The sequence below is a fragment of the Aquarana catesbeiana genome, linkage group LG03 (genome assembly GCF_042186555.1).
Source record: "Aquarana catesbeiana isolate 2022-GZ linkage group LG03, ASM4218655v1, whole genome shotgun sequence".
Classification (NCBI taxonomy): Eukaryota; Metazoa; Chordata; class Amphibia; order Anura; family Ranidae; genus Aquarana; species Aquarana catesbeiana.
The window spans coordinates 84,450,786-84,594,964 of record NC_133326.1 but is presented as its reverse complement, the minus strand read 5'-3'; the positions used below and the strand labels follow the sequence as shown (position 1 = coordinate 84,594,964).

The 144,179-nt window shown below is 43.4% G+C and overlaps 1 protein-coding gene and 1 long non-coding RNA gene across 5 annotated transcripts; one reads left to right on the top strand and one right to left on the bottom strand.

Annotated features, from left to right (window-relative positions):
* Positions 1-43,447: 43,447 nt before the first annotated feature.
* Positions 43,448-140,120, top strand: DNAAF4 (dynein axonemal assembly factor 4). Of its 4 annotated transcripts, XM_073618766.1 has the most exons (10): positions 43,449-43,656; positions 46,577-46,724; positions 59,918-60,051; positions 72,507-72,693; positions 86,655-86,782; positions 96,883-96,992; positions 118,196-118,349; positions 122,761-122,866; positions 131,897-131,966; positions 139,892-139,965. In XM_073618766.1, exons 1-10 carry the CDS (start codon positions 43,534-43,536, stop codon positions 139,905-139,907), a joined length of 1,176 nt encoding a protein of 391 aa, XP_073474867.1. In that variant the 5' UTR covers positions 43,449-43,533; the 3' UTR covers positions 139,908-139,965. The 4 variants fall into 4 exon arrangements, 3 of the variants coding, with proteins under 3 accessions (XP_073474866.1, XP_073474867.1, XP_073474865.1); XM_073618765.1 differs by lacking the exon at positions 131,897-131,966 and having other exon boundaries at positions 43,448-43,656; positions 86,658-86,782; positions 139,892-140,120; XM_073618764.1 differs by lacking the exon at positions 131,897-131,966 and having other exon boundaries at positions 139,892-140,120.
* LOC141131468 (uncharacterized) lies at positions 97,826-116,299 on the bottom strand. The gene is made up of 4 exons (XR_012242782.1): positions 116,197-116,299; positions 106,885-106,953; positions 104,140-104,410; positions 97,826-97,982 (listed from the first exon to the last, which is right to left on the bottom strand). It is a non-coding gene; the product is annotated as an uncharacterized lncRNA (long non-coding RNA).
* Positions 140,121-144,179: the final 4,059 nt, after the last annotated feature.

Below are 144,179 nucleotides of genomic sequence, written 5' to 3'. Positions count from 1 at the left end.
TATGGCTATTTCTAGATCAGAGGAGTGTGATGGGTGAGATAGGATTGAGTCATTAATATGCCATGTAGAATCTTGTGTTTTGAGTATTAGAGAAGTGAAAGTTGAAAGTACAGCACAGTGGTCAGTCCATGTAAAAGGGGTAATAGATGAAGAATGGAGTTCAGGGGTCATGCCTATTGAGATGAAAATGTGATCAATACGGAAAAATGATTTATGGGGATGAGAATAAAAAGTAAATTAGCACCTAGCAGGATTGATTTCACGCCAAGAATCTAATAAAGAGTGATGTTGAAGAAGTTGTTGGAACTTACGAGATTGAGAACTAGATGCAAAAGGTGTTGGGGATTTATCTAAAAAAGGATAAAGGACTTGATTCGAATCTCCACAGATTAAAAGTGTGCCCTTTGAATGGCACTGATGAGTATAACATAGCAACCTTCTGGGTCTTTGATCTCTGTCAGAAGGGAAAAGGGTGTAGTACGATGAAATGCTATTAGCACCCCTCGTTGTTTCGTTTTGGCAGAGGCTGTGAAAAATTGGGGATAAGCTGAACCAAAATATTTAGGGGTTGCCTTGTGAAATGGGTTTCTTGGAGGCATACATGTGGTTTTGAGGAAGCTAAGGAGCGAAAAACTTTTGTTCGCATTGCTGGGATATTTAGACCTTGTACGTTTAACGTAAGGACATTTAAGGGGGCCATCGGTACATCTTAAAGGAAATATTGTAGTATACTGCATTCATGGATTGTGAGTCTACAATTACCCCGGGGGGGGGGGGCAAGAACCAAGAGGGGAGTAGCGACAGAATAAAGAGGAAGAAAGAGAGAGTAAGAGTTATATAGTCAAATAATAGTAAGTAAATTGTGCAAATAAGAAAAGTAAAAAGGCGGCGTACTGAGTGTGTAAAAAAACGCTAACTCAGAGGCCTAGTATCTATCCGAGGAGGTCCTCCAATAATAGGTCAGAATGGAGGTTTATCCTAGGACAGAAAGATAGGGGGAGCAGTGACAATCTCTTGAGACCCTAATGGCCTAGATCTATATACAGAAAAAGAGAAATACTTGGACACCCAAGTTCGGCCGTTGAGAAAAAAAGAAAAAAAAAATGTGCAAGGGTAAAAAAAATAAAAGGTTAATTCACTATTAATAACTATACTGTAACATCAGTATATATACCTTCTGGTAACCCTAGGGAAAAAATAAATTAAAATAAGAAACTGTATAGTTTGCATAGCAATATTACTTATCATAGGATTGCCAGTAATGAAGAAGGAAAATGGTGATATTGATAAACAATAATAAATATAAAACAATAGAAGTACTTCCATTTAAAAAATAACTTGATTTTTCTCTAAGATAAATATAAGTAAATAAGGTTATAATCGAGACAATAGGTATCTCATTGGCTTAAGGGGGGAGGGGGAGGGGGTAAATAGATAAAACATAAAATATGTTTATCTGAGGTTGTGGGGGTTAAAAGGGGGAAGTTCAAAACTTAATAGAACAGTGTTATTTTAAATAAGTTTAGTCAGATTATACTGAAGGTGGTAAATTACTTAGTGACCGTAGACAAAGCCTTAAGATTGAATACGCTTCAAGATGAGGAGTGAAAGTCATTCAGTCCATTGTGTCTACAGGATCTATATCAGAAACATTGAATCAACTTCTCTTAGAGGAATTTTGTCGGCCTCTATCTTTTTCAGATTTGGAGGATTCTTGAGGGGAGCTGGATGTTATGTGTTGACGAGAGCTAGTTGAAGATCTTTCGATAAGATGTAGTTCTTGTAGAGTGTTTTGTAGTTTATCTGAGGATCTACAGGAATGTTTGACACCTTGATAGGTAAAGCGGATAGAAAATGGGAATACCCATTGATAAGGGATTTGGCGTTGCTGTAGATTATGAAGTAAGGGTTTCAGTGCATGTCGTTTAGCCACAGTAATTGGGGAAAGGTCAGCAAAAAAGCTGCTAAGGATGATCTTGAAAGATGAGGGAATCTTTTCCTCTAGCTGCAGCCATGAGTTGTTCTTTGGTGCGATAGAAGTGGAATATTCGCAATAATATCACGAGGGGGACCTTCTGGTTTGCATTGTGTTAAAGCTCTGTGAATCCTATCCATCTCCAAACGATTGACCGGGATTGAAGGTAGTAGTTCTTGGAAAAGTGTGGTCATAGTAGAATGAAGGTCAACAATAGTCTCAGGTATTCCTCGTATACGAAGATTTGATCAACGTGCTCTATTTTCAAAGTCCTCTAAGCGTGTTTGTAGAATAAGGTTTTCTTCCTTAAGAGTCTCTAATTCATTATCATGGGACAGTACATTTGTTTCCACTCAGTGTCATCCACTCTGATTTCTAGGTCAGATGTGCGCTGGCCTAACTCACAGATTTCTTTTGTGAGACTTTCAGTTATATAGTCTGAGGTCTGCTTTAAGGCTTTCTCTAACATTTTTTCTATTTGTCTCAAAATATTTGGATGTAGGGAATCTGTTTGTTTTTCTTGTGAGGCGGAGCTGTATTCACAGTCAGTTATTATAGGCATCCTGAGGTAACTGCAGTTGCTTAGCACCATGAGATGTGCCTGTGTGTGAGGAAGGAGGCTGTGGCATTTTACAGGGCCCTCTAGACTATGTATCCTTGGCACTCTTTAGTTTATTTTTACCTCGGGAGGCACCAAAGACCATTTTATTTATCCCAGGGTCACTGAGGAGGCTTATGGTAAGATTATTTTCAGTTTACTATGCCTTGCGGGTGTCTTTATCAGCTGAGGAGGCCCGAGAGATGTTGAGCTTCAGCTGGACATGTCTGTCGCCGGTAACTCTGCCTCCTCCCCCAGATTTAAAACATTTTAAACTGTTATTAAAATGTTTCTCATTTTAATTTACCAGTTGGTCACAACAGTGCTCATTGATTACAGCTTCTCTTGAGTAAGATTAAGCCCAGGTTCACACTGACTGCGGGATTGAAATCATGTGGGTTCAGCTGAACTTGCATGATTTCATTCCTGCATATCAGTCCCGACCTCAGGGGCGAATGCAGAAACCCGCACAGATGTCAATGAAAATCGCACTCCGAAATCTCCAAAAGTAGTACAGAAACTACTTTTGGGAATCGTTGCGGCACCGCAAATGCGGCGTCGCGCCGATTCAGACGTTGCCATTGCTGGCAATTGCCGCCGATTTGGCATGCGATTTGACATGTCAAATCGTATGCCAAATCGCATCAATGGGAACCAGGGCTAAAGGTTACATTCACCTTTTCCAGAAAATAGCCTCAGTAGATATTAGAAATCTGTGCTGTGTTGTAAAGTTATCTATTCATTTTATTGTTTTACCTGTAGGTCATTTTGGTCCCCTCAGAAGCCTGGCTAAAAAAAACTCCTAGTTAGCAACCCCTGCTTCTTATCACATTGGTTTTTAGTTCTGCAATGCTGGAAGTGAGCATCCTACAGTTTTCATGTACAAGTCAGGACGTGGGGTTCAGTAACTAAAGGTTTATTAGCCAGGCTTCTGAGGGGATCCAAATGGCCGGCAGGTTAAACAATGAAATGAATGATCATTTTACAAAGCGGCACAGCTTTTCATTATCCACTAAGACCCCCTTGACTGCATAGGCTATTTTTTAGAAAGGTGAACTTGGCATTTAAAGTAGTTGTAAAGCTGGCCGTAGATGATGTGATTTTCTTTCCTGTAAGTCGGTCAGTGGTGATGGGGGAATCCCTCCCACGGAGCTGTTGTGTTTTCCTGATGGGGGGAGTCGTCTCTGCCAGGAGAACACACAGTGATTATTGCTAGAAACTATAGCTGCTGGCAATAATCACATGTAAAAATCCGGCATGCATGGTTGTACTCAAGTCAATTGATGGACTGACAATCAGCCTGCCCATAGATGGTTCCAATCTTGGCCGGTCCCTGCTGGCCCGGCTGGGATGTGAACCATCTATGGCTGGCTTAAAGGTGGAAGGTTTTGCACCTTAATGCATTCTCTGCATTAAGGTAAAAAAAACTTCTGTTTGCAACTCCCCCAGGCCCCCTACTTACCTGCCTTCTCACCGCCCTCTCTTTCCTCACTGGACATGTAGGCAGTTGTCAGCCACAGCCTATGAGGAGAGAATGGGGGGGGGAGACGTGCTGTGTGTTCATGGACACACGCAGCACAGCTCAGGATCAAGCCTGCATGAGTAACCCCATGTCAAAAGTGAAAATACTGTGCTGTCTAGTAAGCCATTCTACTATAATGTAGTATGGTGTGTGTTACTGCTGCAACTTAAATGTGAGATACACACAATAAATCAAATCTAAAAAAATAATAAGCTGCACTGTGTGAAAATATCTATGTATGGTGACATATATCCACTTATACTAAATAACAGTGTCAAACGGAGGATGTAAGAGCTCCCAATCTATTGGTGATAAACACTGAGTAACGTTACTCCAAAATGTGGACATATAAAGTGCAGTTGTTAAACCCCAATGATAAAATTTGATTAAAAAAAAATTTATGAATCACAAAATGTTATTAACCACTTAACAACCGGCCCATAGCCAAATGACAGCTACAATGCCAGCAACCGGCCCATAGCCGAATGACAGCTACAATGACAGCAACCGGCCCATAGCCGAATGACAGCTACAATGACAGCAACCGGCCCATAGCCGAATGACAGCTACGTCAAATGACGCCGGTTCCTCTCTCCCCTCTGTGTACCAATCGGTACAGAGGGGAAGGGATCGGATGGTAGCAGCGCTGTGGGCTGGATGTGTAGTGCTCACAGCGCTGCTCTGTGACACAGAGCCACACCCATCCATCCATGCTCAGCCATCCCTCCATGCTCAGAAATACTCTGCAATACCCTGTGCAAAACTCTGCAATACCCTGTGCAATACTCTGCAATACCCTGTGCAATACTCTGCAATACCTTGTGCAATACTCTGCAATACCCTGCAATACTCTGCAATAGCCTGCAATACTCTGCAATACTCTGTGCAAAACCATGTGCAATACCCCGCAATACTCTGCAATACCCCGCAATACAGTGGCGTAACTAGAACCTTCAGGGCCCCGGTGCAAGAAACCATGATGGGCCCCCCCTTCGATCTGAGCCCCGGGCTTCCAATTTTGGGAGGGTGTCCATGTACATTGTCCCAAAAACGTGCTTCCCGCATGCCCCCTTGGACGTGCATCCAGCGCATTCCCAGTGGCCCTTTACCATGTGATGTCAGCTGATCACATGTAAACAGACTTGCTGGTTATCTGCAGCCCTTTCCTCCCACGCTGTGTCTGTGTTAGGAAAGGACTGCCATTAACTGTCAAGAATGTCAGAAAATTGTTTACACTGATAATCAGTGCCCCAATCATCAGTGCCCATCAATGCCGCCTATCAGTGCCCATCAATGCCGCCTATCAGTGCCCATCAATGCCGCCTACAAGTGTTACCTATCAGTGCTCATTAATGCTGCCTATTAGTGCCCATCAAATCTGCCTATCAGCACCACCTATCAGTGCTCATTAATGCTGCCTAACAGCGTCCATCCGTGCCACCTATCAGTACTCTTCAATGCTGCCCATCAATACTGCCTGAGTTCTGCCTATCAGTGTTCTTCAGTGCCCATCAGTGCAGCCTATGAGTTCTACCTATTAGTGCTCATCAATGCCCATCAGTGCCACCTATAAGTGCCCATCAATGCCTCCTATCAGTGCCCACCAGTGCCTCCCATTGGTGCCCATCTCAGTGACCCCTAGTGCCTTATCAGTGCCCCCTATCAGTGCCTCCTAGTGCCTTCTCAATGCCCCCTATCAGTGCCCCCTAGTGCCTTCTCAATGCCCCCTATCAGTGCCCCTAGTGCCTTCTCAGTGCCCCCTAGTGCCTTCTCAGTGCCCCCTATCAGTGCCCCCCCTAGTGCCTTCTCAATGCCCCCTATCAGTGCCCCCTACTGCCTTCTCAGTGCCCCCTAGTGCCTTCTCAGTGCCCCCTATCAGTGCCCCCTAGTGCCTTATCAGTGCCCCCTATCAGTGCCCCCCCAGTGCCTTCTTAATGCCCCCTATCAGTGCCCCCTAGTGCCTTCTCAGTGCCCCCTATCAGTGCCCCCTAGTGCCATCTCAGTGCCCCCTAGTGCCTTCTCAGTGCCCCCTAGTGCCTTCTCAGTGTCCCCTATCAGTGCCTCCCTTCAGTGCTCATCACTAAATCCTATCAGTGCCTCCCATGGGTGCCTCCTATCAGCGTCCCCTATCAGCACCTTCTATCAGTGTCCCCTATCAGCGCCCCCCATCAGTGCCTTCTATCAGTGCCCCCTATCAGTGCCCATCAGTGTCTTTTATCAGTGTCCCCTATCAGTGTCTTCTATCAGTGCCCCCTATCAATTTCCCCTATCAGCATCCCCTATAAGTGCCTATCAGTGCCCCTATCAGTGCCCATAAGTGTCCTCTATGACTGTCCCCTATCAGTGCCCATCAGTGTCCTTATCAGTGCCTCCTATCAGTGCCCATCAGAGTCCTCTGTCTTCTCAGGACAGCACGGCTCTGAGCGGAGAGCTTGTCTCTCAGGTAACAGCAGCACAGAGATACCGGCATTGACAGTTTGTTTTTTTTAACAGAAAAGTTTTTATTTGTCTTCAGACGGAAACATTTATGCATACAATAAAAAAAAAAACATACTGTGGTCATACATGGTAAGCAAAGGTATATTGCATATTTTCAGAAGTGAAAAGAGGAAACATTACATATAGAATTATGCATGTATCATATAATTGATATGGTTACATCACTTGAATAAATTGTTCTTTCTTACAGTGTTATGTTGATTTGTTATTTACTCAGTTTACTTCCAACGTATTATTCATATTGGGGGGGGGGAGAGCAGGAGAATAGGCAAGGACCTAACAAGGGGGGGTATAGTGGGAAGAAGAGGGGGGGGGCCACCAAAAACACCATCAAGTTGCCTCTGATATCATTGCTTGGTCCATTCTCCCCATATTTTTGCAAACTTCTTGGGACACTTACGATTCATATAAGTTAGCTTATATAACGGGAGTGTGGAGTTCACCAGGGTCGTCCACTGGGAAATCTTGCAGGGGAGCTGGAAAGTATCTCTGAGTGTGTCATAGGAAACTATCCTACCCTCCAATATGACCTGCTGCACCACCTTGATTTAATAACTAGCCCACAGTGCCGGATCAGGAACCGTCAGTAAGTGATGTAGCTTGGGGTTGCCCCATAATGGTGTGTATGGAGAAATTATCCCTGAACCTCCAAGTTTAACCAACATTTGCTCCCAGACTCTTACAGTCGTTCTCATAGGGGTCGTGATGTCAGAGTGTGCCTTGGGGCCCCTGAATACCAGATTGCTTAGCGCCGAGTACGACCCCAGGATAGCTGCCTCTAAATTAACCGCGGGGTTAGATCTTGCCTGGGTGGACCACCACCTGACCGTAACCATGACCGCTGCCCAATAGTACAGTTTAAAGAAGGGAAGTGCCAGGCCACCCAACGAAAGAGGGAGCTGCAAGGTTGACTTCGCGACTCTAGGAGCCATTCCCCCCCAAACAAAAGCCATAACCACCCGATCTAGTTTCAGGAAAAAGGAGTTAGGGATGGGGACAGGAGTATTGCGAAAAACGTAAAGGAATTTAGGCAGGAATGTCATTTTAAGGATATTGATCCTTCCTACCGGGGAGAGAGGGAGTGATTTCCAGGCCTGGCATTTAATTGACAGTTTATGTAGAATGGGGTATACATTATCTATAAGGTACAGAGAGGGGTCCCTCTGTACCTCAATCCCAAGACATTTGGATACTATAGTCAATGGTATTTGTGTATCTATGAGGGGGGTAATCTGAGAAAGTGAAAAAAGGGTAGACTTAGACCAATTCATTTTGACTCCTGAGAAGGAGCCCTAAGAATCTATAATTTCCAGTGCAGCTGACAGGGATGATGAGGCGTCTGGTAGGTATAGGAGTGTATCGTCAGCATATAGTGAGAGTTTCTCAGTTAGAGGACCTATTTCAATCCCTCTAACTGTGGGTCAGGATCTGAGGAGGATGGCCAATGGCTCCAGGGCTAGTGCAAAGAGCCCCGGGGAGAGAGTGGGCACCCCTGCCTTGTGCCCCTGTCTAGGGAGAAGGAGGGAGAGAGCATACCATTTGTTCAGACCCTTGCAGAGGGTTGTCTATAGATTAATTTAACCCAGGAAATAAATTTGGGGCCAAAGTTAAATTTGTCAAGTACTTGCCATAGGATCTCCCACTCCACCGAGTCAAAGGCCTTCTCGGCGTCCAATGGCATTGACAGTATTATATCCCTCTCCAACGGAGACCGTCCGGTCTGTCCTCTCTCGCACGGGATGACAGAGGACACACAGCTGATCTCTCCCTTCTCCCTCTTCCCCTCTCCTGTGCGCTCCGTGGGAAATGTGAGCCCTTTAGCTTCACACTTGACTGCCCGTGGAGCACACAGGAGAGGGGAGGGGGGAGAAGGGAGAGATCAGCTGTGTGTCCTCTGTCATCCCGTGCGAGAGAGGACAGATCGGACGGTCTCTGTCGGAGAGGGATATAAAACTGTCAATGCCGGTGTCTCTGTGCTGCTGTTACCTGAGAAGCACGCTCTCCGCTAAGAGCCCTGTGAATAGCAACCCCACTGAGCAACCCCCACAGTGACGGAATGCCAGGGTCCCGTCGCAAGTGCGACTGTGGCAACCCTGGTAATTCCGCCACTGCCGCAATACCCAGCAATACTCCGCAATACCCTGCAATACTCTGCCATACTCTGCCATACCCAGCCATACTCTGCCATACCCAGCCATACTCTGCCATGCTCAGCCATACTCGGCTGTACTCGGCCTCTGTATGTGGCCAGGCTGTGGAAGTCTCACACATGTGGTAACGCCATACTCAGGAGGAGTAGGACAATCTATTTTGGGGTGTCATTTTTGGTATGTACATCCTATGTACATAATAATATTGTAATATTGTATAAATGGACAACTTTGTGTTAAAAAAAAAAAAAAAGGGTTTTTACCACTTCCCGCCCGCCATCATATGACATTGTGCGGGGATATCTGAATGATGCCTGCAGCTACAGGCATCATTCAGATATCAGCTTTTTCAGCTGGCGATTCCCTACACCATAAGAATGATCATAGCAGCTGTTCCACTGCTTGATCATTCTTACGGGAGGTGAGAGGGGACGCCCCCCCTCCTGCCACTCTCCAGTGCTTCTACCAACTCACCGCTACGATCGAAGCCAGGATCATTTTTTTTTTATTATTTCAGGCTTCCCAGCCTAGAGGGGAGATGTGGGGTCTTATTGACCCCATATCTCACTGTAAAGAGGACCTATCATGCCATAATCCTATTACAAGGGATGTTTACATTCCTTGTAATAGGAATAAAAGTGATCAAAAAATAAATTTTTTGGAAAAAAGTGTCAAACTAAAATAAATAAAGTAAAATGGACAATAAAAAAAAAAATTTTTTTAAAGCGCCCCGTCCCCGTGTGCTCGCATGCAGAAGCGAATGCATACGTAAGTCCCACCCACATATGAAAACGGTGTTCAAACCACATTTGTGAGGTATTGCTGCGATCGGTAGAGCGAGAGCAATAATTTTGGCCCTAGATCTCCTATGTAACTCAAAACATGTAGTCAGTAAAAAATTTGAAAGTGTCGCCTATGGGGATTTTCAAGTAGCAAAGTCTGGTGCCATTCCACGAGCGTGTGCAATTTTGAAGGTGACATGTTAGGTATCTATTTACTCAGCGTAACTTCTTCTTTCACTTTATGCAAAAACATTGGGCTAACTTTACTGTTTTGTTTTTTAAAGCACAAAACTGTTTTTTTTCCAAAATAAATGCGTTCGAAAAATTGCTGCGCAAATACCATGTGAGATAAAAAGTTGCAATGACCGCCATTGTATTCTCTAGGGCAGGGATATGCAATTAGCGGACCTCCTGCTGTTGCAAAACTACAAATCCCATGAGGCATAGCAAGACTCTGACAGCCACAAGCATGACACCCAGAGGCAGAGGCATGATGGGACTTGTAGTTTTGCAACAGCTGGAGGTCCGCTAATTGCATATCCCTGCTCTAGGGTCTTTGCTAAAAAAACATATAAAATGTTTTGGGGTTCTATGTAATTTTCTAGCAAATAAATGATTATTTTTACTTGTAGGAGAGAAATGTCAGAATTGGCCTGGGTGCTCCAGAACGCCTGAAGGTACTTCGTGCATGTTGGGCCTCTGTATGTGGCCACGCTGTGTAAAAGTCTCACACATGTGGTATCGCCATACTCGGGAGTAACAACAGAATGTGTTTTGGGGTGTAATTTGTGGTATGCATATGCTGTGTGTGAGAAATAACCTGCTAATATGACAATTTTGTGAAAAAAGAAAAAAAAAATCTTGATTTAGCAAAGAATTGTGGGAAAAAATTACAACTTCAAAAAACTCACCATGCATCTTTCTAAATACCTTGGAATGTCTTCTTTCCAAAAAGGGGTCATTTGGGGGGTATTTGTACTTTTCTGGCATGTTAGGGTCTCAAGAATTTTAGGTCGTCAGTAATTCAGGTGTGATCAATTTTCAGATATTGGCACCATAGCTTTTGGACTCTATAACTTTCACAAAGACCAAATAATATACACCGATTTGTACTTATTTTTACCAAAGATATGTAGCAGTATAAATTTTGCCCAAAATTTATGAAGAAAAATTACTAATTTGCTAAATTTTATAACCGAAACAAAGAAAAATTCATTTTTCATTTTTTTTATTTTCAGTCTCTTTTCTTTTATAGCGCAAAAAATAAAAAACCCAGCGGTGATTAAATACCACCAAAAGAAAGCTCTATTTGTGTGAAAAAAAGGACAAAAATGTCATATAGGTACAGTGTTGCATGACTGAGTAATTGTGATTTAAAATGTGAGAGCACCGAAAGCTGAAAATTGGTCTGGTTATTAAGGGGGTTTAAGTGCCCAGTGGTCAAGTGGTTAAAGGCTAAAAGTCCTGTGAGAAAGTCCACACCACAAATGTTCTTAAAGAGAAGATTCCACAATCAAGTAGCACTCCCAGTTTGAATTCATATAGGAAATCCTCAGCTCACTGATCACTTGTGACTCTCTTTTTGTGAAATCTCTTTTTAGGGAGATCACATTCGCCAGTGGCTTATACCCCAGCCAGGGTCTCTATGCTTGCCAGCCAGATGTCCCCTCTCTGCTCGAGTTATCCTTGAAATAGCCCACGGTCAGCAGTTCCCTATGTTAGAAAAGAAGGCTTCATAACTCTTCAGGCCGCTCTGCACAGAGTCTACAACAAAATGGCAGTGGAGATTGTCTGTAACTTTGTCCACCGAAAGATGGCAAAAGACAAAGCTGCCGTCAACTTGACTCTGTGCGGAGCGGCCTGGAGAGTTATGAAGCCTTCTTTTCTGACATGGGGAACTGCTGACCGTGGGCTATTTCAAGGATAACTTGAGGAGAGGGGACATCTGGCTGGCAAGCATAGAGACCCTGGCTGGGGTATAAACAGGCAAATGTGATCTCCCTAAAAAGAGATCAATACAGCTGGTAAGCAGCTGTTGTTTCTCAGGTGGAGGAATCTTTCTGTCTCAACTCATCACTACTTCTTGGGTGTTTTTCGTTTTAAGTGAGGATTTCCTATATGAATTCAAACTAGGAGTGCTACTTGATTGTGGAACCTTCTCTTTAAAAACATTTGTGGTGTGGACTTTCCCACAGGGCTTTTAGCCTCTAATAACATTTTGTGATTCGTAATTTTTTTTAAATCAAATTTTATCATTTTGGGTTTAACAACTGCACTTTATATGTCCACATTTTGGAATAACGTGGATATATGTCACCATAGGTGGCCCCATAGCAAGGGGCTTGCTATGTGGGCACTTAGTGTGCAGAAGAGCCAGGAGCGCCAGAAAGGGACCCAAGAAGAGGAGGATTGGGGCTGCTCTGTGCTAAACCATTGCACAGGGCAGGTAAGTATGATGTGTTTGTAATGGTAAAGTACCTGGTAACCACAAACTCACCTTTACCCCATAGCCTGCCTGTAAAAGAAGCATGAATATACCTACCTTTCTGCTGGCCTGAGTATTAAAGAACCACTGCATCTCCGCTCCCCAGCTGCTGAAAATGTTTAACCATCAGATGAGTCATATACTTGGGGAAGATTTCCTAAAACTGGAGTGTGCAAAATCTGGTTCAGCTCTGTGCACAGCTGCATCAGATTTTGAGTGCTCCAGTTTTAGTAAATCTCCCTCCTTGATTCTTCCCCATACTGGCTTGTATCCTGTAGTGACGTATGAATCAGAAGAAGGAACCAAAGTAGCTGAAGAGGCAGCAGGTATTCTACAAACCCAGCGTTGTTGAATACTTGCAGTGGCTGGGGAGTGGAGAAGCAGCAACTTTTCAATACATGGACCGCCGCAAAGGTTTGCACTTCTTTTCCAAGTGATCTATTAGGTAAAAGTGACCTTGTGGTAACAGGGTCACTCCTCCATACATTACATTCCAAGCAAAGTGCAAGTGCATCATTATTATCTAATTCTTACACAGCCCATAGTCTGGTGTGTAATGGTATTTTATCTGCACATAGCACCAGCAATAGTACCAGGGCTGATCTCAAAGTGTGTGACGGCTACAAATTTCCATCCATAACTGGCTTGTACCATTCTATCATGGACTGGTTTTGAGTAGTAAGAGAGTTAAAGTGATTGTAAAGTCCAATTTTTAAAAAAATAACAAACATGTTATACTTACCAGTGGTACAAGTTTTGCACAGAGCAGCACAGATCCTCCTCTTCTTGGGTCCCTCTTCAGCACTCCTGGCCCTCCTTTCTGCCAGGTGCCCCCACAGCAAGCAGCTTGCAATGGGGGCACCCAAGCAGGTGCGCTCCCGATCAGTGGCTCCATGTGTCCATTTACACACGGAACCACAGCATGGCCCCGCCCCCTCTGTCTCTTGATTGGCTCAGTGGCTGTGGTTAACAGCAGCGGGAGCCAATGGTCCCGGGAAAGGCAAGGCTGTCGTGGACCAAGAGGGTGGTCAGGTAAGTATTGAAGGAGGGGCTGGGGGGACTGCTATACACAGAAGGTTTTTTACCTTCATGCATAGAATGCATGAAGATTAAAACATTGTGCCTTTACAACCACTTTAAATGAGTTGTAAACCTTTGTGTTTTTTTACCTTAATGCATTAAGGTGAAAAAACACCTGACAGTGACCAGCCCCCCCGCTTTACTTACCTGAGCCCTGGAACTTGACCTGCCGGGGACGCGCTGTCTCTCTGCCCGGGGTTCTAGGCTCTTGATTGGATAGATTGATAGCAGTGCAGCCATTGGCTCCTGCTGCTGTCAATTAAATCCAATGACGCGGGCGCGGGGGCAGGGCTGAGTCATACATTCAGCGGCTATGGATGCCGAATGCTGGACCCGGGAACACAACCGCAAGGTAACCCCCTAGGGCTAGAGGGTTATCTGATGCGGGGAGGAGCCGCAAGAGCCGCCAGGGGACCCAAGAAGAGCAGGTTTGGGGCCACTCTGTGCAAAACAATCTGCACAGTATGATATGTTTGTTATCTAAAAAAAAAAAAAAAAACGCACCATTACAATCACTTTAAGCTGGCCATACATCAGTAGTAGTTTTTTTTAGTTTGATTTTATTTATTTAATTTTTTTTAAATAACAATTTTTATTATTAATGTTTTTTTCAATGCAGAAAACCAAAACCATGCACATAGCTTATTGCCAATAAGGCTCAATTGAAGGTTACAAAAATTGTGTTATCGGGAAATAATGAGCTTCCACAGAGAAATCAGAGTGCAAGGACATTTAAAATGTGTTCGATACTGTCACATATTATCAGGTTATAAAGGAGTCTAATGTAATCATTGGAGCTGGATGAAGCTATTAAAATTGTCAAGATGCCATAGTGACAAAAAAATTCAAAGGAGCAGGATGGAAAATTGTTCACAAACAGACACATTTCTAACCATGAATGCTGTTTTCGTTCGGGAACAATTGTACTTACAATTATTGTACATATATACAATGAAACCTATTTCCATTTAAATAACAAGTCTGTATGAAATTTGAATTAAATTAGTTGGCTACCTGATGACAAGAAAGAATGTTTTGACAAATAATTTTTTTGTGAACACTTGAAAGAAAATCTAATTCGAAATGGCTAGCTTAAAGCTGGTCATAGATGGTTTGAATCTCGGCTGGTTCAGCAGGAACTGGACAAGATTCGAACCATCTATGGGCAAGCTGATCAACTTGAGTACAACCAGCCTGTCAGATTCTACAAGCGATTACTGCTAGCAAAAATTACAGTGTTCTTCCAGCGGGAGAACACAATGGCTCCACGGGAGGGATTCCTCCATCAACACCGAGTGTGTTGATGGGGGGAATAGAACGATTCTTCTTTCCTGCAACCTGTGTAAGTATAAAATACTTGTGCGCTACTATGCAAATGTTAACTGCTTGCCAACCAGCCGCCGTAGTTGTACTGCAGCAATATGGCTCGGCTGCGCGAATCGCCGCCATGTTACATTGCTTCCTTATTTGGCCACTAGGGGCATGCGCACCCCCTGCTCGCCCACGGAGCCGATGCGAGTGCTCGGCTCCCGCGGTCGCTCGGGGCACACCAAGAACCGGGATCTGTGTGTGTAAACACACAGTTTCCGGTTCTCTGAGGGGAGAAAAGACATCGTCTGTTCATACAGAGTATGAACAGCAATCTGTCATCTCCCCTACACAGTCCCCTCCCCCTTCAGTTAGAACACACACTAGGGAACACAATTAACCCCTTGATCGCCCCCTAGTGTTAACCCCTTCCCTTCCAGTGACATTTTACAGTAATCAATGCGTTTTTATAGCACTGATCACTGTATAGATGCCAATCGTCCCAAAAATGTGTCAAAATTGTCCAACCTGTCCGCCATAATGTCGCAGTCCTGATAAAAATAGCAGATCGCCGCCATTACTAGTAAAAAAAAAAATTATAATAAAAATGCCATAAAACTATCCCCCATTTTGTAGACACTATAACTTTTGTGTAAACCAATCAATATATGCTTATCGCAATTTTTTTTACCAAAAATATGTAGAAGAATGCATTTAGGCCTAAACTAAGGGAAAAAATTGTTTTTTTAAATATTTTTGGGGGATATTTATTATAGCAAAAAGTAAAAAATATTGCATTTTTTTCAAAATTGTCGCTTTTTTTTGTTTATAATGTATGTAATAAAAACCGCAGAGGTGATCAAATACCACCAAAAGAAAGCTCTATTTGTGGGAATAAAAGGACGTCAATTTTGTTTGGGTGCAACGTTGCACGACCGCGCAATTGTCAGTTCAAGCGACGCAGTTCCGAATCACAAAAAGTGCTCTGGTCAGGAAGCGGGTAAAATCTTCCGGGGCTGAAGCGGTAAATTAAAAATTACTTCCTAAATTAGTGTGAAATTAGAACAACTGCACCATTGGATAGTGATCTCTCTGACAGTCATTGTAGTACTGGTCAGTTCATGTCTCTAGATCAGGGGTCTCAAATTCAAATTACCTGAGGGCCACAGGACAAGTTTTCACATCCAATGGGGGCCGCATGCAAACTTTCCTTTCCCCCAGCATTGGTGTCAGCGGGCACACTATTAACCCCCAGCATTAGTGTCAACGGACGCACTATTAACCCCCACCATTACCCACTACACTCCACAAATACCCCCCCACACTCCACTTCACACAAATACCCCCCACACTACACTCCACAAATACCCCCTCTTCACAAATTTCAACCCCAGTCATGCAACTAAGGACTTTGCTCAGCTTTAGTGTGATGGCTTACTTACCTCTCCTCCTGGCAGTCAGCTAGTGGCCTGATCTTCTGCCTCCCAAGTCCTCTGTCAGGTCCTGGATTCATCACAGGCCTAGTGGCAGGGCACCCTGAGAATGCCACAATCTTCAGCCCTGAGGTGATAGCAGGACCCTGGATCTGGGGACGGTGTTCTGTCGAGAAGTGCCCGCTATCGAATAGTGCCCGGGACGAACTGCGCATGCTCCGTACGTAATAGCACAACAGCTGATGTTTGATCAGCACTGGCCATCAATGAAAATATCCGCCCCCTTCATGTTAAATTCCACCCCTCACCTACATGAACATGCCTCGGCACAATCTGAAAATGTCTTCAATCGACTATTGTGCGCAGGCACCGTCCCACCGGCACAACAGTTGATCGTAAAATCAGCTGTTGTGGTATTACGTAGGCGGGGTGATGGGCGGATCCTCCCTCCGCTCTGCTCTCCTGTGTTGTGCGCGCTGGGCTGGAGCAGCATGGGGGGGGGGGAGACAGAAAGAAAGCTCCCAGCTGCTGCCACGCGCCTAGCATTGGCCCTGCCTGCGGGCCATTTGTAACCGGTCCGCGAACCGTACATGGCCCACGGGCCGGGTACTTTGATACACCTGCTCTAGATGTAACTGATAGTAGCAAGGTGCACTGCGGGGGGGTTGTGAACAAATTGCGGTTTGCATCTGTCTATATGCATCTGAAGAATGAGGAGCATGATAGCCTTATTTTAATTTTTTATAATAATATATGTTATGGAAAATGGTGTAAATACAGCAGGATGACCGGATGACCGGATGATTCACCTGTCACCATGGCAACTAGTAAACAAAGTAAGGCTCTTAAATCCCGGTGTTTCATTCTATTAGGCGACCCATCAGAATGTGTAACGGAAGTGACGTTTCGTCGCCGCCATCTTGCCACACCCAGCACTCCTCCACAGTAAGGATACACTGAGAAGGGGGCAAGCGGACATCTTGTTACACCCACTGGAGTTTTGCATTTTACACTTATTTTTAACAGTAAAATGAGTTTATATAGTGAAATACAGTACTTAGAACTCCACCTAACTGTTAAAAGCAGCGGCAAGCCTGTGGATAGGTTTACTGATCAGACAGAAGTTCGCTGCTTTTAATATTCTAAACATTCACATGGAGTTCTAAGTACTGTATTTCACTATATAAACTCAGTTTACTGTTAAAAAGTGTAAAATCCAAGACTCCGGTGGGTGTAACAAGATGTCCGCTTGTCCCCTTCTCAGTGTATCCTTACTGTTGAGGAGCGTGGGGTGTAGCAACATGGCAACAACAAAACATCACTTCCATTACACATTCTGACGGATTGCCTAATCTGACGAAACACCGGCTCATCACTAGGCTCCATTCCCTTGTCAAATGAGCAGTGACACAACACGTCGGGCGGAGCCAGTGACGTCACTTCCGGTGTCTTGTGAACCCAGAGGAAACGGTGAGGAGGTGAGCTCTTGGTGTAAAAATTATTTTAGGCAATGTACAAGATGACAGCTATGTGAGTGAGCAATCTTTATGTATAATATATATTCAAGCAATATTGCGCAATGAATTTCTCTCTTATGCTCTGAGCGACTCCAAAGGAGCAGTTCCCAGTGTACTGGATGAGAACGGCAGATGACCCAGGATACAGCGGTGTTTCTTTTCATGATTATTAAAGACCAATATACCAGAGGCTTTATTTGACTATGTAGGGTCCTCTCCTAAGGTGAGCAGGCAATTCACCTAGATGTAGAGGTGGTGGATTTATATCACTGATCAGTAATTACTAACTTAAGTTTTTATTTCTCCAAGGAAGGGATCCCAGATTTATCATCTTTTGGGACGTTCTCACTTGAACTTTTATTTTATCACTAATTAGTTTCACTTTATTATTGTGTGTCACACATTATAATACACGTTTCAAATTTATTTATGCTGCTAAGGTATCAGTAGTGGTAGGTTTGTATATTCTATGTGTTTTTAAGCTGATCACATGTTGCTGTTTGGATTTACGCACAGCTTGAAATAGCGCACCATTTTTTGAGCATTTACACTTTATAAGTAATGACTTCAATTTTCCAGAGCGCTTATACTCGAGAGGGCTGAAGCACCTGGACCTATTGACACCCCCCAGGTCATAGTTCATTAAATGCCCTCGAACAGCTCCAGTATGGTAATGGAAAAATTAAAAAATTGCGCCAAACTCCTAGAAGGATAGCGTGAAGCAGCCAACACAACAACCTGACTGTTGTAAGTATATGAAAGTGAGAAAAGTGTGGCACTAAAGGAATAAGTGACAGTGGTTATTAAGGGTGAAAATACATAACCCTAAGGTGCGTATCTAAATAATGATGATACTATGCAATATGTGGAAGGACGATCAAGTCACTTCATATGACGCTATCAAACCACAAAATATGAGAAAATAAATATAGCTTGAGTAAACACGTGTATGAACACATATAAATAGTGAAAAAAATGTGTGTAAATAAGTATATCAGTTTTTGGGGCAGAGTGACCAACCATGGGGAATCAGGATTGGCCTCGAGTACATCACATGACTGTTCTGGTCAACACTGACGCCGTCAGACCCGGAAGTCGTTCCACACAGCGCAGCACTCGAATTAAACATGATTGCCATTTACAGTATATATAGCGCAGTGGATGGGGGGCAAATTCATACCCCAGCAGAAGTCCTTGAGGACGAAACGCGTCGGGTCTCTGTGTTTTTTACCCCATCACCTACTGCGCTAACTTTTTACAAATTTTTTACAATTTTCTCCACTGTGTGTACCTGTGTGAGCCGAGTTTTTACTGCCCATATCTGTACACTTGTTTGGTTTACATCTCTTTTGTTACCAATAAATGCTACTACATTTTTTAATAAGGATTTACACCATGTGGAAGTTTTTTCTTTCTTTTTGACCTTCGCCCATTCATATGGGTGGTCGCTGAGGAAATTATCTCTCCAAACTGATGATTGAGGCCAAACCCTGAAGATATCTGCTTCCAGAGATACGCCATCCGGTGACTTCTGAGGAGACTCTGTCTTGGATCCATATATGGTCTACCATACCTCACCGCTTGACGGTACACGCTTGTCTGACTCACCGCCAAGGGCTTGTGAGTCCAGCTCGTCTGGTAAGGGCATTTGATACTCACATTTTTCTGGTGAAAGTTTCCATATCAAGATAGGAATTTGTTTATATGCAAGAACTCTCCTAATGGTCTCCATCGAGTGTGTATGTGGATTGTGTTTACCCAGGCTGTCGGGGAACCACCAGGGACCACCCTAATGTATAATGATGGACATTTAATCATCCCATTGCACAATGATGGGCATCTAATTTTCACACTGTTTGGACTCAATTTTTTATGGACTCATTTCCTTTCACGTCTTTTTTGCATGTAGGTCTTGTTTAAAGGAGTAGGCCATTTTTTATTTAGTATATTGTTGCTATTTTCGAATTATTTATTGTGATTCAATTTTGAATCGCTGTTTTGGGTTGGGTCACTCTGCCCCAAAAACTGATATACTTATTTACACACGTTTTTTTCACTATTTATATGTGTTCATACACGTGTTTACTCAAGCTATATTTATTTTCTCATATTTTGTGGTTTGATAGCTTCATATGAAGTGACTTGATCGTCCTTCCACATATTGCATAGTATCATCATTATTTAGCTCCAGTATGGTATCTTTTGGGTCTTGTCAATGGGAAACTTGTAACATTTTAAGAAACATCTACTGTTCTTGTTCTAGTCTTCTCATGTATTGGACTCCCCATTCCATCATCCATGATGGCCTAAGTCCTAAGTGGGTTAGAAAAAAACAAGACTTGTCAGTTTACAGAAACGCTCTCTAAATGGATCTGAATATAGATGTGTTCTTTGCTGTCAGTCCATCTGTTGATGTCAATCAGGATCTTTCGTCTATCTATTTTACTCTTGGCAAGGGAAGCACATTATATTGTCAGTCACATAAGCCCTCACCAGCGTAGAAGTATAGAGACTGATATCCTGGTGACAAGATAACTGGTATTACTTTTCACTTGAGTAAACAGACATGGTTGAATAATGTATTCCAGTGATCGCTGTCATAAACACTTATTTCACTTCTCTGAGTTCATCTGCGGGTAATTTATTCTGTCCTTGGGCCTGTGGTAACCTGTCTTCTTCTGTGTTAGCTTAAAATTGTTTTACCAACTGTGTAATGCAAGCCTATGAAACTGTGGAATAGCTTATTGGTTATTGGTGTAATAAAGATATTTAGCTGCATGCAGAATCATTTATTTCCAAATAAAATTAAGAACTTTTCACGGTGCAATATTTGACATGTTTGCTAATCCTGACAACAGAGAAGCATGCACACATTTCTTGAAGGCAGTGCTGCCCTCTGTTTGTAGCATACTGTACATATCTGCTTTCTTACCGGTGTGACCTCCTTTGGTGGTTGCTGCTTCCAATTATGATATTAGACTTCAGCAGTACATTCATTGTAAAATAATGTAAAGTTCAGTAATAAGGTACAAATTTCGTGAAACCTTTTAGTTAAAAACCACCAACTTTGTTAAAAATGTTTATAACCTATAGTTGCTACACAACGCATTTTGTAACTTTATTGGTCGGCGCAGCCTATTGCATTAGGGTGTGCACCCCAGAGTACAAACACACATGCGTGTATATCAGTAGAGCAGTGAACGGCGTCAGTAGAGCAGAGATTGTTGCCAGTAGGGCAGTGGACGGTGTGAGTAGTTTTTTATCTTTATTTATTTATTTATTTTTTAATTGTATTTTTTCAATTATTTTTTATAATATTATTTTTGATGATTTTTTTTACAATGTTTTTAGGAGCCCCATTAGGGGATTTGGTGAAATATCAAGGATCAAACCAGGGGTCCTCAAACTTTTTAAACAGGGGGCCAGTTCACTGTCCCTCAGACTGTTGGAGGGCAGGATCAATGCAGCCTGACCAGTGCCCATCAGCGCAGCCTCACCAGTGCCCAGCAATGCAGCCTGATTAGTGCCCATCAATGCAGCCTCACCAGTGTCCATCAATGCAGCCTCACCAGTGCCTGTCAATGCAGCCCAACCAGTGCCCGTCAATGCAGCCTGACCAGTGCCCGTCAGCACAGTCAGCCTCTCCAGTGTACTAGGATTAGAGAGAGGAATGCCAGGGGACTTATCGCTGTAACCGGCACACAGAAAAGAGCTGCAAGGAGAACTAAGAGCAGAGAACCCTGTGTAGCTTTCCCGCGATGGAGCGAGGTCTCTGTGTCTCGGCCCCTACCCTGGACAATGCTGGAGATCCTGGTCCTGTTTCCCCCTATGGGGTGGGGTCTGTGGGGATCTCTCCGGGTGGACTGCTCGTTGTGGGGGCACCAGTGCCCGAACGGCCGGGCAGGGTTAAAAACCTTGGAGGGCCATAGTTTGAGGACCCCTGGTCTGAAAAAACCCTGATTTCTCACTTTTGAGACAGAGAAAGGGAATAAGGACAGAGCTTCCCCAGTCTCTTTCTCTGAAGCCTGAGCTGCACTGGACAGTGAACAAATGGAAAGAGCTCTGTGCTGAGCAGCTTCCTGTTTATGCACAAACAGAAGCATAGTAAACCTAGTTTTCCATGCTTCATGGAAGAATGAACACAGGAGTGATTGGTACTCACATTCAGAAAAGGAAGTGGCCAGTAAATGAAATATTTACCAGCACCTTCTCCCACTCTCCATCTTGAAACATCCCCTGCAGCAGCCAGTGGGAGAGTAGAGGAGAGGAGGGAAGCTGGCAGCACAGCAGGGGGGAGAAAGGGGGCACCAGGAAGCAGGGGGAATCAGCAGTACAGGGTGATTAGGTTGTGCCTAGGCACACCCGGCACATGCCTATGTGTAACTTAAAGGGAAATGATAAAGATTCTTTTAGACAGGCAGCAGTCTCTGCAGTCCCTTTAAAAATCCATATGTGGTTGATTATTTTTCATAGGGTGACAACAGCTGTCAGGCATTTAAGAGTTGGAATTTTTTGCAGCTAATGGGGGATTTTGAATAAGTTTACCACACTACAACCACAAGCCAAACATTTGACTCTGTTGCAGTGTGGCCCCATGCACTTGAATAGGTCAAGTTTGGCAGGTGGTATAATTTTCCTCATGCCGCAACTGAAGTGATGTGTACTAACATGGCCATGTTAACTTGTGGCTGGGCAGTTGGGTAGTGGTAAAACCTGTCTCAACTGCCTATTTTTACTGCCTCTCATCCACCATCGTTAATGAGGCTTAATAATTTAATGTCAATTTTATTTGAGATTTTTATTTTAGAGTTCAAGATTTTAAACTTTTGTGTTTTTGTTTTTTTTAATCTGTTTTTCATTATCTATATACAATGTTTGTCTTACAACTAAATATTTAATACATGACAGAGCACTATGGGGAAGATTTACTAAAACTGGAGAGTGCAAAATCTGGTGCAGCTCTACATAGAGACCAATCAGCTTCCATGTTTTTATTGTTGAACAAGCTGAAATTAGAAGCTAATTGGCTACCATGCACAGCTGCACCAGATTCTGTCTGTTCCAGTTTTTTTTTCTTTTTAACTCTTTTTATTGACAAGATGTACAATAAGAAAAACATGTTGGTACAATGACCAAGGTGCTCAACATGAGCACAATAAAAATACAGTTCAGTACACAATTACGTATCATATTTACAGCTGTACATACAGAGACCAGTAATTCGTTTTATACATAATGGATAACATCCAGGCATTTAGCAACCAAGTATTGGTGGGTCAGACATCAGACGACTTTCTATCAGGCATGGATGTATGAGCACTTCCAGATCTATAAACCAAGTATAGACCTTAAGCTCTTCAGGTAGTTGTGATAGTGAGAGTGGATGAGCACCAAGGGTCCCATACTTTATTTGTATTACCCCTATTGTATAATCCCTATGCTCAAAGATCATTTTTTTCAAAAGGGAGGATCTGGTTCACCATCTGGATCCACTGTCGGATAGATGGAGGAGCAGATTGATTCCACGTAATCGCTATGGCCTTGCGAGCTAAGAAAGGAGTTTGAACAGAATCCTAGTCAACTTTGGCCACTAAAAATATAATGAAACACTCACGGCTAGGTATTAAATGACAAATATATATGGGCCGCTGCTGTCCAGTATTAACTCCACTAGTGGGGCAAGGTGAATATGAGTAAAGAATAGACAGCACCTGCTCCTCCTTAACGCTAATTGCTCTTAGATGTACTAATATACATTATTAACTTGGGATGGTTTGTTAAGACATGTGACTAAATGGCATAATATTATTCCAATACTAACATTGATGCATAATTGGTGTGAACCAAATAATAAACGGATAAACGTGACAATAAAATAAATAAAGGTGACAATAGTACAATCAATAAAGTGATGAAAGTGAAAAATAGCCCTTTTCTTTGTGCAAAAACTCATCTGGTGAGTCTGGAATTTTACACTATCCCCAGGAGGGGGATTTCCACATCATTGGGACACGGAGCACTATAGCACTTTCTGGCACAAATAAAAGGACTAATTTGCACTTTCATCACTTTATGCACTTTATTGATTGTACTATTGTCACCTTTATTTAGTTATTGTCACGTTTATCCATTTATTATTTGGTTCACACCAATTATGCATCAATGTTAGTAATGGATTAATATTATGCCATTTAGTCACATGCCTTAACAAACCATCCCAAGTTACTAATGTATATTAGTACATATAAGAGCAATTAGCGTTAAGGAGGAGCAGGCACTGTCTATTCTTTACTCAAATTTTGGCCACTGTTCCTCATCTAGAATGCCCAGCAGACATATCCGTGGAGTACGTGGCACCAGAACAGAAAAAATTTGGGATAATATTGCAATAGTCAACTATAACTGGACACAACCACATTATACGATTAAAATCAACTCTTTGATGGGTACACCTAGTGCAACCAGGTGTAGGAACGCGGTGAATAGCATGTAACCTTACTGGTGATAGATATGACTGATGCAACATATACAGTTGAATTAATTTATTATTAACGGCTGGAGAGACAGTTAAATGGGAGGAGCATGCCTCCTTCCAGTCTTCCTCCGACAAATCAGGTATGAGTATCTGCCACTTAGCCTGAGCTGCCAGAGGGGTACTAATGACTGATTTATGGAGAAGGTGGGAGTAAACATCAGGGATTAAACCCTTAGGGCCCTGAGACCTCAATATACCTATTAAGGGGTAGTCTGAGAACCGGGGCGCACTAATTCCAAATTGGGCTTTTAAGGCATGGCGAAGCTGTAAGGTACCGGTAGAATGCTGCCTGAGGGAGATCATAATTTCTTTTTGAGTCAGCAAAAGAGGCCAGCATATCCCCAGTATAAATGTCATCCAAGAGAGTTAAAAGGGTTGTAAACCTACATTTTTGTTTTTTTAAAAATAACAAACATGTCTTTCCTCCACTGTGCAGTTCCTTTTTTAACAGAGTGGCCCTGAACTTCCTCTTCTAAGGTCCCACGGCACTGATGGCTCCTCCACGCATCGACTGTCCACGTTGGAGAAGCACTCTCCTTGGTGGACACCCGTGCGGGCACACTCCCGAGTCCCACATCTGTGTCCATTCACACAGAATGCAGGACTCTGCCCCTCCCCCCGGCACTGCGTCATTGGATTTGATTGACAGTAGCGGGAGCCAATGGCTGCGCTGCTATCAATCTATCCAATTGGGACACCAGACACCAGCTACAGATGTGTGCTCATTCCCGGACAGAGGATGACAGCATCCAGGTAAGTATAACGGGGGGGCTGGGCCCTTTAAGCCCCTATGCTCCCAAAAGGTACTGTCCGCTAATTGCAACATGTGAGGAACCATGGGATTAGGCCACAGAGGTAAAGGTATGCTTATGTCCTCAAATCCATCAAAGACCAGTCGGGCTAGGGTCAAAATTGGCAGACGAACCTTTGGCAATAGATTCAGAGGCGCCTCCAAGGCTAATAATAAATGCTTTCATTGAGTACATACTCCAAATGTGATTCAACTTTCTCCTGTTATTCGCCCAAATGAAAGGGGGTAAACATTGCATGTAACGTTTTGAAAAACGACTTTGGTACCACCGTGGGCATGTGGGATGTTACATACAGACATTTGGGGAGAAGGATCACCGATCATCTTTATCAGATTGATCCTGCCAGTCACAGGTAATGGGAGTTTGGCCCAGACTCTAAGCCTAAAGTGGTTGTATACCCGCAGAAATTTACAATTTTTTTTTTAAACCTGTAAGGCAAAAAGCATAATGAGCTAGTATGCACCGCATACTAACTCATTATGAAATACTTGCCTTAGAACGAGGCGTCTGCAGCTGATCCCGGTCACTGCCGAGGGAGCTGACATTTACCCTCGGCGTGTCTTCTGGGTTCTCGGCTCCGGCGCTGTGAGTGGCCAGGGCCATGATGTCATGCGTGCAGGAGACTTCTTTCCGGCAAGGTCCGCAAGCGTCTGCCAGACCTTCAGACGGACCTTCACAGCGCATGTGCCGCTGATGTCAGCGACTCCATGCAAAGTGATTATCTCCTAAACTGTGCAGGTTTAGGAGATATTCATTTTACCTACAGGTAAGCCTTAATATAGGCTTACCTGTAGGTAAAAATATAAAAGGGTATACAACCACTTTAAGTCTAATTCCTTGGAGCGGGGGGTCTATATTAGCCTTTAGGACTTCCTTAGTTGATAATGTAATAATCACACCAAGATATTTAAAGGATGAAACCACTTTTAAAGGGTTGTCAGCTGCGGTGCGGTTGTATTCTTGGGGATACAGAGGCATCAAAACCAATTTTTGCCAATTAATTTTAAGGCCTGAATAGGCTCCATATGTTTCAATAATCTGCATTGCAGCTGGCGTGGAAAGACATGGAAGCATCCTGCAAATATAGAATAAGGTCGTCTGCATATAAACCTTTCGTGTCTATCCTATCCCCCAGGGTAATACCAGTGAGGAGGGCAGACTGTCGAAATTGCAACCCAAGTGTCTTAATCGCAATTGTGGACAGCAAAGGCGATAGAGGACATCCCTGTCTCGTACCCCTGTGAAGCGGCACGGATGTGGACAATAGGCTATTGACTAACAACTGAGACACAGGTGAAACATAGAGAATATTGACCCATTGTTTTAAATTCAAAGCACCGCAATGCTGCCTGGAGGGATGCCCACTCTACTGAGTCAAAAGCTTTAGCTTTGTCTAATGACGCCAGTATACTGGAATCAGGCAAATCTTCCTTAAGTTGTACCATCAATTGGGTTCTGCGTATATTTATTGAGGTGGACTTACCAGTAGAGTTGCTATATCATCCCTTTAATCCAGGACACTTATTAAGTACACAGGTTCTGAGGCTGATTTAATACAGATAAGGCACCAAGGAAGTTTAATTACCACCTTAATCAGCCACAGAACCTGTGTAATTAATGTGTGTCCCGGATTAAAGGGATGATGTGGTAACCCTACTTACCAGCCATAAAGCCAGTTTGATCAGGGTGGATAATGCTAAGAATTACCGAATTAAGACATTTGGCCAGTATTTTAGCTAGAATTTTATAGTCTATGTTGAATAATGAGATTGGACGATATGATGCACAATCAGTAGGGTCCTTATCAGCTTTGGGTATAAGAACGACTGTGGCTGAATACGTCTGTTCCAGTTTTAATAAATCCCCCCCTATGGATTATCTAAAGAGAGTCATAGCACAGCAGAGCAGCTTGCTTTGCAGCTCCCATTGTCTGACAGAAATCTTCTACTTGGCTATGCGTAAGGGAGGAGTCACTGGTGTTGTAACTCATTTAAAACAGATTCTCACCCATGAAAGTAAAGTTGGCCAGTGGCCATAGATGGATCGAAATTTGTCTGATTCAGCAGGAACTGTCCAAATTTTGATCCATGCATGGCCACCGAGGTTGAACAGAACTCAATCTACCAATTGACTTCTATTCAAGCACCCTGATGGAAAAAAGCAGCTCATTCAGCGCTGCAGGCTATAGACTGTAAATCTGATATGTGTAGTTTGACGGTGGAGGAGTTTCCCTGCTGTCAGAATACAATAACACAACAGGGAGGAGTCCCTGTTCCTTGAACGTGGATTTGAATGTGGAGTTTAAAATCTTGAACAGTTTTTTTGTTTAACCCATTGGTTGAATCACAAAAAAAACTAATTGGTGGTCATCCTAACTTTTTCTCTCCTGGTTCCTTCCTTTTACACAATTCAAAAACATTACCCTTTTTTGGAAATAGTTATTGCCTTTTTGTGCTGCATCACAGAACTTCCTGCTTTCTTGTCTAGGCGAGATTAGGCAGAATCCTCCCGCTGTGTCCTGGGATATCCATGTTACACATATCAGGAGGCAGTGTTTTTGCAAATTCTGCATGCACAGTCATGACACTCACTGCCAGGCACTTGAGAACTGGCAGAGACCTAGCAGCATGTCTACGCATATGCGGGGGGATTCCTGTGCACACATGGTGAAGGTCTAGATACCAGATCCAAGTGTTAGGCTGGGTTCACATAGGTCTGGCTGCGGTTTGCAGTCTGGTGTCCTGTGCATTTGTGTTCACCGGTTCAGGTGCGACTCAGGTGCAAACTTTGTCCTCAATTCACACCTGCACTGGACCCAAAAACGCACAGAACCCTTTTCAAATTCGCACTGCAGCTGCCCTGGACATGTGAGAACCAGCTCCATTGAAAACCAGTCAAACTCATATGTTATGCGAATTGGATGCAGTGTAAACCACATCCAATTTGCATATATGTGAACCCAGCCTTACCTGTGTGCATGCATGGAAAATCCCCAGAGCATGCTCAGATGACCTGGCAGAGGCCTTCAGCATATCTGCGCACATGTGGTATACTTAGACCCCTTTCACACTTAAGCGCGGCCACGTTAGTGGTAAAGCGCTGCTAGTTTTAGCGACGCTTTACCGTCGTTTTAGTGGCGCTTTTAACGTCCACTAGCGGCCAAAGAAAGGGTTAAATGCGCCCAAACAGCCGCAGCGTTTTGCAGGCGCTTCGGCGCCTGTTAATTTCAATGGGCAGGGGCGGTGGAGGAGCGGTGTATGCACCGCTCCAAAGATGCTGCTTGCAGGACTTTTTCCAATGTCCTGCAAACGCACCGCTCGAGTGTGAAAGCACTTGGGCTTTCACACTGGGGCTGCAGGGGAGGCATTTTTCAGGCACTTTACAGGTGCTATTTTTAGCCCTTTAGCGCCTGAAAAATGCCACCAGTATGAAAGGGGTCTTAAAGATGGTAATGCGGAAAAGAAGCAGTGGTATAAGGTTACCGACGGGTGATTTAATTTAAACATGTGGCTTCCTTCAGCACAGCCAAAAAGTAATTATGCAAATTATTTGAAACTGAGTCTGTTCCTCCTGGTAGCTCTTGAACAGCCAGGCGCTGTCACATGGGTGCATGGAGAGAGTTCTCAACCCGGTGTAAGCTCCAAAAAGACTTGGAACCCGAAGAGGGCTCTGTTTCCTCATTACCAGCAGTGGAATGGAACAGCAGGGGAGGGAAAGTTAAAATTAAGATTTGCTGTGCTATAGGAAATATTTTAAATTGTTAATTGTGCCTGACCTGTACCCTGAACATTTATATTTTGTCCAACATTCCTCCTGAAAAATATCAGTGTATTTCCTTGGTATGTAACGGTGGCCAGGCAGTCGTCTCCTCCTCCTTGGCTTCACGGCGGCTTCCCCTGAATCTCTTCCTCCTCGGTGGCCAATAGGATCGCTTCTCCTCTTGGCTAATCGGACTGGATTCCTGATTGGCCAGGAGGAGAATCAGGAAGACAATAGCGATAGCACTTTGTGCTCTGGCTATAGACCCATCTCCCTTCTGAATATAGACACAAAGATCTACGCAAAGATCCTTGCAGATAGATTGAAAAGGGTCATAAAAGAGATGATCCACTCAGACCAAGTGGGATTTATACCAGGGAGGGAGACGTTTTGTTGTTTGTCACACGTCCAAGGATCACCCTCCCCAACTTACTAGCGACCCTCAGAAATTACGGTCAATTATCAAACTTCCGGGTAAATGCGACCAAGTCGGAAATAATGGAAGTGGTAGAAGACAAAGGAGGAGATAAGGCCTATCAAAAGAGTCTACCTTTCAAATGGGGGGTAAGGGAATTGAATTACTTGGGAGTAAAAATAACACTAACAAGAGAAACAATGTTCCAAGCCAACTACATGACCCTCCTCAACGAAATCGGAGTAGAGCTAAATAGATTTCCGCGGAATCGACTGTCATGGGGTGGCAGAATAAACTTACTCAAAATGTCAATCCTTCCCAAAATCGCATACAAATTTCAAATGCTACCATTGGCTGTCACACAGAGCTATTTGAATAAAATACACGCACTGTTTCTAAAATTTATTTGGAGGGGGAAGAAGCCGCGAGTAAAGTACGCACAATTAGTGAATGGCAAGAAGAGAGGGGGATGGGGAGCACCAGATATTAAAAAATATTACACGGCTGTGATTTTGTCACGTATCTTAGAATGGGTTAACAATAATATAGATAAACAATGGGTGAAAATAGAAAACACAAGGAGTGGAGTAGACTTGGGAAAAAATGTTTGGATACCACCACAATTTAGAAAATTAAATATAAAAATATTTGATATCACGAAACATGTTTTAAACACTTGGGATAAGATATACATTAGAGAGAAGTGGAAATATAACTCGTCGCTAGTTCCTCTTAGGGGCACGGATTATTTCCCGCCGGGGAGGGAAGACGTGGCTGGAAGATGGATCCTGAGCGATGACGTCCAGCTTAAGGACATCACCAGCCAGGGAACATTGTGTACCTACCAGGAACTCAGGGCAAGAGATACTTGTTTCGCCATGGATAGCTGGAAATATAGGCAGCTCAAACATTTCGTAGAGTCCCTCCCGCAGCCAATAAGATCAATAGAAGACCTCTACCCACTTGAGAAAGTACTCATAAAGAAAAGTAGGAGGGGAGGAATGTCAAGGATCTATAAAACCCTGATAGAAATGGGAGAGACTGAGCGACCAGGATTTCTTGGGAAATGGGAGGAGGAGGTAGGAAACAAGATTAGTGACAATGAGACGAGGAGAATCCTGAGTAGAGCTAATTGCACATCAGTAAATTACAGGATTGCTGAAATGAACTTTAGAGTGTTGGCCAGAATGTATATCACCCTGGACTTAGCACATAAAATACAGGATGTGACGTCGCAGTTCTGCTGGAGAGGGTGCAGAGAAATAGGGACTGCTGCGCACATTTGGTGGGCGTGTCCGGAAATAAGAAAATTTTGGGAGGAGGTAAGGGAGATTACATACATGATTACCAACAAGAAAGTACCAGATGACCCCTGGGTGTGTCTGCATCACGGCAGCAATATACCTTCCAAAAACTATCGGAAAATCTTGCTGCCGCACCTCCTTAATGCAGCTAAGAGTCTCATCCCTAGGCACTGGAAGAACAGTAGGAGACCATCAATGCGGGAGTGGTTCGACAACATAGACGAAATCTACCGCATGGAGTACTTAAGATATAGTGAAGGAATGGAGATGGAGGAATACGAAGAGACATGGAGAGACTGGGTTAGGTTCAAGGCCTCAAACCAGGCAGCTGAAGTATGGGAGGACAAGGCAGAAAACACACCCTAAATAAAAAATACAAAACAAAGAAATAAGCTATGTACCTTGACAGGCTCTGGAAAAACCAGAAATAGTAGAAATGGATCAACAATAGTCTGAGGCTGCGATGGGTCTCTCTCTCTCTCCCAAATAGGGGGGGAGTCTGGGGTGGGAGGGTGGGGAGGGGGGGATATAGTAGTATGATAATAAATAACCAGAAATGGCAGAGGGCAAACATTTTATAAGGCACTCATGGAATGAAAAACACATTCACATACGGAAAACGCCACAATGATGTGTAAGTATTGAGGAATAAGCTTGACTGAAAAGTTGAAACAATATCCTCTCACGAATAGTACTTGGCTGATGTGGCAAAAAAAAAAAAGGAAGACAATAGCGAAAATTAATTTGCTATTGTCACACAACTGGGTGGGCTCAGGGTGCAGTGCTCTGCGCCCCGAGCCTACCCTTTTTGTAAGCCAAATAGAGCCTCAGGCTTCTAAAATAATAAAAAAAAACCATTGTTGGAATCCATGCGTCCGGCGCCCCACATGTAGATTAGTGGCTGGAAGCATGGATTTGGGGTCTGGATGGGTCGCCACTGGTAAGATGAGAACTTAGGCTTCCTTTGACTGCTAGTCTCCAGGTCTCCCAAAATTTGGGGTGAGATTTGGTGATGTCACAACTGTGCTGCTCACTGTTCTTCTTGCTAGAGGCTCTATGATGAGAAAGCAAAACCCTTTTGAAAATGTAATCCATCAATGTGTTTATGTAGCAGTGTGTATTACATTTTATGACATATGTAACTAAAACCCTTAGCAAGGTAGCCTGTTTGTAAGCTTCAGTAAGACATGACCTTAATTGCTGCCTTGATTGCGGGTATTGGATAACCAATCCAGACATTTTCAGCCAGAAGGGATGACAACCTCACATCTGTGGAACCTGTTAACTGTGCTCTGGAGGAGCAATCAATCAGATTGCAAAACCTACCCAAACTGAAAATGAATGCGTTTTTGTTATTGCAGTGCGATTTGAGATCCCGGGCAGAATCACAGTGATTCTGCCTGAGATCCCAAAATCCCAAATGTAAATGGAACCTTATGCCTGTGGAGGGCTGTGCTTACCCGCATGGGGATGGACAGGTAGAGTAGAGTTGCCACCTCATCCCTTTAAACCCGAACACATAGTTGCCAACATTGCAAAAAAAATATGTGGGACACGTTTTTGGCTGTAGGCGGAGCCGTACAATAATTAGGGGGCGGGGCATTCGTTTGTAGGCACGACTTCGAAAAATAAAACTGTGGCGCGCGAAGTGTGCTGCGGTTTAACAGTGGGCGTGGCTTAAATGGGTGTGGCTCAAAGGGGGTGTGGTTAGAGTCTGAGATGAATGAGGGATGGAGAGGGAAAGGGGGGAAGAGGGATGGAGGGACAGCAGCCCCAGATCCTACACAACAATAGAAATATGTGTATTCTAGAAAGTTTAACAATCAGCAGATAAAGATACTCCAAACACCTGGTGTTAACGCTTCAATCATCCCGCCACCATGATTGTTATGATGTCAGGATGATTGAAGCGCATTATTTCTATTATTACATTGTAATATAAAATTAAATCATTCAACTCACCATAATGTCGAATTAGTGGGATCCTCCAGTCCATCCTTGCATCAGGTGCCACCAGCAGAGTCTGTCCTTGCATCAGGGGCCCCTAACAGAGTCCGTCCTTGCATCGGGGTCCCCAGCAGAGTCCATCCTTGCATCAGGGGTCCGTGAAGAGTCCGTCCTTGCATCAGGTGCCCCCAGCAGAGTCCGTCCTTGCATCAAGGGTCCCCAGCAGAGTCCGTCCTTGCATCAGGTGCCCCCAGCAGAGTCCGTCCTTGCATCAGGTGTCCCCAGCAGAGTCTGTCCTCGTATCAGGTGTCCCCAGCAGAGTCTGCCCTCGTATCAGGTGCCCCCGGCAGAGTCCCTCCTTGCATTAGGTGCCCCCAGCAGAGTCTGTCCTCACATCAGGTGCCCCCAGCAGAGTCCGTCTTTGCATCAGGTGCCCCTAGCAGAGTCAGTATAGACCCCCTCAGTGCAGACCCCCCTCCATCAGTGCAGACCCCCCTCCATCAGTGCAGACCCCCCTCCATCAATGCAGACACCCTCAGTGCAGACCCCCCTCCATCAGTGCAGACGCCCTCAGTGCAGACCCCCCTCCATCAATGCAGACCCCCTCAGTGCAGACCCCCTTCCATCAATGCAGACCCCCCCTCATTGCAGACCCCCCCTCAGTGCAGACCCCCCTCAGTGCAAACCCCCATTAGTGCAGACCCCCCTCCATCGATGCAGACCCCCTCAGTGCAGACTCCCCTTCATCAATGCAGACCCCCTCAGTGCAGACCCCCCTCCATCAGTGCAGAAGCCCTCAGCAGACCCCCCTCAGTGCAGACCCCTCCCCTCCCATAATGCCCCCAGGCCCCAGCACATTACATTACAGCGGCCGCCGGCGCCGTGTGTTCAGTAGAGAGGGGAGGGGCTGAATCGTGCGAGAGGAGAAGCCGATTCATCGAGCCCCCTTCCTCTCTCTACTGAACACAAGGGGGAGTGTTCTAGCAGCGGCGGTGGGACCGGCTGCCATTTTACTGAAGCCTGTTGCCAAAAAAATGAAAAATGCTAACATTCCCGAATTTCCCTGGGCAAATCCCGATTCGGGACAGCCTCCGATCGGGAAGAGGGTCCCAAAATCGGGATTGTCCCGGGAAAATCGGGACTGTTGGCAACTATGCGGACACATCTGAATTACACAGGTTCTGTGGCTGATTAAGGTGGTAAATAATCTCACTCGGTGCCTTATCTGCATTAAATTAGCTTCAGAACATGTGTAATTCATATGTGTTCGGGTTTAAAGGGATGAGGTGGCAACCTTAAAAGGGAGGTAGACTCATAATGGCATTTGAGACACAGCGGCAACACATACACACATACACACATATACACACACACACACACACACACCTGCCATCCTGTCCTCAGTGCGAACATCATATCGGAAGCAGCGGCCAGGGACGGTGCTACCACTAGGCAAACTAGCCAGCCGCCTAGGGCGCACTGCTGCCTAGGGTGCCCGGCCACTGGTGTTCCTACGCTCTTCTCTCTGCAGCAAGCAACTAAGTCTCAGCATCAGCAGGCAGCCGAGTTCTGTTCACACATAGTGTCAGAGGCGCAGTGGCGATGGAGGACTGTGTCTGTGTCCCGACTCCAGAATGAATGGAAGCAAGCAAACATTTATTGATGAGCGCTGGTAGTTCATGTAAATTGCACGCATTCCCGCACCATTAGCCCCGGTTCACACATATGCAATGCAGGAACCAGCGCGATTCCAGTGCCTGTTTCCGCATCGCATCTCCCTTGCAGGCAGTTCACATTGCCCTCTGCGAACCGCTGCGGGTGTCAATACAAAGTTTATGACAGCCCCCAGATCAGTTTGCAGATCACAGTGCAAACTGTGAATTCGGACAGGATTCAGATCGCATGGATGTGAACACCAATGCGATCAGATTCCATTACAGGCAAAAATTGTTCCTGCACCTTTTTTGTGTGAATCCAATGCGAGTTCAGCCATAAAACTGTGTGGCTGAATTCGCTTTGCACAGACATCGCATGTGATTGGCACAGCAATGCATTGAGAATCACATGCACTGTCTGTGTTCACATATGTGTGAACCCAGGCTTAGCCAAATTGTGCTGTTTTTAGCACCCCATGCATCTGAAAACACAGTGCATTTTAGGATGCATCATGCGATTTTAAAAAGGTGCAGGGACCTTTTTCTTGTGTTTCCCGGAGATACAGCCCATTTAAGTGAATAGGATGCTGTGCCTGTTCACACTTGAGCTGCACCAACTGCAGGTGTGAGAACCAGGCCTTTAATCAGGATTCCCTGAAGTCCCTACCGGGGGTCAGCAAACAGTAGATCGCGGACAGGAGAATGGTAGATCTGGGCTTGCTGACCCGCCATACCAAAGCATCAAACAAAGTGCAATGCAGAGGGACTACTTGTAAAGTTGGAGCTGTAGTAGGGAGTAAGAGCCGTATAATCCGATCCCTCCTCTGTAGTGCCGGCTCCTGTCCCATACATAGTGATACCAACTGCACTCCATCTCTTATCCCGGTTAGCGGTCTCCAGAGTGGTGCCAGCAGCAGAATAGAAGAGATCTTCAGGTCAGTGTGAAGCAATACACCGGGCGTAATAGTATAGGGCTGTTTTCACACTGATGTGCTGCAGTTTACCCACATCGCGGGTGCAGTGCAGTGTACCTGCAGCTTTCCTGGGTGTGCTGCGCTTAGCCATAGACTTCTATTATATCCTGCGGGTTTGGTGCACTTTTAGAATGCAGGAGTTTTGGTGCGCCACACCTGCAGATATAATAGAAGTCTATGGCAAAAGCGCAGTGAACTCAGGAAAGTCGCAGATGCACTTGGGTTGCAGATAAACTGCAGCACATGAGTGTGAAAGCAGCCTTATAGGGGGATCAGAACAGTAAGGGCTCATTTACATTTGTAATTTGATGTGTTTTTACCACCCCCCTTATATGCCCTGTCATGGTTGGTGTTCAACTGAAAAAGACTGTTCTGTAAATGCCCTGCAATCTTGTGCAGTACAACAAACAAGGGGGTAAAGCAGGCTGCGTTTTGCTTTCTCACCACCTACTTGTGAACAAGCACCCTTCTTTTCGTGTGAAACGCGTCAACTGATCATCATTGCAATTTGGTCTGGCTCATGACAATAAAGAAGCATCTTTTGGATTCAAGTGTGCGATCAATCTTTTCTTTTCTTCTTGATACCTGCTTTAACCCCTTGGACCCTGCAGAAGCAGTTGCAGGGTGCCCACAGAGTGGCCCAATTTACTTAAATGGGTCACGTTTGGCAGGCGGTAGCACCCACCAAAAGCAAACAGGAGATTTAATCCTTGATGCGGCATGTATGCACCTTTTGGCTGCTGCCTCAGCAGCTAAAGGGATAGAAATTGGGGGCAGTAAATCTGCGACTCGACCACAGGGTTTTACCCCCCCCCCCCTCGACTTTATCTGTGAACGAGCCCTAAAAGTGCTGCTGCCAATTGCAACTAAGGGCTAATTCACAAGTGCAGCAGGCACTGCTGTTTCTCTGTAAAGTGATCTGACTGTTTGACAGCCATATGTTGCCTCCTCACCACCTGATTTAACCGCTTGTCGACCAGCCGCCGCAGTTGTACTGCAGCAACATGGCTCGGCTGCGTGAATCGCTGTCACGTTACGTCGGTAACATAGACGGCCACTAGGGGGCGCATACGCGCCCCCTGCTTGCCCACTGAGCCGATGCGAGTGCCTGGCGGTCACGATCACCGCCGGGCTCCCGCAATCGCTCAGGGCACATCGAGAATCAGGATCTGTGTGTGTAAACACACAGTTTACGGTTCTCTGAGGGGAGAACAGACAGATCTTCTCTTCATACAGAGTGTGAACAGCGATCTGTCATCTCCCCTACACAGTCCCCTCCCCCCATTAGATAGAACACACACTAGGACACACTTAACCCCTTCACCGCCCCTTAGTGGTTAACCCCTTCACTACCAGTGACATTTTTACAGTAATCAATGCAATTTTATAGCATTGATCGCTGTAAAAATGCCAGTGGTCCCAAAAATGTGTCAAAATTGTCCGGCGTGTCCACCATAATGTCGCAGTCCCGATAAAAATCGCAGATCGCCGCCATTACTAGTATAGAATAGATATATAATAGTATATAGAATAATAAAAAACCCATAAAACTATCCCCTATTTTGTAGATGCTATAACTTTTGCACACACCAATCAATATACGCTTATTGCGATTTTTTTTTTACCAAAAATATGTAGAAGAATATATATCGGCCTAAACTGAGGAAAAAACATTTTTTATATATTTTTGGGGGATATTTATTATAGCAAAATGTAAAAAATATTGTTTTTTTTTTTCAAACTTGTCGCTCTTTTTTTGTTTATAGCGCAAAAAAACGCAGAGGTGATCAAATACCACCAAAAGAAAGCTCTATTTGTTGGAAAAAAGGACATCAATTTTGTTTGGGTGCAACGTGGCACGACCGCGCAATTGTCAGTTAAAGCGACGCAGTGCTGAATCGCAAAAAGTGCTCTGGTCAGGAAGGGGGTAAAATCTTCCGGGGCTGAAGTGGTTAAACCCATGATTGCTGTGCAATTCACGTGATTGCGACATGATAGACCGACAATTAGAGGTTTAAATCAGCTGTGAGGAGGCAAAACTGGGCGATATTGTGCCCCTTGATCTTTGAAGTTTCCCATGTTGTTCAGATAGACCTCCACCTGTGGACACAGCGGGACCCAATGTCCGGCAGAACCCGCTGATCGTTCCCGACAGAGGCAGAGCGGCGGTGTTCTGTTAGTAGGGAAGACAGAGATCTTGTGTTTCTGGTAAGCAGGAACATGGATGTCTGTCTTCCCACAATTAGAGAATCCCCCACACAGTAAGGGCTCTTTCACACGGACAGTCCGCCCAGTGGACTCTGCTTTGCTCCGTGGGGGATCGATCCATTGATCCCTGCTGAGCAGATGGATGACACATCTGACAGAGCCCCGCTCTCCTCTGTGGGGAGATCGGATGAAAACGGACCGCCTGTCCGAGAGGTGAATGGAGGCTCCGATCAGGTCCACCTGTAAAACTGACAGGCCGACCTGATTGGAAAGCCTGTGTGAAAGGGGCCTTACAAAGCCCTTCCTAGGAACACGTTTAACCCTTTGATTGCCCCTGATGTTATCCCCTTCCCAGCCAGTGTCATTAGTACAGTGACAGTGCATATTTTTAGCACTGATCACTGTATTAGTGTCACTGGTCCCCAAAAAAAGTATCAAAAGTGTCACTTAAGTGTCCGATTTGTCCGCTGCAATGTCGCAGTCCCGCTACAAGTCGCTGATTGCTGCTATTACTAGTATGTGTATATATATATATATATATATATATACACAGTCAGGTCCAAAAATATTGGGACACTGACACAATTCTGATCTTTTTGGCTCTTTACACCACCACAATGCATTTGAAATGAAACAAACAAGATGTGCTTTAACTGCAGACTTTCAGCTTTAATTTGAGGGTATTTACATCCAAATCAGGTGAATGGTGTAGGGATTACAACAGTTTTATATGTGCCTCCCACTTTTTAAGGGACCAAAAGTAATGGGACAGATTAACAATCATCCATCAAACTTTCACTTTTTAATACTTGGTTGCAAACCCTTTGCAGTCAATTACAGCCTGAAGTCTGGAACGCATAGACATCACCAGACACTGGGTTTCATCCCTGGTGATGCTCTGCCAGGCCTCTACTGCAACTGTCTTCAGTTCCTGCTTGCTCTTGGGGCATTTTCCCTTCAGTTTTGTCTTCAGCAAGTGAAATGCATGCTTAATCGGATTCAGGTCAGGTGATTGACTTGACCATTGCATAACATTCCACTTCTTTCCCTTAAAAAACTCTTTGGTTGCTTTCGCAGTATGCTTCGGGTCATTGTCCATCTGCACTGTGAAGCGCCGTCCAATGAGTCTGAAGCATTTTGCTGAATATGAGCAGATAATATTGACCGAAACACTTCAGAATTCATCCTGCTGCTTTCGTCAGCAGTCACATCATCAATAAATACAAGAGAACCAGTTCCATTGGCAGCCATAAATGCCCACGCCATGACACTACCACCACCATGATTCACTGATGAGGTGGTATGCTTTGGATCATTAGAAATGATAGAAGGGTTTGGCGCTGTTCCTATTTAGTTTCCTACCTCCATATAGGTTACTAGATTAAAATAAATTCTTAGGTGCACCGTGCATATATCAAATATTAAATACAAATTAACAATATGAATTCCCAAATATACCGTGCATGTGTCAATTAAATATTCTGTTGCAATATTGTGCAATCATAGGTGATACATAGACATAACTTAAATGCTTACATATGTAATATTGCTAGGGAGGGAAGAAAGGGGGGGGGGGGAAGGAGGAAAGGGGGGGGGGGGAAAGGGAGAAGGGAGTGAGATAGGGAGGTGGGAAGGGGTGTAGGAAATCTGTTCCTAAGGAAAATTACAATAACAAGATAAAGTGCAAATGTGCTGGTGCAATCCAAAAGGCAACAGTGACAAGATAAAAGTGCAAACGTGCTTCAAAATTCTTTAGTAAGTCTCTTGTGTCATATTCTTGTGCTGTGGTGATAATCCTTCACTTATAATATCTCTTTGCTCTGAAAGTGCAGCCACTCACCAGATCACTTCACCCCTGCGGGGGTAGTAGGCAGTTACAGTTTTATCGCCACTGTACAGCGATCGCTGGCGGGCTCAGGATCGTGGTGTATCATATATAAAAAGAGAGGGAGTGCCCATAGCGTAAAATTGCTTTAAAAAAGTTTTATTACACAAAATGAAAGGGTACTCACACTTTTGCAGTAAAAATCAAGCGAAATGGTAAAAACGTCAAAACCGTCATTAATATCCTTCAGCGCTGGTACAGGAGGTGATGTTTGGGAAGCACAGATTAGGCCACGCCCTACGCGTTTCGTCGTTAGGACGTCTACGCTCCCGTAGACGTCCTAACGACGAAACGCGTAGGGCGTGGCCTAATCTGTGCTTCCCAAACATCACCTCCTGTACCAGCGCTGAAGGATTTTAATGACGGTTTTGACGTTTTTACCATTTCGCTTGATTTTTACTGCAAAAGTGTGAGTACCCTTTCATTTTGTGTAATAAAACTTTTTTAAAGCAATTTTACGCTATGGGCACTCCCTCTCTTTTTATATATGATACACCACGATCCTGAGCCCGCCAGCGATCGCTGTACAGTGGCGATAAAACTGTAACTGCCTACTACCCCCGCAGGGGTGAAGTGATCTGGTGAGTGGCTGCACTTTCAGAGCAAAGAGATATTATAAGTGAAGGATTATCACCACAGCACAAGAATATGACACAAGAGACTTACTAAAGAATTTTGAAGCACGTTTGCACTTTTATCTTGTCACTGTTGCCTTTTGGATTGCACCAGCACATTTGCACTTTATCTTGTTATTGTAATTTTCCTTAGGAACAGATTTCCTACACCCCTTCCCACCTCCCTATCTCACTCCCTTCTCCCTTTCCCCCCCCCCTTTCCTCCTTCCCCCCCCCCTTTCTTCCCTCCCTAGCAATATTACATATGTAAGCATTTAAGTTATGTCTATGTATCACCTATGATTGCACAATATTGCAACAGAATATTTAATTGACACATGCACGGTATATTTGGGAATTCATATTGTTAATTTGTATTTAATATTTGATATATGCACGGTGCACCTAAGAATTTATTTTAATCTAGTAACCTATATGGAGGTAGGAAACTAAATAGGAACAGCGCCAAACCCTTCTATCATTTCTAATATATCTCAGCTGTCCCCATTTTAGGGTGACTGCCTGTTGGGAGGCAGCAGTTCCAAACTTTACCAATTAAGTCTTTATGTCCACTGCGCGGGTTCACCATCCCTTTACTATGCTTTGGATCATGCGCAGTTCCTTTCCTTCTCCTTACTCTTCTCTTCCCATCACTCTGGTACAAGTTGGTCTCATCTGTCCATAGGATGTTGTTCCAGAACTGTGAAGGCTTTTTTAGATGTTGTTTGGCAAACTCTAATCTGGCCTTCCTGTTTTTGAGGCTTACCAATGGTTTACATCTTGTGGTGAACCCTCTGTATTCACTCTGGTGAAGTCTTCTCTTGATTGTTGACTTTGACACACATACACCTACCTCCTGGAGAGTGTTCTTGATCTGGCCAACTGTTGTGAAGGGTGTTTTCTTCACCAGGGAAAGTATTCTTCAGTCATCCACCACAGTTGTTTTCCGTGGTCTTCCGGGTCTTTTGGTGTTGCTGAGCTCACCGGTGCGTTCTTTCTTTTTAAGGATGTTACAAACAGTTGTTTGGCCACACCTAATGTTTTTGCTATCTCTCGGATGGGTTTGTTTTGTTTTTTCAGCCTAATGATGGCTTGCTTCACTGATAGTGACAGCTCTTTGGATCTCATATTGAGAGTTGACAGCAACAGATTCCAAATGCAAATAGCACACTTGAAATGAACTCTGGACCTTTTATCTGCTCCTTGTAAATGGGATAATGAGGGAATAACACACACCTGGCCATGGAACAGCTGAGCAGCCAATTGTCCCATTACTTTTGGTCCCTTAAAAAGTGGGAGGCACATATACAAACTGTTGTAATTCCTACACCGTTCACCTGATTTGGATGTAAATACCCTCAAATTAAAGCTGAATGTCTGCAGTTAAAGCACATCTTGTTGATTTCATTTCAAATCCATTGTTGTGGTGTATAGAGCCAAAAAGATTAGAATTGTGTTGTGTTGATGTTCCAATATTTATGGACCTGACTGTATATATATATATATATATATATATATGTAGCACTAACTCTCAGTGGAGCTGCTGGTTTAAGCAGGCTGTTACCTTCACTCTCAATACCTCTGTTTCACCGGCACCGGGTCTAGGGTTCCGTTGAGTTTACCTCTGGACGATATAAGCACCAACACTTGAGTACATTTTCAATGCTTTATTGAACCAAGTAACAAAGGAAATAGCAGGAAAGAGGCAGCAGGAAAACTGCAGGGAAGCGCAAATACCTTTCTTTAGGTTTCTTTAGAACATCCTTTAAAGTTGACTACTGTAATGGAATGCAATCCCCTTTTGTGGGACACGATCTTTGCTCGCCTGGATAGGCCTCTCTCACTTGCCTAGCAGCCAGTACGTAGCACAAACAAAAGTCTCTGCCACAGACTTGCTTGAAATAAACCCGTACGATCCTCTGCCACAGGATGTATTGGTTCACAATGAATGTCAGACACAGTACTTGAACCTTTAAGCCAACCCGACAGTACCATGCAGTAAGACTACTTCAGGATACGTCCTCCAGCCGAGTCACCAGGCCCCTTTCCAGACCAGCACTCTGCATGATCCTTCCATGATGGGTCCTCCCCTGGGATCTTCTCGGTTGTCCAGCTTCTTCACTCTGGTAGACAGCTCAGGACCATTCCTCGGCTGCTGTGGTAGGCCCCAGACAGGCTTCTGGGCCCACCCACGTGCCGCCGAGACGCGGGCCTCCGGAACGGCGTGGCTATACCACCGGCAAAGCGCCTCTGCAGAGGCGCTTTGCGGTGGTTTTAACCCTTTCTCAGCAGCTAGCAGGGGGGTAAAACTGCCCCGCTAGCGGCCACATACTGACGGTAAAGCGCCACTTACAATATCGGCGCTTTACCGCTGATGCCGCCCCCGCCCCAGTGTGAAAGGGCCCTAACACATACCTGTCGGCCAGGAGGGCCAGCAGGTGGCTGAAAACGAACCCCTAAACATGGCGTCTGTCCCATAAATACCCTCTCCCAGAATGCAACTGGGAGGACCACCTCCACCGAGTTGTCTCCTGGACAGAGGAGCACTCGTGCATTTTAACACATTGCTTTTCCAACACCTGATGATGGTGACGACACCCACCAGCACAATGTGGAACCACACGCAACGTCAGCCAAGCTGGAACAGAGGTAAATCTAAATTCCTATAACGAGCAATTCACTAAATTTACCTATCAGATGGTAGATCATAAATCTACCAGCGCTATATATATATATATATATATATATATATATATATATATATAAATTCCATAAAAGTATCCCATAGTTTGTAGATGCTATAACTTTTGCGCAATTGGGATTTTTATTTATTTATTTTTTTTACCAAAAATATGTAGCGGAATACATATTGGTCCAACCTGATGAAGAAATTTTTTTTTTTGATTGGATATGTTTTAAAGTAGAGTTCCACCCAAAAAAAAAAAAAAAATATTAATGTGCTTAAAAAAAATAAAAAAAAAACATTTAGAGAAAAAATGTTTTTTTTAACTCACCTCTAAATGCCTGTTGCTAGGGGGTCCCTCGTAGTCTGCCTCCTTTGGCGCCTGGGCTCCTGACATCACTTCCCTCGGCGCAGAAAGGGAGATCGCCTCTCCCCCCTCCCTCATGTCAATCATCTGGGACACGTGACCGGTCCCAGATGATTGCGCGGCCAGTTGCGGCGCGGCTCGTGCATGCACAGTGAGTGCCCGGCTGTGTTTTTTTTTTAAGTGGGAACTCCGCTTTAAGCATAAAGTAAAAAAAAATTCTCTATTTTTTTTTTATTTTTTCAAAATTGTCGCTCTGTTTCTATTTATAGTGCAAAAAATAAAAACCGCAGAGGTAAACAAATAGCACCAAAAGAAATCTCTATTTGTGAGGAAAAAGGGACATCGATATTATTTGGGTACAAAATTGCACGACCGCGCAATTGTCAAAGTAACACAGTACCGTATCGCAAAAATTGGCCTGGTCGTGAAGGGGGGATAAACCTTCTGGAGCTGAAGTGGTACTGGTAATGTTGCCTACATCTACCTCCTCACCACAACATCCGTCTGGTAGCCATTGCTGAGGGCTGTATATCTCTATGAGGTAAATGCTCTGACTGGTTGCCTCCACCTCAGGAGCCCCAGACACAGCCCATGTCTCTCACAGAACCCCAACCTTTGCTGTGGCTAATATAACAAGTAGAAGAGAGTCACAGGAACAATCCATACATTCTCCCAATACCTCCAATGTGACACTAGTAGGGAGAATTTATTTCATAATTGGCACCAGTTTTATAAGTCTGTCACAGTGAGTAGGAGAGGAAACGCCTCACAGTGGGGAGGACATGTTTGTATTGTACAATTATACAGCAGTCAATTGGAGTTCTGTTCTGTCACACCGCTCTAATCTCCCTATAGAGGAGACACCACCATCTACACATGGCTCAGTGAGACAGAACACGTCATTCCCGCTTCCACCAATCAGGGGGAAGATGTACACAACCGGATATAGTACCGCTACAGAAGGCGGAAGACGCTAGGAAGTTGTCAGTTGCCATAGCAACAGATGATACAGCTGGGACCGGGAACATGCCGATCATAGTGAAGGATTTCACCTGGCAGCAGACGGAGAAGGAGATTTTTATATCTGTGCCGCTAAAGGGAGCCAAGGCGTGCCAGAGTAATGTGCTGTGTACCGAGGACTACATCAAGGTGAGGGGACAGCAACACTGATCACCTCGTCCTATTGAAAATGCTAGAAGCCTGGCAGTCATGGGCACCTCGTGCAAATGCTAGAAGCCTGGCAGTCATGGGCACCTCGTGCAAATGCTAGAAGCCTGGCTGTCATGGGCACCTCCTGCAAATGCTAGAAGCCTGGCAGTCAAGGGCACCTAGTGCAAATGCTAGAAGCCTGGCAGTCATGGGCACCTCCTGCAAATGCTAGAAGCCTGGCAGTCATGGGCACCTCGTGCAAATGCTAGAAGCCTGGCAGTCATGGGCACCTCCTGCAGATGCTAGAAGTCTGGCAGTCATGGGCACCTCCTGCAGATGCTAGAAGTCTGGCAGTCATGGGCACCTCCTGCAGATGCTAGAAGTCTGGCAGTCATGGGCACCTCCTGCAGATGCTAGAAGTCTGGCAGTCATGGGCACCTCGTGCAAATGCTAGAAGCCTGGCTGTCATAGGCACCTCCTGCAACAATGCTAGTAATGTGCTGTGTACCAAGGACTACATCAAGGTGAGGGGACAGCAACACTGATCACCTCATCCTACTGAAAATGCTAGAAGCCTGGCTGTCATGGGCATCTCGTGCAAATGCTAGAAGCCTGGCAGTCATGGGCACCTCGTGCAAATGCTAGAAGCATGGCTGTCATAGGCACCTCCTGCAAATGCTAGTAGCCTGCCAGCCATGGGCACCTCCTGCAAATTCTAGTAGCCTGCCAGCCATGGGCACCTCCTGCAAATGCTAGAAGCATGGCTGTCATGGGCACCTCTTGAAAATGCTAGATGTCTGGCAGTCATAGGCACCTCCTAAAATTGCTAGATGCCCGGCTGTCATGCTGGTTGATGCTTTGCTACCTGGAACAAGCACATCTACCAGGAAAGTTGTTACCAGTATTCCTAATCTGCTTACTTGTTGTGGGCTAATAATCCAGGATGGAGGATACTGAAAACGCTGAGTCAGCATGATAGCCAGGCAGCTAGTATTTTCCCAAAGGTACGTTCAGCCATGGCAGCTTCCATATTTCCACACTACAGGTTTTCTTAAAAGGTGCATTCACACCTGCCGATGCAGGAACCTCAGGGGCTACTTGCTCACGGCTCATTGCAGGAACTGCTGCTGAGGTTCTCACATCTAATCGGTGTATTCACCGGTGTGAATGCCCCCTAAAGCTGGATGCTATTTAAACTGTTAATAATCTAATACAGTGGAATTTGTCACGTCTCTGCGTCGCTCCACCCAAGGAGTTGTGTCATTCAATCACAGAAATCTGTCAATGAAAAAACTAGTCATGTCTTCTATGGCGGCAGATGGGCTGCAGTTCTCAATGGAACATAAGCGTGATGACGTCGCCACACTAGTCCATTAATTGAAGGTCTTCAGTACAGATCTGAGCTGCAGCAATAGTCTACAGGAGCCAGAGCATTGCACTCGCCATCCACTGATCATGGTTGCAATTCTTCCTAGAGGCCAATGCAAAAAAGAAATAATTAAGGATGAGCTCCGGCGTGTTCGCACAGCCCATGTGCAGAGCCCGCCAGGAAGTAGGCACTACACTGCGCTAATCACAGGCAGTGAGACATTTACCCAATGCGCGGCTGCAGACATCGGGAAATGTCTCACTGCCTGTGATTAGCACAGCGCAGTGTTGACTTCCTAGCGGGCTCTGCACATGGGCTGTGTGAACATGCCGGAGCTCATTCTTATAAATAATACATGCACTGTTTTGCAATATGGATGCATTTTTTATTATTTCATTTTTTTTTTCAAAAGATTTTAATTTTCTTATTAAAATTGAATTCCAGGTATGAATATTTTATACACCGTTGTTATGGAACAGCTAGCTGCCAAAACCCCTCTTCTTCGGCCGGCGGTATGCTTTCCGATAAGAGTGGTCTCTGCAGCGGATTTGCCGCAAGATCACTTTTATTGGCGGCGGGAGAGGGCACTTTCGCCGCTTACCAGAGCCGTTGGCAATGGCGGAGGCGATTGGATCTTCTCCCTTGCTGGGTATGGAGACGAGTGAGGGGAAGATGGTCCCCACCCGTCTCCATAACATTGCAGGGTGGAAGCGACGAAAACGTCACTTCAGCCCATAGCATTTTTTTTTTTTTTGATTATTTTTTTTTTAAATGACGATTTTTAATTTTTTTTTAATTGCATTTTAGTGTAAATGTGAGATCTGAGGTCTTTTTGACCCCAGATCTCATATTTAGGAGGTCCTGCCGTGCTTTTTTTCTATTACAAGGGATGTTTACAAAAAAGTGTAAAAATAAAAGGTAAAATAAATAAGAAAACCCGTCCCGCCTAGCTCGCATGCAGAAGCGAACGCATACGTAAGTAGCGCCTGCATATGAAAACGCTGTTCAAACCACACATGCAATAATTCTAGCCCTAGACCTCCTCTGTAACTCAAAACATGCAACCTGTAGAATTTTTTAAACGTCGCCTATGGAGATTTTTAAGGGTAAACGTTTGTCACCATTCCACAAGCAGGCGCAATCTTAAAGCGTGACGTGTTGGGTATCAATTTACTCGGTGTAACATTCTCTTTCACAATATAAAACAATTTGGGCTAACTTTACTTATTTTTTTCCCAAAAAAGTGTATTTTTTCCCCAAAAAAGTACGCTTGTAAGACCGCTGCGCAAATACGGTGTGACAGAAAGTATTGCAACGACCGCCATTTTATTCTCTAGGGTGTTAGAAAAAAAGTTCAATGTTTGGGGCTTCTAAGTAATTTTCTAGCAAAAAAAACAGTTTTTAACTTGTAAATAACAAATCTCAAAAAGAGGCTTGGTCCTTAAGTGGTTAAAGAGTGAATGGTAGAGAGTGATGGGGGCTGAGCTGCCTTTTTCTTTTATCCTACAATAATGAATAATGACATGTTTGTGTTCTCTTTCTAATACATAGGTGAATTTTCCTCCATTCTTGTTTGAAATATTTCCACTGTTACCTATTGATGTTGACAAAAGTAGTGCAAAGATTGGCAATGGAGTCATCCTCTTTACCCTACATAAGCAGGAGCCGTCTATTTGGGACACTCTGTCTGCTGCTAATAGTAAGTACGCTCCATACTGTGAGGGTCATTTCTTTGTTTTTGCAGCAACACTGTGCAAAACAAGAGCTGTAAGACTGCATTTACTACGAGTTGCATTTTGAATAATACATTTCTTCCTCTGCTTCTTAAGGGTAGCACAGCACCAGTATGAAGCCTTTCCATGACCACTTCCTAAGTGCCTGTAATTCAGCCACTAAACCATCTTGGGGATCGTTCACATGTATGGCTATTATTGCTGTCCCTTTGAAAAGTGATCTGCAGAAGCATTTGCCAGGCAGTGAAGATGTGATATGCCTTCACATATCACAAAATGCAGATCCAACTTGCTGAAACTGCGTGGTTGCAGGGTGGTTGCAGTTTGGCCCCATTCAGTTGTATGCAACTTGCAATATCATTTTTGCTGTGGCTGCAAAGCAAATCATTGCAGATGCTGCATTCTGTGTTTTAGATGGGGGAGGTAAAACTGCAGCTCAACCATTTGCTTTTACTACCCCCTGGCCACCTGTGTAATTCGCCTTTGTTTTCATACAGTTATAATTATGAGTATGCATATGTGTAGCACTAACTCACGGTGGAGCTGCTGGTTTAAATGGGTCTGTTACCTTCACTTTGCTTCCCTCTGTTTCACCGGCACCGGGTCTAGGGGTTCCGTTGAGTTTACTGCTGGACAACACACGCACCAACACTGGAGTATGCTTTCAATGCTTTATTGAACAGTCAAACTTTAGGAAGGAGCAGGAAAGAGACGGAAAAGGAAACTCTCAGGAGAAACTCAAATATCTTCTTGCAAAATCTTAGCGATAAATGTCCTGATAGAATTCAGATAATTATGTGGAATGCGTTCCCACCATGGGATGCACTCTTTGCTCGTCTGGATAGGCCTCTCTCACCGGTCTAGCAGCCAGTACGCAGCACGAATCGAAAGTCTCTGCCACAGACTTATTTGGGGGGGGGGGGGGGGTAAATCTGCACGATCCTCTGCCACAGCATGTATGAGATCTTCTGCAGTGAACAGTCAGTCACAGTGCCTGAACCTAAGCCGAACCGGCGACACTATGCTGTATGGTTACTTCTTTTTGGATACGTCCTCCAGCCGAGTCACCAGGCCCCTCTATAGACCAGCACGCTGCGTGATCTCTCCAAGACGGGTCCTCTCCTGGGATCTCCTCGGTTGTCCAGCTTCGTCACACAGGACCGACACCTCAGGACCATTCCTCGGCCGCGGTGGTAGGCCCCAGACAAGCCTCTGGACCCACCCCTGCGCCGCTATATCGTGGGCCTCCCGATCGGAGGACCATGAGGTAGCTCCTTAACGCATACCTGTCGGCCAGGAGGGCCAGCAGGTGGCTGCAAAAACCAACCCTAGAACATGGCGTCTGTCCCATAAATACCCCCTTCCCAGAATGCAACTCGGAGGACCACCTCCACCGAGCTTGTCTCCGAGACAGAGGAGCATCTATACACTTTGACACGTTGCCCCTCCAACACTGACTAATGGTAACAGCGACACCCACCGGTCAGCACGGAAGAACACACAACGTCAGCCAAGCTGGAACAGAGGCGAACTTTTAACCTTCTTAACACACAATTTACTAAATTTACCTAATCTGCGATAGATTGTAAATCTACCAGCGCTACATATGTATATGTGTGTTTTTAATACTATGTGCTATATGAGGTTGAAACGTCAGCTCTTCAGTAAATTATTTGAGATAGTTTATATGGGGGTCTAAGGATTGTAACTTACTGCTCCATTTTAAGAAGAGTGCCAAGTGGATATAAATCTACTATATCTATTACATGAAAATTGACTACTCTGAGTATGTTTACAAGCCTTTGAGGGCTCAAGCTGGCTATACACTGCTTGACTTTTAGCTGATTCCTGCTGAATTGGCTGAAATTCTAGCTGGGGTTGGCCCTGTTGGCAGCTGTCCACTGATCCGCTAGTCCCCCCCGCTCAACAAAAGTTGATTTTTAAAAGTTTTGTCAAAGTTGCAGGTCCAAAATTGCTTAGCTGAACAGCCCTTGCATCCAATCAGATATAAGCACAGTTCAGTTATTCAGCAGCTGTTGGAGCAGTGACTGCTGAATACAATATCTGGCAGCTGACATTCCTCTTTCCACACTGCTTAGTGCGAATGGGGTAATCAATGCATTTCCCTCGTTTGGCCCACTGGACTGAACAAGAGAAAGTTGAAGCGCGTATGGCCAATTTCATTGTGCAGGTGTTGCCTGTGCTGAAGAGGAGTTTTGTAACAGTTTGTAGCAGCATTTGTAGAGTTTGGTGTAGATTCTTTTTAATTCTTAAAGGGATTCTTCACCCTGTAAACAAAAATGTAAAAGTCAGCAACTACAAATACTGTAGCTGCTGACTTTTAAAAACACACACTTACCTGTCCCAAGATCCAGCAAAGTCCTCACCTGACTTGCTTTTTGCCGGTCTGCAGGCACTGGCATCCTAAAGCCTGGTACACACTAATAGTTTTTTCATTCAACCCAGCGGGTGGAATGAAAAAGAACTGACAGCTCTGTTTGCAGCCGCTGTACTAACGATCCAACGTAGGTACAGCAATCACCCCCCCCCGCTGAGCTGTTCTGACAGGGGGACAGCCCCCTGCCACAACACTCCAATCAGCGCTCTCAGCCATTAGCTGAGAGTGCTGACGGGAGCCAGTTGGTTGCTGGTTTTCCAGTATTCTCGGCCTTCGCAAACAGTGGGCTTCTGTCGGACCAGCTCACATACACACAGCCGAATGTCGGCCAGTTTTTATTGAACTGGCCGATGTCTCTCAAAATTCGGCCCGTGTATACTAGGCATAACTGTGGACACTGACTGTGACTTCTTGCGGCTTCACAATCGGCTGCCCACTGCACATGTGTGAGCCACGCTGCACCCCATAATTGGTCCCACAGTCTCCTGGGACCCGTGACATGTCCCAAGAGGCTGTGGGGGCCGAAATACTGCTCAGATTGCCGCAGCGATCTGACTGGAAATTGGAGCAGGTACCTGTCAAAATCAGGTAGCGCCCCCCCTCCAATAAAAATCCCAAATATTGGAGAGATGGAGGGGGGAAGGAGGTGGAAAAGTTCACCACTTTTGGGTGAAGCTCTGCCTTAAGCTGCCCATACAGTTTTTTGAATGTGTTCAGCAACAGATTCCTCCATCCACACAAACAAGGTTCACCCACTGTGTTCATTCATAACTGAAACATTGGCTGTATGGGTCCCCATGTCAGGTTGGCTGTATGGGGCCCCGTGTCAGGTTGTCTGTGTAACACTTCCCCCGTAGGGGTTGCTGAGTATAGTCTTTCCTGGGCCTCCCTCTGATTATCCTGCAGCCAGACACTTGGGTATTTTCACACTATCACCCGCACACTCTTCCGCTCATTATCCAATGATCGTTCTAGGGTATTTAGTTTTTTTGGTATTTATTTGTAGAACTTGGATAGGATAAAGATTAGTGGGATGCTCCAACTTGAACTATGCACAGATGAGGACAACCCTCACTTGACCCTCTTAAATTAATCCGGATAGCAGATTCACTGCTGGACCACACTATAGCTGTGTGGGAAGATATCTGTGTAGAAAGGAGGGGTTTGGGTTCCTGGAGAACTGGGCCGACTTCTCGGTCGGTCACCAGTTCTAGAGAAGGGACAGACTGCACCTAAATGAGGAGGGTGCAGATCTGCTGGGAGTGAAGATGGCCGAAAAGTTAGAGGGGCTTTTAAACTAGACAACGGGGGGAGGGTCCAGAGGTAGAGATAGTCAACGTGGAACATTTTCCAGAGGGTAGTATTGGGGCATTAGTGGTAGGTTGACTAAAGCACATAAACCCAAGGTAAGTATAGTAACAAGTCCTATTTGCAACATCATAACACCCAATAAGAAGACAGTATGCGACCGGTCTAAACTATGTGGCATGTTCACCAATGCCAGGAGCCTTGCCGACAAGATGGGAGAGCTAGAGATACTGTTGTACGAGGAGGATTTAGATTTTGTGGGAATTTCAGAGACTTGGTTCAACAGCTCACATGATTGGCTGGCAACCATTCAAGGGTAGTCCCTTTTATCGCAGGGATATAGAGAGGGTAAAAAAGGGGAGGGGTATGTCTGTATATCAAGAATAATGTACAAGTGAATGTGAGAGATGACATCACTAAGGGAGCTAGGGAGGAGGTGGAATCCTTATGGGTAGAGCCCCAAAGGGATGAAACCAAGGGGAAAGTAATACTGGGAATATGCTATAGGTCCCCTAACCTGATGGAGGAGGGGGAGACGGACCTCCTATCACAATTTGGATTAGCAGCAAGGATGGGAAGTGTTTTAATGGGGGGTTTTAATTATCCAGACATAGACTGGGCGGAAGGAACCGCGCATTCGTCTAAGGCTCGCTAGTTCCTAAATGTCTTGCGGACAATTTCATGGGTCAGATGGTAGACACACCAACTAGAAACAAAGTGTTACTAGACCTACTGATTACCAACAATACAGACCTGATCACAGATGTGGAAATATGGGGCAATTTAGGAAACAGCGATCACAGGTCAATTAGCTTCAGTATAAATGACACAAATAGGAAACATAAGGGGAATACAAAGACACTGAATTTCAAAAGAGCCAACTTCCCTAAACTACGAACCTTGCTAAACGATATAAATTGAGATAAAATCTTAGGAACAAAGAACAGGATGGAGAGATGGGTTTGCTTTAAGAGCATATTGACCACTTACGGAACGCCCGCTGTCGTTATACGTCGCTACTTTGAAGAGGATTATCGTGCCATAACCCCGGTATCCTCTTCTTCAGCGGGCTGCCCGCTTTCAGATAAAAGTGGTCTCTGCGGCGGATTTGCCGCAAGATCACTTTTATTGGCGACGGGAGAGGAGGCCCAGCGGCGGAGGCGATCGGATCCTTCTTCCTGCTAGACATGGAGACGAGTGAGGGGAAGATGGCCCACACCTGTCTCCATATCATTGCAGGGCAGAAGCGACGTCAAAACGTCACTTCTGCCCATAGCTCATAAAGGACCTTTTTTTTTTTTTTTGTAAATATGAGATCTGAGGTCTTTTTGACGCCAGATCTCATATTTAAGAGGTCCTGTCATGCTTTTTTCTATTACAGAGGATGTTTACATTCCTTGTAATAGGAATAAAAGTGACACAATTTTTTTTTTAAAAGAACAGTGTAAAAATAAAAGGTAAAATAAATAAGACAAAAAAAATTTTTTAAACGCGCCCCGTCCCGCCGAGCTCGCATGCAGAAGCGAACGCATATGTGAGCAGCGCCTGCATATGAAAACGGTGTTCAAACCACACATAGGAGGTATTGCCACAATCAGTACAGTGAAAGCAATTAATTCTAGCTCTAGACCTCCTCTGTAACTCAAAACATGCAACCTGTAGAATTTTTTAAACGTTGCCTATGAGGACTTTTAAGGGTAAAAGTTTGTCGCCATTCCATGAGCGGGCGCAATTTTGACGCGTGATATGTTTGCTATCAATTTACTCCGCGTAACATTATCTTTCACAATATAAAAAAAATTGGGCTTTACTGTTGTCTTATTTTGTAATTCAAAAAAAGTGTACTTTTTCCAAAAAAAGTGCGCTTGAAAAACCGCTGCGCAAATATGGTGTGACAGAAAGTATTGCAACAACTGCCATTTTATTCTCTAGGGTGTTAGAAAAAAAATATATAATGTTTGGGGGTTCTAAGTAATTTTCTAGCAAAAAAACTGTTTTAAACTTGTAAACAACAAATCTCAGAAAGAGGCTCGGGGCATTAGCCAGTGCCATCCCATTGGGAAATAAATTTAAAAGAACAAACAAAAGTCTTGGGTAGCTTAACTCCAATGTAAAAATGCATATACAGTGCCTTGCTAAAGTATTCACCCCCTTGGCTTTTATCTATTTTGTTACATTACAGCCTTTAGTTCAATGTTTTTTTTTTAAAATCTGAATTATATGTGATGGACCAGAACACAATAGTCTAAGTTGGTGAAGTAAGATTAGAAAAATATATACATAAAACTATTTTTCAGAAATAAAAAACTGATAATTGGCATGTGCGTATGTATTCACCCCCTTTGTTATGAAGCCCATAAAAAGCTCTGGGGCAACCAATTACCTTCAGAAGTCACATAATTTGTGAAAAGATGTCCACCTGTGTGCAATCTTAATGTCACATGATCTGTCATTACATATACACACCTTTTTGAAAGGCCCCAGAGTCTGCAACACCTAAGCAAGAGGCACCACTAACCAAACTCTGCCATGAAGACCAAGGAACTCTTCAAACAATGTTGTTGAGAAGTACAAGTCAGGGTTAGGTTATAAAATGGCACATTTTGAGTTTGCGAAAAGGCATGTGGGAGACTCCCAAAATGTATGAAGGAAGGTGCTCTGGTCTGATGAGACTAAAATTGAACTTTTTGGCCATCAAAGAAAACACTATGTCTGGCGCAAACCCAACACATCACAACACCCAAAGAACACCATCCCACTGTGGGGATGTTTTTCAGCAGTCGGCACTGGAAAACTGGTCAGAGTTGAGGGAAAAATGGATTGTGCTAAATACAGGGATATTCTTGAGCAAAACCTGTACCACTCTGTGTGTGATTTGAGGCTAGCACGGAGGTTCACCTTCCAGCAGGAGAATGACCCCAAACACACTGCTAAAGCAACACTTGAGTGGTTTAAGGGGAAACATGTAAATGTGTTGGAATAGCCTACTCAAAGCTCAGACCTCAATCCAATAGAAAATCTGTGGTAAGACTTAGATTGCTGTTCACAAGCGCAAACCATCCAACTTGAAGGAGCTGGAGCCGTTTTGCAAGGAGCAATGGGCAATAATCCCAGTGGTAAGATGTGGCAAGCTCATAGAGATTTCTACAAAGTGACTTGGAGCTGTGATAGCTGCAAAAGGTGGCTCTACAAAGTATTGACTTTAGGGGGGTGAATAGTTATGCAAATTGGCTTTTTCTGTTATTTTGTCCTATAACAAATAGGTTTGCTTCACAATAAAAAAAAAAAAAAATCTTCAAAGTTGTGGGCATGATCAGTAAATTAAATGATGCAAATCCTCAAACAATCCATGTTAATTCAAGGTTGTGTGGCAACAAAACACGAAAAATGCCAAGGGGGATGAATACTTTTGCAAGGCACTGTAAAAGCACAGGAGAAGGGCTTCAAAAAATACGAGGCTAAGGGATTATCAGCAGCATTTACACTTTACAAAGAATGCAACAAGAAATGTAAGGGTGCAATTGGGGCGGCTTAGATAGAACACGAAAGACACATAGCGGAGAAGAGCAAAAAAAAATCCCAAGAAATTCTTTAAGTATATAAACAGTAAAAGAGGGAGAACAGACCATATTGGCCCCATAAATAATGAGGAAGGGAATCTCATTACAAAGGATGGTGAGATGGCAAAGGTAGTAAATTTATTCTTCTCCTCAGTCTTCATGGGGGGGGGCTTCAGTAACCAAAACTTCAGTATATATCCTCATGACACATTACAGGAAGCACCCTCATGGCTAACAGAGGACATAATTACAAATAGACTTGAAAAACTTAACATTAATAAGTAACCGGGACCAGATGGCTTGCACCCAAGGGTCCTTAGGGAACTCAGTTAAGTAATTGCCAGACCATTGTTCCTAATTTTTACTGACAGTCTACTGACTGGAATGGTACCAGCTGATTGGAGAAAAGCCAATGTAGCGCCAATATTTAACAAAGGGCCAAAATGCATCCCTGGAAATTACAGACCAGTTAGCCTAACATCAATAAGCAAGCTCTTGGAGGGGATGATAAGGGACTATATACAAGATTTTAGTAATGAAAACGGTATCATTAGCAGTAATCAGCATGGATTCATGAAGAATTGTTCTTGCCAAACCAATCTATTAACCTTCTATGAGGAGGTGAGCTGCCATCTAGATAAAGGGAGGCCCGTAGACGTGGTGTATCTGGATTTTGCAAAAGCATTTGACACAGTTCCCCATAAACCTTTACTGTACAAAATAAGGTCCGTTGGAATGGACCATAGGGTGAGTACATGGACTGAAAACTGGCTACAAGGGCAAGTTCAGAGGGTAGTGATAAATGGGGAGTACTCGGAATGGTCAGGGGTGGAAAGTGGGGTCCCCCAGGGTTTTGTCCTGGGACCAATCCTATTTAATTTGTTCATAAACGACCTGGAGGATGGGGTAAACAGTTCAATCTCTGTATTTGTGGACAATACTAAGCTAAGCAGGGCAATAACTTCTCTGCAGGATGTGGAAACCTTGCAAGTAGATCTGAACAAATTAATGGGGTGGGCAACTACATGGCAAATGAGGTTTAATGTAGAAAAATGTAAAATGCATTTGGGTGGCAAAAATATGAATGCAATCTACTCACTGGAGAAACCTCTGGGGGAATCAAGGATTGAAAAGGACCTGGGGGTCCTAGTAGATGATAGGCTCAGCAATGGCATGCAATGCCAAGCTGCTGCTAACAAAGCAAACAGAATATGGGCATGCATTAAAAAGGGGATTAACTCAAGAGATAAAGAACTAATTCTCCCACTCTGCAAGACTCTGGCCCGGCCTCACCTGGAATATGCTGTCCAGTCCTGGGCACCAGTCCTAAGGAAGAATGTACTGGAAATGAAGCGAGTACAGAGAAGGGCAACAAAAATAATAAAGGGACTGGAGGACATTAGTTATGAAGAAAGGTTACAAGCACTGAACTTATTCTCTCTGGAGAAGAGATGCTTGAGAGGGATATGATTTCAATTTACAAATACCACACTGGTGACCCCACAATAGGGATAAAACTTTTCCGTGGAAGGGAGTTTAATAAGACACGTGGCCACTCATTCAAATTAGAAGAAAAGAGGTTTAACCTTAAACTGCATAGAGGGTTCTTTACTGTAAGAGCAGCAAGGATGTGGAATTCCCTTCCACAGGTAGTGGTTTCAGCTGGGAGCATCGATAGTTTAAAAAAACCATTAGATAAGCACCTAAATGACCACAGCATACAGGTATATACAATGTAATACTGACATATAAGCACACACATAGGTTGGACTTGATGGACTTGTGTCTTTTTTCGGCCTCGCCTGCTATGTAACTATGTAAGATAGGTCCTTTGCTTGCTCTGGCAGCAGACTCAATGCACACTTTTCTTGAGGACACTCACTAGTATCCTCTTTAGCTGACACCCATCTACTGACTTTGCTAGCCTTAAGGGATGGCCCTCACAGAACAGGCCCCTAGATGCAGGTCTGTACTCACTGTAGCCAGAAACAGATCCTCCTAGTCTGCTCTACAGGACATCTGGGTTGCAGCTTCCGCAGCACCCCTCCCTCCGGGACCCCACTCTCCAGCCAAAGACCCCAAGAACATGTGCCCTAGGCATATATACAGTCACCCAATATGCCTTGAGGCACCTGCATCTTCCAGTGGCCAGGACTGTAACTATGCCTATGCTCCCATTTGTCAAGTTTCCTCCCACTGTCTATTATGCCTCGTCCTATTGGAACAGTGTGAAACAGGCAGACAACATGAGCAGCATCTGAGCACAATGAGCAGACCCTATCAATGGATCACTGCTCCCTGGTAGGCAGAGAACACCTAAATGTATCTAATATCCTCCCTTGTATGCAGGAAAAACCAAAACTTTGCTCTCTCTTTAGCACCTACCTAAGAGGGTGCTACATTTGTATGGGGCCCCATGGTTTCTAACAGCAGCTCTGCCCACGCCTGTAAGGACATTGTATTCTGACAGCAGGTCCCACTAATTGGCTGCTGCCACGAAAAAAAGAAAAATGCCAACATGTCCCTTCAACAGAAGTCAATCAAATGATCAACTTCTGTTAAGCCGGGATGGTCACAAACTGATGGAAATTTGCCCAGTTCAGTGTGCAGACAGCTTTTTTATTTTATAATGCAGGATTTATATAGTGCCAACAGTTTGTGCAGCGATTTTCAATATAAAGGGAGTTACAATACAATTCAAGCCAAAGGGAGGCTAAGCTGGCTGCTTCCCACTGTCTGAATGAAAAAAACTGAATTGATTGTTCAGGCATTCACCCCCAACACTTCTGAAGTGTATTGGGGTGAATGCCTCCCTGCTGCAATATTGTATTCTGACAGCGGGGAGGCATTCACCCCAATACACTTCAGAAGTGTTGGGGGTGAATGCCTAAACAATCAATTCAGTTTTTTTCATTCAGACAGTGGGAAGCAGCCAGCTTAGCCTCCCTTTGGCTTGAATTGTATTGTAACTCCCTCCCCCACCGCTGTCATAATACACAGATCAACGCTGAGGCCTATTGCCGGCAGTGCTTATTTGAGATGCATTTCTCCGACAGAGCAGCTTAACAGAAGACGATCGGTAGATCAGCTTCTGTTCAACCGCAGTGCCCATACATGGATCAAAATTCGGACGTTCCCTGCTGAACTGGCCAGCTTTATGGCTCGTACACCCGATCCAAAAATCGTACGAAAAATACTGCTTTCAAATCGATAATCGGATTGTTAGTACAGACCTTTCGAGAGCCGATCACGACAGTTCATCCAATATTATAAAGGCAAAAATACTAAAGCACTGAAATGGATATTGGTGAGTATATAACTGAAAGAAAACCAAATGATTTAAACTGCAAACATTAAAAGTGTTCAGGCACCTATAGGTAAATGTTAAGTGAAAATATGTTGCGCTATAATTAACCTTTCAATCAATGCTTAAATCCCGTGTTATTACTTAATTAATAATTAATAATGAATTCCTCATAGTGATAGAGAAAATAAAAATTATAAAAAAGAAGGTAAAAACAAATGTTGTGCGTGGTATAGCCAAAAATTAGCAATCATGTAACCTCACAATCATGAGCATATGCTATACCAGTGGGATAATCCACAGATTCCCACCTTCAAATACACAATATGTAAATAGACCTATATGGCTACTCAGTATATAAAGTCCGATTCAATGCCAACACTAGGTCCATTCAAAAACGTCTTTTATAATGTTGTTTGATGTTTTTAAATATTGTTTGATGTTTTAAAGATGTTTTGATAGCCGCTCTTAAATGCAGGAAAATACATGCAATAAATCAAAGATAGGTATCATTGCGCAATGAACGGAATACTCAGAATACTTGAAAAAGTCACGTGTCGGGTGACGCAACGCGTAGGAGGAGTCAGTGACGTACAATATCGAGGCTGGTCAACAGCTCGATAGTAGCGGTGTGAGGACTCGCCGCGCTCCAATCGGCTGATTGTTTTGCCCAATGCACAAACCATCCAGGTTCATGTGAGTGTATCTGCTGAAGATTTTTTACCCTGAGTATTCTGTTCGTTGATGCCTATCTTTTTTTTTTTTTTTTTTTTTATTGCATGTATTTTCCTGCATTTAAGAGCAGCTATCAAAACATCTTTAAAACATCAAACAATATTTAAAAACATCAAACAACATTATAAAAGAAGTTTTTGAATGGACCTAGTGTTGGCATTGAATCGGACTTTATATACTGAGTAGCCATATAGGTCTATTTACATATTGTGTATTTGAAGGTGGAAATCTGTGGATTATCCCATTGGTGTAGCATATGCTCATGATTGTGAGGTTACATGATTGCTAATTTTTGGCTATACCACGCACAGCATTTGTTTTTTCCTTCTTTTTTTATAATTTTTATTGTCACTATCACTATGAGGAATTCATTATTAATTAAGTAATAACAAGGGATTTAAGCATTGACTGAAAGGTTAATTATCCGCTTCAGCCCTGGAAGAATTTACCCTCTTCCTGACCAGAGCACTTTTTGCGATTCGGCACTGCGTCGTTTTAACTGACAATTGCGCAGTCGTGCGATGTGGCTCCCAAACAAAATTGACGTCTTTTTTTTCCCACAAATAGAGCTTTCTTTTGGTGGTATTTGATCACCTCTGCGGTTTTTATTTTTTGCGCTATAAACAAAAATATAGCAACAATTTTGAAAAAAACGCATTATTTTTTACTTTTTGCTATAATAAATATCCCCAAAAAATAATTACTAAAAACATTTTTTTCCTCAATTTAGGCCAATACGTATTCTTCTACATATTTTTGTAAAAAAAAAAAATCGCAATAAGCGATTATTGATTGGTTTGCGCAAAAGTTATAGCGTTTACAAAATAGGGGATAGTTTTATGGCATTTTTATTAATTTTTTTTTTTTTTTACTAGTAATGGCGTCGATCATCGATTTTTATTGTGACTGGGACATTATGGCGGACACGTCGGACATTTTTGACACATTTTTGGGACCATTGTCATTTATACAGCAATCAGTGCTATAAAAATTCACCGATTCCTGTGTAAATGACACTGGCAGTGAAGGGATTAACCATTAGGGGGCGGGGAGGGGTTAAGTCAGTACTAGGGAGTGATTTCTAACTGTAGGGGGGATGGGCTAGCTGTGACACGTCACTGATCTCTGCTCCCGATGACAGGGAGCAGAGATCAGTAACACCGTCACTAGGCAGAACAGGGAGATGCTTGTTTACATCAGCATCTCCCTGTTCGTCCTCTCCGTGAGGCGAACGCGGGTATCCCCGCGGCGATCGAGTCCGCAGGACCCACGACGCGCATGCAATGGCACGGTGGGGAATTCAAATGGGACTTACAAGTACGCCCGTTTGCCCAGCCGTGCCATTCTGCTGACGTACATCGGTGTGTGCCGGTCGGGAAATGGTTAAAGCGCAACATATTTTCACTTATCATCCAATATTATCAGATCAGACAAGCACGAAAATTTTTCTTGTATGATACCAGATCGTACGATTTTTGTCTTAATCAGCACAGTTGTCGTCCGAAAATACAATACAAATACACTGCAACACATTACATCACTTCCGATTTTTTTTCATTCTGTTGTACGAGAATTTTTGTAACTTTAGTAACCTCTCCATTTTCGATATGTGACTAGCAAGCAAAAGAAAAAACAGACGATCTGTCGTCCGATTTTCGGATCGTATGTACGAGCCATTAGGAGGGTGCAGACTAGTTCTGCAAGGCTGGGGAAGGGAGGGTCACTACATTTTATTAAATTACAGCTGTTCTTGAACTAAAAAATATGCAGATCTTTTATGCTCACTTATGCAAGCCTCCTGAAAAACATGTTTAGCTACAAATACAGGGTTTTTTGCTTTTTCTTATTTTCTAGTGGAAAAGGAAGCAATGCAGAAAGTCAGAGAGAAAGCTGTTGCTAGAGTGCAGGAGAAAGCTAAAGAAGATGCAGAGGCCAAAGCGCTGAGGAAGAGAGAAAACGAGAAGTACTCTCTGGAGGTCATGATGAAGGTCAGTAACATATATGTTATGCCATTACTGAACATTTCAAAGTGAGACAGAAGCATTTATCTGTAGAGAGTCTTAACATTGCTCTCAGATGTGGGGGAGGAACTTACGTGAGTAATGACTTCTTATGCTTCACTTACACACAGCAATTTAGAGGCTTTTTTTCCTTACTTGAAGTACAGGTGCAAAATCACGTTTTTGGCCCCATAGACGTCTAAATGATAGCACCTAAATAACGTGCATTATCAAGTCTAGGGGGCCAGAAACAAGCAATTCTGCTCCAAAGAAGCTTGTGTATTTTTTCCAGGTTCACGCTACAAGCGATGCAACACACAAGTGTGAATAAGAATAATAAAATTGTTCTTCTTGAGCATTGTCGCATTTCGGGAAAGGTGTTACAAAACTGTCTCAGGTGTGAATGGGGGGCTTACAGATAAGCCTGGTACACATTAGTAGTGTTGTTTTTTTTTTTCATTTAACCCAGCAAGGCGGAACGAAAAAAAACTGACAGCTCAGGAGGAGCCTCTGTACTAACTATCCGATGTTCATACAGCGATCTCCCCTGCTGTGCTTTTGTGTTCTTCTAACAGGGGAGGTGGGCCTCCCGTCAAAACATTCCGGTCAGTGCTCTTGGCCATTGGCTGAAAGCGCTGATCGGGAGCCGATTGGCAGACCTTTTTCGGTCACACCCCTTCGCTGGCTTCTGTCAGGCCAACTGCGGTACACACGGGCTGAATAATGGTCAGTTTCTAATCAACCGACCGATGCTGCCTGAGATGCGGCCAGTATGTACTAGGCTTTAAAGTGATTTTTAAAGGCTCATTTTTTTTTAAAGGTAACAAACATGTCACATTTACTTGCTCTGTGTAATAGTTTTGCACATAGCATCCCTGATCCTCCTCTTCTAGGGCCCCCAGCTTGTGCTCCTGTCTCCTCTCTGCTGCCGAGTGCCCCCATAGCAAGTCTCATGCGTGCTTGCTCCTGAGTCCCGCTCTGTGTGTCTCCTGCTCGACAGAGGTAGATCTAGTGATCGACTTCTGTCAAACATAATTGTTGCAAAATTTTTACTCATTTAGCACGGGCTACGGGCTGTAACTGATGATCAGTGTATACTGACATTTGAGAGTCCCTGCTGTCAGAATACAATGTCTCAGCGGTGAGGATTCCGCTGTCCACCTCGATTGTGTGGATGGAGCTATCCATCTGTGATCAGCCTTATGCCAGGTACACACATGGGGTGTTTTTATTCATTCAACCCAGCAGGCTGAAAGGGAAAAAACTGACAGATCGCTGTAAAAGTTGTTAGTACAGTGATCTCCCCCTCTTAACTATTGTGTTCTGACAGGGGGACTGTTGATCAGATGCTGGTTTTCCAGCATGCTCGTTCAATACAAGCCAGTCCTTGGACCGGCTTCTGTCGGATAGGCTGCTGTACACATAGGCCAAATATTCGGCCTGTGTGTACTAGCCTTTAAACTGTACTCACAGATGGTGTTGGTAGATGCCTCCTGTTGTGTTTTATCGCCATCAGCTCCCTTTTTTTAAATGCTTCTCTGGTGCACAGTGATAACTGGCACAGGAAGTAAGAGGAGCTCTCCCTAACATGGATACAGACAGCAATAAAAACTTGACAGAAGTTTAACTCTTCTGCCCTGTATCCAATACTAAATAAAGAAAAGTTTTCCTGGAATTACATCTGTCGCTAATCTGTCAAGATCTTGGCTATAAATCTTCTCAACCAGGCTTGTGCATGCGGACTACCATCACTATTAAATTGAGGAGAGTTTTCTGCTGGAGTACAGGAAGATTACATAGATATTTGTGAAGTGCCCAACAGCGAAGTTTATCACAGGAGGCTACATAGTGGATCAAAGCCAGGTGAGTATAAGACTGGGCACAGGAACAGCACCCACTGCCTGCAGCCTGTGAAAATCAAAGACTGAAACATGTGGTTGCTGTATAGTATTCCAAGTGGTATTTGCTGAGAGGCTATATGCTTTCAGGGAGGTATGCCCCGAACGTGGACTTTTTGTGTTCAGGGCATATGTCCCTATAAATATATGGCTCTATATGTGAGTACTGCTCAGATCAGCACACAGCAGCTGTGTGTTTCAGCCTGTCATTGACTTCAACTTGCTGCTGGCAGTGGGCGCTGCATCTGTGCCAAAATACACCCAATTTTTATGCTATACGGACCTAACTGCCCCTGTGCGTGAGGCCTTCAACTCGAATATTAAAGTGGTTCTAAAGACAGAAGTTTTTTTACCTAAACGCATTCTCTGTATTAAGGTAAAAACCTTCTGCATGTAGTCCCCCCCCCCCCCAAACTTATACTTACCTGAGTGCAATCTTGATCCAGTGATGTGCACGAGAGAAGAGGCTCTCTGCTCTCTCCCTCCTCATTGGCTCAGACACAGGAGCGGGAGCCATTGGCTCCTGTTGCTGTCAATCACAGCCAGTGACAAGGGAGTGGGGGGGGTCCAAGTCCCGCTGTCTGTGTCAATAAACTCTGACAGCGAGGTTCAGGAGTGAGCCCCCACGAGTGCCCCCACAGCAAGGGGTTTGGGTTACTGGAGGACTGGGCCAACTTCTCAGTCGCTCACCAGTACTATAGAAGGGACAGACTGCACCTAAATGAGGAGGGTGCAGATCTGCTGGGAGTAAAGATGGCCAAAAAGTTAGAGGGGTTTTTAAACTCTGTGATGGGGGAAGGGTCCAGAGATAGAGATAGTCAGCACAGAACATAGTCCAGAGGGTAGTATTGGGAGCATTAGTGGTAGGTTGACTAAAGCACATAAACCCAAGGTAAGTATAGTAACAAGTCCTAGTTGAAATCTCGGAACACCCAATAAGAGGATAGTATGCGATCAGTCTAAACTACGTGGCATGTTCACCAATGCCAGGAGCCTGGCGGACAAGATGGGTGAACTAGAGATACTGTTGTACGAGGAGGATTTGGATTTTGTGGGAATTTCAGAGACTTGGTTCAACAGCTCTCATTTGGCAACCATTCAAGGGTATACCCTTTATGGCGGGGATAGAGAGGGTAAAAAAGGGGAGGGGTATACCTGTATACCAAGAATAATGTAGTAATAAAGTGAATGTGAGAGATGACATCACTAAGGGAGCTAGGGAGGTGGTGGAATCCTTATGGGTAGAGCTCCAAAGGGATGAAGCTAAGGGAAAAATAATACTGGGAGTATGCTATAGGCCCCCTAACCTGAGGGAGGAGGGGATTTGGATTAGCAGCAAGGATGGGAAGTGTTATCATAATGGGGGATTTTAATTATCCAGACATAGACTGGGCGGAGGGAACCACGCATTTGTCTAATGCCCCGTACACACAGTCGGACATTGATTGGATATCCTAGGATTTTTTCCAACGGATGTTGGCTCAAACTTGTCTTGCATACACACGGTCACACAAAGTTGTCGGAAAATCCGATCATTCTGAACACGGTGACGTAAAACACGTACGTCGGGACTATAAACGGGGCAGTAGCCAATAGCTTTCATCTCTTTATTTATTCTTTGTGCGTCGGATTTGTGTACACACGATCGGAAATTCCGACAACGGATTTTGTTGTCGGAAAATTTCATAGCCTGCTCTCAAACTTTGTGTGTCGGAAAATCCGATGGAAAATGCGTGATGGAGCCTACACACGGTCGGAATTTCCGACAACAAGGTCCTATCACACATTTTCCGTCGGAAAATCCGACCGTGTGTACGGGGCATAAGGCTCGCCATTTCCTAAATGTCTTGCAGGACATTTCATGGGTCAGATGGTAGACACACCAACTAGAAATAATGCTTTACTAGATCTACTGATGTCCAACAATACAGATCTGATCGCGGATGTGGAAATAAGGGGTAATTTAGGAAACAGCGATCACAGGTAAATTGGCTTCAGTATAAATCACACAAATAGGAAACATAAGGGAAATACAAAGACACTGAATTTCAAAAGAGCCAACTTCCCTAAACTACGAACCTTGCTAGAAGATATAAATTGGGATAAAATCTTAAGAATAAAGAACACGGAAGAGAGATGGGTTCGCTTTAAGAGCATGTTAAATAAAGGCATTAGCCAGTGCATCCCATCAGGTAATAAATTTAATAGAGCGAACAAAAGTCCTGGATGGCTTAACGCCAATGTAAACATGCATATAAAAGCAAAAGAGAAGGCCTTCAAAAAATACAAGGTTGAGGGATCAGCATTCAAACTTTATAAAGAATTCAAAAAGAAATTTCAGGGTGCAATTAGGGCGGCTAAGATAGAACACGAAAGACACATAGCGGAGGAGAGCAAAAAAAATCCCAAGAATTGCTTTAAGTATGTAAACAGTAAAAAAGTCAGGCCAGACCATATTGGCCCCATAAAGAATGAGGAAGGACATCTGGTTACAAAGGATGGGGAGAGCGAAGGTATTGAATTTATTCTTCTTCCGTCTTCATGAAGGAATCGGGGGGCTTCAGTAACCAAAACTGTAGTGTTTATCCTCGTGACACATCACAACAGAGGACAGAATTAGCATTAGACTTGGGAAACTTAACATTAATAAATCACCGGGTCCGGATGGCTTGCACCCAAGGATACTTGGGGAACTCATAGGGGTCAAGTAATTGCCAGACCATTGTTCCTAATTTTTACTGACAGTCTACTGACTGGAATGGTACCGCGGATTGGAGAAAAGCCAATGTAGCACCAATATTTAAAAAGGGCCCAAAATACATCCCTGGGAATTACAGACCAGTTAGCCTAACATCAATAGTATTCAAGCTCTTGGAGGCGATAAGGGACTATATACAAGATTTTAGTAATGAAAACGGTATCATTAGCAGTAATCAGCATGGATTCATGAAGAATCGTTCTTGCCAAACCAATCTATTAACCTTCTATGAGGAGGTGAGTTGCCATCTAGATAAAGGAAGGCCGTAGACGTGGTTTATCTGGATTTTGCAAAAGCATTTGACACAGTTCCCCATAAACCTTTACTGTACAAAATAAGGTCCGTTGGCATGGACCATAGGGTGGGTACATGGATTGAAAACTGGCTACAAGGGCGAGTTCAGAGGGTGGTGATAAATGGGGAATACTTGGAATGGTCAGGGGTGGGTAGTGGGGTTCCACTGGGTTCTGTGCTGGGACAATCCTATTTAATTTGTTCATAAATGACCTAGAGGATGGGGTAAACAGTTTAATCTCTGTATTTGAGGACAATACTAAGATAAGCAGGGCAATAACTTCTCCACAGGATGTGGAAACCTTGCAAGAAGATCTGAACAAATTAATGGGGTGGGCAACTACATGGCAAATGAGGCTTAATGTAGAAAAATGTAAAATGCATTTGGGTGGCAAAAATATAAATGCAATCTATACACTAGTGGGAGAACCTCTGGGGGGAATCTAGGATGGAAAAGGACCTGGGGGTCCTAGTAGATGATAGGCTCAGCAATGGCATGCAATGCCAAGCTGCTCCTAACAAAGCAAACAGAATATTGGCATGCATTAAAAAAGGAATTAACTCCAGGGATAAAGTGACAGGGCTTTTTTTTTAGCTGGAACTTGGTGGAACTCAGTTCCACCACCTCTGACTCAGGCTCTCTGCCTACCACTATCACCTGTAAACACAGAAGTCACCTACAGTGGAGGTACTAGGGCCAGCTGGGTGCTTCAGCTTAATACAGCAACAAAAGTAAGATATGAGGACGATGGTGGAGCTTTTAAGGAAGGGGGGGTTGCATGGAGAGGTCAGAGTTGAAGATGGGTGAAAGTGGGATGCAGAGGTAAGCGGCTGTGGAAGAAGGCTGAACTCTGCACTCTCTTTGTAGAGTATACTTAAGTATTCACAGCCTTTGCTCAATAATTTGTTGAAGCACCTTTGGCACCAATGACAGCCTCAAGTCTTTTTGAGTATGATGCTACAATCTTGGCACACCTATTTTTGGGCAGTTTCTCCCATTCTTCTTTTGCAGGACCTCTCAAGCTCCATCATGTAGGATGGGCTGCGTCGGTGCACAGCCATTTTCGGATCTCTGCAGAGATGTTTAATCGGGTTCAAGTCTGGGCTCTGGTTGGGGCACTCAGACATTCACTGAGTTGTTTTGTAGCCACTTCTTTGTTATCTTGACTGTGGGCTTAGGGTATAAATAAATAAATATGCGGCTCTAACTAACCTGTGTAGTAGTATATAGAAAAAGTGCATCAATGTACAACCCCTGGCAAAAATTATGGAATCACCAGTCCCTGAGGATGTTCCTTCAGTTGTTGTTGTAGAAAAAAAGCAGATCACAGACATGGCCAAAAACTAAAGGCATTTCAAATGGCAACTTTCTGGCTTTAAGAAACACTAAAAGAAATCAAGAAAAATAATTGTGGTGTCCAGTAACAGTTAGCTTTTATAGAACAAGCACAGGGAATAAATTATGGAATCACTCAATTCTGAGGAAAAAATTATGGAATCACCCTGTAAATTTTCATTACAAACACTAACACCTGCATCAGATTAAATCTGCCTGTTAGTATGTAGGTAAAGAGGGTAAATCATCACGCACTGTTGCACAAGATGTTGGTTGTTCACAGTCGGCTGTGTCTAAAACATGGGCCAAATACAAACAACATGGGAAGGTGGTTAAAGGCAAGCATATTGGTAGACCAAGGAAGACATCAAAGCGTCAAGACAGAAAACTTAAAGCAATATGCTTTGAAAACAGAAAATGTACAACAAAACAAATGAGGAACAAATGGTAGGAAACTGGAGTCAACATCTGTGACCGAACTGTAAGAAACCGCCTAAAGGAAATGGGATTTACATACAGAAAAGCTAAAAGAAAGCCATCTCTAACACCTAAACACAAAAAAACAAGGTTACAATGGGCTAAGGAAAGGCAATCGTGGACTGTGGATGATTGGATGAAAGTCATATTCAGTGATGAATCTCGAATCTGCATTGGGCAAGGTGATGATGCTGGAACTTTTGTTTGGTGCCGTTCCAATGAGACTTATGCAGACGACTGTCTGAAGAAAACATGTAAATTTCCACAGTCATTTATGATATGGGGATGCATGTCAGGTAAAGGCACCGGGGAGATGGCTGTCATTAAATCTTCAATAAATGCACAGGTTTACATTGAAATTTTGGACACTTCTCTCATCCCACCTATTGAAAGGATGTTTGGGGATGATGAAATTATTTATCAAGATGATAATGCATCTTGCCATAGAGCAAAAACTGTGACAAAAATTCCTTGAAGAAAGACACATAAGGTCAATGTCATGGCCTGCAAACAGTCCGGATCTCAATCCAATTGAAAATCTGTGGTGGAAGTTAAAGAAAATGGTCCATGACAAGGCTTCAACCTGCAAAGATGATTTGGCAACAGCAATCAGAGAAGGCTGGAGCCAGATTGATGAAGAGTAGGGATGAGCTCCGGCGTGTTCGCATGGCGCACGTGCCGAGCCCGCCAGGAAGTCGGCACGGCGCAGCGCTAATCACAGGCAGGGAGACATTTCCCGATCTCTGCAGCCGCACATCGGGAAATGTCTCCCTGCCTGTGATTAGCGCTGCCCCGTGCCGACTTCCTGGCGGGCTCGGCACGTGCGCCATGCGAACACGCCGGAGCTCATCCCTAATGAAGAGTACTGTTTATCACTCATTAAGTCAATGCCTCAGAGACTGCAAGCAGTTATAAAAGCCAGAGGTGGTGCAACAAAGTACTAGTGATGTGTTGGAGTGTTATTTTGTTTGTTTGTTTTTCATGATTCCATAATTTTTTCCTCAGAGTTGAGTGATTCCATAATTTATTCCCTGTGCTTTTTCTATAAATCTAACTGTTACTGGCCACCACAATTATTTTTCTTGATTTCTTTTAGTGTTTCTTAAAGCCAGAAAGTTGCCATTTGAGATGCCTTTAGTTTTTGGCCATGTCTGTGATCTGCTTTTTTTTCTACAACAATAAACAACTGAAGGAACATCCTCAGGGACTGGTGATTCCATAATTTTTGCCAGGGGTTGTAGCAGTTGTAAAAGTGCATAAATGTAGCAGCAAAATACAAGTGCAAATCAATGGCAATATCTTCAAAGATGCAATAATAAATAAATAACACTACTACATAGAGAAATACAACAAAAGGTGCAATATAAAGTGCATAAGTGAGTGACATAGTTAGCAAAATAAGGAATGTCCAAAGAAATAAATACAAAAAAATATGTGGTGAAAAACAGTGATCCACTAAATCATATAGTAGAAATCCCAGCAACCAAAATCAGAACTCATTGCAGCAGTCCATAAGTGAAATAAAGTGCCAGTGCAACAAACGATCAATGTGAAAAAGGTATATTCCATTCATTCACAATCCGGAGTTCGCCACCTGTTCCCCCCAGCCTCTCACCTCTAGCAGTGGCCCCTATGGGCCAAGTTGAGCTTGGAACAGCAATCAGTGCGGATTCCTCAAAACGATCAACCTTCAGTGGTCACCTCCAGGGAACACCCAGTATCCAGCACCCAACTTCGATCTCTAATCTCCAGGCTCGTAATGATGGTGAGGGTATATATTAAGAGAAAAAAGGGGGGCTCCATTGTGTAGTATTTTAAAACATTTATTTCATCCAGCACACACAGTAACTTGCATATAAAATCGCAGAACTCTGTAATAAGAACGAATACCTCCGATCTCGTCCATGACCAGGAAGTGAAGCGTCGGTGCACAGCCATTTTCAGATCTCTCCAGAGATGTTTAATCGGGTTCAAGTCTGGGCTCTGGTTGGGCCACTCAAAGACATTCACGGAGTTGTTCTGTAGCCACTTCTTTGTTATTTTGACTGTGTGCTTAGGGTAGTTGTCCTGTTGGAAGATGAACCTTCACCCCAGTCTAAGATCCAGAGCGCTCTGGAGCAGGTTTTCATCAATGATGTCTCTGTACACTGTTGCATTCATCTTTCCCTGGTTCCTGACTAGTTTCCCAGTTCCTGCTGCTGAAAAACATCCCCACAGCATGATGCTGCTACCACAATGCTTCACTGTAGGCAGTAGTGTATTTAGGTTTTGTGCTGCCCTAGGCCGGACTAAACTCATGCACCCCCCTAATTTAAATACGACCCACCCCTTGCTGCCGAGGCCACACCCCCTCCTGTTTAAGACCCACCCTATCATCTGTAAACCACACCCCTTCCTCTTTAGGCTCATTTGGCACCTTTCAGGGGGGGGGGGGGGGAACAGGTACCTGTTTTTGACAGGTACCCTTCCCCACTCCCTGGAGACTGCAACTAAATGTGGACTGTTTAAAGGGTTTGCATTGATTTTAGCATGCATGGAGCACTTTGCACATGCCAGTGGCGGCTGGTGCTCAAAATTTTTGGGGGGGTGCAAACAAACTAAGAAATTCAGAGAAAAAGACATCAATTGCAGCCTCACTGTGCCCCATCAAATGCAGCCACTGTTCCATCAAACGCAGCCACTGTGCCCACCAAACGCAGCCACTGTGCCCACCAAACGCAGCCACTGTGCCCACCAAACACAGCCACTGTGCCCATCAATTGCAGCCACTGTGCCCACCAAACGCAGCCACTGTGCCCACCAAACGCAGCCATTGTGCCCCATCAATTGCAGCCACTGTGCCCACCAAACGCAGACACTGTGCCCCATCAAACGCAGCCACTGTGCCCATCAATTGCAGCCACTGTGCCCATCAATTGCAGCCACTGTGCCCACCAAACGCAGCCACTGTGCCCACCAAACACAGCCACTGTGCCCACCAAACACAGCCACTGTGCCCATCAATTGCAGCCACTGTGCCCACCAAACGCAGCCACTGTGCCCACCAAACGCAGCCACTGTGCCCACCAAACGCAGCCACTGTGCCCACCAAACGCAGCCACTGTGCCCATCATTTGCAGCCACTGTGCCATCAAATGCTGCCATTGTGCCCCATCAAACGCAGCCACTGTGCCCACCAAACGCAGCCACTGTGCCCCATCAATTGCAGGCACTGTGCCCTCAAATGCTGTCACTGTGCCCATCAATTGCAGTCACTGTGCCCATCATTTGCAGCCACTGTGCCTTTAAACGCAGCCATTGTGCCCCATCAAACGCTGTCACTGTGCCCCATCATTTGCAGCCACTGTGCCATCAAATGCCAACACTGTTCCCATAAAACTCTTATAATTTATTTAATAACTTTACCTGCTGTTCTGCGGGGTTCCCTTGTGCCTCTCTCTCTGTTTATCTCTTCCTGACGTCACTGCCAGACCCTGCCCCAGTGCCGAGGAGAAGGGTCAAGCAGTGTGGAGGAGGGTAGGCGGAGCATAAGGCTCCACCTCCGCCAGTCATCGGCCGCTTATGGGGGCGTGAGTCACACGCCGCCCCCCGCATGAGAGAAAGTCCCCCCACCCATCTTCCTGATTCCCGGCTCCCACGCCCGCCCCCGCACACATGCAGCCCACGGCAGCAGCCTTGATGGGCGTGCTTGTCAGAGGGTGGAGGGGCGTGAGCTCTGCTAAGCACGCCCATACACACGCCCCTCCACCCTCTGCCAAGCACGCCCATACACAACAGCGCCGATACAGCAAGGCGGCCGCCGTGGGCTGCATGTGTGCGGGGGGCAGCCGCGGGAGCCGGGAATCGGGTAGGGAGACTTTCTCTCATGCGGGGGGGCAGCTTTTTGCCGCCCCCCGCAAAGTGCCGCCCTAGGCCTAGGCCAAAACACAGCCCTGACTGTAGGGATGGTATTAGCCATTTGATGAGTGGTGCCTGGTTTCCTCCAGACATGATGCTTGCCATTCAGGCCAAAAAGTTCAATCTTTGTTTCATCAGACCTGAGAATTTTGTTTCTGATGGTTTGAGAGTCCTTCAGGTGCCTTTTGGCAAACGCCAGGTGGACTGTGATGTGACTTTTACTGGCCACTCTACCATACAGGCCTGATTGGTGGAGTGCTGCAGACAGGGCATTTTAGACTGAACAGCCCGCGCGCGTGGGGGGGGGGGGGGTGTCTGGGCGATTGGTTATTTGGGGCTTCAGTATAAATTATTACACACAGAGCCAGGTATAAATTATTACTCACAGAGCCAGTAATAAATTATTACTCACAGAGCCAGGTATAAAAAAGATCATAGTTGCCATTAAGAAAAGGAGCACTCTCTTGCCCTGGAGCATCAGATCTAACCCCTTTACAGGCAGGAAGAGGAGTGGGCGTGTACCGCTTTCCCTACATGCGGCCGCAGCACCACATCGGCTTTCATGTGCAGCCACCGGTCCCCTGGTAACCAGGACGCAAGGAGAGGAGGAGCTACAGAGAAGCCGAGGCCACCATCTTCCCTATATGCGGCCGCAGCACCTTGCTAGCTTTCAAGAGTGGGCCTACCCGCCTCCCGCACTGTGGCAGCGGGGCAATATGCGCAAACTGCGGCTTTCAGTTTCCGTAGTGGGCGGGGGAATGGAGGAACTTTCTGATCCTCCCACCATCACCAGCCATATGCATGCATATCGTCTTTTTAAGACATGCGGCCCTCGGCCCATCGGGCAAACGCCCGGTCTGCCCTATGGGCAGTCCGGGCCTGGCTGCAGAGATGGTTGGTTGTTCTTCTCTAAGTTTCTCCTTTCTCCACAGAGAAATGCTGGAGCTCTGTCAGAGTGACCATCTGGTTCTTGGTCACCTCCCTAACTCAAGCCCTTCTCCCCTGATCCCTCAGTTTGGCCAGGCAGTCTGCTCTAGGAAGAGCCCTGGTTCCAAACGTTTTCCATTTACGGATGATGGAGGCCACTGTGCTCATTGGAACCTTCAATGCTGCAGATATTTTCCTGTACCCTTCCCCAGATCTGTGCCTCGATGCAATCCAGTCTCGGAGGTCTACAGACAACTTATTGGACTTCATGGCTTGCTTTGTGCTCTGACATGCACTGTTAACTGTAGGACCTTATATAGGCAGGTGTGTGCCTTTCCAAATCTTGTCCAATCAACTGAATTTACCACAGGTGGACTCCAATCAAGTTGTAGAAACATCTCAAGGATTATCAGTGGAAACAGGTGGCACCTGAGCTCAATTTTCAGTGTCATGGTAAAGGCTTTGAATACTTGTGTACATTTTTTTTAATTTTTATTACATTTGCAAATATTTCAAACATACTTCTTTCACGTTGTCATTATGGGGTATTGTTTGTAGAATTTTGAGGAAAATAATGAATTTAATCCATTTTTAAATAAGGCTGTAACATAACAAAATGTGGAAAAAGTGAAGCGCGTGAATACTTTCTGGATGTACTGTACATATAACCTGGGCAGGGTTTAAGTGGGAACTAAACAAATTACTCTTTTATCCCAAAGTTTTCTCTCAGGTCATGGTTATTTTATATAAGTAATCATTAAAGCTGTATAATGTTTTACTAACTCAATGTGGATGACTATATAAGCCTTTTCTGAATTTTGAATAAATGTTAAAATAATTTTAACCTTTTTTTTAGATTGATGAAGAAGAAAGAAAACAAATAGAATCTATTAAAGAAGAGGAGAGGCGGAAAGCGAGTGAAGAGCTGGAAAGATTTAAGGAACAACAGAGAATAGAAGAGCAGAGGAGAATCCAGGAGGAGCAGCAGAGGAGAGAGGAAGAGAAGAGAAAAAATGCTATTAATCAAAAACCCCATCCACAAGGTGAGCTAGTTATTATTATAGGTGACTGTCACTTACATAAAATGTTGTGTTACAGTGACACTGAACTATTTCTTTATTCTCCAAAAATAATCCATACACGTCCACTACTTAAAGTGGTTGTATAGACAGAAGGTTTTTTATCTTAATGCATTCTATGCATTCTATTCCCCCCTCAGCCCCCTAATACTTATCTTATCTCGATCCAGCGATGTTGCACGAGAGACTTGACTCTCCGGGACTCTCCCTCCTTATTGGCTGAGATAGCAGCGAAGCGCTATTGGCTCCCGCTGCTGTCAATCAAAGTCAGTTGCCAATGAGGAGAGAGAGGGGGTGGAGCTGGGCCACGGCTCCATGTCTGAATGGACATAATGAGTAGTGGCTCAGCTCGGGTGCCCCCATAGCAAGCTGCTTGCTGTGGGGGCACTCATTAGGAGGGAAGGTCCAGGAGCATCGAAGAGGGACCCAAGAAGAGGAAGATCTGGACTGCTCTGTGCAAAATCACTTCACAGAGCAGGTAAGTATAACATGTTTGTTATAGAAAAAAAAAAGAGACTTTAGTATCACTTTAATCACTTCAATAGCGAACAATTTTACCCCCTTCCCGCTGAGAATTTTTAGCTTTCAGCACTGTCACACTGAATTACAATTGCGCGGTCATGAAACACTGTACCCATATTGTTATCATTTTTTTCACACAAATAGAACTTTCTTTTGGTGGTATTTAATCACCACTGTGTTTTTTCTATTTTTTGCTAAATAAACGACAAAAAACAGAAAATTTTGAAAAAAAAAAAAACAAACTTGTTTTTATTTGTTTCTGTTTTAAGATTTTGCAAATGCATAATTGTTCTTCAAAATTTTAGCCCAAAATGTATTCTGCTACATTTCTTTGGTGAAAATGACCCAAATCAGTGTTTATTATTTAGTCTGTAGGAATATTATAAAGTTCACAAACTATGGGATATATTTGAAAATTGATCAATCCTGATGTACTAGTAATAATAGTATGTAGTAGTAATAATAATCTAATATCTTGAGGCCCGAAAATGCCAGAACAGTACAAATGTCCCCCAAATGACCCCTTTTGGAAAGTAGACTGTCCAAGGTATTTAGTGAGAGGCATGGCAACTTTTTTGAAGTTGTAATTTTTCCTCACAATTATTTGAAAATTAAGAAATTAAAACCAAAAAAAAATTCTCCCCAAATTTTTTTTTTTTTTTTTTACATACTGTCACCAGTGCAATACAGTTTTATCACATAACTGGCGTGGCAGTGATCAGGGACACTGACTGGTGACAGTATGTAATGAAAAAAAAAAAAAAACATTTATTTTGTTGTTACCATAGTAACTCTGTACTACTCTGGGGAAGTGATCAGGATTTTTTTTTTTTTTTTTTACACATTATGATTGCATATACCAATGAATTTCATTGGTATAAGCAACCATTTTTATTTAGAAATAAAAGAAACTGGTTCATTAGGTGTCAGATTGTGCTGCTGCGTGGCCATATGAGAGGCGTGTTCTGAAAGGATGTCATATGTCGTCCGAGAAAACAGTGCTCCCGCCCAGCCATTATTTTACTATAGGCCAGGAGGGAAGGTGTTAATGGCCCTATAATCTATTCTTCGTGAAATAATTTGCAGTGCTTTTCTGCCTCTTAGTAATGTCCTCTGTGAGGTCTAAAACCTCTCCTTTTCCCCCTGTTTGGAACATGCAGTGCAGATTAGTTGTTGTGATCATGTACATTCCTATAGTCCCTAGTCCATCTTGGGAGTGAGCTAGAGAGGGTGGCTACCTTCTACACACAGTGTACAAAGAGATCCCTCTGGTGGGACGTTTAAGGGCAAAAGCTTCATAGTAATCACATATTTAGTATAAAAAAAAAATACATTTCATTAGAAATGGTTAAAACAGGAAGTTGGAAAGTATATAGTTGTACAACTACAGTTGATGCCGGTGCAAACAATGGTACACCGTAATTACAACACATAGAGCAAGTGGTTATGTCTGGTGGAACACACATATATAGAGTATACCCAACGCGTTTCAAGTTATAGCATTAATCCTCTTCTTCAGGGATGAGTGGTTATGGGTAAAACACTAGTATCATGTAGATATAAAGAAATATCCTAAGTAGCTTCAAGTTTAGTTCTTTCTATGTTTATCCTACTAGCAGAGATATACCGGCTTTGTTGGTCTTTGGTGTGGTGTCCTCTTTGGGGCTGGGCTGAGTGCCCTTTGTGAGTGATATTGGCTTGGTTTTCCTGCCCCTCACCCCCTGGACTTTTGGCTGATCCATGGCAGCAAAGAATGCTTGTTTTTAAGTGATGCGGCTGCTTAGGATATTTCTATATATCCACATGATACTGGTGTTTTACCCATAACCACTCACCCCTGAAGAGGAGGAATAACGCTATACTGTGTACCATTGTTTACACCTGCATCAACTGTAGTTGTACAACTATATACTTTCCAACTTCCTGTTTTACCATTTCTAATAAAATGTATTTTTTATACTAAATATTTGATTACTTTGGAGCTTCTGCCCTTAAAAGTCCCACCAGAGGGGGATCTCTTTGTAGATTGTTTGATTCAGGGATGCGGGCACCATCTTCTACCCTTTCCCAATAGCATTCTGCATACCTTTTTTAACTTTCTACATACAGTGAGACCATGGAGAATGATGATCACCTAACTCTCTCTAACAGGAAGTCAGATAACAGCAGCTCAAAAAAAAAAAAAAAATTTGTAGACATGGTGTATCTGGATTTTGCAAAAGCATTTGACACAGTTCCCCATGAACGTTTACTGTACAAAATAAGGTCCGTTGGCATGGACCATAGGGTGAGTACATGGATTGAAAACTGACTACAAGGGCGAGTTCAGAGGGTGGTGATAAATGGGGAGTACTCAGAATGGTCAGGGGTGGGTAGAGGAGTACCCCAGGGTTCTGTGCTGGGACCAATCCTGTTTAGGTCGTTTATGAACAAATTAGAGGATGGGGTAAACAGTTCAATCTCTGTATTTGCGGACGATACCAAGCTAAGCAGAGCAATAACTTCCCGCAGGATGTGGAAACCTTGCAAAAAGATCTGAACAAATTAATGGGGTGGGCAACTACATGGCAAATGAGGTTCAATGTAGATAAATGTAAAATAATGCATTTGGGTGGCAAAAATATTAATGCAATGTATACACTGAGGGGAGAACCTCTGGGGGAATCTAGGATGGAAAAGGACCTGGTTGTCCTAGTAGATGATAGGCTCAGCAATGGCATGCAATGCCAAGCTGCTGCTGCTAACAAAGCAAACAGAATATTGGCATGCATTAAAAAGGGGATTAATTCCAGAGATAAAACAATAATTCTCCCTCTCTACAAGACTCTGGTCCGGCCGCACCTAGAGTATGCTGTCCAGTTCTGGGCACCAGTCCTCAGGAAGAATGTACTGGAAATGGAGCGAGTACAAAGAAGAGCAACAAAGCTAATAAAGGGTCTGGAGGATATTAGTTATGAGGAAAGGTTGCAAGCACTGAAATTATTCTCTCTGGAGAAGAGACGCTTGAGAGGGGATATTGAGAGGGGATTTGATTTCAATATACAAATACCATACTGGTGACCCCACAATAGGGATAAAACTTTTTCGCGGAAGGAAGTTTAACAAGACTCCTGGCCACTCATTAAAATTAGAAGAAAAGAGGTTTAACCTTAAACTACGTAGAGGGTTCTTTACTGTAAGAGCTGCAAGAATGTGGAATTCATTTCCACAAGCGCTGGTCTCAGCGGGGGGGGCCATCGATAGTTTAAAGAAACTATTAGATAAGCACCTGAACGACCACAACATACAGGGTTATACAATGTAATACTGACATATAATCACACACATAGGTTGGACTTGATGGACTTGTATCTTTTTTCAACCTCACCTACTATATAACTATGTAATTTGGAGATTTAGAGAAGGCCGAAAGTAAAAGAAGGTCCAATTTCTAATAATAATACATACTTGAATACATTTTTATTTTTACACCAGAATTTAGTGTAATTTTAAACCTAGAGCAGCAAGACATGGGATTTTTCATCATCACCCTTTTTACATGACTTGCTTGCCTAGACAGATATCAGTACTCATGCTAAGAGAATAGAAGCATGCTAAGTAATGAAGGAATTTCCCAGTATGAACAGTCCTGACTATCTCTGCAGGTACATAAAGTTGTGTGTAATAACTCTTGCCATGGCATTGCATCAGAAAACTTTTTCCAATGACTAAGGAAGATTTATGTGACTTCATTACTCAGCAGCCATTTATTGATGTATTCATAGAAACCTTAACAAACCTGAATTATGAGATAAAATGTATCTAAATAAAGTAAAAAAAGAAAAAGATTCACAACTAATTTAGCATGTGCCATAGTCATGTGCTTAGTATGTGTATGTATGAATGTGAGTTAGGGACCTTAGATTGTAAGCTCCTTGAGGGCAAGGACTCATCTGAATGTACAATGTCTGTGTAAAGCGCTGTGTAAATTGACGGCGCTATACAAGTACCTGAAATAAATATATAATGTCCATGATAAACATTAGTCTATCATGATTGTAAAATCACCTACGGTTTTAAAATGATGACATGGCAGTTACTGTATATAAATTTTACAGGCAAGTTTCTGCGGGTTTTAGATTTCGTTTGCCCTCTAGTGGTGAAATCAAGAATACTTCAATAAAATGTTACATGATTATAGTAGAACCATTTTAAAAAAGTGCGGGAGCGAAAAATAACAAACATGTATAATAACCTAGATGGTTGCAGCATCGATCCGAGCTGTAGCTGTCCTTGCCACCAAGAACTGAGTGATTAAAGACTGCCGATCGCTTAGTTCTCTGGCCTGGCTCTCTGCTCTCATGGGACCCACAGGAGAAGCATAACCAAAAGAGCTTTGACCGTACTTCTCCTTTTTTTTTTTTTAAATCAAAGATAACTTTTATTGAGCATAATAGAAAGTATATAAACATACGGCTAGTCAGTGCAACATGCACCACATTTGCGGAGTAATCCATTTGACATGCATAAGTAGTGACACAATTTTAACTTTGTACAGTCGACATCTACAACTTGTTTACTTGCAGAGTTAAACAGGAGGCATTTATACCCACAGAGGCATAGTAAGCAGCTGGGCTATTTGGACATGGGGGGGGGGAGGGATTCAATGTTGGAATTGTAAAAACATCCCACAGTTAGTTCCCCACCCCCTCACACACATATATATTGAAAAAGAAAAAGTAAATCTCAAATGAAACTTTTAATTTAAATGCCTGCGTCGCAGGTGGAGTCATCTTCAAGCCATCTGTCCCAAATTTTGTGGTATTTATCAGGACAACCCCTGTGAATGTACAGCACCCTTTTGTAGGGAAGAGTTATGTTAACTGCTTTGATCCATTTTCGCAGTGTGGGGGGGTCCCCCTCAGCCATGTTCTGGCAATCATTAACCTGGCGAGAAATAGTGTCTCCTGCAGAAAAATGTTTAGGTATTTCTCACTCTCTGGGAGTGAAAGAAGACCCAGCACACACTGGCGGGGGCAAAGGGACAGCGGAGAGCACATACGATCGTACAGGAACTTCACCACCTGCGACCAGAACCCCTGTACAGAGGGACATTCCCACAGTAAGTGAAAGAAAGAGGCCGCATGGTGACCACAGTCTGGGCAGTTGGGATCATGATCGCGTTTGTATTTGGATATGCGGGCCGGGGTCAGATATGATCTGTGAAGGACATATAGGTGGGACAGGCGGTCGGAGAGTTTTGGGGAGACAATTTTACAGTTGTTGAGGGCTTCCCCCAGTCCTCGTCCGTCAGGACGCCAAGGTCCGATTCCCACCGCGACCTCAGTTGCTGCGTGATGGTGTCAGCCGCAGGTCGCAGGAGGTATGTGTATATTTGGGAGATCAATTTCTTGGGGTCCTCACCCAGGACTATGTCCACTAACAGTGGGACTTCGAGAGCGGGGACTGGGCTCCCTAGTTGTGTGTTGAGTGCATGTCGCAGCTGGAGATAGCGGAAAAACATGTGATTAGGCAAATCCAAGCTTTCTTTAAGTGTTTGAAATGGTTTGACCGACCCGTTGGCCATGACCTGTGACAAGTAGATAACACCTTTGGCAATCCATAAGCTGTAGTCAGGGACTGTGGAAAGTTCAGGCAGAGTAGGGTTATCCCATAGAGGAGTGTGGGAGTGAGGGGAGGGTGCTTGACCCAATCTCATGGCTGTCTTCCATACTTTACAATGGTGTGACAGCATATGCCTTTTGCGCTGCCCTGCGACAGTCCCCGAGGTACACAGAATAGGATCTGAAAGGGGTGGATTATCTGGCTGTGAAGTTGAGAGCAGACCATGTGAGAATAGCGTGTTCTGTCGGTGTGGCTGTAGTGAAAGAAGTGTGAGAGTTGGGACGCTATGTAATATATGTATAGGTCGGGGAGCGCTGTGCCTCCCAGCTCGGTTGGGCATTTCAGAACTTTCATTGGTAGTTTATGGCGAGAGGAACCCCATATGAAGGAATTAAGAATGGATTCCATCGATTTAAAGATACGCAGAGGAAGGGATATTGGGGCCTGCCAGAAAATGTACAGCAGCTTGGGGAGGAGGACCATTTTCACCAGGCTGATACGACCCATAACCCCAAGAGGGAGTCTAGACCATACTTGCGTTTTGGTTTTAATTATATTGAACAGTGGCTCAATATTAAGGGTGGTAAAATCTGAGAGGTGACAGGAGACATAAATGCCTAAATATTTAATAATGCTTGCCCTTACCAAGGGGAGGGTGGCTTGGTCCGCCGTGGGGACGCCCATATCAAGCGGGAGTATTTGGGATTTAGTCCAATTTATCTGGAGCCCCGAAAACGCCCCGAAGTCCGTGATGACGCGAAGAGCATTTTGGAGTGAGGGGCCTGAATCGGAGAGGTAAAGGAGCATGTCGTCGGCGTATAGGCTTATTACCTCCGTCGTCTGACCACAGCGAAGGCCCCTGATGCCAGGATGACATCAAAGGGCTATCGCAAGGGGCTCCACAGCGAGGGCATAGAGCATAGGTGAAATTGGGCAACCCTGACGCGTGCCTCGAGAAAGTGAGAAGGAGAGGGAGGTTCTGCCGTTTACTTGTATGCGCGCCGTGGGAGCCTGGTATAGGAGTTGGAGCCATTTTATAAATTTTGGTCCAAAGCCAAATCTTGTGAGGCATTCCCATAGATGGTTCCACTCTACTGAGTCGAACGCTTTAGCAGCGTCTAGGCTGACCACTACTCTAGTGCCTATAACCGTATGTTGAGCTTGAAGATTAGTGTGGAGTCGCCTCAGATTGAAAGCTGTTTTTTTGTCTGGCATAAAGCCGGTCTGGTCAGGGTGTATTAAGCTGGATATTACTTTGTTAAGGCGCACAGCCAAAATTTTTGCCAGTATCTTGACGTCTAGTTGGAGAAGGGAGATAGGTCGGTACGATTCGGGGAGGAGCGGGTCTTTACCGGTTTGGGTATAAGAACAGTGAGGGCTTCACTCATGGAAGTTGGAAGGGTGTTTGTATCAAATATATGGGCATATAGTTTCCAGAGCTTGGGGGTCAGGATCTCACTGAATTGTTTGTAAAATTCAAGGGGAAGGCCATCAGAGCCAGGTGTTTTGGATGTAGGGAGTAAAGAGATTGCTTCTGTGATGCATTCCGTGGTAATTGGTGCTTCTAATTGGGCTATCTGTGGCTGTGACAGTGTAGGAAAATCTATATCCTGTAAAAAGTCTGAGAGTTCAGTTGGGAAGTGGAAGAGTAGAGAGCAGAGTAAAAGGACCTGAACTCTTCAGCCACCAGGTCAGGGTCTGATATTTTGGCTCCGGAGGGCGACTGGAGAGAGATCACTACAGGTGGTTTGTGGTCTAGGTGAGCCATGTATGCAAGGAGCTTGCCAGCTCTCTCGCCACGTTCGAAGACCCGCTGTTTGGTGAAAAAGATACCCTGTTTGGCCTTTTCAAAGTGTAAATGATTCGTAAGCCTAGAGTGCATTTGTACAAGAGAGGCATTGGCGGTAGTGGGGTTGTCTTGGAAGGATGTATTTAGATGGTCCTCAGCTTGGCGAAGCAACTGTTTGGAGGTTGCCTTGTGGCGGTTTACGCGTGTGGAAATAATCATACGGGCGTGGGCCTTGAAAGCCTCCCATATGGAGCCCACAAGTACTGCACCCACTCATGCTGGATACCATCCAAGTCAGGGAGAATGGTGAGCCAAAATGGGTTCAGTCTCCATAGCCCAGCAGTGGGGGGGGATGGCAATCTAAGTTTGATCCAGTATGGAGAATGGTCTGAGAGCACCCTGGCGTCAAGGCCCGCGTCCATAAGGTATGGAAGCAGGTGGGGAGTTAGAAGAATATAATCTATGCGGGACATAGACGAGCGAGCAGGCGTGAAGCAAGAGAAACCTGGTTTAGACGGTTACACATGTCTCTAGCTGTCAATGAGAGCAAATTCTGAAAGGAATTTGCTAAATCTAGTAGTGTTGGGTGTTGATGGGGGAGGTGGTGTAGGGCTTAGTCTGTCTAGGTGTGGGTTTACAATGGTGTTGAAGTCCCCGGCCGAAACCGCTGGCACTGAAGGATAATGGGACATAAAAGCTATTCCCTGCTGTAATATGGCGAATTGAAATGGGGGGGGGGGATGTAAAAGGCCAAGAGAAGGATCTCTAGGCCCCCAATCGTAGCATGTAGAAACAATGTCTGGCCCTGAGGGTCCGACTGCAAGGTATGTAGTTGGAATTGCACCGTTTTAGCTATTAGGATTGCAATCCCACGGGAGTTGGATATGTGCGGGGCCTGATATAACCAGCCCACCCATGGTTTTTTAAGGCAGAGTTGTTTTTGGCCTGTAAGGTGGGTTTCTACTAGGATAGAAACATCTGCTCGCTGGGATTTAAGGTGCGATAATTTCGCAGTTCGTTTGGCCCTCTCACCCAAGCCCCGAACGTTCCAAGTTAAGATTTTGAGGGTGGCCATGATATGGAGGGGTGGGCCAAGGGATGCAGTCGGACCCTCAGTGCTCGGTAAGTCTGGCAATACAAAACGTACATCCTATCACATTTTCTAACATAATAAACAGGTGCAAGGAAGAAAAGAGTGTTACAGGATATATGTGGAAGTGCAACTGCAATGCATCGGTGCGGTAAGAACATATTGACCATGCCTCTCTTAGGGTCATTGAATGTTTAAGAGAACAGGCAGGAACGACCGACGTCAGCTGCTTAGGTTGAGTATGGTGAAGCATGCCAAATGTCAATGTAAAAATCGAAGAAATTATAAAAACAAAAATGCATAAAAAAACTAAAATTAAACTCACTGCGTATACTCTGAACCAGCAAGGCAGATTCAACTCACTGCCTTCCATCAAGTTGGAGAGGGCAGAGGCTGGGCAGGGAAACATTTGCGGTTTGGTAGTATTCGGTGGTGGCAAGTGTGCCACAGTCTCAGGGTAACCAACTTATTCAGGGGGGGTGGTCAAGCTGGAAAGCGCACGGCAAAAGGGGGGGGAACAGCGCTCAAGTTCCCGGGTTGCAGGTGCGGGCAGGTCACTCGAGACTAATAAAGGAGATACATAGGCCGTAGGCCGGCAGTGTTGTTGGATACGGAGAGGTAGAGGAGCAGGAGGGCCGTGAACCTCAACTGAGGGCATTTAAATAGAATATAGGAAGACTCCTCGTTATGAAGAGCCCCAACTTACGGTTTCCAATGCTGATAAGGTAAGTCAGGCATGTTATATGCGGTAATCGATCGTCTTCTGGCGGCATGAGGCTGCAAGGTGCGTGTGTTGAGGAGTCAGGCAGGGCCCGGGTTGGGTGCATCACGTCGCTCCAGCCAGGAGAAAACAGCTTGCGGGTCTTCGAAGAACTGCACTTTCCCATCACTCACCACACGAAGACGCGCTGGAAAGAGCATGGCGTAGGTCAGATGGTGGATACGGAGTTGTCGCTTTGCTTCCGAAAAGCGCGCTCTTTTCTTTTGGATCTCGGTGGAGAAGTCCGGGTACACCGCCACAGTTAGGTTGCCAAGGGGAATGTTTCCTCTCCCGCGTGTAAGCCGAAGGATTGCATCACGGTAGTTTAAGAACTTAGCTATGAAAGTTCTTGGCGGTGCGCCCGCTGGGGGAGGTTTTGCAGCAAGGCGGTGGGCGCGCTCCACAACAAAAGTGGAGGAGAAGGCCTCCCTGCCAAAGGTTTTAATTAGCAGGTTTTCCAGATAAGTGGGGGGGTCAGCGCCCTCCGCCCTTTCAGGGAGTCCCACAAAGCAGAGGTTGCATCTCCTAAGGCGGTTCTCCATGTCATCCTGTTTGGATAGAACCATGTTCAGTTGATGCTGTAGCTGTTCAGTGGTGATCTGTATTGGATGCAGGCCCTCTTCCACGTGTTCGACGCGGCGTTCCGTCTCTGTCACCCTCTCACGGAGTTTGTGAACATCCTGACGGATTAATGAGATGTCTATCTTTACCTCCTCTATTCTGGAGGTGAGGGTAGATTGGCAGAGAGCTATTGCCTCCAGCACCCTGGCGGTGTCTCCGGAGGCCTGGTCATCTGGCGAGGGAGGTTGAGCAGCGCCATCTTCTTCTCCCGGGTCTCGGTCATCGTGGCGATACTGTGCCAATTTCGCCGCTGCTCCGGACCGTTTTGTAGGAGACATGACGGGCACAAGGTTAGCTAGTAGTTCGGGTCTCGAAGGAGTCTTTCAGCGAGGGATACAGCCCCTAGGATCTTAGGTTTGGATATGTCTCAAGTGGAGCTCTCACGCCGCGCGTCCTACCCCATGCAGCTCCAGACCACGCCCCCCCCTATTTCTCCTTTTAACCACTTCACGCCCAGTCTATAGACAAATGACCACGCGGTAGTAGCTTTGTTGTCCTGGGTGGACGTCATTTGACGTCCTCTCAGGAAGCGTCAATCACGGGGCCACGCTGAGCAGCGCAACCTGTCACCGGCCGTGTCGCCAGGACACAGCCGATGATTGATCAGAGTGCCGGCTCGCTGCCGGTACTATGTGACCGCCATGACGAATCACAGCAGGTTACATGACAGTTGTACACAATGGATGGCCTTCTTTCATGCCATCCAGTGTGTACAATTGTGTTGTTAGCTATGATTGGTCAATTTGATCATATAGTACAGATAGGGCCAATCACGACCCATCTGCACCATGTGATTAGCTTTGACCAATCACAGCTAATCACAACAAAACCGACTGAATGAATCAGTTTCATTCAGTAAAATGCTTGGTTAAAGCAATGTAAAGCACTGCTATAAGCAAACATAATGTGTAAAAAAAAATTAAAAATCCTGATTACTTCCCCAGAGCAGTACATTGTTCCTATAGTAACATTATTTTGCTCTGGTCAGTGTGTTTTTAAATTTTTTTTTTTTTTTTTTTTAATTTTTTTTTTTATCAAAATCTTTTTTAATTTCATACTGTCACCAGTCAGTGTCCTTGACCACTGCCACACCAGTTATATATTGACTGTACTGCACTGGTGACCATATGTAAGAAAAAGAAAAAAAAGTGATTTTTTTTTTTTTTTAATTTCTTAATTTTCCAAAAAATTATGACAAAAAATTACATTTTCAAAAAACCCGCCATGCCTCTTACTAAATTCCTTTAGACTGTCTACTTTCCAAAAAGCGGTCATCTGGGGGGTGTTTGTACTGTCCTGGCATTTTAGGGCCTCCAAAAATGAGTCAGTACATCAGGATTGATCAGTTTTTAGATATGTACCATAGTTTGTGGACTCTATAGGCCCATGCACACTGCATCTCAAAGAAGCGGCTCCTACATTTTTTTTCCTTCCTGTTAGCCAATGTGTCCATGCACACTATGGCTTTTTCAGGAATTTACAGGCATATGCTCTTACAGGTAGATCTTGAAGAGGAACCCCATGCCAAATAAAAAAAAAAACAAAAAAAAACGTCATGGATTCCCTCTCCAAGACCATACCAGATCCTTCATTTATGGGGTCCCCCCAAAATCCACACTGGACCCTTAGTCGAGCACACAGCCTCCGGATGATGTCATCTGGTAACCTCACCCCATGCCAATATAAGTGGTGGCACACCACACACCTAACATTAGAGCGGGAGAGAGCGCTGAGTCAACATCGGAAGAAGAACAGAGGGAGAAGACTATGGAGAACACCCGGCAAAAGGGCGAGAAGACAGCGGAGAAGACCCGGCAGAGGCAGAAGACAGCAGACTGAGGGAGAAGAACCGGCTGAGGCAGAAGACATCAGCGGAGGAGGGAGAAGAAATCAGAAGAGACGCCGGAGCTGCCTTAATAAATTACTTTAAAAACCTGTGTACTGTGTTTTTATTTTTGACATTTTTTTTATTTTTTTTAGGTGAATGGGTACGGGTACAATGTTCCCGATACTCTTTCACAAAGGGTGGGGCGTCGGGATCTGGGGGCCCCCTTGTTAAAGGGGGTTTACAGATTTCGATAAGCCCCCTGCCCGTAGACCCCAACAACCAACGGCCAGGGTTGTCGGGAAGAGGCCCTTGTCCCCATCAACATGGGGGCAAGGTGCTTTGGGGCGGGGGGCGCAGGGCAGAAAGTATTGCAAAGACCGCCATTTTATTCTCTAGGGTGTTAGATAAAAAATTTATAATGTTTGGGGTTCTAAGTAATTTTCTAGCAAAAAAAACTTGTAAACAACAAATCTCAGAAAGAGGCTTGAAGAAGCAGGTTCTGACTCAAGAAACGCATTGAAGTTTGATATCCCGCTATGCACCTGGTATGGAAACATGGATTAACAAACAACTTGCACATTTATATTGATATGTTTGGATATCTGGGGTGATCTACTGTATTTTGCAACTGAAACTTTGGTTTAAGGTCAATTAAACCTTTGGGTATGCGCTTTCCTCAATCAGTTGGACGTTCGCGTAATTTTGGTGGATGTAAGAAAAAGATACAAAGGGGGTTATTTACGAAAGACAAATCCGCTTTGCACTGCAAGTGCACTTGAAAGTGTAGTCGCTTTAAATTTAAGGGGTAGATCTGAAATGAGTGGAAGCTCTGCTGATTTTATCATCCAATCATGTGCAAGCTAAAGTGCTGTTTTTTATTTTCCTTGCATGTCCCCCTCGGATCTACAGCGACTTTACTTCCAAGGGCACTTTCAGTGCACTTTCAAATACACTTGCAGTGCAAAGTGGATTTTCCTTTAGTAAATAACCCCCAAAGTAACCTTTTTTCATTGTCACTGATTCCTTGTATTGGTCCTCAAGTGCTAAGATTCCATCTCTCATCAAAATATGAATGTTGTTATTGATGATATACTGTAGAATTTGTCAAATTATTGATTGTATCAAGATTAAAATAAGGTTAGAGCGAAGACAACAAATGTCAACCTGTTGTGTTTTTTTTTTTTTTTTTGTGTGTATTTAAAGGAGCTAGGACTAATTCAATCCGAAAGCTAAAACAGAGTGTTTCCTACTATTCTATTAGATATAGTACCGAGTACTAGTTCACAAGTTGTTAGAACAATGTTGACTTGAATCTTACATGAGTGGTGACCTGCAGATGTTGGATGTATATTCTGTGCAGTTGTAATGTCACTTCATGCATTGTCTCAATAAAAAAATGTTTTGATTAAAAAAAAAGATTAAAATAAGGTTGATTCCTCCCCGCCTAATCCCCACGATAAATGAAATATCAGCTGACAATAACCCTCATATACCAATATGCTATAAATTAAAACCGGTTGAATCCTTCCAACCGCTAAATCGGTTGCCTATGAATTAGACTATTGTCATGCATTGTTAAGTTGATATCACTTAACTCATTAAATTAACAACAGAAGAGACCAGAATGAATTAGACCTTCATGTGGTCATTGTGCTAAGATAAAAGTGTAAGGAAAAAAAAAAGTAACCAAACATTTTGTCTTATTTTTTAGCAGCTGAAAAACCTGGCAGTGAGAAAGTTTTGCCTCCCACCAGGAAAACTGGCAGTATAAAAATTCAGTTCACCCCCCGTGTTTTCCCCACGGCTCTCAGGGAATCTCGTCTGGCAGAGGAGGAAGAGGTAAGCAGCTAGGTTGCCAGAAGGATGCCGGTGTACAAATTACTGATTAAGAGATTTGCAAACCCAAGAACAAAATTTGAATATTTGGCAGCTTTTCAGTTGTTAGATGTGTTGGCTCCATCGGTTTCCTTCTTTCAGGCCAAGAACCCGCCTACAAGTAGAGAAAAATACCTGTGGATCCTTCTAGATATTCAGTGTCACTGCAGCTTCTTGTGCACCGTACTGTTATTTTAAACAGTGATATCAGCTTTTCTTACATACATAGTTACATAGTTCAATCTCTGTATTTGCAGACGATACTAAGCTAAGCAGGGCAATAACTTCTCCGCAGGATGTGGAAACCTTGCAAAAAGACCTGAACAAATTAATGGGGTGGGCGACTACATGGCAAATGAGGTTCAATGTAGAAAAATGTAAAATAATGCATTTGGGTGGCAAAAATAGGAATGCAAGCTATACACTGGGGGGAGAACATCTGGGGGAATCTAGGATGGAAAAGGACCTGGGGGTCCTAGTAGATGATAGGCTCAGCAATGGCATGCAATGCCAAGCTGCTGCTAACAAAGCAAACCGAATATTGGCATGCCTTAAAAAGGGGATCAACTCCAGAGATAAAACAATAATTCTCCCACTCTACAAGACTCTGGTCCGGCCGCACCTGGAGTATGCTGTCCAATTCTGGGCACCAGTCCTCAGGAAGGATGTACTGGAAATGGAGCGAGTACAAAGAAGGGCAACAAAGCTAATAAAGGGTCTGGAGGATCTTAGTTATGAGGAAAAGTTGCGAGCACTGAACTTATTCTCTCTGGAGAAGAGACACTTGAGAGGGGATATGATTTCAATATACAAATACCGTACTGGTGACCCCACAATAGGGATAAAACTTTTTCGCAGAAGAGAGTTTAACAAGACTCGTGGCCACTCATTACAATTAGAAGAAAAGAGGTTTAACCTTAAACTACGTAGAGGGTTCTTTACTGTAAGAGCGGCAAGGATGTGGAATTCCCTTCCACAGGCGGTGGTCTCAGCGGGGAGCATTGATAGCTTTAAGAAACTATTAGATAAGTACCTGAATGACCGCAACATACAGGGATATATAATGTAATACTGACACATAATCACACACATAGGTTGGACTTGATGGACTTGTATCTTTTTTCAACCTCACCTACTATGTAACTATGTAACTATGTAACATAGTTATTCTGGTTGAAAAAGGACATAAGTCAATCTAGTTCAACAAATGGAGGGGGTGGGGGGTTATACAATCCTATATACACAATCCTATACCCATAGTTGATCCAGAGGAAGGCAAAACCCCCAATAAAGCATGATCCAATTTGTAAATTCCTTCCTGATCCCCCAAAAGGCAATCGGATATTGGCTGGATCAATTTTACCTATAAATGTTAGTATCCAGTTATATTACTGCATGTACATTTAGGCAATAATCCAGGCCTTTTTAAAACAATCTACTGAACTGGCCAGAACTACCTTTTGAGGGAGTCTATTCCACATTTTCACAGCTCTTACTGTGAAGAAACCTTTCCGTATTTTAAGATCACATTTTTTTTCCTCCAGACCTAAAGAGTGCTCCCTTGTCCTCTGTGATGGCCTTAAAGTGAATAACTCTACACCAAGTTCACTATATGGGCCATCTATGTATTTACACATGGTGATCATATCCACCCTTAATTTCCTTTTCTAAAGAGAGAATGAATTCAGTTCCTCTAATCTCTCCTCAAAGCTGAGCATCCATCATTCACCCCTATGGAGTGGCGGATGTCAACAGTGACATGTCCGCTGCCACCTGCTGCTATCCGATCCTGTCCGCGAAATCCAGACGGATGGTGGTCCTATTTACAAAACATACAGTTTCTGTTTTCATCCGGTTTCCCCATAGAGGAGAGCGGGGCTCTGACAGGTCCATCTCTGCACAGGATCCGCCCCGTGTGAAAGGGGCCTAAGAAGTAGGGGAGATGAATTACAATACATTCAAGTGATAAAAAAATGATAAAAAGATCTAGGGTTGGTGCTGGGTTGATGAACAGTAGTCCAGGCATAAAACTGGGATAAAATGGATGAGTGGGGAGGGCGGGGGGGGGGGGATACAGAGTATAGGTCTATGACCTCAGGGGGATAGATACTGACTCCGATACAAACACAGGAGGCAGCATGCTTGAAGGGCAGAATTCACCTTTGGAGGGAGATAAAAAAGAAGAAAAGCAGCGCCGACCTAAGTGCAGTGCAGAAGCATAAACATTTTATGCCTGATGGAGCATGCATGCTCCGAACGCGTGCACGCCCCCAGCATCACTGATACCCGGGAAATGCATCTACGGACAGACGATCCACGCTGTGCCTGTCTCAACCCAGCCTGTGACACTGGTTACCACCGGCGCTGCCAGACGGGACAAAGAGACAAGTACACTCCAGCACGTAGGATCGCCCCCTGTGGAGCCCTGCTGCCCACCACACAGCCTCCCAGACGAATTTTTTACCTGGTGTGCCTGTATTAACTTTACTCTGAGTGAGTGAGTGCATTTCTACTTGTAATAAAATGTTTATGCTTCAGTACTGCACTTAGGTCGGCGTTGCTTTTCTTCTTTTTTAATTCCACATCCTTACTGCTCTAACAGTCATGAACCCTTTACGCAGTTTAAGGTTAAACCATTTCTCTCCTAATTTTAGTGAATGGCCGCGTGTCTTTTTAAATTCTCTTGCCCGGAATAGTTTTATCCCTATTGTTGGGTCACCAGTACGGTATTTGTACATTGAAGTCATATCCCCTCCCAAGCGTCTCTTCTCCAGAGAGAATAAGTTCAATGCTTGCAGTCTTTCCCCATAGCGTAGATCCTCCAGTCCCTTTATCAGCTTTGTTGCTCTTTATCTGGACCCTCTCCAGTTCCAGCACATCCCTTCTGAGCACTGGTGCCCAGAACTGGACGGCATACTCCAGGTGCGGCTGGACCAGAGTCTTGTAGAGTGGGAGAATTGTTGTTTTATCTCTGGAGCGAATCCCCTTTTTAATGCATGCCAATATTCTGTTGGCTTTGCTTGAAGCAGCCTGGCATTGCATGCCATTACTGAGCCTGTCATCTACTAAGACCCCCAGGTCCTTTTCCATCCTATATTTCCCCAGTGGTTCTGCCCCAATGAGTAGATTGCATTCATATTTTTGGCCCCCAAATGCATTATTTGTACATTTTTTAACATTAAACTTCATTTGCCACATAGTTGCCCACCCCATTAGTTTGTTTAGATCTTCTTGCAAGGTTTCCACATCCTGCGTAGAAGTTATTGCCCTGCTTAGCCTGGTATCGTCCGCAAAAACTCTGAGATTGAGCTGTTTATCCCATCCTCCAGATCGTTTATGAATAAATTAAATAGGATTGGTCCAGGGACAGAACCCTGGGGGACCCCGCTTTCACCACCCTCTGGACTCGCCCCCATAGCCAGTTTTCAATCCATGTACTCCCCCTTTGGTCCAGGCCGACAGACCTTAGTTTGTACAGTAGACGTTTATGGGGAACTGTATTGAATGCCTTTGCAGAATCCAGATAAACCACATCTACAGGCCCTCCTTTATCTAGATGGCAGCTCACCTCCTCATAGAAGGTTAATAGGTTGGTTTGGCAAGAACAATTCTTCATGAATCCATGCCCATTACTGCTAATAATATTGCTTTTATTACTAAAATCTTATATATAGTCCCTTATCATCCCCTCCAAGAGCTTGCAAACTATTGATGTTAGGCTAACTGGTCTATAGTTCCCAGGGATATATCTTGGCCCTTTTTTAAATATTGGGCTTTTCTCCAATCGGCTGGTACCATTCCTGTCAATAGACTGTTCGTAAAAATTAGGAACAATGGTCTGGCATTCGCTTGACTGAGTTCCTTTAGGTCCCTTGGGTGTAAGCCATCTGGTCCCGGTGACTTATTAATGTTAACTTTTTCAAGTCTATTTTTAATTCTATCCTCTGTTAGCCATGAGGGTGCTTCCTGTGTCATGTCATGAAGATAAACATTGCAGTCTTGGTTACTGAATCCCCCCCGTTTCCCTCGTGAAGACTAAGGAGAAGAATAAATTTGAAACCTTCGCCATCTCTCCATCTTTTGTAACCAGATTGCCTTCATCATTTCTTATGGGGCCAATTTGTTTTGACCTCCCTTTCTTACTTAATTTTTTTATTTTTTTCCTTTCCTCTGCTATGTGCCTTTCGTGTTATCTTATGAATGAATGAATGAATGATTTGTATAGCGCTGCATATGCGAACTGAATCGCCTCAAGGCGCTAGATCTCTCCTGTGTTGTCCAGCTCCTTAGAAGAGGTAGGTCTTGACTTTCTTCCTGAAGGCCTGATGGTTTTCTTCCATACGGATGTGAGTAGGTAGAGCGTTCCATAACCGTGGTCCTTGGACTGCGAATCTTCGTTCCCCCTTTGTTTTGTAGCGGGTTTTTGGAATAAGGAGGTTTTGGTTTGAAGATCGAAGACTGCGATTGGGTGTATAGTGCTTTATTTTCTCGCATGGTATTGAGGAGCGTTTCCTTGTATACATTTGTCGGTTCTTTACGGATAGCCAATGTAGGCTCCTCAGGGAAGGGGAGATTGATTCCCAGGTTTTTTTTCCTGTTAACAGTCTTTCCGCCGTGTTTTGGATGAGTTGCAAGCGCGCAAGCTGATATTGGGGTAGTCCTATGTAGAGGGAGTTTGCGTAGTCAAGTCTGGAATTGATGATTGTTCCAACTACTGCTGCTTTGTCCTCTTCTGGGACGAAGGGGATGAGTCTACGTAGCAGGCGGAGGAGATGGTGAGATTGACTGACTACTGATCCTATTTGTGCATCCATTGACATTTCTGAGTCAAAAATGACTCAGAGACTCTTGGCTTTGGTGCTTGGAGAGATGGTCTGTCCGAAGATGGTGGGTGGTGTCCATGGGGTCTTAGTTTCGGAATTTTGATTTGCGTGTAGGAGAAGAAGCTCTGTTTTTGATCCGTTGAGTTTAAGAGAGCTAGTGGTCATCCAGTCCTCTATCAAAGTAAGGCATTTTTCTAGTTGCTGATGATGGTCTTTTTCTCCAGGGATGCGAAGGTAGAGTTGGGTATCATCAGCGTATGAGTGCAAGCAGAGGTCCGATTTTCTTATGATTTTGAGGAGTGGGCGGATGTAGATGTTGAAGAGCACTGGTGACAATGGTGAACCTTGAGGGACTTCACAAGAGATTGCGCGGGTTTTAGAGGTGAAAGCTCCTAGTTTCACTGTCTGAGAGCGATTTCCTAAGAAGGATGCGAACCATTGTAGATCTGGATCCGTGACTCCTGCTACTTCTGTGAGGCGGGTGAGTAGAGTATTGTGGTCCACTGTATTGAATGCTGCACTGAGGTCCAACAGTACCAGGAGACATGATTCTCCATCATCAGCTGCTTCGAGGGCGTCGTCCCATATTTTGAGAAGTGCCGTTTCTGTGCCATGGCCTGGGCGGAAGCCTGATTGCAGAGAGTCCAGAAGTTTGTGCGTCTCCAGGTGGTGTTGAAGCTGTTGTACTACTGCTTTCTCCATAATCTTGGAGATGGTGTTGAGGCTTGTTATCGGTCTGCGATAGTTAGGGTCCTTAGGCTCCAGGTTGGGTTTCTTTAGGAGGGGTTTGACAATGCCATGTTTGAGGGCGGTTGGAACAGTCCTTTCTTTGAATGACTGGTTGATGAGGTGTGTTATAGTGGGAGCCAAGATGTCGGAACATTCTTTCAGGAGTTTTGTGGGAATGATGTCGTTTGGTGATGTGCTGTCTCTGAGGCTTCTGATGATGATTTTGGTGGTGTCAGTGGTGATTGGGATCAGTGAGAAATTCGGTGCTTGTGTGATGATCGTATTGATTTTTTCTTTTTGCTTTGGTTGAATGAGATTGGTTGTTTTTTTCTGTTGAATTGTTTTCCGGATGTTGTCGATTTTATCGATAAAAAAATCCGATAATTCATTGCAGAATTCTTGGGTTTCGTTTCCTGGGGGCTCTAGACAGGTAGGGTTCATTGTCTTGGTGACTATTTTGAAGAGTTCCCGAGGGCGGTTTAAGGCTGATGAGATGGTGTTTGAGAAATGTTCCTTTTTTGCTTTGAAGATTGCTTTGTGATATTTCTCCGTGAGTGCTTTGTAGTTTGTGTGGTTTTCCTTTGTGGGTTTTCTTCTCCAGGCTCTTTCAGCTCGTCTGCGTTCCTGCTTTAATAAAGTAAGAGTGCCATTAAACCATCCAGAGGTTGTTTTGTGGATGTGTGTTCTACGTTTTGGAGCCACTGAGTCCGCAGTTTGTAGTAATGCCTTGGTTAAGGAGTTGAGTGTTTGTTCCGTTGAGTGGTTTAAGTTTAACATTGCTATTTTGTTTGATAATGTGGTTTTGAAGAGTTCAGAGTGTAGTTTCCTCTGAGATCTTGTCCAGTGTGTTGTAATTGCCTGTTTCCGTTTTTGGAGGGTGGTGTTGGTAGCGATATTAAATTTGATAGCGTGGTGATCCGTCCATGGTAGCGGTAGATTGTCAAATATGTTGACGTCCATATTTTGTTTGAAGATGAGGTCTAGAATGTGTCCTGAACCATGTGTGGGAGCATTTATCAGTTGCTGCAGACCTAATTCTTTCAGTTGGTTGATGCAGGCGGTGGCGAAAGGGTCTTGGGTGGAGTTTACCCAGAAGTTGAAATCTCAAAGTGCCAAAAAGTTTTTGGTCTTCAGGGTGTGAGTTGACATGAATTCTGTGAAGGGTGTCAGGAGGATTGTCTTCGGTCCTGGTGGTCTGTAACATAGAAGTATGTGGATAGTATCTTGGGGTGTTGTTTGTAGATGTAGGGTGAGTGTCTCCATGAAAGGCACTGAGTTCTGTACAGTTGGTTTGGTGAGCGTGAGGTGAGATTTGAAGATCACTGCTAGGCCTCCTCCTTTTTTTCCTGTTCTGTGCTCCGTTAGGATCCTGTAGTTCTCAGGTACTAATTCGGTTAGGATGGCGTTGCAGTCGGGTGTTAGCCAGCTTTCGGTAATGAAGAGGCAATCTATGTTGTTTTGGGTGATGAAGTCGTGTACTTCCAGTCTGTGCTTGACTGCAGATCTGGTGTTGATCAGAGCGCATGCAAATTGTTGTGGTTGAATTGTTGTCTTCCTAGATTTGATGGTTGATTGTAGGTTGGTCCTTAGTAGTTGTTCTTTCTGTAGTATTTTATGAACGGAAGCTGTTAATGTTGAGGTGGTATTTCTTAGCCTGTGGAGAGCGTCCGCTGAGTACTTGAAGTTGCACATGGTGAGAAAATTACTGAAGGTAGGATGATGCGGTGATGATACTGATGTATCAATGGTGGAGTTGCTAAGTAGATGGTTGTCCTGAAGGGTGACGTTGCTTCTGTTGCTGAGAAGATGATGGTCTGAAGAAAGCTGCTGCTTCAGGTGGCGTTGATGACGGTACAATGGGGCTTGGTGGTGGTGGAGGGGGGGCCACGCAGGCCTAACCGCCCTTCTGTTGATCCAGAGGAAGGCGAAAACCCCTAACTGAGCTGGCCAATTGCTACAGCAGAGGAAAAAATTTCTTCCTGACCCCAGAGGTAATCGGACTGAGTCCCTGGATCAACTGCTAGAGGGTGGCCCCGTGTACTTACCTGACCCCGGTTGGTCGGTGATGAGTAGAGGGGTAGGGGTCAGACCAAGGAGAGGGCCCTGAGGTTGACCTAGGCTACTACTTCCTGGTACTGGGCTGCGTCTGGAGGGATTCAAGATGAATGCCGGTGCAAGGCCTGAGCCGTGGATTATCCTTCTCTCAGTATTACCCTGTGCCCTAGTGGTGAGCCGGCGGTGGTATTCAGGGGTGAAGGGCACTGCCCGCGGAGAGAAAGGGGTGAGCTGAGGAGGTGGCTGGAGCTAGGCCGCAGCCGCGGTCTGTCCCCCCGAGTCTAGCAGTTAGGGACGAGGTGACCAGATCGCGGCTGTGGAGGTGCACTGGTGGCTGGGGGCTGGTGGGTCCCTGCAGAGTGCTGCTGTGAGCCCGGGATAAGCTCCGGGTGGTCTTCGGGGAGCTGCGGCCGCCCTGGGAGTACCAAGATGGCCGCCGGACTAGGCCCGAGCCGCTGTGGATAGAATGCTGGGGGGGCACTAGACGGCAGGGGTCTGGACGGGGGTGGGGTCCCGGTGGGACCCGCTGGGGTCCAAGGAAGTGCTTCAGGAGGTTGAGGGAGTGCTGCTGCCGCGTCTGGGTGTCCCAAGATGGCCGCCGGAGAAGGCCCGTGCCGCGGTCTATCCTAGGTAAGTCCCTGGTGACTACGATCGCGTCACAGCTAGGTTCCAAGATGTTGCTGGGGGGGTGCTGGGGGGACCAGGTCAGTCCGCTGGATCCGCTGGGGAGCCTAGGGGAGCCTTGGGGAGGATCCTGGATGGCCGGTGCTTCTCGCAACACGAGTGTACGTCTGCTCTGCTCTGACAACACAAGAGACAGGAGCATGGACAATCTTAGCTGCCCTGATTACACCCTTACATTTCTTATTACATTCTTTGTAAAGTTGGAATGCTGATGATGACCCCTCAGCTTTGTATTGTTTAAAGGCCTTCTCCTTTGCTTTTATATGCATTTTTACAATGGAGTTAAGCTACCCAGGACTTTTATTAGCTCTTTTAAATGTATTTCCCTTTTGGAATGCACTGGCCAATACCATTTTTCAATATGCTCTTAAAGCACTCCCACTTTTCCTCTTCTTTCCTAGGATTTTATTCCATTTAATATCTTCTAGCAAGGAGAGCAGTTTAGCGAAGTTGGCTCTTTTGAAATTCAGTGTATTATTCTTGTGTTTCCTATTTGTGTGGTTTATGCTGAAACTAGTTGACCTGTGGTTGCTCTTTCCTACATTTCCCCACGATCAGGTCTGTATTGTTAGTAATCAGTAGGTCTAGTAACGCATTGTTTCTTGTTGGTGCATTTACCATCTGACCCATGAAATTGTCCTGCAAGACATTTAGGAAATGACGACCCTTAGCCGAATGCATGGTTCCTTCCACCCAGTCTATGTCTGGATAATTAAAATCCCTTATTATAATGAAAACAAAGAAGGAAAAGGTTGGGACTTTATCTTTATATGAGGCCATGACTATTCATATCCCTCCATCCCTGTACATGTTGAAAGGAAAGGGGGGGTTGGGACTTTATATGAGGCACACAGCTAAAATGAACAACCCACTAGATATATAATAATAATAATGATTGTTTATTACATATGAGCATATTTACACATAAAACAGTGGAAAAATATATATAGACCTCCTATATATATTTTTCTACTGTTTTATGTGTATGTATGCTCATATGTAATAAACAATCATTATTATTATATATCTATTGGGTTGTTCATTTTAGCTGTGTGCCTCATATAAAGTCCCAAAAACACCTCTCTTTCTTTCCCCATCATAATGACACTTCCCATCCTTGCCGCCATTCCAAACTGTGCTAGGAAATCCGCCTCCCCCTCCCCCCTCTGGTTAGGGGTCCTATAGCATACTCCCAGTAATACTTTCCGCTTGGTTTCCTTCCTTTGTAGCTCTACCCATAAGGATTCCACCTCCTTCCTTGCTCCATTAATGATGTCGTGCCTCACATTCACTTGTACATCATTCTTGATATACAGGCATACCCCTCCCCGTTTTTTTTACCCTCCCTATCTCTGCGATATAGGGAATACCCTAGAATGGTTGCCAGCCAATCATAGGAGCTTTTAAACCAAGTCTCTGAAATTCCCACAAAATCTAAATCCTCCTCATACATAATGTCAATACATAACTTCTATTGCAGCAAATGTATTTATGGGATTGTTGGCAGAATAAAACAGGCTGGTAGTTATGGAACTTTTTTCTGTTGAGCACTGTAGACACATTTGGTTCGTACTGCTCACACAGCACCTTCATAGAATGTTGCCAGACATAATACAATAAGCCTTGAATCTCTGACTTATCTCCTGACTTCATTTCTGTAAACTCAAGATGTCTATTAAAAGTTGTCCTTTTTCAGTGGAGAACTTTTAATACAAAAAAAGAATGTTGTCTGTGAAAGATCACGCCATGGTCATTTTCTGATTTGTATTATAGTGGTTGCAGAAGCAGGCAGCAGCACGCAGAGCCATTAACACGGAGAGCCTTGAGATTCAAGACTTAAAGGAAGAAGAAAAAAACCCCGAATGGCTGAAGGACAAAGCAAAGTATGTCTATTATACAGTTTTCTATGAAATGCAAGAAAGCTGCTATTCCTGAAAAGTGACGTATAGAAAGTTAGAGAGTAACTAATTCTGTGCTTTGAGAAATATTTGGTAAAACAGAAAAAGAGATAGATGGAATTATGTTTCTCTTAGCAACAAGTCAGCTATTGGCTTTTAATCGCCTGCCCACCAGCTGCCGCAGTTGTACTGCGGCAACATGGCTCGGCTGCGCGAATCTCCGTCATGTTACATCGCTTCTATTTGTGACCACTAGGGGCGCGCCCACGCCCGCTGCTTGCCCCCAGAGCTGATGCGAGTGCCTGGCGGTCGCGATGACTGCTGGGCTCCCGCGATCGCTCGTGACACGGCAAGAGCCGGGATCTGTGTGTAAACACAAAGGGGGGACGGGTGAGCGTCCCCCCCTTTCCTGACGGCCAGGCTGGTGCTCGGATAAGGGTCTGGTATGGACCGAAGGGCCCGGTATGCCCATGAAGGGCCTAATTATTTGGTAATCAAAGTCGCATCCCTGCTCATTGAAGTCGTACTTCAAGTCATGGGGCAAAGTCGGATCCACAGTCGTAGCACAAGTGTGAAAGGGGCCTTAGACAGATTTGTGAACAATAGTTGAGAGAAATAGACCTTTTGTGAGCATAGAAAAAGTCATAGATCTTTAAGTTCAGCTCATGATAAATATATATATATATAATATAAAAAATCAACAAATATAAATCATTTGACCTAAAGCAGTCCATAAGATCGGAAACAAGTGAATAATAAAATTGCTCAAAGTGTGGTTTAATAAAATAAATTCAATAAATAAAAAAAAATGAAATAAGCAATTTAGTCTGTTTTTATCATTTAAACATTTTTTTATAACAGACAAAAACATAAGCAACATGAAATGTCAGTCTGAATATTATTCAAAGTGAGTTGAATATTCAGCTTGTAGTAGATTGGTCTTCATCTTCAGTTGGAGAAAATACAAAGGAAGCCCTAAACATCAATAAAGAATATCAGTATTAGTCTCATTATCTGGTTCTGTCTAACAACGTCTACAGTTCACTAATGTTAGGAAGTGTTTTGGGGGGGGGGGGCTCTTTCTCCCTAAACACTTCCTAATAGCAGCCAGCATTCTTAGCTGGTAATATTGACTAATGAAATACTTTACTGGCAACTTTGCCAACAGTCATTTCACAGTATTATTGCCCCACTTCTACATCCTGCTGCTCATAGGCCTTGCGGTTGATTTACTAAAGACAAATAGGCTGTTCATTTTGCAAGAGCATTCACTCCAGAGCTTAGTGAATGAAGCGAAGCTCTGCTGACATCTATCATACAATCATGCTCAAGCAAAAATGCTGTTTTTCCTAGCTTGTGATTAAAGTCAAAATTCACTAGAATTGCTAAGCTTTAGGGCACATTTCCTTGCAAAGTGAACAACGGCCTGTTTGCCTTTAGTCAATATCTCATAACCTTGACTCTTACTCTATTCGCTCCTGTATCCAGGCTTTTCTTTTCCTCTACCCCCCATGATCATATAACTTCAATCTCGTTAACATAACATTTTCTTTTTTTTTTTGTTTTTTTTGCCTCCTCTACTATATGATGTTGGTCTGTTTTCCCTACTTTTGGTAAGTATTATTATTAATATACAAGATTCATATAGCACCAATAGTTTCTTGAGCTCTTTACAACATGAGGGCAGACAGTACAGTTACACTACATCAGGAATCAGAGGGCCCTGCTTGTTAAAGCTTAGAGGGAGTCCCGCGAAAAAAAAAAAATGTAAAAGTCAGCAGCTACAAATACTGCAGCTGCTGACTTTTAAAATAAGGACACTTACCTGTCCCAGGGTCCAGCGATGTCGGCACCCAAGACCGAATCGTCCCTCGGTCCTCGGGTACTGCTACTGCCGCCGCCATTCTCTGTAAGGGAATCAGGAAGTGAAGCGCTGCGGCTTCACTTCCCGGTTCCTTACTGCACGCTGCGCTTCCTAACTGGTCCCCGCTGTCTCTAGGACCCGTGTGTGTCCGAGCAGACAGCGCGGTGGGGACGGGAAGAGGCGTAGACTCCCATGGGAGTCTATGCTGGAAGTGGGTGCAAATACCTGTCTTAGACAGGTATCTGCACCCCCCTCCCCCCTGAAAGGTGCCAAATGTGACACCGGAGGGGGGGAGGGTTCCGAAAAGCGGAGGTTCAATTTTTGTGTGAACCTCCGCTTTTAAGTATATTTCTTTGCTTCTGTCTGAGCAGCCATCAAAAGTACACAAAGAACAGCTAAAACCTGACAAGGGTCCTTTCTTGCACAATTTTTACAATTGTATTTTAGTTCTCTCTCTCTCTGTTCCTGTATAATGTTTGGGGGTTCTGAGTAATTTTCTAGCAAAAAAATTATGATTTTTTACATGCAGGAGAGAAGTGTCAGAATTGGCCTGGGTGGCAAGGGGTCAGTTACTATAAGTAATATACAAATAATTATTATATATTGTTTTGAAGGTAATTTACTTTACTCGTTTTTTTTATTTTTTTACTATATTTTCAAAAACTGTTCTCAAGCAGGTGGCTTAACAGACAAATTATTGAAGTTTGAAGTTATAACTTCAAACCAGTAATTTCACATTAAATAGATAAATAATAAATGATTATATTATAACATATAGCATAATATTATATTATTTAGCTTGATTAACCACTTCAGCCCGAGAAGATTTGCCCCCTTAATGACCAGGCCATTTTTTGCGATACGGCACTGCGGTCATTTTTTTCTCACAAATAGAGCTCTCTTTTGGTGGTATTTGATCACCTCTGCGGTTATTTTTTGTGCTATAAACAAAAAAAGAGCGACAATTTTGGGTAAAAAAGCTATATTTTTTACTTTTTGCTATAATAAATATCCCCCCAAAAAATATAAAAAAAAAAATTTCTTCCTCCAGTTTAGGCCGATGTGTATTCTTCTACATATTTTGTGTAAAAAAAAAATCGCAATAAGCGTATATTGATTGGTTTGTGCAAAAGTTATAGCGTCTACAAAATAGGGGATATATTTTATGGCATTTTTATTATTAATTTTTTTTTTACTAGTAACGGCGGCGATCTGCGATTTTTTTTTTTTTTTTTTTTTTTTTTTTTTTAATTAATTTTTTTATTGGGACTATGACATTGCACAATGATTGCGGCGGACAGATCGGACACTTTTGACACTTTTTTGGGACCATTGACATTTATACAGCGATCAGAGCTGTAAGAGACTGATCTCCAATCGTTTCGCGCCTGTCCTCCTCCCCATAAAATACTTATGACACGTCATGTCACCTTGAATGTCATTTCAACGCTATGGTTCTACCATGTCTTTACTCTTTTCCAAATTCTTCCACCATATTTACTCCTTGAGTTGAAAAGCTTTAGCATCCTGTATCTTGACTCTCCATGCACCTTTCAAAATACTGAAATACAAAACTTTTTTCTTTTAGTTTTGGATAGAAAGGAGAGGGATTAGACCCCTTGTCAGTTTTTATTGCTGTCTGAGCCCCCATTAAGGAGATTCATCTTCTCTATTTCTCCTGTTTACCATTATCATTGAAAGTGAAAATAGAAGGAAAATCCCAGATTTTGGGTTGTCCCTAGAAAAGTAATGGGGACACTAGTTCTGGTGACCTGGGGGTACTCAAGGAATTCCATTTTATTTTCCGGGATTTCCTTTCACTTCCTGTTTTGGCTATGGGACAGGATGTGAAGGGACATCTCCAGAATGGGGCAAGATGGCATAAAAAAAATTCTGACATGGGTTATAATCCTCCCTTACTCTATCCAAAATGAAAAAAAAAGTTCTATTTTAAGGGCTCATTTACGCTTGCGCCTACCGCTTCAACATGCTTTTCTGATGTGTTTGTGATGCCTCGGTGGTGCTTTGATGAAGCTTTAGTGATGCTTCGGTGATGCTCTTTTGAAGTTTTGCAGGTACACTGTGTGTGTGTGTGTGTGTGTGTGTGTGTGTGGATATCTCATACCTGCAATTTCTCCAAAAGCTGAATTAAAGCCTCTCAAAAGCTCCAGGTGCTTCATGCAAACTTTGCCATAGACTTCTATGGGGGCTTTGAAGAAGCTTTGAAGCACCACTAAAGCTACATGGGGTATAATTTTTAAAGCGAAGCCGAAGCAAGGCAAATGCAAGGTGTAAACAGGACTGTAAGCTAACTATTTAATTTAGTGACAGGAGCTTTGACTGACGTTCAGAGAGCTTTAACAAAGCGTGTCTAAAGCCTTATTTTGAAACAAGTGTAAACTAGTCTTAAAGCAAATCTTTGATTCGCCCATGTACAGACCGTCATCCTTGGATATTCTCCAACTGGAATTAAGCTAAATGCAGTGGTGGGGGAGTGAAGAAAAGGTAAATATATGCTGCTGGGGATGTTGCCTTGCCCTGCATGAGGTACCAGGTGAACTAATTTTCTAACATTACTATTTAATTTACAGTTTAATACATTTTAATAACATTATACATAGGACTGTATCTGTTTTATTAAAGCGGAACTAAACTCACCTTTGCTTCAAAGGTCCTATCTATCGCCAGTGCCGGTGTTCCATCAGAATCGGCGACCCGTCTGATTAGGTAACAGAAGTAACGTTTTGTCAGCTGCGCATGCGTCCACTGCTACCAGGTTTGCTAATCTGACAGAACACCTGCAGTCAGAAGAAGGCAGCGGATATCTTGGTACACCCAGCTACATCTTGAATTTTACAGTAATTTTAGCAATAAAGTAATTTCTGTATAAATAAATATTGTATATTGACATCTGTGATGCTGTTTGTCAAATTTTGAAAGTCTAAGGGTTTAGTGCTGAGCAGTGCGCAGTGTACCAACATGGCCTCCACCACCTTCCTACTGCTGGTGTCCAGCTTCTTTCACAATGTAACATCAAAATAGCATCACAGATGTCAATATACTATATTTATTTATATACGCTCACTTTATTTCTAAAATTACTGTGAAATTCAAGACGTAGCTGGATGTAGTAAGATGTCCGCTGCCGCCTTCTTCTGACTGCAGGTGTTTTGTCAGATTAGCGAATCTGGTAGCGGTGAACACATGCGCAGCTGACGGAACGTTACTTCCATTACCTAATCTGACAGGTCGCCAATTCTGATGGAACACTGCCATCTACTGCTGTGTGCCAGTCTTCGTACATTGTCTTGGCTGGTGTGGGATGACGTTACTCCTGCGCATGCACAGGAGTCAGTCATCCTGACACACAGAAACTATGCCGGCAGTGTAGGGTGATCTGCACATGCACAACTCCGTTTTACATGCCGTAGAAGACAGTGAGCAGGCAGAGAGGTATATCCTATTGCAGAAAAGACTTTGCATGCCTCTTCTGCAATAAAGAGCCTGCCTGCTTGCCATTTGTGACAGCAGAACTTTAGTTAAACTTTAAAGCTATGTTAATGGCCTTGCTGGGCGGGTACATAAAAAGTAACAGACAGAGATGGTTGCTTTTTCAAAGAAGACACCTTTGCTGTGTCAGTCTTCTAACTAAAAGCCAAGGCATTTGGTCATGTGATTCTACTCTTTAGTAGAGATCCCGTGACCAAATGCTGCTGTTGACCATGACCAGCACAGAAGGTAGCCTGATATTATTTCCAAGAAGGTACATAGTTTAGCAGTATATTTGCTTTGTATTTATCCACCCAGCAAGATTGTTAAATTATATCTAAAAGCAAAACCTTTTTTTTTTTGGTTTTGGATAGAGTACAGAGGGATTAGAACCCCAGTCAATTTGTATTGCTGCCTTTATTGCCCCCATTAAAGAGATTTTACCCCTCTATTTGTTCTGTTTACCATTACCATTGAAAGTAAAAGAAAATCCATAATTTAGGTAGTCCCCAAAAATGTAATACAGTGGAAACCTTTAAATGGGGACACTGGTTCTGGTGACCCAGGGAGCCCAAAGGGATTTTCTTAAAGTAAAACTATAGGCAAAACTTTTATTTTTTATTTTTCCATTTTGAATAGGGCAAGGGAGGATTATAACCCCTGTCAGATTTTTTTTTTTTTTTTTTTTTTGCCATCTGTGCCTCATTGCAGAGATTTCCTTTCACTTCCTGTCCCATAGCCAAAACAGGAAGTCAGAGGAAATCCCCTGCAAATTAGGAGAATTCCTTGGGGACCCCCAGGTCACCAGAACTAGTGACCCTATTGGAATATTTCCCCTCTGTTACTTTTCTGGGGACAACCCAAAATTTTGTGATTTTTCTTTTTCTTTCACTTTTAGTGATAACGGTAAACAGGACAAATAGAGAGGGTAAATCTCCTTAAAGTGGAGCTTCATCCAAAAGGCAAAGCTCACTTTGCTGCAGCGAATTATGCTGGAAGTTTGGCCCCCTCCCCCCCCCCCCCCCCGCAGCTCATTCACAAAGCACAATGCAATTTGCACATACGCAGTAGGAAACCAGCTGTAAAGCCGCAAGGTGGAGGAGCCAGCACCCGAGAGACGATTCAAGAATCGGCTTGGGTAAAATTTATAAATAAAAAGTTTAATTTATAATGTATAATGTTATGTATTTAATTTATAAATAAATAGTTAAAAAAAAAAAAAAAAGAATCGGCTTGGGTGCGGACACCACTGGATGCCCGGACAGGTAAGTTCCCAAATAGTAAAAGTCAGCAGCTACAGTGTTTGTAGCTGCTAACTTTTAATTTTTGAGGGTGGGGGGGCCGGAACTCCTCTTTAAGGGGGGGTACATAAACCACAAAAAAACTGACAAGCGTCCTAATTTCTCTACACTCTATCCAAAGGTAAAAAAAAAAGTTTTGCCTTTAGTTATACTTTAATTTGCAGGGATTTCCTCACTTTCTGTTTGGCTATGGGACAGGACGTGAAAGGAAATTTTCACAATGGGACACAGATGGCAATAAAAAACCTGACACGGTTATAACCCTCCTTGCTCTATCCAAAATGAAAAAAGAAAAAGTAGTTTTGCCTATAGTTTACCTATAGTTCTACCTCAACTTTTCACTTTAGGCCTACTTTAAGTAAATATAGTATAGTAGAGTATATAGTATAAGTTACTGTTGGACATCTGTCTAACAGTAAGTTAGAGGTGTAAATAACAGATTAAAGATTGAAAAATCTGAACGTATGACCATTCATACCTTTTTGGATATGTGTCGTCTCCTCCATATTGAGCATAGATTCACCATTATTTATCCCAGAAGGGTTGTCCAAAAAAATAGATTGCTACTGTAAGGAGTATATGATGAATCGCTTCAGCTGTGAACTTATAAAGCTCACAAGTTGTAGTGCGACCTTCAATCTCTGCTGTGTTATCTGCAGTGTAGGCAAAAACCTCTTCCATTACTTCTGTGTTATTATGTATGTTAGTGAAATCTTCTTCCAACACTGCTGGTGTCCCAAATTCAGTATCTAATAGTGATAACAGCAGAAAAAGCATTAAGATTTCAGCCAATACAACAAGTGTATATATATTCTCCATTGCCGAAAAGTCTCTTCAGTAATACTCGAGCGTCTTGTCACAGAAGTGTCCCACAATTGAGGACGTGCAGCAAATATTCAATGGGCCAGTTGACTAAAAAGTGGTCATGAAGTGAAGATGAAGGCTGTAGTCAACAGAAACCGTTACAGCTCCAACTGCCACTCTGGTGCAGGGCAGCGTGAGACACTGGTGACAAGGCCTCCTGGTACACTGCTAGCTAGATAAGACCCCTTTCACACTGGGGCACTTTTCAGGCATTTTAGCACTAAAAATAGTGCCTGGAAAGCGCCTCTCAACTCACCCCAGTGTGAAAGCCCAAGTGCTTTCACTCTGGAGCGGTGGGCTTCCAGGACAGGAAAAAAGTCCTGCAAGCAGCATCTTTGGGGCGGTGCGGGAGCGGTGTATACACTGCTCACAAAACACCCTGCCCATTGAAATGAATGGGCACCGCTGCTGAAGCGCCTGCAGATTGCTTCGGCAGCGCCACAACACGGGCGCTATTAACCATTTATTCAGAAAATTGGGATCCCATCCAAATAAACACAGGTTGTTGCCAACATCCCAAATATTGATACCATAGAAAAAGGTAGACGAGCAGAGAGAACCACTCTCGGGAAAATAAATGAAAATATGTCTAATGCCCCGTACACACGATCGGACATTGATCGGACATTCTAACAACAAAATCCATGGATTTTTTCAGACGGATGTTGGCTCAAACTTGTCTACACACGGTCACACAAAGTTGTCAGAAAATCCGATCGTTATGAACGCTGTGACGTAAAACACGTACGTCGGGACTATAAACGGGGCAATAGCCAATAGCTTTCATCTCTTAATTTATTCTGAGCATGCGTGGCACTTTGTCCGTCGGATTTGTCTACACACGATCGGAATTTAAAGGATCGAATTTTGTTGTCGGAAAATTTTATAGAATGCTCTCAAACTTTGTGTGTCGGAAATTCCGATGGGAAAAAGTCGGATGGAGCCCACACACGGTCGGAATTTCCGACAACAAGCTCCGATCGCACATATTCCGTCGGAAAGTCCCACTGTGTGTCCAGGGCATAAAACTCACATAAAATTATTCTCCATTATCCTGAGCTATCATGCGACTGAACTCCTGTACACAGTCCAAGAATATGGTTGTGGCCTTCACACCGGGTTCAAGGCTACTGAGATGTGGTGCCTGGTTAACCGGTAGTGGATGGGGAACGGTCAGCTAAGGCCAATGTTTTAAATGTGGGGTCTGCCAACGCCAATAAGGCTATATCTAAGCTAGACGAGATTGCAATTGGTTAGGCAATGTGTTTCTTCCAGTTTGCCCAAATGGAATCAAACCTCTTGTCTCTCTCTTTACATGTGGCAAGCCACTCCTCCGCCTCCATAATCTCCGTCACCTTCCGCAGCCACTCCATTTAACTTGGGATTCAAGAGCTTTTCCAGTGAACTGGTATGAGGCACTGAGAAGGTGGGGGAGAGCACTATGTTTATAGTGAAAGAGAGGCATCTTGTAAACTGGAAGGAGAAAGCATTTCGGGGAATTAGGGAGGTCTAACCCCAGACCCTCCAGCACACGTTTACGCTTTTGGTGGTATTTGATCACCTCTGAGGTTTTTATTTTTTGTGCTATAAACAAAAAAAGAGCAACAAGTTTGAAAAAAACACAATATATTTTACTTTTTGCTATAATAAATATTCAATTTTTTTAAAAAAAGTTATAGCGCTTACAAAATAGGTTATTGATTTATGCCATTTTATTATTTTTTTTTTACTAGTAATGACGGTGATCTGCGATTTTTATTGTGACTGTGACATTGCGGCGGACAGATCGGACACTTTTGACAATATTTTGGGACCACTGACACTTATACAGCTATCAGTGCTATAAATATGTACTGATTACTGTATAAATGTCACTGGCAGGGAAGGAGTTAACACTAGGGGGCAATCAAGGTGTTAAATGTGTTACCTAGGGAGTGATTCTAACTGGGGGGGATGGGACTGACTAGGGGAGGAGACCGATCGGTGTTCCTATATACTAGGAAAACACGATCTGTCTCCTCTCCCCTGGCGGGACGTGGATTTGTGTGTTTACACACACAGATCCACATTCCTACTCTGTCATGTGCGATCATGGGTGCCCAGCGGACATCACGGCCACCAGGCACGCGCATCAGCTCCTGTGTAACGCGGCGGCGCGTGCTCGCCTCCTATACCGATGAGAAGCCGAGGCCCTCATATGACACCCGCCCAGGATGGAAGATCCCATCTGCGGACGTCATATGACAATGGGCGGGATGTGAAGTGGTTAAACATTGTTAAAAAGTAGTGCATACATCACCATACAATAAAAATGGTATAACAGAACTGATTGAAATGTAATAGTCTCCTGATACTTTACACATGTTTCAGGACCTGTGAAGTGTCCTTTCCTCAGGGGCATTCCATAAGGAGTTCATTAGACAACACTCTGGAATAAAACATAGCAAACATTAAGAATCACACGACAAGGACATCATGGGAGCATCGTAGGAAGTGGACTTAGAAACATACCCATCCAGCACAGCTTTCATCTTAATTGTCAGATAGGTAAAATAAAGTAGCAGCAGCAAATAGCACCATCCAAATCACCAACCCTTTTAGGAGCATCCCCCAAAATGCGTTGGAACAATACATCTCCCCACATTCATACTTCCATCTTCCCCATTGAATAAGCAGATTATGGTTATGTATAAGCTGATTGTTGTAATATACTAGTATACTAGTTGGGTAGGTGTATTGGGGCTGCCTGATTATGTACAATCTGACATCCAATCATTGCTATTTTTATCCTCTTGAGGAGGCAATAGTCCTCTTTTTACTATGTGTTTGTATTAAATATATGAAGTTTTGAAAGTTGTACATATATTTTTTTTTCCTGGGGGTTAATACTATAAGCACCTTGAAAGTCCCACTCACCCTTCTTTTCTATTCATTCATGATATTAACTAGGATGCAGTGCTTTAAGAGGATCTGATATACCTATTCATCTCTGCATTCTCATAGTAGCCCATTATGCTTTACCTTTGCAGGGAAATAAAGAGGAAGTAAAACCCATCAGAGTTTACTTCCTCTTTAAATGTAACTGCTTTGGGAAGCAAATAAAATGCTTCCAAAGCCCACTGGTCTGAGCTGATAAGGGGCGGCTTGAAGATATTTAAGTGTGCTCATTGTGTGCTGGAACCAAGCTGTGTTTTCACTACAATGTTTTCCTTGATCCTCTGTAATGGGAGATCATGGTGATCTGGTAAGAAGTGACTTCTATTTTGGTGGTGGATTCCTCACAACATCTCACAGCGTTTGGAGACGCCATCGCACTTGTTGATGGATTCTATTATTTAAGCACTGGTGGACTTTTTATTGAATTAAAATTTTAATTAACCCTTAGGAAGTATCTCACCAAAAATGTAATGTAATTTCTATTGCAGAGAATGCCTAAAATATGACCTGCATCTTAGCGTAGACTTATGGGAAAATCAGTGAGCCAATCACACAAGTGGGAAATTACATTTCTGGAGGCATTCTATATATCAACTATGTACAGGTTGCCAAATTAAAAAGAAAGCTCTGGTACAACAGAGGGATCAAATATGTAGCACAACTCCTAAATAATGGCACCCTTAAATCATTTGAACATATGTTTGGAATGGAAATTCCACAACAACAGTTTTTCCAATTTTTACAATTGAGACACACCCTCCAGTCCCAGTCGCATACTCACACTATGCGACTCCAAAAATCCAGTGTCAAGTGCTGACTCTAAAAAGGGGCTAATTTCTTAATTGTATACCATATTACACGCTAGATTTCAAGACAAGGTTTACATACCGGCCTGAGAGTAATGGTCTAAAGACCTAGGTCACCTTTCAGGAGACCCCTGGGAAATGGCATTGGCGACACTGCCTGTGGTGTCCCTTTCTCCTACCCACAGGTTTACTACATAGAACCTTTCACACCCTGGAAAACATCAATATTGGCAAGGGGTGCTGCCCACTATTACTGTGTTTCAGGTAACTTTAGCAACATATCTAATTATATGCTTATTGAGCATCTTGGATGAATCTACCATGCCTGACAATACTTACATATTAATCTTTAGAGTTCTCTTTCAACCACGAAAGTTAGTTGTGCAAAAATGGTTATCAGTACATCCTCCTACATGGGCAGAATGGAAAGCTCAAGCTAACACCACCCTGTCAGAGAGAAACTTGTATTTCAGCATAGGAAATGCCCTACATGCTTTGAAAATATATGGGATTTGTGGTTAGCTACCCCCAGACTAGCTCCAATCCCACTTATTCTAAATACTGTAGATTATTGTTCTGCTGATTGACCTATTGGATGGCGTGTCTCAAGTGTACCTATCAATAAGGCAGACAACCACCCAAGAGTCCTTATGACCTAAGTGTGGATGTGCCGTTGATGCTCAGAACAAAAACACGAGGCGTATGGCTTGCGATGTGCGATACTTTATTGCTAATAGCAGTTACAGAGAGCACAGGGGCGGATCCAGAGTCTAGTCTTGGGAGGGGCACTGGCAGAAAAAAAGGTGTTGCTTACAGGGCCAGATTAAGAGCAACATGGGCCTGGTACTAAGGATTTTGGTGGGCCTTTTTATGGAAATAAATAAAATGAAAACACAAACAATTTTTTGTTAAATTTAAATTAAAGAGAGAGAGGGGGGTGTGAGACAGTGGTTGAGAGAGGGGGGGGGGTGATAGCGAGATGGGGGGGTTGAAAGAGAGGGGATGAGAGGGAGGGGGAAAGAGAGAGAAAGGGGGTGAATGAGAGAGAGAGGGGGTGAATGAGAGAGAGAGGGGACGAGAGAGAGGGGACGAGAGAGAGGGGGTGAGAAAAAGGGGAATAGAGGGTGAAAGAGAGAGAGGGTGGTAGGGGGTGAAGGGAGTGAGAGAGAGAACAGGGCGAAAGAGAGGGGATGAGAGAGAGAGGGGGTGAGGGGGGTGAAAGAGAGAGGAGGGGTGGGAGTGAGTGGGCGAGTCTGTGGGAGGCACAGCATAGTACATAACACCCGGGGGGTGGGGAATAGCACAGTACATTACATGGTTGGCGCAACACATTACATGGTGGATACATGGATACAGCACATTTAATGGTGAGCAAAGCACAGTACATTACATGGTGGGCACAGTACATTACAAGGTAGGCACAGTTCATTATATGGTGGGCACAGCACATGACATGGTTGGTACTACACAACACAGCACATTGCATGGTGGGCACAACACAGCACATGCACACGGTGGGCACAGGACCTTATATGATGGGCACAGCACATTACAAGTGGGCACTGCACATTATATGGTGGGCACAGCACATTATATGGTGGGTACTGCACATGGCATGGTGGGCACTGCACACCACATGACATGGTGGGCACTGCACGACACAGCACATTACATTGTGAGCACAGCACATTAAATGGTGGACACCGCACATGACATGGTGAGCCCTGCACAGTACATTCCATTGTGGGTACTGCGCGGCACATGCCATGGTGGACAATGAACAGCACATTACATGGTGAGTACAGAACATTAGATGGTAGGCACGGCATGGTGCAGCATATGACATGGTGGGCACAACACAGCACATGACATGGTGGGCACAACACAGCACATGACATGGTGGGCACAACACAGCACATGACATGGTGGGCACAGCACAGCACATGACATGGTGGGCACTGCACATGACATGGTGGGCACTGCATGGCACAGCACATTACATGGTAGGTACAGTGCATTACATGGTGGGCACTGCATGGCACAGCACATGACGTGGTGGGCACAACACATTACATGGTGGTCACTGCATGGCATAGCACATTTCATGGTGGGCAATGCAACTGCACATTACATGTTAGGAACTGCACATGACATGGTGGGCACTGCTGAACAGCACAGCACATTACACAGTGGGCACAACACACTACATGCTGGGCACAACACATGGCAGGGTGGGCACAGCACATGACATGGTGGGAACTGCACATGACATGGTGGGCACTGCATGGCACAGCGCATTACATGGTGGGCACTGCATGGCACAGCACATGACATGGTGGACACTGCAAATTACATAGCGGGCATTGCAAGGCACAGCACATGACATGGTGGGCACTGCACATTACATGGTGGGCACTGAATGGCACAGCCCATGACATGGTGGGCATTGGATGGCACATCACATGACATGGTGTGCACTGCACATTACATGGCGGGCACAGTGCATGACATGGCGGGCACTGCAAGGCACATCACATGACATGGTGGGCACTGCACATTACATGGTGGGCACTGCATGGCACATCACATGACATGGTGGGCACTACACATTACATGGTGGACACTGCAAGGCACAGCACATGACATGGTGGGCACTGCAAGGCACAGCACATGACATGGTGGGCACTGCAAGGCACAGCACGACATAGGGGGCACTGCACATCACATGAAGGGCAATGCAATGCACAGCACATGACGTGGTCGGCACAGCACATTACATGGTGGGCACTGCAATGCACAGCACATGACATAGTGGGCACAGCACATTACATGGGGGGCACTGCAATGCACAGCACATGACATAGTGGGCACAGCACATTATATGGGGGCACTGCAATGCACAGCACATGGCATAGTGGGCACAGCACATTACATGGGGCACTGCAATGCACAGCACATGACATAGTGGGCACAGCACATTACATGGGGGGCACTGCAAGGCACAGCACAACATAGTGGGCACTGCAATGCACAGCACATGACATGGTGGGCACTGGGCACAAGAGAGCACATTACATGGAGGGAAGCTGGCAGTCTGTCCCCTAGCACAATCATTACACAACACCTCCCTAACAAATGTACTGACCTTATCATAACAGCATGTAAGATGTCCTTCCTCCCGGGCTCCTGCTGGTTAGCGCCCCTCCCCCAGACAGCTCCCAGACACTGAGGATCTGTGTCAGTGTAACAGATGCTGTGATAGGAGTCAGGCATCGGTAGGCATGCTGTTTGCATATGTTAAGGGAAAAGTGGCATGCATAGTGCATACAATCCTCTCACCTCTCTACAGCCAAGGAAGTTCCCCTCCCTCACTCACTCACGCCACGCCACACTGGAGCTGTCCCTGGAGAAGATAGAGGGAGGAGGTGGGTGGAGCCAACATTCACACACTAGGCGTGGAGGAGGAAGAAGTTAAATCCTCCTCCGCTCGCTCCACTCTGAAAGCTGGGACCTCCCTCTCCTCCTCCTTGGCTCTGACATGACATCACTGGTTGCTACACGCCAGACGGGCAGCCGTTAGCAACCAGTGAGAGTCCAGGCCAGAAGCGTGGCCGTTAAACAACACCGGCGCTGCTGCTGATTCTAATCAGTGAGAGAGACACTCAGCATTCAGTAATATTTCTCGGGGGGGGGGGGGGGGGGGGCAATTGCCCCGTTGCCCCCCCCTGGATCCGCCCCTGAGAGAGCATCTATTTTTTTAACTTTATTCTCTTATTTTTGTTTATTTTTTATTGCATGTTATTCTGTAATTTCAGTCGAGGCTTTGGCAGCAAATGTTATACATCTCCTGATGTTTCCATTGACATATTGGATGATTGTTTAACTGTATACACAATTTTTGTGATACGAACATGGATATTGATGTTTGATGGAACTTTTGTCGGACTATTTTGTATGTACAGTATCTCACAAAAATGAGTACACCCCTCACATTTTTGTAAATATTTTATTATATCTTTTCATGTGACAACACTGAAGAATTGACACTTTGCTACAATGTAAAGTAGTGAGTGTAAAGCTTGTATAACAGTGTAAATTTGCTGTCCCCTCAAAATAACTCAACACACAGTCATTAATGTCTAAACCGCTGACAACAAAAGTGAGTACACCCCTAAGTGAAAATGTCCAAATTGGGCCCAATTAGCCATTTTCCCTTCCCGGTGTCTTGTGACTCGTTAGTGTTACAAAATCTCAGGTGTGAATGGCAAGCAGGTGTGTTAAATTTGGTGTTATCCCTCTCACTCTTTCTCATATTGGTCACTAGAAGTTCAACATGGTACCTCATGGCAAAGAACTCTCTGAGGATCTGAAAAAAGAATTGTTGCTCTACATAAAGATGGCCTAGGCTATAAGAAGTTTGCCAAGACCCTGAAACTGAGCTGCAGCATGGTGGCCAAGACCATACAGCGGTTTAACAGGACAGGTTCCACTCAGAACAGGCCTCACCATGGTCGACCAAAGAAGATGAGTGCACATGCTCGGCGTCATATCCAGAGGTTGTCTTTGGGAAATAGACAAATGAATGCTGCCAGCATTGCTGCAGAGGTTGAAGGGGTGGGGTGGTCAGCCTGTCAGTGCTCAGACCATACGCCACACACTGTATCAAATTGGTCTGCATTGTTGTCCCAGAAGGAAGCCTCTTCTAAAGATGATGCACAAGAAAGCCCTCAAACGGTTTACTGAAGACAAGCAGACTAATGACATGGATTACTGGAACTATGTCCTGTGGTCTGATGAGACAAGATAAACTTATTTGGTTCAGATGGTGTCAAGCCTGTGTAGCGGCAACCAGGCGAGGAGTACAAAGACAAGTGGGTCTTGCCTACAGTCAGGCATGGCGGTGGGAGTGTCATGGTCTGGGGCTGCATGAGTGTTGCCGGCACTGGGGAGCTACAGTTCATTGAGGGAACCATGAATGGCAACATGTACTGTGACATACTGAAGCAGAGAATGATCCCCTTCCTTTCGGAGACTGGGCCGCAGGGCAGTATTCCAACGTGATAACGACCCCAAACACACCTCCAAGATGACCACTGCCTTGCTAAAGAAGCTGACGGTAAAGGTGATGGACTGGCCAAGCATGTTTCCAGACCTAAATCTTATTGAGCATCTGTGGGGTATCCTCAAACGGAAGGTGGAGGAGCGCAAGGTCTCTAACATCCACCAGCTCCGTGATGTCATCAAGAAGGAGTGGAAGAGGACTCCAGTGGCAACCTGTGAAGCTCTGGTAAACTCCATGCCCAAGAGGGTTAAGGCAGTGCTGGAAAATAATGGTGGCCACACAAAATATTGACACTTTGGCCCCAATCTGGCCATTTTCACTTAGGCTATGCAGCGCTTTTTTTTTCTCAGGGAAAAGGTGCAGGAACTCACCCCCCTCCCCTAGGTCACGCCTGTCTCTCCACCCCCTACCCACCCCTAGAACCGCCCCTAGGGCTACCCCTTGTCTCCACCCCTACACACCTCCTAGCTCCACCCCCTTTTGAGAACATGGAAGCAAGTATAATTTGGGGGGGATATACAAGGTAATTTGTATGGAATTTGTTAATAGAAAGCAATTCAAAAAAACATTAGAAATATCCAGTGCTTACCAAAGTAAGCTCAGATGCATTTCCAGATATTCCCATATCCAGCAAGAGACAGTCACCCATATCTAGCAAGAGACCGTCCCTACTGTGCAGCAAGAGAATATCCCAAATGTCCCGCAAGAGACAGTCCCCCATATCCAGCAAGAGACAGTCCTCCATATATCATATCCCAAATGTCAAGCAAGAGACAGTCCCCAATATCCAGCAATAGACAGTCCCCCATATACAGCAAGAGACAGTCCTCCATATACAGTGGGGATGGAAAGTATGCAGACCCCCTTAAATTTTTCACTCTTTTATTATATTGCAGCCATTTGCTAAAATCATTTGTTCATTTTTTTCCTCATTAATGTACACGCAGCACCCCATATTGACATAAAAACACAGAATTGTTGACATTTTTGCAGATTTATTAAAAAAGAAAAACTGAAATATCACATGGTCCTAAGCATTCAGACCATTTGCTGTGACACTCATATATTTAACTCAGGTGCTGTCCATTTCTTCTGATCATCCTTGAGATGGTGCTACACCTTCATTTGAGTCCAGCTGTGTTTGATTATACTGATTGGACTTGATTAGGAAAGCCACACACCTGTCTATATAAGACCTTACAGCTCCCAGTGCATGTCAGAGCAAATGAGAATCATGAGGTCAAAGGAACTGCCTGAAGGCTCAGAGACAGAATTGTGGCAAGGCACAGATCTGGCCAAGGTTACAAAAAAATTTCTGCTGCACTTAAGGTTCCTAAGAGCACAGTGGCCTCCATAATCCTTAAATGGAAGACGTTTGGGACGACCATAACCCTTCCTAGAGCTGGCCGTCCGCCCAAACTTTGCTATCGGGGGAGAAGAGCCTTGGTGAGAGAGGTAAAAAAGAACCCAAAGATCACTGTGGCCGAGCTCCAGAGATGCTGTCGGGAGATGGGAGAAAGTTGTAGAAAATCAACCATCACTGCAGCCCTCCAACAGTCGGGGCTTTATGGCAGAGTGGCCGACGGAAGCCTCTCCTCAGTGCAAGACATATGAAAGCCCACATGGAGTTTGCTAAAAACCACCTGAAGGACTCCAAGATGGTGAGAAATAAGATTCACTGGTCTGATGAGACCAAGATAGAACTTTTTGGCCTTAATTCTAAGCGGTATGTGTGGAGAAAACCAGGCACTGCTCATCACCTGTCCAATACTATCCCAACAGTGAAGCATGGTGGTGGCAGCATCATGCTGTGGGGGTGTTTTTCAGCTGCAGGGACAAGACGACTGGTTGCAATTGAGGGAAAGATGAATGCGGCCAAGTACAGGGATATCCTGGATGAAAACCTTCTCCAGAGTGCTCAGGACCTCAGACTGGACCGAAGGTTCACCTTCCAACAAGACAATGAACCTAAGCACACAGCTAAAATAACGAAGGAGTGGCTTCACAACAACTCCATGACTGTTCTTGAATGGCCCAGCCAGAGCCCTGACTTAAACCCAATTGAGCATCTCTGGAGAGACCTAAAAATGGCTGTCCACCAATGTTTACCATCCAACTTAACAGAACTGGAGAGGATCTGCAAGGAGGAATGGCAGAGGATCCCCAAATCCAGGTATGAAAAACTTGTTGCATCTTTCCCAAAAAGATTCATGGCTGTATTAGATCAAAAGGGTGCTTCTACTAAATACTGAGCAAAGGGTCTGAATACTTAGGACCATGTGATATTTCAGTTTTTCTTTTTTAATAAATCTGCAAAAATGTCAAGAATTCTGTGTTTTTCTGTCAATATGGGGTGTTGTGTGTACATTAAAGAGGAAAAAAAATTAACTTAAATGATTTTAGCAAATGGCTGCAATATAACAAAGAGTGAAAAAATTAAGGGGGTCTGAATACTTTCTGTCCCCACTGTATCATATCCCAAATGTCCAGCAAGAGATAGTCAGCCATATACAGCAAGAGACAGTCACCCATATACAGCAAGAGACAGTCCCCAATATCCAGAAAGACACAGTCAGCCATATCCAGCAAGAAACAGTCCCCAATATCCAGCAAGAGACAGTCCCCAATATCCAGCAAGAGACAGTCCCCCATATCCAGCAAGAGACCGTCCCCCATATCCAGCAAGAGACCGTCCCCCATATCCAGCAAGAGACCGTCCCCCATATCCAGCAAGAGACCGTCCCCCATATCCAGCAAGAGACAGTACCCCATAACCAGCAAGAGACAGTCCGCTATCCAGACAGAATTATTAGACAGCCAGGCAGCCCCTATATTCATCCAGTAACAACACTGTTTAAATAATTACCAAAATCAAGGCAGGCAGTGAGAAGGAGTCATAGGACAGGAAACCACACGGCAGCTCTTCCTCACAGGAACTTCTGCTACACAGAGAGGGGAGTTCAGCTGATATCACTCCGCTCTCCACTCTCTTAAGGCTGCAGCCATCCGTATAGGAGCTGTGTCGGCTTAAGCGGCTTTCAGCTCACTCCACGGGGGAGAGAACAACAAGCTATTAAAAAAAAAAAAAAAAAAAAAAGTTCTGCTCCCTGGCAGAGGTGCCGGAACCCAGTACCAGCAAGTTCTGGCAGAAGAAAAGCCCTATGGGGTGTGCTCACTTTTGTTGCCAGCGGTTTAGACATTAACCACTTGCTTACTGGGCACTTAAACCCCCCCTCCTGCCCAGACCAATTTTCAGCTTTCAGCGCTGTCACATTTTGAATGACAATTGTGCGGTCATGCTACACTGTACTCAAATGAAATTTTTATAATTTTTTTCACACAAATGGAGCTTTCTTTTGGTGGTATTTAATCACCATTTGGGTTTTTATTTTAAAATAAATTTATTATAAAAAGAAATTTTTGAAAAAAAAAAAAAACATGTTTCATAGTTTGTTATAAAATTTTGCAAACGGGTAATTTTTCTCCTTCATTGATATTTGCTGATGAGGCTGCACTGATGGGCACTGATGGGCTGCACTGATTGGGCACTGATGGGTGGCACTGATAGATGTCACTGATGGGCACTGGTAGGTGGTATTGATAGGCAGCACTGGTAATGGCGCACTGATTAGTGATCACTGTGGGCACTGATCGGTAGCACTGATAGGTGACACTGTGGGCACTGATGGGTGGTACTGTGGGCACTGGTAGGTGGCGCTGGTGGGCACTGGTAGATGACGCTGGTGGCACTGGTAGGTGACGCTGGTGATACCTCCATGATCGGAACCGATGTCCTTCTCACAGCCGCCGGTGATCGGCTTTTTTTTCCTCCTCACGCTATCTGTGTGAGGAGGAAAAGTAGCCAATGAATGGCTCTGTTTACATCACATGATCAACTGTCATCAGCTGATCACGTGGTAAGGGGTCGGGATTGACCCCTTTCTCCGATCTCTGATCAGGCGAGTCTCATAGACTCGCTGATCAGAGTGCGCCCTGCAGGGGGTGCTCAGGCCGCTCAAGCACGGGAGGACGTCCAGGGACGCCCTCTTGGCAAATTAAGTCCGCGCTGTAGCCGTCTTTCGGCTATAGTGCGGGCGGCTAGTGGTTAATGGCTGTATGTTGAGTTATTTTGAGGGGACAACAAATTTACACTGTTATAAAAGCTGTAGACTCACTATTTTACATTGTAGCGAAGTGTAATTTCTTCAGTGTTGTCACATGAAAAGATATAATAAAATATTTACAAAAATGTGAGGGTGTACTTACTTTTGTGAGATACTGTAATAACAACACAAAACATTCAATAAAAAAAAAAAATCTGACTAAAAAAAAAAAAAAAAACCTTTTCAGATTGAAAATTTCCATGTTAAATGATGGTGTTACAAATGTTGTTCAACATTTTTGTTTTATGGTTGTTTGTTCGAATTTCTAATCATTAGTGGGTCAAATATACATTTTTTTTTGACCGCACTGACAAGGAGAATGAAATTTTTCTTGAATGAAAAAATTTCACGTGCATGTGGTTTTCTTTTGGAAAATTACATCCCTTCCAAAATTGAATGTTAAAAGCAAACAAAATTTTGAAGTACTTTTCAAACCACATTCGTCAAGTCACCGAATTCCCTATTATTAGTGAACTAAAACTTTCGTTGTAAATTACCAAGTATATCATGTCAAAGGTAAATTTGCATTCAGTGATTTCAGATATTCAAACTTGGCTCACAATTAATCTTATAGTAACCATTTCTGTGAAGTACAAATTCAGTAAACAATTTATGGAGTTTACAAAATGACTAATTACCGGTAATACAGATGTTGATTTTTTTCTATTAATTTTTCTTTCATTTTGTTTCTTTTGTCTACAGTAAGCTGTTTTCTGCCGGTGACTATCTTGCAGCTGTGGACGCTCTGAACCTGGGGATACGAATAAATGACAAGATCCCAGCACTGTACCTTAATCGATCAGCCTGCCATCTTAAATTAAGGAACCTTCATAAAACCATTGAGGATGCCTCCAAGGTAAACCTAGGCGACACACTGCGTAGTTCTCAATGTGTGTTTATTGGGCACAGCAGGGACAATGGGGAACTATTGTATGAGCACAAAACAGTCAGTAGCGTGAACTTTTCATGACCTTCAAAAAATTGATTTTTATTCTACTGTATTATAGATTGCATTCCAATCTTTGAAGAGTGTGTCTGCTTGCGTGGTTCTTTGCTAATGAGTTTATTACAAATATTTCTTTACATATCGCCTCTAGCTTTAAAATAAATACTGTACTGCCAATTTTATATTTTAAATAATATCTAATCCCAGATATTTTAGCTGTTAATAAATATATATATATAATTTTGAGGGAGTGGCCAGTAGTGTTAAACCCTAACAACTAACTTCCTGTATTTGGTTTCCTTAGGTCTGGTAAATGATACAGTTGTGCCCATAAGTTTACATACCCTGGCAGAATTTATGATTTCTTGGCCATTTTTCAGAGAATATGAATGATAATAAAAAAAACCTTTTCTTTCACTCATGGTTAGTGTTTGGCTGAAGCCATTTATTAACAATCAACTGTGTTTACTCTTTTATAGTCATAATGGCAACAGAAACTACCCCAAAATGACATTGATCAAAAGTTTACATACCCCAGTTGTTAATACTGTGTATTGCCCCCTTTAACATCAATGACAGCTTGAAGTCTTTTGTGGTATTTGTGGATGAGGCTCTTTATCTTCTCAGATGTTAAAGCTGCCCATTCCTCTTGGCAAAAAACCTCCAGTTCCTGTAAATTTTTGGGCTGTCTTGTATGAACTGCACATTTCAGATCTCCCCAGAGTGGCTCAATGATATTGAGGTCAGGAGACTGAGATGGCCACTCCAGAACCTTCACTTTATTCTGCTGTAGCCAATGACAGGTCGACTTGGCCTCGTGTTTTGGATCATTGTCATGTTGGAATGTCCAAGTACGTCCCATGCGTAGATTCCTGGCTGATGAATGCAAATGTTGCTCCAGTATTTTTTGATAACATACTGCATTCATCTTGCCATCAATTTTGGCCAAATTTCCTGTGCCTTTTGTAGCTTACACATCCCCAAAATATCAGTGATCTGTACTTTTCATCATAGGCCTCGTTGACTCCGCTCCAATAGCATTTATGGTTGTGGCCAAAAAGCTCAATTTTGGTCTCATCCCTCCAAATGACTTTGTGCCAGAAGGTTTGAGGCTTGTCTCTGTGCTGTTTGGCATATTGTAAGCGGGATACTTAGTGACATTTACGTAGTAACGGCTTTCTTCTGGTGACTCGACAATGCAGCACAGTTTTCTTCAAGTGCCTCCTTATTGTATATCTTGAAACAGCCACGCCACATGTTTTCAGTCCTGTATTTCACCTGAAGTTATTTGTGGGTTTTTCTTTGCATCCCAAACAATTTCCCTGGCAGTTGTGGCTGAAATATTAGTTGGTCTACCTGACCGTGGTTTGGTTTCAACAGAACCCCTCATTTTCCACTTCTTGATTAGTTTGAACACTGCTGATTGGCATTCTCAATTCCTTGTCACCAGTGCATGCACATTTTGGCCCCTGTTTAGGGCATGATCTGTGGGCCATCAGTCTGTTTATCCTGATGCCATGTCTGCATCATCAGCAGGCAATCTTGCGAGACTGCAAATTCATTGAGGATTTCCTAATACACCCCATGCTACGTAACAGGGGGTGTAACATCATCGCTCAGCATCAATGGAGCGAGCGGGTCCACTGCACGTACACGAGATGACACAGAGGAAAGGACAGGCGTATGCTGTGGGAAGGAAGCAGGAGACAGGAGCTAGGATGGCAACGGCTTCATCCAGGATACAAAGAAAAGATAATACACAGGCAAAGAAAGAATAGATTTGGTAGGGGGGATAAATTGAATTGAGATTTATTTTAAAAGGTATAAATTAGTGGCTGTTTAGTTGCACATGATGTGTGAGCCAGAATTTACTTCCGCTATAATGTAGCTCTGTTGTATGCTGATAGTGCTGCTTCCCCATAGAGACAGGAAGTGTGTTATTGGTAGGATCAGCATATGAAAATAGATATAAGAACAAAATGTTGCACTGCATCATCAAATTATCCTCAATTGTGTAATCATACATTTTTAGCAATGAAAAAAAAACTAACAAAATAATGACAAAGTTAGGTCACTGTGCCTTTAAATTAAAATCAACTCTGTGTCCATAACCATATGTGCAAAAATAAACAATTCATAAAAATCCACCAGTGCCATGTTAACTTGATCAATATCTTCCCAGTGAGTTCAACCGCCATTTAAAGAAAATATCTGCATCTTACATAAACACAAGACCCCAAATTATAGAAGATGTTGTGAATGCTCAGTACATCCCGGGTAATGTCAGCCTCAATCCGGTCACACAGCCCAGCATAGATTCAGTATGCAGAAAGAATGGATGGAAACCACAACACCCCTTGGGAACGTCTGTTCAGATGAAACACGTTGTGATGGGGCTTAATCACACCACCTGACCACTGGTGGTGTGTCTGTGATTTGTGAAGCACTTACACTTTTGTTCTAAGTGAGTACCTTCCTTTCAGTTAATATAGTTCTGGCGGTTTTACACTATGGAGCATTTATGATGTTTTTTTGCCGGTGCTGAGCCATTTTCCCTGTTGGCGAGCTTTGTGGTTTCCATCTATTCTTTGCAGTGGCAAAAAAGATCATAAATACTCCATAGTGTAAAACTGCAAAGGAAGGTACTCACTTAGAAAAAACGTGTAAGTGCTTCACAAATCACAGACACACCGCCGGCCAGTCAGGCAGTGTGATGAAGTTAGCATATGCCATGCCCCAACGTGTTTTGTCTAAAGAAACGTTCTCAAGAGGATAGGCTCAAGCTCGGCTGAGACATTTTCCCTGTTGGTGAGCTGTGTGGTTTCCATCCATTCTTTCTGCATACCAGACCTATGCTGGGCTGTGTGACCAGATTGTGGCTGACATTACCCGGGATGTACTGAGCATTCACAAGACCTCCTATTTTTTTGGGGTTTTGAGCTTTGGTAAGAAACGGATATTTTTTTTTATTGTTGGAAGAACTCACTGGGAAAATATTGATTAAGTTAACATGGCACTGGTGGATTTTTATGTTTTTTTTATTTTTGCACATATGGTTATGGACACAGAGTTGACTTTAAAGGCACAGTGACCTAACTTTGTCATTATTTTGTTTTTGAAAGGTTTTTGATTACGTGATTGAGGATTATTTGATGACACACTGCAACATTTTGTTAATATATTTTGATACACATTGGTATTGGGATGTGTTTCTTGCAGCCGTATACACATTTATAATTTTCAGTGTTTGAATTCGAACCAGCACAGTTTTTTCAGAATTTTTTGTTTATTTGAAAAAAGTCTGAATAAGAGAAAAACATTTAGTAGGCGACCCCAACTCCATGCTGCCTAAATGGCAGGACATTGCAAGGGCATTCCCAGCAATGAAGGATCGAGCAGGCCAGCTTAAAAGAATTACAGCTTCAGAAAACCTACCATGCCTCTTAATAAATTCCAATATACTGTCTACTTTCCAAAAAGGGGTAATTTTGGGGGTATTTGTACTGTCCTGGCATTTTAGGGCCTCAAGAAATGAAATAAGCTGTTAGTACATCAGGATTGATCAATTTTAAAATATATACCATAGTTTATGGACTATATAACTTTCACACAGATTAAATTAATATACACTGATTTGAATTATTTTCACCAAAGAAATGTAACAGAATACATTTTGTGCTAGATTTATGAAGAACAATTACTTATTTGCAAAATTTTAACAGAAACGAAGAAAAACATGTTTTTTCTATTCAGTTCAAAATTTTCCATCTTTTTTCATTTTATTTAGCAAGAAATTATAAAAAATAAAAAACTCAGTGGTGATTTAATACCCCCAAAAGAAAGCTCTAGTTGTGTGAACAAAATGATAAACATTTAGTTTGAGCACAGTGTTGCATGACCGCGCCATTTGTCATTCAAAGTTTGAGCACTGAAAGCTGAAAATTGGCCTGAGCAGGAAGGGCGTAAAAATGCCCGGTATTGAAGTAGTTAAAACCTGGTTTTTGCATCATGCTGGAATGGTAATTTTATTCCAAGAAAAGTTTTTTGATTAGTCTTTGTGTTTTATTAGATTGTCACCAAATTTGAACTTTCGCTTTTAATGTTACAAACCATAAAATAAATGTGAGATAACATGTGAGGGTATCTGGGAGCTAATGTCATACAATTATGAGTGAGCAGTTATTTCAAGTTTTTCATCTTTTTAGCACTGTGACTTTTTTTTTTTATCTACCAAGTCATTTTCTAAGAAAACTTTCTATTTCTACCATATTTGTCATTTGATTTTGTTAATGAACTTTCAGATTGATGTGAATTATTTTAGGCCCTGGAGCTACTGACGCCACCTGTTCTAGACAATGCTGCTGCCAGACTCAAGGCTTATGTGAGGCGTGGAACTGCCTTTTGTGAACTAGAACTCTACGTGCAAGGTACAGATTCTTCATATTGTCTGAGATGCAAAGATCAATGCAGTGTTATCTAATGGTATTGACTGCAGCTGACGTAAATTGATGGTTTATTCATAAGGATTAATTGACATGGGTGTCTAAAACACTGCACTTAGATGCATTCACTGTATGGTTTTGTATTTGTCTAAACCTGGCACTATAGTAATTAATAGGGTCATACACACAGCAATGTCTACAAACATACATTGGTAAAGTCCTTAAAAGAATTGTATGCGTCTAAACACGACTACTTTAGATGTATATTTTATGCTGGATCTTCTGCTAGCTCTGCCAGCAAGATACCTGCATACATTTGCCCATGTCAATGAGGTCTACAAGGCAAAGCAACAGGTTTATTTAATTTTGCCTCCCACTGCAGACATTTGGATTCATGTACACTGCAGCAGGAGTGCCATACAGCATGCTTTTGAGCATGATTCTCTGCCTGGTCACAGGTCCAGGGTACAGCCCACTGCCAGTCAAAATCAATGACAGGCGGAAATACGCAGCAGCTGTACCCAGATATATGCACATCCAGGCCGTACTTCCATACAGGAACATATGCACTGTCCCGAACCCTGAAGGTCTTGGTTCCACCTTCATTGGCAAAGCGCGGGTTCAGTTTAGATGAGAATAGTTGAGACAAAAATCGTTTATAAATTGACGTATTAGATTGTACTCACTTAGTATGTCTTTGTTTTAAATGTTAGTTACTTGTGGCCCCTGCACTAGTTTACAGTTTTTGCATCTAGTTTGCTGTGCTTTTTGCTAGACAGTCATTTCCAATGTAATTTGTTTAGTGTTAAAAAACTGTTTGGCATCCTCATCTTAGTCCCTCCACACATATTTTTTTAGTTGGATCATATACAGTTGTGCTTATAAGCTTACATACCCTGGCAGAATTTATGATTTTTTTGGCCATTTTTCAGAGAATATGAATGATAACACAAAAACATTTCTTTCACTCATGGTTAGTGTTTGGGTGAAGCCATTTATTATTAATCAGCTGTGTTTACTTTTTTTAAATCATAATGGCAACAGAAACTACCCAAATGACCCCGATCAAAAGTTTACATACCCTGGTGATTTTGGCCTGATAACATGCACACAAGTTGACACAAAGGAGTTTGAATGCCTATTAAAGGTAACCATCCTCACCTGTGATCTGTTTGCTTGTAATTAGTGTGTGTGTGTGTGTGTGTATAAAAGGTCAGTGAGTTTCTGGACTCCTGACAGACCCTTGCATCTTTCATCCAGTGCTGCACTGATATTTCTGGATTCTGAGTCATGGGGAAAGCAAAAGAATTGTCAAAGGACCTGCAGGAAAAGTTAGTTGAACTGTATAAAACAGGAAAGGGATATAAAAAGATATCCAAGAAATTGAGAATGCCAATCAGCAGTGTTCAGGAAATCCTTATTGAATTTGCAGTCTCGCAAGATTGCCTGCTGATGATGCAGACATGGCATCAGGATAAACAGACTGATGGCCCACAGATCATGCCCTAAACAGGGGCCAAAATGTGCATGCGCTGGTGACAAGGAATTGAGAATGCCAATCAGCAGTGTTCAAATTAATCAAGAAGTGGAAAATGAGGGGTTCAAAACACGGTCAGGTAGACCAACTGAAATTACAGCCACAACTGCCAGGAAAATAGTTTGGGATGCAAAGAAAAACCCACAAATAACTTCAGGTGAAATACAGGGCTTTCTGAAAACATGTGGTGTGGTTGTTTCACGATGCACAATAAGGAGGCACTTGAAGAAAGATGGGCTGCATGGTCGAGTCACCAGAAGAAAGCCATTACTACACAAATGCCACAAAGTATCCCACTTAAAATACGCCAAACAGCACAGAGACAAGCCTCAAACCTTCTGGCACAAAGTCATTTGGAATGATGAGACCAAATTGAGCTTTTTGGCCACAACCATAAATGCTACATTTGGAGAGGATTCAACAAGGCCTATGATGAAAGGTACGGAGGTGGATCGCTGATATTTTGGGGATGTGTGAGCTACAAAGGCACAGGAAATTTGGTCAAAACTGTTGGCAAGATGAATGCAGTATGTTATTAAAAAATACTGGAGGAACATTTGCATTCATCGGCCAGGAACCTGCGCATGGGACGTACTTGGACATTCCAACATGACAATGATCCAAAACACAAGGCCATGTCGACCTGTCATTGGCTACAGCAGAATAAAGTGAAGGTTCTGGAGTGGTCATCTCAGTCTCCTGACCTCAGTATCATTGAGCCACTCTGGGGAGATCTCAGACATGCAGTTCATGCAAGACAGCCCAAGAATTTACAGGAACTGGAGGCTTTTTGCCAAGAGGAATGGGCAGCTTTACCATCTGAGAAGATAAAGAGCCTCATCCACAAATACCACAAAAGACTGCAAGCTGTCATTGATGTTAAAGGGGACAATACACGGTATTAAGAATTGGGGTATGTAAACTTTTGATCAGGGTCATTTGGGTAGTTTCTGTTGCCATTATAATTTAAAAAGAGTAAACACAGTTGATTGATAATAAATGGCTTCAGCCAAACACTAACCATGAGTGAAAGAAGAAAAGTTTTTGTGTTATCATTCATATTCTCCGAAAAATGGCCAAAAAATCATAAATTCTGCCAGGGTATGTAAACTTATGAGCACAACTGTACTCTCAAGCCATAGGAATAGTCGAGGAATATTTTTGTAGATAATTCAGAAGCACATTATTTATAAACAGGCAAAAATGGGGTGAATTGTTTATTAGGCCCCATTCACACCTTAATGTTTTGTAGATTAAAGCTCCAAAATGCTCAACGTCCCAAATCCCATGGTTTCCCGTTCACATCTGAGCATAGTGCTGCTTGAAGCTTGTAGATCGAAAATGATTATAAGCTACAAGCTTCAGATGTTTTTGGCCCCAATAGACTTCAGTGGGAGTGCCTGAAAAATGTGACAACACGTGAAAAAAAAAAAAAGTGAAAATATGTGCGAAAATGCATATTGGCTAAAAAGAATTAAAAAAAAAATAACGCTCAAGCCTCACTTGCCAGCTAAGACACACAAAATAAAAAAGCTCGTACAAACACTAAAAAGCCTACAAAACGACAAAAGATGCTCAGCTTAAGTGTGAATGCAACCTTAGGGATACTGGACAAAAATGATTGTTGGTAATCTGTAAAATGAGATAATTGTGTGTTATTTACTGTACTATTGCTTTCAAACCAACCTAACTATTGATATTCTCTCCTATACCATTAATGCATGTATCGCTTATACTCTTATTCACAATAATTGGATATGGTTTCTTTTAGCTTTATCAGGTTTTTTTTTACATTCAATAGCCATATAAAGGGCCAGATTTGTCACTAGGCTTAGTAGACGTGCCTATAAGTGAAGGCAAAGAGGCAGCTTTCTGTGTTTCTTTCTCATCAGTTACATTACAAGAAACCTGTATAAGGATACTCAGGATAGAACAAGGCAAATAAGAAAAATATTTGTACAAAAGAAGTGTTGCTAACAAGGAGCTGTTGCTTTATGTACAACGTTTTGTGTGCTTGATCATATGGGTTATAGCAGAGGCCTCAAAAGTACAGCTCATGTGCCACCTTTGGCCCGCTAAGACTGAGAAGGGGCATAGATATAAGGGGACTGATGGGGACACAGATGTAAATGGGGACTCATATGTAAAGGGGCATATGACACAGATTTAAGGGGCCAAGGATGGGGTGCAGATGTAAGGTGGGAATATGATTGGGATGTAAGGGAGGACTATGGAGATACTGATATATATAGGGGGGCTCTGATGTAAGAGGAGCTCTGCTGTGGGTTCAATTGTATATGGAATTTTTTTGCTTTGTTTTACTAAAGTTCTTTCTCCATGGTTCTAAATCATAGTTGCATAGTTAGGTTGAAAAAAGACACAAGTCCATCCAGTTCAACCTTAAAAGCAATAAATAAATAAAATAAAAAATATCATACAATCCAGTATATCCAATTTTATACCCACAGTTGATCCCGAGGAAGGCAAAAAACCCCAGCAGAGCATGCTCCAATTTGCTACAGCAGGGGAAAAATTCCTTCCTGATCCCTCAAGAGGCAATCGGATTTTCCCTGGATGAACTTTACCTATAAATGTCAGTACCCAGTTATGTTATGTACATTTAGGAAAGTATCCAGGCCTTTCTTAAAGCAATCTACTGAGCTGGCCAGAGCCACCTCTGGCGGGAGTCTATTCCACATTTTCACAGCTCTTACTGTGAAGAAACCTTTCCGTATTTGGACATGAAATCTCTTTTCCTCTAGACTTAAAGAGTGCCCCCTTGTCCTCTGTGTTGACCGTAAAGAGAATAACTCAATACCAAGTTCACTATATGGACCCCTTATATATTTGAACATGTTGATCATATCCCTCTTATTCTCCTTCTCTCAAGAGTGAATAAATTCAGTTCCTCTGATCTATCCTCATAGCTGAGCTCCTCCATGCCTCTTATCCCTTTAGTTGCCCTTCTCTGCACTCTCTCCAATTCCCCGATATCCTTTTTGAGAACTGGTGCCCAAAACTGAATTGCATATTCCAGATGAGGTCTTACTAATGATTTGTACAGGGGCAAAATTATATCTCTCTCCATACCTCTCTTAATACAAGAAAGGACTTTGCTCGCTTTGGAAACCGCAGCTTGGCATTGCATGCTATTATTGAGCTTATGATCTACCAAAACCCCCAGATCCTTCTCCACTACGGGTCCCCCCAGTTGTACTCCCCCTAGTATGTATGATGTATGCATATTCTTAGCCCCCAAGTGCATAACTTTACATTTCTCAACATTAAACCTCATCTGCCACATAGTCGCCCAATTAGACAGTGCATTGAGGTCGGCTTGTAAATTGGAGACATCCTGTAAGGACGTTATTCCACTGCATAGCTTAGAGTCATCTGCAAAGACAGAAATTTTACTTTTAATCCCAGACCCAATAACATTTATAAAGATATAAAAAAGTAAGGGTCCCAGCACTGAACCTTGGGGTATACCACTGATAATCTTAGACCATTCAGAGTAAGAATCATTAACCACAACTCTCTGAATTCTGTCTTTTAGCCAGTTTTCTATCCATTTACAAACTGATAGACTTACCTTACACCTTACAAATCATGCTGATTACTAAAAAGCTCAAAATAAAATACATTTGTGTTAATTGTATTCTTTAATTTTAAAAACCTTTTTTTTTTTGGCCAACAAATATTTGTAAAACATACAATGTGGCCATTGTGCTGAAAGGTTTGGGGACCCCTGGGCTGTAAATTGATCAGCCCTTACCAGCTCACAGTGCTTTTGGTTTTCTACCATGTCCTACTGCTCTAAGCATGCAGTGGGTATAAACAAAGAATCTCCCTGATTCAAAATAATCACATTTTGTTGCTTTGCAGCCAGAAATGATATACACAGTTTTTGTTTTATCCAGAGGTATTTCCTCAGTGCAACTTATAACATCCAAGTGAAAGATATACAGTGCCTTGAAAAAGTATTCATGCCCCTTGAAATTTTCTACATTTTGTCATGTTACAGCCAAAAACATAAATGTATTTTATGACCAACACAAAGTGGCACATAATTGTTAAGTGGAAGGAAAATGATAAATGGTTTTCAATATCTTTTTACAAATAAATATCTGAAAAGTGTGGTGTGCATTTGTATTCAGCCCCCTTTACTCTGATTCCCCTACCTAAACTCTAGTGGAACCAATTGCCTTCAGAAGTCACCTAATTAGTAAGTAGAGTCCACCTGTGTGTAATTCTATCTCAGCATAAATTAGAGCTGCACGATTCTGGCCAAAATGAGAGTCATGATTTTTTTGCTTAGAATAAAGATCACAATTCTCTCACGATTCTCGCTGCGTAATAATATCTTTCACACTATACAAAAAAATTGGGCTAACTTTACTGTTTAGTTTTTTTTTTAAATTCATTCAAGTGTATTTTTTTCCCAAAAAATTGCATTTGAAAGACCGCTGCACAAATACAGTGTGACCTAAAATATAGTTTTATTCTCTAGGGTCTCTGCTAAAAAAAATATATATATAATGTTTCGGGGGTTCTAAGTAATTTTCTAGCAAAAAATAATGATTTTAACTTGAAACCAACAAGTGTCAGAAAAAGGTTTAGATTTTTAAGTGGTTAAACTTCCCTCATTTACACACCAAGTTCATTCCTTTGTTCTAAAGAACAAAACGTTACAATGTTTATAGTTAGCTCAGCGGGCTGAGGAATGTTGTGATACTTGGCAGACTGGCCGTTTTTTTTTTTTTTTTTTTTTTTTGACAGATGTTGGCTTCAGCAGAGAATTCTCTGCATAGAAAGAATTGGGAAAATGCTTTGTCGAGATCGCGGGGGGGAAAAGATTGCGATCTCGATTCTTAATGATTAATTGTGCAGTTCTAGTATAAATACAGTTGCTCTGTGAAGCCCTTAGAGGTTTGTTAGAGAACTTTAATGAACAAACAGCATCATGAAGGCCAAGGAACACGCCAGACAGGTCAGGGATAAAGTTGTGAGAGAAGTTTAAAGCAGGGTTAGGTTATAAAAAAAATAATAATCCCAAGCTTTGAACATCTCACGAAGCACTGTTCAATCCATCATCTGAAAATGTAACTGCAAATCTACCAAGACATGGCCGTCCACCTAAACTGACGGCTGCTTCTCTAATACTCTCCTTGCCCAGCCTAAGAGGCTCATGGTAACTCTGGAGGAGCTGCAGAGATCCACAGCTCAGGTGGGAGAATCTGTCCACAGGACAATGATTAGTTGTACACACCACAAATCTGGCCTTTATGGAAGAGTGACAAGAAGAAAGCCATTGCTGAAAGAAAGCCATAAGAAGTCCCATTTGCAGTTTGCGAGAAACCATGTGGGGGACACAGCAAACATGAGTTAGAAGGTGCTCTGGTCAGACGAGACCGACATTTTTACTTTTTGGCCTAAAAGAAAAATGCTATGTGTGGCGGAAAACTAACACTGCGCGTCATCCTGAACACGCCAACCCCACCGTGAAACATGGTGGTGGCAGCATCATGTTGTGGGGATGCTTTTCTTCAGCAGGGACAGGAAAGCTGGTCAGAGTTGATGGGGAATGGATATAGCCAAACACAGGGCAATCTTAGAAGAAAACCTGTTAGAGTCTGCAAAAGACTTGAGACGGGGATGAGGTTCACCTTCCAGCAGGACAACCACCCTAAACATACAGCCAGAGCTACAATGGAATGGTTTAGATTAAAGCATATTCATGTGTTAGAATGGCCCAGTCAAAGTCCAGACCTAAATCCAATTGAGAATCTGTGGCAAGACTTGAAAATTGCTGTTTACAGACACTCTCCATCCAATCTGACAGAGCTTGAGCTATTTTGCAAAGAAGAATGGGCAAAAATGTAACTCTTTAGATGTGCAAAGCTGGTAGAGACATCCCCAAAAAAACCTTGCAGCTGTAATTGCAGTGAAAGGTGGTTCTACAAAGTATTGACTCAGGGGGGCTATATACAAATGCACGCCACACTTTTCAGACATTTATTTAAAAAAATGTTGAAAACCATTTATCATTTTCCTTCCACTTCACAATTATGTGCCACTTTGTGTTGGTCTATCACATAAAATCCCAATAAAATACATTCAAGTTTTTGGTTGTAACATGACATAATGTGGAAAAACTCAAGGGGTATGAATACTTTTTCAAGGCACTGTAACTGTTCAAAAGACATGTGACACAACCCTTCTCTTAGTGTGGTGTATGGAGGAATTATAATTTTCAGTACTTTCAATACTTTGTTCTCTTTCCTCCCTGGTCAGCTCCTACTCTGCCTTCTCTTCCTCTTCCTGTGTTGCATGCTCTGCTCACCCATCCACCCTCTGCCTTGACCAGCTTCCACTCTATCTTCTTTATGTTCCCCTGAGCCACAACAAATTGCCATCCTCCTCCTCCATTCTTCCCTCCAGGTTCATGTCTAGCCACCTTTCTCCATAATTTAGTTGTGCTCTTATCCCATTGGTCTGTGTTCAGCTTCCTCTGTGCCTCCTAACCCACTCTCAGTTCCACGGTCAGTTTACGCAATGGCTCATCCCATACATAGATCTAGCAAGATGGCACCTTTTGACAACATAATATGTTTCTGTGTAAAATATTGCCTGATTGGACAGTAACATATGCTAGTGCGTTATAAATCACTTAAAGGCCAGATACCATTTAGTCTAACTTAAAGGGGTTGTGTTTTTTCACCTTAATGTATCCTATGCATAAAGGTGAAAAAAACGTTGCTTCTGCCACTGAGCACCCCCCCATTTTACTTACCTGAGCTCATTCGTTCCTCTGCCAGAGACACGCTCTACCTCTCTGGCCAGGGTTCTCGGCTCTTGATTGGATAGATAGATAGCAGCGCAGCCATTGGCTCCCGCCGCTGTCAATCAAATCCAATGACGCTGACGCTGGGGGGCGGGGCCAAGTCCGGCATTCTGTGTCTATGGACGCAAATGCTGGACTTGGGAGTGCGCCTGCAAGGTAACCCCCAGGGATATGCAATTAGCGGACCTCCAGCTGTTGCAGAACTACAAGTCCCATGAGGCATAGCAAGACTCTGACAGCCACAAGCATGACACCCAGAGGCAGAGGCATGATGGGACTTGTAGTTTTGCAACAGCTGGAGGTCTGCTAATTGCTTATCCCTGTCTTAGGGGGTTTACCAATGCGGGGAGGAGCCGCGAGTGCCATTGGGGGACCCCAGAAGAGAAGGATCAGGGCCACTCTGTGCAAAACGAACTGCACTATGGAGGCAAGTATGATATGTTTGTTATTTAAAAAAAAAATGAGGGTTTACAGCCCCCTTAAAGCGGTTTTACACCCAGAAACATAAATGTAATATATTGCAGCTTACCAAATCTTAGATGTGATAACTGTATTCACTTTCTTTTTTAATGATTTTTTTTTTGCCTTTATTGTCACCTGCTGATCTGGCCTGTAACACACTTCCTGTGGTAAGGTGTCCCGACTCTGGATATAGGAGCACTGGAGACACTCTTGGACAACAGCATTTTCAGTCTAAGGAGAGGGTAGTGTTAGATGCACATCAGATTTTAGATGGACTTGACTAACAAATTAAAGCTGAACTTTAGCTAAGACTTTATAAACAGTTACAGAAACAGTTGTATTCCTATTGTGATAAAGATTTTACATAAATTAATAAAAGCTGATCATTGTGTAAAAAATTACTAATGCGCAAACCACACAAGGCAAATAAATACAAAATGAAAAATGCAATAAAAGTAGCTGCCAACAAGAAACAGTGTTCACACACTAAACAAAACTGAAAAGTAAAGAAATGTGGCGCTTACTCAAACAAATCCTGAATAGATGACAATAACTGAATAAATAATCACTAAAAATAAAACTAATAAAAAATGTCTGTGCAAAACAGTGCAACAATAGCAGCTACATATTAAGGTGTAAAAAGTAAACAAGCTGATAAAAATAGCAAATACCAATAATGCAGTGAATGTGCAATGATATCCAAGATAATGTGCAAAGTGACAGGAAAAAACTTCCAGAAGGTGCAAGTAGATTCTTAAGCAATTAAATCAATTGTGACACCAAAGTCTTTAGAAGTGTAGTCAATCCTAAAACGGTGCTGAATCCCAATAGACAAGATAGTTCATCTGATATACAGTGCATCCAAATATAAGTAAACCGTGCATGTGCCACACTCTAGTAAGGTTACTCCATCCAATGTGAGTGATGCCGTTTCCCCCAGCCCCTCACCTCATATAGAAATGAATCACGCTTAAATATTCCACACTGGCCGATCGATTTCTGATTCCCCAGTTGATCAGGAAAAATCAGGCTCTCAAGTTGGCAGTGCTCAATAGCATGCAAAGGCAAGAGGATGACTCTGTGGTGTAGTATTTATCAAATAATTTTAATAATAAAAGATAATATCAACCTACAATTGAAGAAATGCTTTATATTCGTTGCGAACGGGAGGCGGCGTGATGTTCTGCGCATGCGTGGCCACTTTTTGACGGCAGGCACCTCGGAAAACGTCGTCTGTGCATGCGTGGCTACTTGACAGAACATCAGAAAGCGATGTCTTTGCCGTTCTGCGCATGCGCCTGCGACTTATGAACATTTCCGACTTAAGAACAAACCGGCAGTCCCTAACCCGTTCGTAACTCGGGGACTGCCTGTAAACAGTAATATTATTAGCACATCCAAGCAACAGCCAGCATAAACAGTAATCTAATGAAACACTAAACTAATTAACAACTAGTCACCTAGACAAGCCTAGGTGCCTCAGGTCAGTGGCCATCCAGACAGTTTGGCACCAGTATTCAAGAAGACCCAGGGCTGACCAAATTTCATTAAAGCGGAGGTTCACACAAAAATTGAACCTCCGCTTTTCGGAACCCTCCCCCCCTCCGATGTCACATTTGGCACCTTTCAGGGGGGAGGTGGGTGTAGATACCTGACTAAGACAGGTATTTGCACCCACTTCCGGCATAGACTCCCACGCGAGTCTATGCCTCTTCCTGGCCCCCCGCGCTGTCTGCTGGGACACACACGGGTTCCAGGAGATAGCGGGGACCAGTTAGGACGCGCATCGCGACTCGCGCATGCGCAGTAGGGAATCGGGACGTGAAGCCGCAACGCTTCACTTCCTGATTCCCTCACAGAGAATGGCGGCGGTTCGGCCTCGGGTGCCGACACCACTGGATTCAAGGACAGGTGAGTGTCCTTATTTTAAAAGTCAGCAGCTGCAGTATTTGTAGCTGCTGACTTTAAAAAAAAAATTTTTGCGGGACTCCCTCTTTAACTGGCTTTCTTTTCACATACATCTCACTGAGTTTTAAGTTGGCAGAGACCGTCATGGCTTCCTTGACTGTTAATTGTGATACTGTCATCTTGCATTATATACCAGGACATCTTCCTGAATGCTTGTAGCCATGGCTTTTTTTCAGCGGGAACGCGGGGGAACGCAGTTCTCACACCTCCAGCACTGAATGTATGTATGTGGAATCTATGTGGAGTCTATTGTTTCTGGGGTGGAGTCTATTGTTGCTGGGGTGGGGTTTATTGTTGCTCATTGCAAGGGATCTGTTTTACTATCTTTCTTGTTTTCATTAACAAATTTCATAAAAATTACTGAGCAGCACAAAATACTTGGTTCTGTATTCTCTGAAAGGTGCTGTACTGGGAGGTGGGTAGGTGGTGGAACCAAGGGATGGTGCTCAGAGACGGGTAGGGGGCGGAGATGAAGGGTAATTCGGAAGGGTGGAGTTCCTGTACCTATTCCCTGAGAAAAAAAGCCCTGCTTGTAGTTCCCTCAAATGCAGTCCCCTCCAAAGGCCCCTCTCCCGATTGGGTCTGTTACACTCTGCAACTGGACTCTGAGTGTTTACTGCCACTGTACCACACCGCCTCCCCACAGGCTGGCTTAAGGCCTCCTTCACATGGCTGTCTGGCCACATACATCAGATTCCAGCAGCAAGAATCAGTGGATTCTCATGGTTGGAATGATGAGTGCATGCGAATAGCGGTAAGGTACTGACAGGCTGACAGCAGCCATCACTGTTTGCATGTAGCCGCACACCAAGCGGTTACCTGCGTTTAGGAATGGGTGTCCAAGCCTGGACACATCTAACCTAAGAGTTGGAATCTGGTTGCAATGAGCCAGTACAGACAGTTCTTGTCTCAGACACTTTGGTATGTAAGGTCCAATGTCCCAGGTGTAGAGATGGATGGGTGGATTGTCTCCTCTGTCCTCATGCATGCTGGAAGTCTGCTCTTAATAAAACTAGTGGAGTTTCAAGCTATGTTTTCTTTTGATGTCCACAGTTAGACAAAGTTTTCTTTTTTTTTTTTTTTTTAATAAGGTTACATAACTTTTAATTGAAACAGCATTAAGAGCAATCTAAAGTAATTGAAGAGATTCTTTACATTTGTCTGAATACACATTGCTGTTACAAAATCAGGTGCTTTGATTCACTGGCACAAAAGTAATATCGATTAGCAAAGTAATTTTCTCTTTATATTCGATCAGTTATCTTTTTTTTTTTTTTATTAAAATATGTTTTCATTTCTGAGTTGTCTAAATGATGCGGGAAATCTTTGTGAATCTGGAAGAAAAAGTATGAAAAGAGCTTTAGAGACAAATAAAGGATATATTGTTCACCTACTCAGCCTTATTCTTTACAGAAAGGTCAATCTTATTTATCTTTGATGTTTGGAAAGCCTTGTCATAGAAAGTACCGACACAAGAAATAGCTTAAGCTCAAGAGCATTTGACATTGAGGAGAATAAAACAAGATGGTTCAAGCCTATTCTGAATAAAGCAATTTTCTCTGCACTTTTCGAGATGGGTTAGTACAATGGAGCCATTATCACTAGACGAGGCAATAAGTACGGTGGAGAAAATTTCAAGAAGACACTGGAACAATGACAGTTCAGCCGTCTGAAAAACTTTCATAGCAGCTTTTAATTTGCCCTTTGTACATGATGATACATGAAAGAATCAGACATGTGTTAATCACTGAAGGACAGTACAAAGTAATTATAAATTGATTATCTAAAGTCTTATTGCTAGCTCAGATACATCAATAATGGACAGCTCTTGGTGAGAAAACATTTTACAAGATTATTTCTACCATAGTAACTATGTGTCGTGATAGTCTGTTAGAGACCCAACATACTTGGGTTTATTCCTGTAAGTTTTTTAAGTTGTCCATTAATTTTCTGAACATTTGTTTAATTTTCTAATGGTTAGGTCACATACACGTTTGTTTTCAACTGAAAAAATTAAAAGGAGCAGGATGGAAAATGTTTCTCAAACAAAGGAAATTCAAACTTTGAATATGGCTTTCAGGCAGAAAAAGTCATAGGAAAAAAATCATACATATTGTTGTGAAACCTGTTAAATACATCTTAAGCTGACCATACATGAATCAAAATTTTGCCCGGTTTAGCAGGGACCAGCTGAATTTTGATCTATTGTATTTATGGGCAGGCTAGTTGTAAAGAATTCGATCTACCCATCAACTTCTGTACAACCAGCCTGTTGGGTTTTTCCCAATCGATCTGTGCTGCTGGCTATAGCTGGAAGCGTCAATCTGTGCCTCTTCCCCGGACTTCTTTATCAAGAGCAATGGCACAACCATCAATCCATCCCCGCATGCCAGAGTGCTAGGTGTTGTCCTGGGCTCTGAACTCTTCTTTCAGCCCTACATCCAATCGCTGTCCAAAGCTTGCCACCTCAACCTCTGCAATATCTCCAAAATACGTCCCTTCCTAACCAATGAAACCACAAAGCTTCTAATCCACTCCCTGGTTATCTCTCGCCTCGACAACTGCAACTCCCTCCTCATTGGATCACCTTTCAATAGATTATCCCCCTTCAGTCCATCATGCATGCTGCTACCAGTTTCATCCACTTTACCAACTGTTCAGCGTCTGCCACCCCTCTCTGACAATCCTTCCATTGGCTGCCACTCTCCTAACTAATTCAATCCAAAGTACTAACAATAACTTACAAAGCCATCCACAACTCCACTCCCAGCTACAGCACTAAGCTAGTCTCAAAATACCAACCAATTTGTCCTCTTCGTTCCTCCCAAGACCTCCTGCTCTCTAGCTCCCTCATCACCTCCTCCCATACTCCCCTCCAGGACTTCATCCGAGCCTCTCCCATCCTATGGAATTCCCTACCCCAATCTGTCTGACTATCTCCTACTCTGTCTACTTTTACCTGATCCCTGAAAACGTTTCTCTTTGGAGAAGCCTTTCCTGCCTCCACCTAACAATTGTACTTTCATTTTCTTCAACTGACCACAGTTCTTACCTTTTTGTATCACTTTACCCTCCCTTCTAGATTGTAAGTTCTAATGAGCAAGGCCCTCTGATTCCTCCTGTATTGAATTGTATGGTACCTGTACTGTTTGCCCTAATGTTATAAAGCGCTGTGCAAACTGTTGGCGCTATATAAATCCTATATTATAAAAATAATGATCTGTGTATTCTCATGGCAGGGGGGACGTCTCCCCACTGTCGGAATACAAAGGGGGAATCGGGTCATTTATTTTTGTTCAACCCACTGTAGGGCCGAAACAACTAATCGATTAATCGACAACTAATCGATTATGAAATTAGTCGATTATGAAAATAGTAATCGATTAATCGGCCAGTAACATAATGGGGTTAAAAAAGCTAAAATTAGCCCTATATAGTACAAAAAGAGCAAATAATCTCTACTGTAAATATTACTTTCACTGGTGCAAAGAAAAAAAACTAACGGCTAATTTTTTTTTTTTTTTTTTAACTCCATTATGTTACTAAATGTCTGGCCTGGTTCCCACCCATGTGTTTTTTGGTGCTTTTTGCAGAAATGCACTACAGTTCATTTAACATTCACATCTATGCTTTTTTCAGCTGCTGTGTATTTGGAAAGGGTCAAGGACCTTTTTCAATGCAAAATGGTAATTTTTTGGTTCAATATACTTCAATGGAGAAGCTGCAGAAAAGCATGTAATATTACAGTTCTGTTTGAAAATCTGCAAAACAGTCTAAAATTTTTTTTTTTTTAAATAAAAATGTAATAAAATTTGATCTGAGTGATGATATTTACCAGATTCAACCTCTAATGCCCCGTACACACGGTCGGATTTTCCGATGGAAAATGTCCGATCGGAGCGTGTTGTCGGAAATTCCGACCATGTGTGGGCTCCATCGGACATTTTCCATCGGATTTTCCGACACACAAAGTTGGAGAGCAGGAGATAAAATTTTCCGACAACAAAATCCGTTGTCGGAAATTCCGATCGTGTGTACACAAATCCGACGGACAAAGTGCCACGCATGCTCAGAATAAATAAAGAGATGAAAGCTATTGGCCACTGCCCCGTTTATGGTCCCGACGTACGTGTTTTACGTCACCGCGTTCAGAATGATCGGATTTTCCGACAACTTTGTGTGACCGTGTGTATGCAAGACAAGTTTGAGCCAACATCCGTCGGAAAAAATCCTAGGATTTTGTTGTCGGAATGTCCGAACAAAGTCCGACCGTGTGTACGCCCTATAATAGTATATAGAATATATCTCTTCTGTCTGTTATTCTCAGAGAAGATTAAAGATTTTACTCCCTAACCATATAGTTGGTTATTTATATTTACCCCTGCGTATAAAGATATTTAGGAATAAATTGCCTTTTTTTAAACTTTACATATTAACTAAATTATACACCACACTTTTTTTAAGGTTATTAACTGATTAATCGAAACAATAATCTGCCAACTAATCGATTATGAAAATAATCGTTAGTTGCAGCCCTAACCCACTGGAAGAAATGAGTAATGTATGGGCTGCCTTCGATTTACATTTAAATAACAAATCTGGATGAAATTTTAAGGGTTTTCAAATTAAATGAGTTGCCTCAATGATGGCAAAAAAAAAATTTGCATTTTGATACAAAATTTGTACAAAATTCTACTAGTGTATGGTCAGCCTAACTGTTTTTGGGTTTATTGTAAGGTATAATAAAGCTGTTAAAGCCAAAATTAATTTTCTGAAATTGCCTGTTATGTGGCCATTTTCACATAAATAGTATTTAGTGGTGTTATTTTTTTTAAGGACTATAGAGGAAAAAGACAATTTTACTAAAGCCCAAGCCCAAGAAAATTAAAATGATCCTTTGCAGTGGGGCTGAGCCCACACCTCAAGGGTGTTTTTGTAGTCTAAAGCCGGGTACACACTACAGTTTTTTTTTTTTTTTTTTTCGTGCCACCCAGCGGCCGCTGTACTAACCATGTGAGCTTAATCCAGCGTTCTCCCCCGCTGAGCTGTTGTGTTCTGCCAGAACGCTCCGATCACTGCTCTCTGCTATTGGCTGAGAGCGCTGATCGGGAGTCGGTCGGCTGCTGGTTTTCCATCATGCATGTCTGACATACACACGGCCGAAAGTCAGCCGAGTTTTTTTGAACTGCCCATTGTCTCCCAACATTCAGCCGGTGTGTACAGAACTTAAGGGAGAAGAGAAATTGTTTTACTTACCTGATACTCCACCATGCTTTGGCAGTGGACTGTCCCTTGACATCATTGTATATTTTGAAGATATTTGCAGCTGAGAAAATCAGTCCCCCTTTTCGCATCATAAGCCTCTAATCACAACAGAAGCCCCCTGCCCTTTCACATCAGAATTGCTGTGACCCAGATAAAATCTTACAGTGGGCTAAACGTGGCCCTCTGCTAAATATTAAAGGGTAACTCCACTTTCGTGGGGAAAAAAAAATAGCAAATAACGAAAAAATTATATAGCACATATAATTGCGACACTAATCATATTGTAATTGAATGTTATTAAAAATTAGCTTTCCTTTTCAATCTGCAGCCAATGTAATTTTCTAAGAATGCATTGCAATATGGCTACCTGGAGTTGTTCTGTACACAAAATGTATACTGACCACTCCCCAGAAACATCATTTTCTGCTTGTGTGATTGGCTCACCAATTTTCCCAGAAGTCTGCCTAAGATACAAGTCAGATTTCAGGCATCCCCTGCAACAAAAATGTAATTTTTGGAGAGATACTTTCAATAGGAGCACGTCTAACGGGATGCAGGCTCAGCAGATTTCCTCATTAGTGCTTTCCAGCTGCACACCTGACAGTTAATTATGAAACCATTCCCATTAGACCCACTCAGAACAGAGGCACAGACAAACACACAGGGATTTCTTCAGAATAACAAAAGGTAGGAATCTGCAACAAAGTTTGTTATAATCCTTGCAGTAAACATAGATCACCCAGAGGGGAATGTTGTTTTTTTTTCTCAACAAAAGTAGAGTTATGCTTTAAATGTCACAAACTGTGTCCATACATGGGAAAATCCAGTCTGTCGCCACTCTTCGGGGTACATATTGATCTCATGCTGCTGTTACATTGTGGATTAAGGCACACAATAAAGGAAGTTAAATTAACAGTCATTTTGTATCAAACAGGTCTAGAAGACTATGAAGCTGCCCTTAAGATTGACCCTACCAACCCCAGTCTGAAATCTGATGCTCAAAAGATTCGACGCATTATCCAAGGCTCCATTTTAGATCAGGAATGATGAAATATTTGTATCACTTTTATCTTCCTTTTCTTTTCTTTTTACTAATTGCTGGTTGCTTTATGTTTGTGTTTATATGTCTTCTAATTTATAATAAAACCTTCTGCTGTTTTGTATACTTGTTCCCAGTGTGGCTCATAAAAATCTTTCAGTTTCATCTTAGGGCACTTTTTCCAGTACAGGCAGTTCCCAGGTTACGAACACATTAAGGACTGTAGGTTTGTTTGTAAGTGGAATTTGTTTGTAAGTTGGAACACTGCTTGTAAGTGTAATGCCGCGTACACACGAGCGGACTTTACGGCGGACTTTGCCCGGCGGACTGGATTTCGTCGGACAATTCGATGTGTGTGGGCTCCAGCGGACTTTGTTTTCTCAAAAGTTGGACGGACTTAGATTTTAAACTTGTTTAAAATTTATCCGTTGAAATCGAGTCCGGTCGAAAAGTCCACTCGTCTGTATGCTAGTTCGACGGACAAAAAGGCACGCTAGGGCAGCTATTGGCTACTGGCTATGAACTTCCTTGTTTTAGTCCGGTCGTACGTCATCACGTACGAATTCGACGGACTTTGGTGGATTGTGTGTAGGCAAGTCCGTTCATTCACAAAGTCCGTCGGAAAGTACGTCGAAAAATCCGCCGGGCAAAGTCCGCCGTAAAGTCCGACCGTGTGTACGCGGCATAACTCCCACCTGTGCAGGGATGTGGGATGTTCCGGAGTCTGCCTGTGCAGGGATGTGAGATGTGGGATGTTCCGGTGGCTTCTGGGGCTCTTCTGGCCATGCAGTACACAAAGTACGGCAGTGTGGAATGTGGCAAGATAGCTGCTCGGAGGTATCCAGGACCAGCGTGGAGCACAAGCAGCTGGCATTGAAGACGTTTGTAAGTAGGAATCGTTCGTAAGTCGGGTGTTCGCAGGTTGGGGACTGCCTGTATATAGGTTTAAAGTGGATTTTCACTCAAAAGTGGAAGCTCCACTTATCTACCTCCCCCCTCGGATGCCACATTTGGCACCTTACCTGTTTTTGACAGGTACCTGCTCCCACTTCCAGGTGATCGCGCCATGACGCGATCACCCAGAAGTTCGGCCCCCTCATCCATCACCCGCTGCTGGGCCATTCAGAAAGTGCAGCGTGCTTTGCGCATGCGCAGCAGGAAACAGGCCGTGAAGCCGCAAGGCTTCACGGCCGGTTTCCCTTAGAAGGAATGGCGGTGGCAGCACCGAGAGCCAATGGAAAAATCAGCTGGGGTGCTGACATCGCGGACTCCCTGGACAGGTAAGTGCCCTAATATTAAAAGTCAGCAGCTACAGTATTTGTAGCTGCTGACGTTTATTTTTTTTTCTGAAGGAGGCTGGACCTACTCTTTAAAGAGTAACTCCACTTTTGTTGAGAAAAAACAATCCCCTCTGGGTAATCTATGTACATTGCAAGGATTTTATCAAACTTTGCTGCAGACTCCTACCCGTTTCTGCTCTTAAAGCAGAGCTATACTTTCTCAGTCAACACTAACTATTTTTAATCCTTATGCTGCTAGCATTAGTAACTAGATAGGAAGGTATATTATATTTTCTTGTTGTAACCAAAATTATATCAGGAGTCTTCATGGCTTTTTTCCCCTTTCATCTGGGGGGGGGGGCATTCACAGCTAAGCACACCCTCCTGCCTGCATGCCTGAGCTAAAGCCAGATGGATTACAGTAAGTGAATGCTACATGTCTTCTGCCCTTACTCAAGATGGCTGCAGCTAGAAACGCTAGAGGGGTCTTTTTCAAAGTGATTTCTCAACAAAATAAAGTATAGAGACATGGATGGATGGGTGATTTTACCTTGAATATTAAAAATTAATCAAATAGGGTTTTCAGATTGCAGTATTCAGATACACTGTAATTCCACTGTAAGAAAAAGCTGTATGTTCTAATATGTCCTTGGAATACTGATTCCTGAATGGGAGTGTCTGTGTTAATTATAATCAGCTGATGCATTTATACAATATATTACAAAAAATATTGGGACGCCTGCCTTTACACGCACATGAACTTTAATGGCATCCCAGTCTTAGTCCGTAGGGTTCAATATTGAGTTGGCCCACCCTTTGCAGCTATAACAGCTTCAACTCTTCTGGGAAGGCTGTCCACAAGTTTTAGGATTGTGTCTATGGGAATGTTTGACCATTCTTCCAGAAGCACATTTGTGAGGTCAGGCACTGATGTGGCCTGGCTTGTAGTCTCCACTCTAATTCATCCCAAAAGTCTTCTATCGGGTTGAGGTCCGGACTCTGTGCAGGCCAGTCAAGTTCCACCACCCCAAACTCAATCATCCATGTCTTTATGGACCTTGCTTTGTGCACTGGTGCACAATCATGTTGGGACAGGAAGGGGCCATCTCCAAACTGTATCCACAAAGTTGGGAGCATGAAATTGGCCAATTGGCCAAATTGTCTTGGTATGCTGACACCTTAAGAGTTCCCTTTACTGGAACTAAGGGGCCAAGCCCATACCCTGAGAAAAAACCCCACACCACAATCCTCCCTTCACCAAATGATTTCTCAACTGATGGTCTATAAAAAGGTGTCTCATTATCAAGGTGTCACACAAGAAACATCTCATGATGGGTAAAAAAAGCAAAGAGCTCTCAAGACATTTGCAACCTTATTGCTGCAAAACATACTGATTGCATTGATTACAGAAGGTTTTCTAAACTTCTGAATGTTTCAGTAAACACTGTTGGGGCCATAATCCAGAGGTGGAAAGAACATCATTTCACCATAAACCGGCCACAACCAGGTGCTCCTTGCAAGATTTCTGACAGAGGAGTGAAAATAATTATTAGAAGAGTTGTCCAAAAGCCAAGGCTCACTTGTGGAGAGCTTCAGAAAGACCTGGAATTAGCAGGTACATTATTTCAAAGAAAACAATAAGTAATGCACTCAACTGCCATGGCCTGTATGCATGCTCACCACGCAAGACTCCACTTCTGAAGAACAAGCATGTTGAAGCTCGTTCAAAGTTTGCTGCACAACATTTAGACAAGCCTGTGAAATACTGGGAGACTATAGTTTGGTCAAATGAGACCAAAATTGAACTCTTTGGATGCCATAATATAATACACACCATGTTCCGAGGTCAAATGGCATTGCACATCACCCCAAAAACACCCCCACACCAACAGTGAAGTTTTGAGGTGGGAGCATCATGGTCTGGGGCGGTTTTTCGGCATACGGTACTGGCACACTTCATGTCATCGAAGGAAGAACGAATGGAAAAATCTATCAAGACATTCTTGATAAAAATCTGCTGCCATCTACCAGGATTATGAAGATGAAACAAGGGTGGACAGATCAGGAAGACAATGAGCCCAAACACAAAGCCAAGGAAATTCTCAATTGGTTTCAAAGTAAGAAAATAAAGCCCAGCCAATCGCCTGACTTGAATCCAAAAGAAAATCTATGGAAAGAACTAAAGATCAGAGTTCATAGAAGAGGCCCACAAAACCTTCAGGAGTTGAAGACTGTATGGAAAAATGGGCCAATATCACACCTGAGCAATACATGCGACTACTTTCTCCATATAGGAGGCGTCTTGAAGCTGTCATTACCAACAAAGGATTTTGTACGAAGTATTTAAATAGATTTCAGTTAGTGTGTTCAATACTTTATTCCTGTGTCATTCCATTTTATTACACATAACTTCATTAATGAACTTTTTTGTTTTGGGTTTCTTTGTATGTATGGATTGCATGGGTTGTTACCGAACACGTGGTGAAAATTTCATGTCAATAGCACCTTTAGAAAGATTTTTACCTTGAAAATTGGTGATGTGTCTAATACTTATTTTACCCGCTGTATATCCACTTGCCCTCCAGAAGATTTGACCCCCTTCACGACCAGGCCATTTTTTGCTTTTTGGTACTGCGTCGCTTTAACTGACAATTGTGCGGTCATTTGACGCTGTACCCAAATGAAATTTCTATCATTTTTTTTCACACAAATAGAGCTTTCTTTTAGTGGTATTTGATCACTACTGGATTTTTTATTATATAAACGAAAAAAGACCAACCTCTTTTAAAAAACATACTATTTTTTACTTTCTACTATAAAACATATCCAATAAAAAGTGTAAAAAATCTAATTTCTTCATAAATTTAGGCCAAAATGTATTCTGCTACATATTTTTGGTTAAA

Bases quoted from the DNA above. Each gene is read 5' to 3' on its own strand.
- DNAAF4 (XM_073618764.1), top strand. From the start codon at position 43,534: ATGCCGATCATAGTGAAGGATTTCACCTGGCAGCAGACGGAGAAGGAG. The intron at 60,052-72,506 runs GTCAGTAACATA...CCTTTTTTTTAG, and splicing joins CTCTGGAGGTCATGATGAAG to ATTGATGAAGAAGAAAGAAA. The intron at 86,783-96,882 runs GTAAGCAGCTAG...TTTGTATTATAG, and splicing joins GTCTGGCAGAGGAGGAAGAG to TGGTTGCAGAAGCAGGCAGC.